Source organism: Astatotilapia calliptera, chromosome 2, assembly GCF_900246225.1.
Source record: "Astatotilapia calliptera chromosome 2, fAstCal1.2, whole genome shotgun sequence".
Classification (NCBI taxonomy): Eukaryota; Metazoa; Chordata; class Actinopteri; order Cichliformes; family Cichlidae; genus Astatotilapia; species Astatotilapia calliptera.
In genome coordinates, this window is record NC_039303.1 from 19,943,997 (window position 1) to 20,065,892 (window position 121,896).

General features: G+C 42.0%; 4 protein-coding genes across 8 annotated transcripts in view; 3 read left to right on the top strand and 1 right to left on the bottom strand.

The window, feature by feature from the left end:
* Positions 1-3,320, top strand: part of LOC113033070 (beta-1,3-galactosyltransferase 2-like) — an 11,159-nt gene extending 7,839 nt beyond the window's left edge. For both annotated transcript variants that reach the window (XM_026186386.1, XM_026186376.1), the window contains exons 2-4: positions 134-311; positions 1,287-1,523; positions 1,873-3,320. In XM_026186386.1, coding sequence (XP_026042171.1) covers positions 134-311; positions 1,287-1,523; positions 1,873-2,472 — 1,015 coding nt within the window. In that variant the 3' untranslated portion in view covers positions 2,473-3,320. The remainder of the gene's footprint in view (positions 1-133; positions 312-1,286; positions 1,524-1,872) is intronic.
* Positions 3,321-18,505: 15,185 nt separating this feature from the next.
* LOC113033077 (traf2 and NCK-interacting protein kinase-like) lies at positions 18,506-77,957 on the top strand. 4 transcript variants are annotated; one of them, XM_026186399.1, is made up of 33 exons: positions 18,506-18,716; positions 19,726-19,791; positions 33,857-33,913; positions 36,390-36,515; positions 36,650-36,760; positions 37,845-37,935; positions 38,128-38,258; positions 40,021-40,075; positions 40,231-40,309; positions 41,509-41,681; positions 44,660-44,732; positions 45,143-45,269; positions 45,516-45,632; positions 45,898-46,029; positions 49,851-49,916; positions 54,306-54,620; positions 56,009-56,143; positions 58,201-58,338; positions 59,839-59,909; positions 61,242-61,321; positions 63,237-63,316; positions 63,525-63,619; positions 64,215-64,299; positions 64,449-64,616; positions 65,497-65,602; positions 65,700-65,855; positions 65,966-66,109; positions 66,403-66,537; positions 66,705-66,805; positions 67,497-67,646; positions 72,486-72,645; positions 73,031-73,170; positions 73,264-77,957. In XM_026186399.1, the coding sequence occupies exons 1-33, from the start codon at positions 18,660-18,662 to the stop codon at positions 73,345-73,347; spliced, it is 3,804 nt and encodes a 1,267-aa protein (XP_026042184.1). In that variant the 5' UTR covers positions 18,506-18,659; the 3' UTR covers positions 73,348-77,957. The 4 variants fall into 4 exon arrangements, with proteins under 4 accessions (XP_026042184.1, XP_026042193.1, XP_026042202.1 ...); XM_026186408.1 differs by having other exon boundaries at positions 45,901-46,029; XM_026186417.1 differs by lacking the exon at positions 54,306-54,620.
* Positions 77,958-79,789: 1,832 nt separating this feature from the next.
* Positions 79,790-112,767, top strand: myot (myotilin). Its single transcript, XM_026186441.1, has 18 exons — positions 79,790-79,949; positions 85,679-85,711; positions 85,961-86,150; positions 86,357-86,419; positions 86,544-86,685; positions 91,466-91,489; positions 92,171-92,290; positions 92,375-92,576; positions 101,835-102,054; positions 102,177-103,138; positions 104,362-104,512; positions 104,692-104,793; positions 105,391-105,428; positions 106,365-106,503; positions 106,618-106,825; positions 106,932-107,097; positions 107,218-107,351; positions 110,334-112,767. The coding sequence occupies exons 2-18, from the start codon at positions 85,704-85,706 to the stop codon at positions 110,474-110,476; spliced, it is 3,012 nt and encodes a 1,003-aa protein (XP_026042226.1). The 5' UTR covers positions 79,790-79,949; positions 85,679-85,703; the 3' UTR covers positions 110,477-112,767.
* A 111-nt stretch (positions 112,768-112,878) lies between these two features.
* On the bottom strand, positions 112,879-118,283 carry hdac3 (histone deacetylase 3). The gene is made up of 15 exons (XM_026186455.1): positions 118,051-118,283; positions 117,272-117,354; positions 116,975-117,117; positions 116,633-116,714; positions 115,944-116,000; positions 115,799-115,854; positions 115,580-115,713; positions 115,069-115,149; positions 114,903-114,976; positions 114,752-114,816; positions 114,565-114,654; positions 114,428-114,486; positions 114,099-114,178; positions 113,844-114,001; positions 112,879-113,761 (listed from the first exon to the last, which is right to left on the bottom strand). Exons 1-15 carry the CDS (start codon positions 118,103-118,105, stop codon positions 113,692-113,694), a joined length of 1,287 nt encoding a protein of 428 aa, XP_026042240.1. The 5' UTR covers positions 118,106-118,283; the 3' UTR covers positions 112,879-113,691.
* Between the last annotated feature and the right edge of the window lie 3,613 nt (positions 118,284-121,896).

Sequence of the window (121,896 nt, forward strand, 5' to 3'; positions counted from 1 at the left end):
AAAACATAAATGAATGTAATTCATTTTGGAATCAGCTGTAACATGACAAAATGCAGAACAAATGAACTGCCCTGGATACTCTTAAGTGCTTCTGCAGTGCTGATAAATACTAATCACTTTAACTTCTTTGCAGTGAAAGGACTCCGTGGATAAAATTTAGAAGATGCTTGTGGTATGTGGCGGCTTTGATCATGGTCGGGACTTTAGTGATCTACAGCTCCGTTTTCCAAGAATCATGGTCTTTAAACCCAAGGACATCCACCCCAAACTCAAGTACCTCTCACGACAGTGTACCTCCTCTAGTTGACGAGGTAAGTATATTCACTGGCCTCCATATAATCTGTGCAAAGGCAACACTAACAATATTATCTCTACAAATTAGTCACAAAAGTGATCAGTTGGTTGTTCGATGTTTTTCTGAACTGAAACTAGTTAACTAGTTAAGTTAAAGTCATCATGATGCAGTCGTGTTACCGTGATGTTCTTCATCTCATTTTATCCATTTATATTTAAAATATTTGAAGAAATACATGTTCATAATTATTATGACTGTGACGTATCAACGATTTCTTTTAGCTAATTAAACACATAGTATATGTTTTATTAGTGGCAGCTCAGGGTTCTCTAATTTTCTGAAATGGGGTGGTCAAACAAAATTTATAGCATGGAAGATGGAAGAGCACCTGTCTGCTAGGAAAGGATCCTGCACTAGAGTTTGAGAAGTACAAGCTCTATGCTGAGGTCGGCCTCGCCTCAGTCACAACTTCTTAGTTTCCTCGTCACTTCAGAAGAACTGAGGTGACAAAATTGAAGCTGAACAAGAGAACAGAGAAGAAATATGGGAAGTTTGTAATGAAGGGTTGTCATTTTATTCAGCTGTAACATCAGAGACTTGGTTTCTGTATTTTCAACATAGAGTGGGTTTTGTCAGTATTGGTTTGTGGCCCTGGTTTGGTTTGATTTCCTGCTTTACATGACCTATTTTAACAGCTCCTCCCATCTAATACAGAAAACTTAAATAACGCTGACTGTGTTATGTGCATTTGCTATACTAGTTTTCACAGACAGCACAAACAGCCAAGTCAGATCTGGACAAGAGAAGATTAACTTAAATTTTTTTCTTTCTTTTTTAAAAACATACATATTTTATCTCTCATTCTGAAGCTCATTTTAGAAAAGATGCAAAATTCAAATAGAAAATATGAATCTAGTATTATCAAGTACAATGCACAAAAATCACCAGCCTTCTCTGCTTGCACAGATCTCAGTCTCATTATTCCTTGCAGTACACTGTGGCGTACCCACACGAGTACCATTTCATATTGGATGAACTGAACAGATGTCGGGAGGAAAGCCCATTCCTGGTTCTAATGATCCCGGTTGCACCCCACAACAGAGAGGCTCGTCACATGATCCGCAGCACGTGGGGGAATGTAACAACGGTGCAGGGCAAAGTGGTCAGCCACTACTTCATACTGGGACAGTCCAGAGAGGAAAATGGAGCAGAGACCATTGAAGAACAAGTGAGTGGCTTCAGTCCATTGTAGTAAACTTTCCACACATTTCCCTTCTTGTTATTATCAGGAATACATAGTACAGGGTGAATGAGCTACACCAGATGATTTAGAAAAGTCACAAGAGAGTCGAAGCAGAGGAAGGAAAGAAGGATCAGATTCCAAGCAGCCAAAGAAAATCCAGTACAAACACAACTTCCTTTACTTATAAGATTTCGATGTGGCTTGATCTGATTTAGTCTTTTCAGACCACTCTACCAAACATGTATCATGTTTGCTGTATCAATGAGTGAGTTAACTGAAGAATCATTACTAATTATTAATTTATTAAATGATGCTTTCAATTTCACTTTCTCAGCTGTTACGTGAAAGCCGGGACCATCGTGACATTCTCCAGAGTGACTTCTTGGACAGCTACCATAACCTCACCATCAAAACAATGCTTATGTTTGAATGGCTCAGCACCCATTGCCCCCAGACCTCCTATGCCATGAAGGTTGATAGTGACACGTTCCTCAATGTGCACAACCTTGTCGGGATGCTTTTAAAGGCCCCTCAACATCTCTACATGACAGGAAACGTGGTAAGGTTTGCTCCTGTTCTTCGAGACCAAAACTCTAAATGGTTTTTGCCGTTTTCCACCTTCCCCGAGTCAGTCTATCCAACTTATGCCATTGGACTGGGCTATGTGTTCTCTCTGGATTTAACCAGGAAGATACTGGAGGCTGCTCAGCATGTCAGAGCTCTTTACATTGAAGATGTGTATGTGGGACTGTGCATGAAACATCTGGGTATTCCACTGACAGATCCTCCTCGTAATGATATGTTTATGATTTGGAAGCCATCAGACACGGACAACTGTTACTGGACTTCTGTCATAACAACATTGCTGCACAGCTCTAACCAGCTTTTGGACGTATGGAAATCTTATCAAATTCAAGCACAAAGTGGATGTTAAACACCTGCTTCTTACTACAGTGCGATGAAGAGTTTTTCTATTTTAATCATTTTAATGATTCAATATGATCTTTATGTCCGCTGTTAGCTTACTGGTCCACAATGAAGAATGTAAATTTTACAAAAGCGCAGGGAGGGATTAAGATGTTTACACTGTCCCCATTCAATTACTCTGCACATTTTGATACATGCTGAGGTTTTATTCACCTCATAATTCTTTTTCCAAAAACGTTTACTGTAGTAGGATATACATTATTAGAACAATGCTGTTTGTGTTTCAGTGGATTAAACACCCTGAGACAATTTGTCATATGCAGGGCAACTCACACAGTATTAATAATGATAATGTTGCTGTCAGGCAGCAGCGCTAAACACCATATTAAATTTTTCCAATTTGGCCTGTGCACACAACCACGGCAGACTCTAAATCTGAGAAACCTGATATGATTGAAGTACCCACTTCAACTTAAGTTAAAGCTGAAAGTTTGTGCTTCAATCACACCTCGACTGATTTATTTAAAATGCACTGTGGTGCTGTACAGACGCAGAATTACAAACTGTATCTGTGTTTCTGGAATGGGCACTTTATGGGTCAAAATTACAGTCAGTCCGATTGGTACTAAACCTGGTATAGGCAGGACCGTCCTGGTACCGAAGCCACTCCCGTAATATTTGATTGATTTTTACTCAGGTCACACACGCTAACCTCACATTATAAAAAAGGCAAATTTTTTTACATTGACGTGTCATTTGTTCCATGACTACGTAGTACTCAGTTGTCGCCAACTAAAGATAGAAACCTATTTAGGCGCACATCTGTAAATAAAGTCTTATTTATATAAAGCGGCAGTGACGATGATGCTGTCACAGTTTGTTGCATTTGTATTTGTTTTATTGTCGTGTTCAGGTCAAATCTGATTGATTTACAAACTAAAGACTGATAAATATTGTGTTTTACATCTGGTTGCCTCAAGGCCTTACAACATCCTCCACACTATGCACTTAAACATATAAAAGCGATGAGCACCGCTTTCGTTGAATTTTGAGTGTTTTAATCAGCTTTGTTACATCTGTGGCGTTCCCGGTCAAAAGTGACTGCCATAGAAAATGAATGGGAATCCACCCCTCACCCCTCTTGCCCTCTGACCCCCTGAAAAACCCACTGAATGACCACCAGTGTTGGGCAAGTTACTTTGAAAAAGTAATTAATTATAGTTACTAGTTACTTCTTCAAAAAAGTAACTGAGTTAGTAACTGAGTTACAGTATTCTAAAAGTCATTAATTACTTGAAAAGTAACTATTGCGTTACTTTAAAAATAACGTTTAACCCTCTGGGGTCCAGGGTATAATCGGCCATTTTTAACTACTTTTGATTTTCCCTCCACATTTCACCTTTAAAAACGATTTACTTTGCCTTGTTTGGTATCAGTCTTTTCAGCACATCCTCACGTGTCTGAATTTACAGTTATGTTTTCATTTTGACATACTGTATTAACACAATTGATCTAAAATCAGACAAAAAACAATATTTATAAACTGGTATATATCGCTTTGTGTCTGTTAGGTATTTTAGCATTTACTGGATATTGTTTTATAGCAGGGGTGCTCAATACGTCGATCGCGATCGACCAGTCGATCGCAAAGGTAGTATTGGTAGATCGCATGGCATTAAAAAAATAGATGCCAGCCTATCATCCATCCCGTCACTTGATTGATACAGGGAAGCCAGTCAGATGACAGCAGATTTTTTCTGACGCTTAGGTCGCTGTGCATGCGCAAACAGCGGCGCGAAGTGTAGTAAAACTGACAAGCTAGTCAGCGAGTTAACTCCAATTTTTAGCTCTCGGTTTTTTCTCTTAAACCTGGCCGTCAGCAGCTACTGTCCGGACTATGCATCCCTGGCTGATTCAATTCAGTGCAAGTCATCAGAGTAAACTCAGGTAATGACAAAAAATTTACATAGTTAATTGTGTTGTGAAATATTGGATATTGCTGTTATGCATGTATATACATTGTAGATATAAAGAATCCTCAATATATTTATAAATAAGTATATGTTTTGGATTTTTGTAGTGGGTAGATCATTTTGACTTGGTCATTTTATAAGTAGCTCACATGCGGAAAAAGTGTGAGCACCCCTGTTTTATAGTGACATTATGCAGGAAAACTCTGTCATTCAATAAGGCCCCTTTGTTTTAGTTATTTTTCTCTTTGACCCAAGAATTGATGTGTGAGAATCACAGGCTGGTACAAGGTTGAAATACCACAGAGATCACTCCCTCAGCTACATTAGTTTCTTAATCTTTTAGACGCCTGTTGAAGGCCAAATGGTTTGTTTCAGATTTTACTAATGTAAGAACTCTTTGTTTTGTGCCTTGAAAATATGTCGCTGAGATAATCACAATTGTAGCTGAACTGATACACTACACAAAGGATGCTTCTTCACCCATGGGCAGGAAGACGCTCCCTTATCTTGGTCTGTACTGGTTTAAACTGATAATCTGCTGTCTCATGAATTTTACCCTCTATATAAACTGTTATACTTGTGAATAAAGTTGAGTCAATTTGGGAAGACAATCTGAAGCAGTCTCTGTTTTCTTGTTCTCCCAAGCTGCTCCCGAGCTCGTACTAACACGCTGAATGGCATGCTTGAATATTACTTGAGAATATATTTGACTGTGTTACAGACTAAGGGACATTCTCTGCTGATAGACGTCCACGCCTCGGAGGAAGTCGATCCACGGATTAGGCCTTGGAAACCGTTTCCTTCAGTGTCTTTGTCTTTAAGTGGTCATGTGATTGGCTTACCACGACTACTTTATTCTTCCTCAGTCAAACAGCAGCACTCATGCGATTGTTTTGCCCCCTTAGCTCCAGGTGTTGTGCTATAGTGATGTGTCGGTCGCAAACGAAACGGCTCTTAGAGCCGTGAATGACGTGAGCCAGCTCCTTATCGCAAGCTGTGGGTTTTTTTTTTTCTTTCGCTCACCCTCTCTGTTGCACGTTTTTTCTGCTTCACTCTGCACACCATTGCGCTGTGAAGAGGGGGGAGGGGCGGTAGTTACACTGGCAGTAGCACAGGAACAGAGCGGGAGGGAGAGAGAGAGGCAGGGACAACAACGTCACATTAGAAAGGTATAGTAATCATCTACAACTATTATCAGTTGTGGATTATAAAGGATTCAGAAAGTTTATTCATGCAGACCCATATGACAGAGAATGTGCATCTTCTTTTTGTTTTGTTTTAATTTATATTTAATTGTGTTGTGATTTGCAGTGTTTTGTGTTGTTTCACTTTAAATTTGTTTAAAAGGAAAAAGCTGAAAATTTAAATAGTTAAAAGTTGAAATGTGAATAGTTGTTTTTTGTATTATATAATTTATTTATTATTTTATGTGGAGTGAATAAATAAAAGTATATTTACGATGGCCCCTACAGACAAAGCACGTACAAATTTCAAAACACGTAAAAACTCAGAAGCACGTAAAAACTCCAAAACACGTACAAAAGACAACAGAAGTGCTCCAGGATGCTAGGGACAGTGTTGAGCTTTTGTTACGTAGTGCCTACACAAGCCAGGAAGTACCAACGACCGGATTTGGTGTGTCGTAACAGGTAAATGAACTTTTTTTTTTTTTATTTGAATATATATGAGTGCTTGTGTATAAATACACAAACAACACACATATGCTTTCAATTGTGTAATTTAAGTGATCTAGGTCAGCGGTCCCCGACCGTTTTTGCGCGATGAACCGGTTTATGCCCGACAATATTTTCACAGACCGGCCTTTAAGGTGTCGCGGATAAATACAACAAAATAAAACTAGTACCGGTACCGAAAAAAAGAAGATTTATTCATAACACACATGAAAAGACCCAGGAAAACAGAGTTAACAATAAAAACGATAACAAAATGACGCTGAAAACCGATGAAAAACCCTGAAAACCATACATTTCACACCTGAGCCTCTACTCTTGCGGCCCGGTACCAAACGACTCACGGACCGGTACCGGTCCGAGGCCCGGGGGTTGGGGACCGCTGATCTAGGTAGCTCTGTTTTGGAAGTTCAGTTCAGGCTAGAAATGTGTTTTGGAGTTTGTACTTGTTTTGTCTCTAAGGGCCACCATAAATATTTATATATAGACATATATAAATGAAACCACTTTTTTTTGCATTAGTAATTCCTTTTGTGCATAATTTTATATTTTTGTTAATAATAAATTAATTAAAGCAACAAAACAACCTGAAGAGCCGGTTCGGAGCCGAAAGAGCCGGTTCTCTAAAAAGAGCCGGAAATCCCATCACTATTGTGCTCGACCAAGGGTGTCAAATTCATTTTAGTTCAGGGGCCACATGGAGAAAAGTCTATTCTCAAGTGGGCCGGACTGGTAAAATCATTGTATATATAACTTAAAAACAACAACTTCAGATTGTTTTCTTTGTTTTAATATGATCAACATAAAAATAAATCTAGAGCCTGTGGACAGTATGTTCAAAATAGTACAGGCACAACATAGCTATTGATCATAAAACATCTCAAGTTATTTGAAAATTCTGAGGACAAAGAACACACAAACACACAGTGCTTTAGTGATTCACAGCAGTATATCACAGATCACAGAACTACATCAGGGTGTCTCATGCAGCACTTTCAGTGGGGTTGCATAGTTTATTTGATTCCTGATACCTGGCATCTTTTAGCTTTCAGCAGCTCATCAATATCAGGCTTCACATCCTGAGCAGCAGCTAAATTCAGGATGTGATTCGAGTGCCTGTGCGTGAGCCTTGAGCGCAGTTTTGTTTTATTTATGCTCATTACAGAGAAAACTTGCTCACAAAGATACGTGGTTCCGAACATGCACAACAGTTTTGCTGCGAGGGCTGTCAAGTTGGGGTAACCTGATAAGAGATTCTGATAGAATGTGTTCAAGCCAGCTGCGGCAAATTTGAAATATATCCATGGGGCAAACCCCCGAGCTGCTGTCCTGGGGCCTTTGGGTTGGAGAGTGAATTTGTTTATTATTATTCATTCATTACTAACATCTACACCATCAGAGTGACTGTTTTCTGCAGCAGGAAACATCGCGTCAAAGCTTAAAATCTGAGAAAGTTGATTAATTCAGGATTCTTGCATTTACCACATCCTCCTCTAAACACACGCACACCCACCCACACTCAGACCACTGTCACACCAAATCGAACTCATCCGGTAGATATAACGCTGTCGGAATTTGTTTAACCTCCTACTAATATCAACTAAAGCCTTAAGCTGCGCACTGAAAGCGACTGCTCGTTGCACGTCAGTGTCGCAGAGTAAGCGGCTGTAAGTGACTACTCTTTTTTTTTTTTTTCATACTTTAATTAAATTTATGCACATATTACAATCTCTCGTTGGGAGACAACATTAGCGCAACAACGTCTTGAAAAGGTTGAATAAGAAACCAGACGAAATAGGAAAGTAAGTGACTACTCTGACCGACGACTGGCCGCTCGCGGGCGTTCCGAGGTCTGGTTACCTAGGTAATCCTCTAACGTATTTACCGCCAGGTCACATGTCAATCACCGTTATTCCTCGCAGTAGTCGCTCACCTGGAAGCTGAAAAAAGTTTGACTCGGGTCCTGCCCACTTGCTCCGACGTTAATTCGCCTGTAGTCTTTCTCTGGGCTCACTGCCGCGACCAGCGTGTACGCAGCTCTTTTTAAAGTTATGTTTTCGACATTACATCTATTTAATAAATTCACTAAAACCGCTTATTTCTCTTAGACTAATGTATGCAGTTAAACAATTACAAATACTGCAGTCTCTAAAATAATAAACGACGAGCAGTTCATTTTAAAAGACTTCTCTTTTGCCTTCTGTTGAACATTTACTGTTGCTCATGAATAAGAGCATTTAAAAAATATCTGATGATTCAAAGATCTCATAGAATAATCGACAGACTACTGAAATACTAAAATAATTTAATTAGCAGATATTTTTTACAGGGGGCCTTATAACATGTGTATTTGTAGCAGTTTACATTTTAGAGTACAACATTTCAGGAGGACAATATTTAAATGAATCACTGACTCATGATTTAGTAAGGTTTCCTGCAGAAAAAAAGCCTCATTGTGCAACCGATGAATACTTACCAGTAGGAGTGTTTAGTTCTTTGGAGTGACATAAAGATCTCAATTCTAAGAATATGTAAAGTAGTGCCAAAAAAGTTGTTGTCGGGTGGGGTAAAGAGTCTTTATCCCAATTGACAACATGGAGAAAAGGGTGTGTCTGGTTGATTATTACAAGGAGCCAAGCTATGGTTACGCTGGTGTGAGTGGTGAGTTTCCTCACTACAGGATTGAAATCAAGACTTTGATGTTGCCGTTCTAATACATTAATTTTATTTTTTCCTTAATCATTACAATACTTGAGTTAGTTTCAACTTCCCCTCATATGCTTGGCAATCTGCTGACTTCTTCAACTAGACATATGTCTGTACAGGAAACCACAACCACATTCTGTCTGGTGTGTGTGTGAGAGAGAGAGAGAGAGAACGTGTGTATGTATGTCTGTATGCAAATAAATGGTAAATGGTCTGTATTTGTATAGCACTTTATATTTGTCCATAAGGACCCCAAAGCGCTTTACACATCCAGTCATCCACCCACACATTCACACACTGGTGATGGCAGCTACATTGTAGCCACAGCCACCCTGGGGCGCACTGACAGAGGCGAGGCTGCCGGACTCTGGCGCCACCGGGCCCTCTGACCACCACCAGCAGGCAACGGGTGAGGTGTGTCTCGCCCAAGGACACAACGACCGAGACTGTCCGAGCCGGGGCTCGAACTGGCAACCTTTCGATTACAAGGCGAACTCCCAACTCTTGAGCCACGATTGCCCCTATTAATAACACCATGACACCCAAAATGAAGACCAAAATGAATGACAATGCTTTCAATTTGGAGTAAATCTCCAACAGTGTCACCAGCGAAGCACACCCACAGCATCACACCTCCTCCTCCGTGCTTCATGGTGGCAACCATGCATGTAGAGACCATCTTCACCTTTTCTGTGTTGCACAAAGGCACAGCAGGTGGAACCAAAGATCTCAAAATTCGGACTCATTGTTTATCTGGGCTCTAATCTGAGCTGCTGTTAACTTGAGATTTCTGAGGCTGGTGACTCAGATGAATTTTTCCTCTTGGTGACTCTTGGTCTTCCTTTCCTGGGTCGTCCTCATGTGAGCCAGTTTCCTCATAGCACTTGATGGTTTTTGCGACTGCATTGGTGGACACATTTAAAGTTTTAGCAATTTTCTGACTGACCGTCAGTTCCTTCTTTCCAACCTTCCTGTCATGTTCAGGTCAAATCTGACTGATTTACAATTTAAAACGCTGATAAATATTGTGTTTTACATCTAATTGCCTCAAGGCCTTATGGCATCCTCCACACTATGCACTCAAACATATAAAAGTGATGATCACCTCTCTCATTCATCATGGTGCCCTCGAGGCAAACGTGTTTGCTTGCTCGGCTCAATGCCGACTTCCCTAACTGGGCATTGGTGTGTAGCAGCAAAGAAAGAATTTCATTGCACAAAGAAATTACGTTTTTTCCTTTGTGCATATGACAATAAACACTTTGAATTGAATTGAATTGAACTGAATTGAATTTTGAGTGTTTTAATCAACCTTGTTACATCTGTGGTGTTCCTGTCAAAAGGGCCATTTGAAATGAATGGGAATCCATAAATTTATATTTATGTAATTATTATAAAGTATAGAAACAAATTACTTTGTAATGAACTGAAAATATGTGTCCTGTATATTGTGTACTCAGTACAGAGTACTCGGTAGGGTTGTTTTCTTGGTTAGCCATGCTTCTTGAAGAAACGGCGCTCTCTTGTGGTAATTGAGTGAACAAAATGTAGTTTGGAGTAAAAAATGTATTTGATTGGTTTAACTGATTGATTCACTTTTAATAAACACATGAAAACATACATTTTGAAGGGTTAAAAATGTAAATTATCTATTGTCTCATGTAGTCTGGAAGATGAGTGGATGGTGGGGTGGGTGCAGTTTTCTTTGTGGTGGGGTTGGGTGGACTGTCCCGGGCTCTGTGGGGCCAGGCGGCGCTGCTGGCCCAGTGCGGGTCGCGGAGTATGGGGGTGCCTACTGGGGTCAGCGGGGGAGCTGGCCCCAGGGAGGGGTCACTTGCCCCTCCCCTCCTTCCCTCCCCATCTCCAGTTGCCTCCCTCTTCCCGCTCCACCACAACCACCCACACATGCAGGGCCTTGGAGTAGGGTCACCAGGGTGCAGAGGAGGCTACCCCCCCCCCCCCCCCCCTGTCCCCTTCTGGCTGCCTCTGCCTCAATTTTATCCCACAACTTAGACATTCACATTATTCACACTCTCATTACACATACATATAGGATCTTGGGGGTGGGCACGATACACGGAATCCAAAGTACCATCAGGGTGTACACCCCACCCCTGGCGTCGTTGCCCACCTCTCAATTTTAAATACACGTAGACATTGAGGGCTAGCAGGAGGGACCATGCGCTTACCTGCTGCTCTCTGGCAGGTAGCTCCATGCCCTCCTGGGTTTTAATTGCACCTTAGAACACACATGCATCAACACTACATATGAGCCTGGCGGAGGGAGGTTTGGAGTCTTCTCTCAACCCCGTTCTCTGCGACCTGCTGGAGCGGGGGGGCTGGGAGGAGGACTGCGGTCTGGAGTGTGGGGCCTCCCTGCTGCTGCGGAGTCGGGGCGGTCTGCCTCCCCCCACCGCAGGGAAAAGGGTAACACCACCTGGGTCTGGGTGCAGTTCCCCCCTCCAAGGGCAAAGGTACCTAGACCCGGTTCGTAGAGTACGCTTGGGTAGTGTGTTCGTGTGTACAGCGTCTCTTTATGTCTGTCTCCACGTTGGTTGAGTGTGGAGTAAGTGCATATGAGAGCATGAGGGTGGGAATGGATGTTTGTATCTGTGTGTGCCTGTATGTCTGTGTCTATCTGTCAGGTTGGGTATCAGACGCCACCTCTCTGGGGACACCTCAGGCCCTCCAAGGTTTGGAGGCCTATCTCCCCCCACCACCACTTCCCCTGCCGGTGGCAAACGCCCTCAGACATCGGTGCGTTGGCGGTTCTTTGTGTCCAGGGATGGGCGTCCAGGTACACACCGGCTCACTCCTTGGTGGCTCCTTATCGGGGCCTGGAGCCTGGGGCTCGCTCGGGCCACTTCGGAGGTGGGGTGCCCCCGGCCTCTCGGCCGGGGGCTCGGTCACTCTGGCGCAGCTGGCTGCCGCGGAGCTCACGGGCACGTCACTGCAACTCCCCCTGGCTTCTGCTCCGCGGCTGCTGAGTGACCCCTCATCTGGGACTCTCCTCAGCTCTTACTGGGACAGTGGCGCGGCTGCCCCTCTGTTGGTCTTCCTTGGTCTCTTGTGTTCTGGGGGCCTCTGGATGTCTGGAGTCTTGATCTCCTCCATACCTGCTTCATGCCCTGGTGGACGGGGCTGTGCCCCCCCCACACCCCCCCCCACACCCTCTAGCAGATCATTACATGAAGGAACCTTTTAAAAAAAACAAGCGCGTCCATGCTCACAGGTGTACACACGGCTGCTCACACCCACAAACTACACCCTTTTTGGCTCCTACCTCAAAGCACACTGTGTTCTGTCGATCTTACGTGCTGCACAATAATGTTTAATATTTAGTATTTACTGTCATATTCCCATAGATCATTGTGATGTTGTTTATTGTATTGCTCTCGTTTTCTTCTGCTTGTTTTCTTTTTTCTTTCTCAACAGGTGATCCAGGTGATTGATATATGCATTTTTTTTCTCTTTCTTTTTTTTTTCTGCTCATTCTGTTGGTTTCTGTTTTTTGCCCTTCTCCCCCGTCCCTCTTCTCAGCTGTTTCTCTTTCCCTCTTTCTTTCTCCCCTTCTTTCCCCCAGTCAAGTCTGTCCCGTATTCAGCAAGTGAAAATAAAATAAACAATAAAAGGTGAATCAAATGGACCATTACGGCAAGGCTGGGATGGTCAGTTTGGTAAAGTAAATCCGTTGGGCATCTTTCTTTGCCTTTAGACAACAATTCTGATGGCAAAAGAGCCAAAGAGGACAGGCAAAAAAAAAAAAGTAAATTATCCTATACACAAAGGCTTAAGACTCCTGTCTTTGAAAAATGCAAATAACTTGTGTATCTGTGTGTGCTTGTATATTATTATAAGGCTGTGGTGGTAGAACGATATATAGACTAAAAACCAGCACAGGTAGCTGCAATCAGGAAGATCCAGCAGGGAAAATAAGCATTATTCCAAGTTAATACAGAGGCAAGCCAACCTGACTTGCAGGTCTCAGAGTTACTTATCCTCACTTTCCAGGGCTGCATGTCTTCACATGTCCACGTCCTCACACTCTGGCTGGAGTTCCCTCACTTCTCTCATCTTTTGACACAGTAACAACTGTTGACATTAATTTTGTGCTGGAAAGTGTCTGATTTGCAACAGCTTCATTTGTACTTTTTAAAGATATGACAAGTTTGCATGAAGCTGAATCCACACTGGAAGCGATTCGCTCCTCACCCGCGGCTTTGAAGCTGACAGCTGCTTACCTGCACATGGTGAAGGTTTACCCACATTGCCTAGCAGCAGTTGCACGTAATTCCTTGAAGACGCTAGAGGTTTTTATTCACTGCCAGTGCTGAAGTAGCTTAAGAGAGTAATTGTAGTTACTTGTTAGAGTTACTTATATCCTGTTTGTGCATTTTTTGCACACGTTTTAATAAAACACTACATTTATGGCTCATTTTCCAAACAAAAATATAAAGAAATGAGGTTTGGGTCAAAAGGTTTGTGTGATACTGTACAATATTTTTTATTGTGTAACAACAGCAGACGAATTGTTTTCATCATTTTCTTTTAAGGCAAATGCACCCATCACATATTTACCTTTTTTTTTTTAGTTTGTCAGTATTATTAAAGGGAAATTGAATCAAAAGCCCAAATTTGATTTTTGCATTTCATACACTTATGTATGAATAGCAATGAACTAAAAAGAATATTTTATGATATATTATTTAATCCTATTTTACCTATACCAATTATGAACCTAGGTTTTTTCACTAGAACCTTAAATTGGACAGTAGGTCTTGACATAGAAATGTGGATACATTACATTACACTACATGTTAATTTAGGCTTTATTATAACGGCATTTGTTAATCACAGGTTGAGTCTTTAGTCATGACACTGTGTGGTAAATCAGCCATTCAGGTGTATAAGGATCACCACCCTCATCCATGGAAAACCTGCTGCATATACTTTAAAGACACATTCCTTACCAGTTTTCCCATTTCTGTAGCAGCATTAAGAAATCAAATTACTTGGTATTAATTAGAATTATTACTTACAAATGTGCTACTCTCATAATTACATCTTAAAGTACGTGCTATGGAAATGGTCTGTTGCTACTAGCAACAGAGCTACTGCTAGTTGTATCAAACTTTTTAGGTTCAAGTGTGAGTTAACCTACTAATGCATTACATCCTAATCTGTATAGCAAAATGAATAATAATATGCAGCAAACTCACCGTGTCCCTTAGAGTAAAGAGTAGAGTAGTATAGAGTAGGTATGTATGTATTTATTTAAAAACTGTGAGTGTAAGCAAAAGTTCCTTCTCACAGACAAGGTCTTGTTGAGTGACTTTTTTACTCTGCCGTTCTTTAGATTAAAACAAAAAAACACAAAAAAAACCAAAAACCCTCCTCGGTAGAAAAACTAAATGGTGCTGGCAACATTGCGACAGTGTATAACCACAAAAACGTCATGGTTGTCAGAGTATACTGAAATATAAATTGCTATAAATTTAGTATATTGTAAATAAGATATATTCATAACATATCTATGATATGTTTTATCTGTCTCAAAACGTAACAATAAAGACTTTACACAAAGAAACCCGGTTGAAAACAATTTCAAAAATTGTTCAAAAATCGTTTTTACTCAGCCGTTCTTTCAAATATCTAAAAATTTAAAAAATCTCAAAATTTAAAAAAAAAGATTTCCTGCAAAAATCCACACCTCAGGCTATCACACATGCCTGAGGTGGGCATAAGGGTTAAAGAATCATCGTACGTGTCCTGGGCAATATCAGACAAGTAGAAAAAAGCTGAGATGCATTAAAATAACATTAAGGATATTGGGCCAACTTGCTGCTGTCCTCTCAACACACGTTTCTGTCACCCACACTCACAACGACTGCTCTGCCTGCTTTTGCCTGCAGATGTCGCAACTGAGGCACCGAAATCTGAATTTCAATCAGGAACACTGTAACAAATGTAAGCGTCACTTAAACTCAAATTTCTGTTTTTCTTTGAAAACATTTGTTTAAAGTTTTTCTTTATATTTTAATAACACTCTTGTCTCTCGAGAGACAAACTGCTCTGCCTCAAAGGACCAGGCAACAGAAATCTCATGTCGTGTTCAGCAGTAACACATAAAGTAAAGTAACAAGCAATGTAACATATTACATGCTTCAGGAAGTGCATTTAAATCTTACAGCTGGTATTGTATTAAAGAAAAAGGTAAAAAATGAAATGATGTGTATCGCACTAATTTATCTGAATACATGCAAGGTTTTATATCATTCTCCACAGCTTCAGATCAGAATGTAATGTAAGAGAGAACACAAGCATTGATACAAAGTTGATCATATATTGCAGACTTTTGCTCCCAATGACCAGGTCTTATAAAGCCCATAAGTTCATATGATTGATTCCTTTGCCATTGCTCATCCAAACGTGCAACAGAAACTAAAGAAGAAAAAAGCAATGAAAATATGTTCACTGGTTCTAAACAGAAAGGACACAGTGGTGTGCCAGTAGCTCCCATCCCGACAGTCATTGATTATCCACGTGCACAGTGTACAGCCTGAGCTGAACTGTCGTTTGGTTGAAAATGAAATGCTGTTAATCATTAACTGCATAAAATATCATTGTAATTACATGCCATTAAAAAAAATCTTACTTTTTTAAAGAAAACATTTTCTTACATGCAAAAATAAATAAATTATCACAAGTAGAATAATCTCAAATAAAAAGAAGTCATAGATACAGCCCAAACTAAGGCATAAAATAAACCTTTAATAAGCCTTTACTCTGCCTTCTTGGAATGTGTTCTTGCATGAGCAGATAAGAAATAGATAGAAATAGCCGCTGATCACAGTATGTTGACATATTATAGCAAATATGTTAACTGTTTTCAAATATGCAGCAACACAGACACACACAGAAGAGAGAGACAGACAATCAGCCTCTATCACTCAGGAATTTTCTTATTCAGTTGTTTCACAGAATGTCTTGTTTAAGTTGGATGCACGTCCAGAAATCTGTGTGTGTGTGTGTGTGTGTGTGTGTGTGTGTGTGTGTGTGTGTGTGTGTGTGTGTGCCCGTGCAGGCAGCTGACCCTGGCATGAAGAGGGCCACTGTGTGAAACCACAGAGAAACCATTCTTCACTGCGACACACACATTACACACTCGCAGCCATCCACTCCCTCCCCCTTCTCTAACTCCTTAATTTGTCACATTCACCGAAACACACAAGCGCACAGCACAGAGGGAGCAAGAGAGTCACTTGCCATCTCTCATTCTTTTACACAGAAGTCTAGCGTAGTCTTTCTGTTTCTCCCCAGCACATACACATACACAGTGACTGTGTCCCACCAAGTAATGACCCTTATTTCACCATCCTGACTCAATCGCTGCTTCGGTCAAGAGACTAAAATGTAAAGCACAATTCCTCCAATACACTTTACACTTAAAAAAACAATTATGTGTGTTAATTAACTAAATAGAGTTCAGGGATACATTTTTTGTGATGAATCATCCTCAGCACTCATATTTAAGCATATAGAACTGTGCACAAGTCTTGAGCCACCCTTAATTTCTTTATATTTGAAGCTAATGCTGTTTTATATTGTTACTGTTTTCTTGCCTCTTTTTCCTCTTTGTTATGCCACTATTGTCACATTGTTACTAAGCTGTAATAAAAAGTGCAACAGCCATTTCTTTAGCTAAAACTATGAAAAGTACCAAAGATGACACAGTTTGATAGCAGCAGTTATAGTAGTAACATAGCAGCAAGGCGATTCCAAAGAACTGCTGATAGCTGAGAGCTTAGCATCGTGATGTGTCACAAACTCTAAGAAACTCACTACCTTCACCAAAGCCTCATCAGAAAAGTAAGGTATGCCAAATGACACAAGTAATGACTGAAAATATGTATCAACAGCTAACTAAGTGGTGGTTCCTAATTTGAAATATTTATGTAAAACTGTTGTTCTTATGTATGGAAGGAGATCAGGAGCCATCTGTAAACCACAGTGTTGGCTCTCATGGTTTGGGGTGGCATTTCAGTCAGTGGTTGTTGGGCATCTTGTCAAAACCGATGAAAACTACAAAAAATGTCGTTTTGATCCACCGTGCAACTCCATCTGGAAAGTGTCTGATTTGCAACAGCTTCATTTGTACTTTTTAAAGAAATGACAAGTTTGCATGAAGCTGAATCCACACTGGAAGCGATTCGCTCCTCACCCGCGGCTTTGAAGCTGACAGCTGCTTACCTGCACATGGTGAAGGTTTACCCACATTGCCTAGCAGCAGTTGCACGTAATTCCTTGAAGACGCTAGAGGTTTTTATTCACTGCCAGTGCTGAAGTAGCTTAAGAGAGTAATTGTAGTTACTTGTTAGAGTTACTTATATCCTGTTTGTGCATTTTTTGCACACGTTTTAATAAAACACTACATTTATGGCTCATTTTCCAAACAAAAATATAAAGAAATGAGGTTTGGGTCAAAAGGTTTGTGCGATACTGTACAATATTTTTTATTGTGTAACAACAGCAGACGAATTGTTTTCATCATTTTCTTTTAAGGCAAATGCACCCATCACATATTTACCTTTTTTTTTTTAGTTTGTCATTAGTATTATTAAAGGGAAATTGAATCAAAAGCCCAAATTTGATTTTTGCATTTCATACACTTATGTATGAATAGCAATGAACTAAAAAGAATATTTTATGATATATTATTTAATCCTATTTTACCTATACCAATTATGAACCTAGGTTTTTTCACTAGAACCTTAAATTGGACAATAGGTCTTGACATAGAAATGTGGATACATTACATTACACTACATGTTAATTTAGGCTTTATTATAACGGCATTTGTTAATCACAGGTTGAGTCTTTAGTCATGACACTGTGTGGTAAATCAGCCATTCAGGTGTATAAGGATCACCACCCTCATCCATGGAAAACCTGCTGCATATACTTTAAAGACACATTCCTTACCAGTTTTCCCATTTCTGTAGCAGCATTAAGAAATCAAATTACTTGGTATTAATTAGAATTGTTACTTACAAATGTGCTACTCTCATAATTACATCTTAAAGTACGTGCTATGGAAATGGTCTGTTGCTACTAGCAACAGAGCTACTGCTAGTTGTATCAAACTTTCAAGGTTCAAGTGTGAGTTAACCTACTAATGCATTACATCCTAATCTGTATAGCAAAATGAATAATAATATGCAGCAAACTCACCGTGTCCCTTAGAGTAAAGAGTAGAGTAGTATAGAGTAGGTATGTATGTATTTATTTAAAAACTGTGAGTGTAAGCAAAAGTTCCTTCTCACAGACAAGGTCTTGTTGAGTGACTTTTTTACTCTGCCGTTCTTTAGATTAAAACAAAAAAACACAAAAAAAACAAAAACCCTCCTCGATAGAAAAACTAAATGGTGCTGGCAACATTGCGACAGTGTATAACCACAAAAACGTCATGGTTGTCAGAGTAAGATTTATGCCATATACTGAAATATAAATTGCTATAAATTTAGTATATTGTAAATAAGATATATTCATAACATATCTATGATATGTTTTATCTGTCTCAAAAAGTAACAATAAAGACTTTACACAAAGAAAAATCGCAGTCTGGAAAGACAGAATAAGAAAGACACTTATTCTGAAAGGTGCAGCCGGATGTTGCGTGTTTTCGGCGACTAGCTTGGTGAAGCTAAACTTCAGAATGGACCCGACTAGAGAAAAGCCCGTTAGTGCGTAGCGTTGGGAGACAAACTCTGACCGTCCATGTCTTGTTTACACATATCAACATACTGACAAAGTTTCTGACAGCAATGTCGAGAGAAAACACCACGCGAAGTTTGGACAGCATAGACCTCGCTGCTTTGAGAGTAAGTAAAGAAACCTTGCTTCTTTTTTCTGTATATACATATAAAAGGTAATGTTAAACAGTGTGGGATGTGGTGGGTGTTGCTTGAAAATTTAACGGTGCTTTCAAGCTGCAGCTGAGTAATCAAACAGTGATTGGTTTTTGTGCCTCGTCTAACGGTCGGTACTCGCTACTATTCTTCACTGTTACACAAACTCAGTGTGCTTTAACTTGGCGTGTAAATATAGCGTGTCGTGTGCCACGGTGCCTCCTGTCTGCTCTGTGTCCTGTTTGGTGTCAACTTTACAAGCTGCACTGTTTACACAAGGTTTCTCCCGGTGTAGACTTGCCTAAAAGTTAGTGTGCAACAATGCAACAAGTGACCACTGAAATAAACAGAGTTTGTTTAATGTTTAAGATGCAGTCCAAGTAGCGCACAGCGTGTTTTTTTCCCAACTGTAATGTTTAGTTGCTACTTTATTGTGGCCTCATGCTGCTTAGTCGTTTGCCTGTGTGACTACAAATATTTGATATGACACTAGGTGTGATGATGTTTCTGTAGCCACTCAGGCCGTGACCTAAACATAAGCCGTATTTAGCCAGTGTCACTGTTCTGTTTTTGTTCTGTATTTATTCCTCATTTTTGCGTAGGGAAACAAAGAAATGTAACTTAAGTGTTTTACAGCTTTCATCAAACTGTAAAATTAACGCACCATCCTCCACTAACAGCCAAACTGATTTTGTTCTGATACAAATTGGTGCAGTCTCATCTTCAGCTCAAACTCTCATCTACATTTGCAGTCCCACTTCTTCAGTCCCCATCCAAGCATAACTTTGAGTTGTACCCTCAGCTCTGAGCAATGAAACTGTTTGTCATAGTTTTTCTTGGCACTAGCCTGTTGCATTTTGACTTTGCTGCAATGTCGCATTTCCTATACACTATGTTGCTTCACTCGAGAACAAACATGCTTGGATTTCTCAGCATGTTGCTGTTATTTTTAATAACAATTTATTTATTTGTATTTTTTTAGGATCCAGCTGGGATCTTTGAGCTAGTTGAAGTAGTTGGCAATGGGACCTACGGTCAGGTGTACAAGGTGAGTACTGCCGTGATGCGTTGCTGCACATTGTAACATCAACAGACACATGAAAGTATCATATGTAGTGCTTTAAATCTAAACATTGTTTAAATGGCAGCAATAGTAGCTTCCTGTTGTCGTCTTTACCTTACAAGCTAATGCGAAGCTAAACATGTAGCAGCTGTTGGCATATGCAGACTCATGGTGTTACGGTTGTAAAACGTCATTTCTGGTAAAAGTTGCAACAGCTACTTCCAGTTAATTAGGAGGGGAAAAAGATACTTTTGTTTACTGAAATATCCTTTAGCGCACACACACACACACACACACACACACACACACACACACACACACACACACACACACACGTGCAACTAGAGCATCTTTTAAAGGCCCTGGGTGGGGCTCACTTCCTTATCGCAGTATCTGTTTGAGTGAGTGGTTTGTGGTTGTAGAAGGTGTTTAGTGTTATTTAGGCTCCTGCAGCTGGTTGTGCCCTATTTTCACACGAGTTTGCTAAACCCCTAAAGCTGATGCTTTACCAGCTGCACTGTTTGCTACACCTTTGTGGGTTAGTTTCATCTTTGAGCAACTGAGAGCTTCCTGGGTGAAAAATTATTGTGGTTGAGGCCGTTTAGGAGGGGTCAAGTCATGAATGCCTATCTACCTGCCCTATAACAAACAGAAATGTTTGCATGATTTCAGATTAGACATAAGCAGTGTTTCCACTACTTAGACCTTGTGTGGTAGGAACTGGGTAGATTTTTATTGTTTTGTTGTCATCAATCTAGGAGAATAACACCAGTCAGCTCGCTCCAACTTCAGTCCTATGTCTTGTTTCCTCACCAGTGAGCTTAGCTGACAGATTATTGTGGAGGCTGTTCTCAGCATCATTCAGATGCTCCTCCAGAGTGGTAAGATGAACTCCAGCTCCACTTACTTGCTCTAGAATAATAACTGCAGTTGCCAGTTTTAAAGATCCACTGTGAGCTAGAAAACCTGTAGCAGGCGGAGACTACTACACAGAGCTCGCCAAGAACTAGCAGGTGTGATCCAGAACCACTGGGTTGGTGTGTGGATATGGGACGAGAGACTGTGTGGACAGATGTTTGAAACAACATTTTTTTTTTTTTTTGGAAGAAGCAGGCTTTAGGTTCTCCCAAAAGTTTTAAAGTAACAGGTTTATTTAAGGAAGAGGTTAAAAGTTAAGGGCTGAAGGATGCACATAGCCAATGATGCGTTCTCAGAGTTGTCCATGTCTTCGTGGGATTAGGTGACACAGAAAGTAGGGTGTGTGTGCCATTTGATTTCCTGAAAGAGGATATGTTGCAAGCGATGCACAGGACAGTCAGGCCTTACAGGGTTCTTTCAAACCGGGGAGGAAAATCACAAATTTCATGCTTGGTAAAGATTTTTTTTTTCAGGGCTAAAGCATTAACAAATGTGAGTAACATTTAGTAGAGCATTAACAAGGGAAGAAAAACAAAAACTGATAAACTGTGAGCTGAATCACAGCAGTGATTCTAATGACTGAAGGCGGTACCATGTCTGATACCTTTTTCTTTCTGTGTACTGTATTCTCTAATGATGCTTGACCCTGCTTGAAAAATTACTTGTGTAGAATAGTTTAAAAAGTTAATTGGCTGGCCCTCTATGTGTTTTTAACTTTCTTAAAGAAATGTTATTTGGGGCATTTTTCTGCCTGCATCAGTACAAATAATGGAGCCGCAGTCTACCAGCACTCTGCTGTGGTTTAAAAGCCTCGCTATAGGTAAAGTAATAATGATGGTGTGTAGCTCTAACAGGCAATCAATCAGACCTTAATGAGGCTGAGCAAATCTGGTTTCCCATGTACACGGTCTTATAATGAGAGTGAGCCTCAACCTGGGAAACCATGAATGCAGCATGGCCTGGAGAACAATAACTGGCACTGCACACACGCTCTCCTCACCCCGTACAAAAACACTTGTGGATTGATGTGAGTGCTGACATTGCATCTGGGCTCTTCCTTTGTTTATTTCTTCATGCCTCTGCATTGAATGATAGGTGTGTAGTATTGTTGGATGAATAAGAAACTTTGATTACCTAAAGGTGAGCACCACGGATTAAAATGCCACCATTATACCGGTAATTTTAATTCAGATCATTTAAGGTAGTATTAGAGGTATAAAACTAACAATCACACAATGCCGTATGAGCTGCACATGGTTGTGCTGAAGGTCTCTTCTATTTAATAGGAAGAAAATCTGTGAGTACAATAATCATACAGCAATTACCGTTACCCACAGTGAAACTGCTATTGCAATACAGCGATTCTTACTTTTAAAAGACAAATGTCGTGCATTACTAATTTCACACGTGAACACTGAGCAGTGGCAGGAGAATCTGGTGCAAGCATTGCCTGAAGTTGCCCTTTGTTACACGTAGCACACAGCAGGAGATGGTGCCTGCTTGCAACTGCAGATTCCCCATTCGAGGTGCTACCTGAGCATGCAGGAGGCATATTGCATCACCTCACCCAGTGTGAATATACCTCCTCAATCCTCATGTGGATTCAAGTCAAGAAATCTCATACTTACACTCACTGATTTACGTGTATTCACGTGATCTGAGAGACCATTCCTGTCTACCTGAAAGGAAATGTTTTTGGAGACAGAAATGCAATCAGTGTTGGAACAAATGTAACTAGTGAAGCAGTTGATCTGTATAGAAGGAAAACTAAATGAGGGCATGTTAGCTGTGATAGGATGTGAAGAATCCTACAATAAGTACTGCCAAAAGGGAGAGGCAGAAGATGAAGGTGGAACAGGATCCACCAGGATGGTGTTTTGTTTTTTGTTTTTTTTTATGTGCAGGTTGCTGTTGCTGTCAGTCACAGTGATCCTCTGCTTGGTGAAAATGTTTGTATTCCAACTTAGGTTATGTTCCCAATCAGTTCTGCTCTAAATTGAGGCCTCAGAGTTGATGTGCATCAGGAATTGATTGTAGTGATTATGAAATTTTCCCATGACTCATGTACACATTTGATTTTTGATCCAGCAATTGTCAGTTAGACATCTGATCCCGTGTCAATCAAACCCCAGTGTCCACTGGAACAGACACCGGAGCAAAGTGTGCCCAAATTATCCTCATTTTCATCTTAATTGAGTGGAAGAGCCTCCTGGTCAGCAGATGGGATTTTCTGACATGCAAAGACAGACACAATTAGACGGCATGGAGAGCAGAGAGGCCTGGAGACAATCAGGGCTTTTCTTCAAAATTACCCCAGAAACAGACGCCAGGAACTACTCAGGGAATCAAAGAAGCTGTAGTGCTTTTGTGTTCAACCTCATCTAAGGACGTGACAATTAGAGAACTTAGTGATAACAGATTCAATAAACCAGTACACCAATATAAAAAGTCCAGTGTGTTCACTTATAAGTGTAGATTTCGAGATGTTTGAAAATTAAAAGATGAAACCCATTTGCACGATACAAATAATAGTAAGAGTGGTTATTCCATATAATTAAATCTGACACCGTGCTGCACAGTGCACCCTGACAGTTTTTGGCACATCAAAGAACAATACCTTGCAGCGACCCAAGTTCCCACAGTATAAATGCAGATACAGATTTAAACATTTTACTGTACATCTTTGATAATTTGCCCCGTCTTAAAATATAAAAAAACGAAAGAAAATGTAAAGAGACTGCAGAAGTTTTATTGCTTAGAAGCAAGGAGGTGCTCGACAGAAGAAATGGGTGACACATGCACATAAATATATTAAAATGCTGTGTTGGACATTCGTAGTGCATGGTGCGTGCTTGTCTTATTCACCATATACACATCATTCACACACACACACACACGCACAGGGCGTTTCCCTGTTTGCAAAAGGAACTTCCCTTCTGCGAGCCACTGCTATAGAGTCATCTGTGTGTGTGTGGGTATGTGTGTGTGTCACACTGTGAAAAAGCCAAACTCTACTAAAGCACAGACCTCTGAGCACTGCTGACGCAACACAATTTTCCTTAGTAACACTGACTAAAGTGACTGCAGTATCTTAAGCACAATATTGTAGCTTTATAATTTACAATGATGCCACTATGATAATTAGTGTGACTAATTTACAGCAGTTGGAATTTTTTTTTTAACTATTTGTGTGTCACTGACCTGTGTGGCTGAGTTGTGGTAATCACATGAATAACAAAAATCAAGAATATCAATGTAAATTGATCCGTAAATGAATGTGAATTACATTTGTGATGGGTCAAAGAAAGTTTCACTCGAGCATCTGTGCAAACTTTGACTCGGTGTTGAAACCATACAACAGCTGGCTGTAGTACCACTCTGACTGAATCACTTGCACTTCCTCTTTCAAGTTTCAGTTGCATTGCTTCCCTTTCTGTTATTCACATATCATCATTCCTGTGTTGCTCATGAGGAGATCTGCTGACCAAAATCATGTCCAAATGTGGACTTGGACATTCACAGACTGATCAACTGTCAGTCTGCGTTGACAGCACAGACTGACTCCTTCCCCCAGCTCAACACTTTCTGCTGCCACACAACTAAGAGCTTCCTTACATTAAAAATGTAGTCACCTAATGCTGCTTTATTAGATGTAACTGAAAAGAGTAATAGCTTTCAAAGTTAAAGTTTTAGTTTCTTAGGTAAGTGTTTGTGGGGGAAGGTGTGAGCTGGAGCAGAATGGGTAGTATTAGAAATACTGTTTGTTAACAGTGAAACAGAGAGAGCAGAGAGAGAGAGCGAGACAAAGGGTAAAAATGGAGAGGAAAGTGAGTGAGGGCAACGGAAGGAAGGCAGAGGTGAAAGCCAGAGAGACAGAGTGGAGGGGAGGAAGGAAGAGGGAGAGAGACCTATTAAAGAGAGAGAAGAGGAAAGCGGCCCCCCATGAGGGTTAGAGCTGCAGTTTGTGCTGATTACCCATGTGTCCCAGAGCTGTGAGTCCAATTGTTAGAACATTCATAAAAGTATCTGGCCTCCTTACTTTACTTTCTAAATGCCAGAACTATAATTAAAAGTACTCGAGTGATTCAGCGCTGAACTCGGTACAATAGTAGAGCTTGTTTAAAAACCAGAGAAATCAGTATTTGACACTCTGATAGAGTCAGACAGTATGAAGCCAACCTCACAGTTTCTCAATCTTAGAATTCCCATAATGCATTTGGCTTGCCTGGTCATTACCTTTCACCCACCTCCTAAGTTTGTGATGCAGGCTCTGAGTGTGTAATGACTATTGCTGTCAGTTAGGGCTGTTTTCCCAGACTGTAAAAAATTATTAGGATTCTTTTTCATTAGCTCTTTGTTTTTATTGTGCATTCCTTTTATTTCTTTTGTGGTAATAAAATAAGAGAGTATGTGGTGAGAGCCCACAGATTGGCCAAGCTGCTATTCATCTGACTGCTTGTACATGTAACATGCATAGAAAGCAAAAAAGGAGCTGCTTGATTTTTCCCAGTTCTCCTCTGATGACGGTGTGGTGAGTTTACCTTTGTGGAGTTTACACCCATGTAATGAAAACACTGCAGCTTTGAAACTGTAGTTCCAGCTAATGAAGGTTACATGTGAATGGAAAAGTAGAAAAAAAAGTTTTAAAAAAGCTTTAATGTGCAAAATAAAGATAATTATGCTAATTCAGCCCTCATCACTTCACAGGATATTACCTGGCCTGGTAATAGACATAGCCCAGCTCCTACCACAAACATTCCCACCAACACAGCTCATTATTGAAACTGTGACATTTGATTGACTTTTTGACTTTGGTCAAAAACTCCCCACATCCCATTGTGATCAAACATGTGAAATGCATCTGAAGGTCCCACCCCAGCTAAAGCCCAGTGGATGTGGGACTGATTTCCTCGTATGAGATACCAAAACCATTTTCACTCGTAGGCCAACCAAAGCCTTCAGATCTGAGCTGTCATATTTAATCGTTTTAGTAATTGTTCTCTGCTGCTGCTGTTTCTCATTTCTCAGTGAACGCTCACGTGTCCCGGGATTGAAACTGCCTCTCTGAATTTCATGTGGTGAACTTTAGTAATGCAGCCTCCACATGTGCAAGCACAGCTAAGCTGAAATAAAGTGAATCTTTTGTTTGGGTGTACACTTTTTATCATGCACCTTATCAACATCACTGAATAAGAAATAACCATTCATGTAATATTATCACTGGAGGTTCATGTTAATAATAGTGTTACTTAACTGTGGCAACTTAAAATTGACTCATATGAGGGGAAAAAGACTTGGACTATCGGTGTGGAAAATGATCAGTGTGTGCCAGCAGTGCTCCAGACAAGTGAAAATCGCAGGCCAAGTGTTCTGGTTCCTTGTGGTTCTGAGCGGTGGTTACTGATTACAGACTAACTATTAATGCTGAGACATGTTAACAAACAAACTAAAAGCTAAATGAACTTCAGATGATAACTGATGGTTTCTAGAAACCTTTTCAGCAAGTTTGTTCTTATTCTCTCCGCCCAGAGTTTTCAACTGCTAAAAGTCAAAGTCGCCTCAAACACGACTGGTCTGCACTGCAGTGTCGTCACAAAAGACTCCAAACAAAAGACCCCACAGAGCCAGTATCGAAAATCTATTCTGCATATTCATGTGGAGATATCTGTCAATAGATATTACTCCCATCCTAACTTCAACCGTGACCCAAAGTCTTCAAAACTGAAGGTGAAGTGAAAAATGTCCTCATTAGGGCTGTGCGATATGAGGACATGTATCGGATGATGAAATTAAAACATCTGTCGTTTCATATCGGATGATATTGTTTGTTTTGTGGTGTCGCAAAATAAACAGTTTGCAGCAATATTTTTTTTTTTTCATCGTTTGGATGGTCAGCACATGGATGCAGGCACAGATAAGTCCCAGCATGGCCAGTGAAGATGAGGCAGAACCAGGTAGCTCCAAACAAATCGAGGACCAGCATGGACATGGTTTGGTTCTGAAAAGTCTGATACTGGCCAGAAAACTGTACTATGCAAATTATGCAGGAAACAGGTCTCCACCACAGACTCAAACCTGACAAACCTCTACCACCGACGCAAGAATCACCTGAAAGCGTGTGGAGAGAGTTTACAGATGAGAAGCAAAAACAGCCGTCAAGTGCTCAAAATAAACCGTAGACTCAAACGTTAGAACAGGCTCTCCCCCGCAGCACGCCGTGTAATAAATACTCACAAAGAAAATGGCGGGGCTACACCTCCTGTCTAAAAATACATAGTTTCATGCATCCGTCAAAACACTCGACTCCAGGTGCACCACGCCCAGCTGAAAACGTAAATGGTAAATGGTAAAGTCAAGTTGCCCGAAAGTCACAGAATTTACAGAAATGTCTTATATGGATATGAGATTTTGGTCATATCGCACAGTCCCCAATCTGTTCTCACAAAGCTATATGAACACAAACACATGCAGTTACTGCCACAGACCGTATAGCAGATAGACGTAACCACCATGATGTCACCCCTTTGTTAGTGAAGTCCTGTTATGGAGCCTTGAGCATTTTTTTCCCCAATTGCCTCGTCACACCTCCTTTCATGGCTCAGCCGATATAACAATTAGAAAAGTAGCTGCTGAAGTTTCAGAGCAAGGAAGCTGAGACACCTGAAGCTAACCACGGGAGTCGCCCCCTGCTGGCCATGTGAAAGAATGCAGGTTAAAGGCACTTCAGCAACGGCTTCACTTTTATGTGAACTGGAAGCTACATCCATCTTTTATACTGACTAAGGTTACAACCGTATAGGCTTTAAGTGGCACAGTTTCCACACTCAGTTTCTTCAGGAGAATTAATCTTTCACATATCCACGTATGTAACCAACATATTGATCTTGAAGGGGACAGATACAGCGGGTGGCGAGACTGACACTGAAGCAAGAGCAGGACAGAAAGAGAGATGCAGTGAGACTGTTTCTCTCGTTTGTCTCCGTGCTGTCTGTGTTATAAATGTCTCGCTTGTATCTGATTAGCATATGCATGAATATATTATAGTAACCTTTTCACTGAAACGATATTTGTAGTCTTCCCTTATTGTGTGTGTGTGTGTGTGTGTGTGTGTGTGTGAGATATTCATGGACTTCAGGATGCAAAATAAGAGCAACATTTTTCTCCAATTAATTCTGATGGAGAGACCAGACCCCTGTTAGTGTGTGCATGCGCGTCAGTGCGGCGTATTTTTAATGAGTAACTAGATCAGCTGAGTGGAGAACATTTCACACTGGTTTGCTGTGGTGGCAGCAAGCACACACCATCAAGTGTGATGGGACAGGAAGGCCATTTCCTTATTTATTATAGGCTAGTGGATGACTCCATGCCACAATTCTTTGCAATTATGGAGACACTGTCCTCTACTTTAGGACACAATCAAGGCCAGGATGAAGAGACGGCTTCACATCACAGCTCATGCTCAGTGAAATGTGTGTGAAGAATTCCAGCTGAAAAGGGTTTGGACTGGCCGAGGAACACTTCAACCGACTGTGAACCAAGTCTGCATGCTACTGGTCAAGATGTTTAGTTTCACTGTAGTGACCAAAACACTGACATGCTTTATATCAAAGAACACATGGCGTGATAAATAAAACTTTTCAAGGATTCAGGCTCCAGCTGCAGCTCACTCTCTGGGCACTGTTCACTTTTCAGGGAAGATTATTTTATTTTTAATATCTTTTGATTTGTTTCTTCTTTTTAAGAGTTTGAAGTGCCATCAATATCAGACCAGAGCTACATGACAGATGTTTACTTTGATGTTTTGTTGAATGATGTTTACATGAATAACTTGAGCTCATTGGATAATATTCTACTGCAGTATATTTCTAACTAACCAGGCAGCTCCTCTTCTTTCTCTTGACAACACTTTCTTTAAAGATGTCACATCTTCATGGATCTATTTCTAAAATAAATTGTCTGTGCTGAGTATCCCTGAAGCCTACAGCAGGTTTGCCAGCACATTGTTAGTTGTTTCTCACCATCTTTCTGTTCTTGAACAGTACAGTCTATTTGCTGTGATAATAAATATTCTCCAAACTTCCCATTTGTTATTTCCCACGATCAGCCAAGAACTCCCGCCTCGTACCATGATTGAATTCTGTTTTCTTGAGACATAATCAAAAAACATGTTGACGCAAAAGGATGGATGCTGGTTTTGTTAGCCAGTAAAAGTAACCTCGGTGCTCGTTGTAAAAAAAACCCAAAAAAAACACTCTTTCACATAAAAACTGCACATTTGTAAATCTTTAGTTCAGTTTAACTTGGTGACTTTCCATTCATGCCACTGCAGTTGAATGACTTGTCTTCTATTCATAAAGAGGAACAGGCTAACTATAACAGGACACGGAGCTACAAAATATGCCACCCACCATTCAGCTGGATTATGACAGACGTGTTTATGCCGTCAAGCTTGTTGCAAACTCCTGAAAACTCCTCAGATGTGGAAATGGTCGATGTAGACACATGTTTTGACACCCTGCTGTCCTCCAAGTCCAAGCTGTACAGGGAGTGCAGAATTATTAGGCAAGTTGTATTTCTGAGGAATAATGTTATTATTGAACAACAACCATGTTCTCAATGAACCCAAAAAACTCATTAATATCAAAGCTGAATGTTTTTGGAAGTAGTTTTTAATTTGTTTTCAGTTTTAGCTATTTTAGGGGGATATCTGTGTGTGCAGGTGACTATTACTGTGCAGAATTATTAGGCAACTTAACAAAAAACAAATATTTACCCATTTCAATTATTTATTTTTACCAGTGAAACCAATATAACATCTCCACATTCACAAATATACATTTCTGACATTCAAAAACAAAACAAAAACAAATCAGCGACCAATATAGCCACCTTTCTTTGCAAGGACACTCAAAAGCCTGCCATCCATGGATTCTGTCAGTGTTTTGATCTGTTCACCATCAACATTGCGTGCAGCAGCAACCACAGCCTCCCAGACACTGTTCAGAGAGGTGTACTGTTTTCCCTCCTTGTAAATCTCACATTTGATGATGGACCACAGGTTCTCAATGGGGTTCAGATCAGGTGAACAAGGAGGCCATGTCATTAGTTTTTCTTCTTTTATACCCTTTCTTGCCAGCCACGCTGTGGAGTACTTGGACGCGTGTGATGGAGCATTGTCCTGCATGAAAATCATGTTTTTCTTGAAGGATGCAGACTTCTTCCTGTACCACTGCTTGAAGAAGGTGTCTTCCAGAAACTGGCAGTAGGACTGGGAGTTGAGCTTGACTCCATCCTCAACCCGAAAAGGCCCCACAAGCTCATCTTTGATGATACCAGCCCAAACCAGTACTCCACCTCCACCTTGCTGGCGTCTGAGTCGGACTGGAGCTCTCTGCCCTTTACCAATCCAGCCACGGGCCCATCCATCTGGCCCATCAAGACTCACTCTCATTTCATCAGTCCATAAAACCTTAGAAAAACCAGTCTTAAGATATTTCTTGGCCCAGTCTTGGCGTTTCAGCTTGTGTGTCTTGTTCAGTGGTGGTCATCTTTCAGCCTTTCTTACCTTGGCCATGTCTCTGAGTATTGCACACCTTGTGCTTTTGGGCACTCCAGTGACGTTGCAGCTCTGAAATATGGCCAAACTGGTGGCAAGTGGCATCTTGGCAGCTGCACGCTTGACTTTTCTCAGTTCATGGGCAGTTAGTCAAGTCAAGTCAAGTCAACTTTATTTGTCAATTCTGCCACATGTACAGGACATACACAGAATAGAAATTGCGTTACTCTCAAACCCTAGTGATTAGAAAAATGCAAATAAAATAATTAAAAAGTAAAAATTTAAATAAATTTAAATAAATACAATACAATTTTACGTATAACAAAAAAAAGCTATGCAATATACAATATACAATATTCAAGTAAGAAGGCATAGTGGTGCAAAATAGGCAAATAGTGCAAATGGGGATTTAGTAGTGTACGGTAAGAGATAGTGTAACAACAAAGGCTTATGAGGTCCAATGCTTAAGCAGTCCAATGCTCCACAAAGTGACTGGAGCAGGCCAGTGAGTGCGTCAGAGAGTGAGTGTGTGTGTGTGTGTGACAGAGTTCAGTGAGACCGTGGTGGAGAAGAGGGGAGAGGGGGGCAGAATCGGGAGGGAGTTTAGCTTCCTGACAGCCTGATGGATGAAGCTGTCCTTCAGTCTGCTGGTCCTGGCCTGGAGACTCCGCAGTCTCCTCCCTGACGGCAGCAGCTTGAAGAAGCTTTGCATTGGGTGCGTGGGATCAGCCGCTATGCAAAGGGCTTTTTTAGTGAGACGGGTGCTGTAAATGTCCTGGAGGGAGGGGAGAGAGACACCAATGATCCTCTCTGCAGCTCTCACTATGCGTTGGAGGGTTCTATGGCAGGACGCATTGCAGGCTCCAAACCACACAGTGATGCAGCTCGACAGGATGCTCTCGATGGTGCCTCTGTAGAAAGTGTACATGATGGGGGCTGGTGCTCCTGCTCTTCTTAGTTTGCGGAGAAAGAAGAGACGCTGCTGTGATTTCTTGGCCAGTGCTGTGGTGTTGTACGTCCAGGAGAGATCCTCTGTGATGTGCACACCCAAGAACTTGGTGCTGCTCACTCTCTCCACAGACGCTCCGTCAATGGTCAGAGGAGCATGTTGGGTGTGCATTCTCCTGAAGTCCACAACAATCTCCTTCGTCTTCTCCACATTCAGAGAGAGATTGTTGTCAGCACACCACGTGGCCAGGCGTCTCACCTCACTTCTGTAGTCGGTCTCATCCCTGTTGCTAATGAGACCCACCACCGTTGTGTCGTCCGCAAACTTGATGAAGAGGTTGGAGCTGTGTGATGGAGTGCAGTCATGGGTCAGCAGAGTGAAGAGGAGGGGGCTCAGCACACATCCCTGCGGGGCCCCCGTGTTTAAAATGATGGTGCTGGATGTATTACTGCCGACCCGTACTGCTTGAGGTCTTCCGGTGAGGAAATCCAACAGCCAGTTGCACAGTGAGGTGTTGAGCCCCAGCTGGACCAGTTTTTGAGTGAGCTGTTGGGGGATTATAGTGTTGAATGCTGAACTGAAGTCTATGAACAGCATTCGAACATATGAATCTTTTTTGTCCAGGTGTGTGAGTGCTGAGTGGAGTGCAGTGGAGATGGCATCATCGGTTGAGCGATTGGGCCGATACGCAAACTGGAAGGGGTCCAGGGAGGGGGGCAGGACAGTCTTGATGTGCTGCATGACTAGTCGTTCGAAGCACTTCATCAGGATGGGAGTAAGTGCAACAGGACGGTAGTCATTAAAGCAGGAGGGAGATGACTTTTTTGGAACCGGAATGATTGTGGTGGCTTTAAAACATGTGGGGACGACAGCCTGGATGAGTGATATGTTGAAGATGTCTGTGAAGACATCAGTGAGTTCCACTGCACAGTCTCTCAGTGCACGACCAGGAATGTTGTCAGGACCCTGAGCTTTACGTGCATTGATCCTGCTGAGGGATCTCCTCACGCTGTCCGGGGACAGAGTCATCACCTGGTCACCAGGAGGGGGTGGGGTCTTCTGTGCAGTGGTGCTGTTTCGGACTTCAAAGCGAGGAAAGAAAGTGTTCAGCTCGTTCAGCAGGGGGATAGTACTGTCACAAGTCTGTGGTGGGGGCTTGTAATCTGTGATGGTCTGAATGCCCCGCCACAGGCTCCGTGAGTCTCTGCTGTCTTTGAAGTGATGGGATATTTTCTTGGAGTACTGTCTCTTAGCCTCTCTGATGCCACGGGAAAGGTTGGCCCTAGCTGTCCTCAGGCTTGCCTCGTCTCCATCTCTGAAGGCAACATTCCGAGCTTTCAGCAGCCTGTAGACCTCTCCTGTCATCCATGGTTTTTGATTGGCCCGGACAGTTATGGTTTTCGTGACTGTTACATCCTCAATGCACTTGTTGATGTAGGCTGTAACAGTTATTTTGCGCCTTGGTTTTTCCGCACACTTCTTGCGACCCTGTTGACTATTTTGAATGAAACGCTTGATTGTTCGATGATCACGCTTCAGAAGCTTTGCAATTTTGAGACTGCTGCATCCCTCTGCAAGATATCTCACTATTTTTGACTTTTCTGAGCCTGTCAAGTCCTTCTTTTGACCCATTTAGCCAAAGGAAAGGACGTTGCCTAATAATTATGCACACCTGATATAGGGTGTTGATGTCATTAGACCACACCCCTTCTCATTACAGAGATGCACATCACCTAATATGCTTAATTGGTAGTAGGCTTTCGAGCCTATACAGCTTGGAGTAAGACAACATGCATGAAGAGGATGATGTGGACAAAATACTCATTTGCCTAATAATTCTGCACTCCCTGTATAGCTACGGGACCAATTGTTCATATCAACAATATTTCTTTGGAAATGGCCGCGAGCGTTTCTAAGAATTGGCTGCTGAGGGGGAAACAGATGAATAGGCAGATATTTGTTACTTTTAAACTTGCCCCTCATTTCAGTGTCTGTGTTTGTCTGACTTTGTCTCTCTGTATGAATCCTGACTGCTGACTGATTGAATAATGGCGAGTTTGTCATGTCTGGTGGTCTGTTTCAGACACATACACTATACACTCCCACAGAACTGTCATACATCACAGCTTAAAGGCTTATAGAGTAGCTACTCTAGTATCTTGTCAGCTTTCTGAGTCATGACATGGTTTTCAATTTTCCCTTTTTCACCTGACTGCACTTTACAGCTCTGCTCCTCCATCCTGACTTAGTCTCTCACGCTCTCTCTCTCTCTCGTGTCATGTCCTGTTCTTTCTGTCTGCGTCTTTCAAGAGAAAATGAAATTAGGTGGACTTGCCCGAGTCCATGAATATTGAGAATTATATCACAGTCCAAGTATTCACTCAGAAGAGTTACAGGGAGAGCGGGAACACTTTGTGAGCGTTCATCTGTTTACAGACTCCAGCGTGGGACAGTTGTTGTAGTCCTCGTCAAACATTTAGAGGCTAATCTTTTATATTACGATCCAGTTGCTGCCTGTCTTTCCAAGATGCACAGCTGCACTTGTGATTTAAGAAATTTGAACTGGTGCAGAATATTTAACAGAATCTCTACAGTGATCGTATCTCATTGTGTGTGTTTTCCAACAGGGCCGTCATGTCAAGACAGGTCAGCTGGCAGCTATCAAAGTCATGGAGGTCACAGAGGTAAGGGTTCATTACCTCACTACTCTCAGAGTGTACCTGTGTCATCATGTGTCGTGTTTGAGGCAACGCTGTCTCCTGCTCAAAAATAATCCTTATTTATCTCTATTTTATTTCGACATCCTTTTTATGCTCCACCTGTTCTTTACCTGGAATGTCAACTTCTCAAATGCATCCTTTCATGTTCAAACAGCCTGAGCAACACCATAAACACCAAACACTATTTGTGCCATCGCATGAACTACCTGACGACAGTTTGATGGAGAAATGAGGGTAACTCTGCTAATGAGCCATTGAGAGCAGGCTGAAGCGATGGATGGCAGACTGCGTTACACAGTATATAACTGACAGAACATCATAAGATGCGTAACGACCAAAGTGGAACGTTAGTGTAATTAAATTCAACACCACCGTGATAATCATCCTGTTAACATAAATCATACATGACAGCCTTTAATACGTGACTCCTGTTTGAGGGTTTTGCATCGAGATGACCTGTTTTTCTTCAGCTCCTGGATTAAATTTACACATACTGTAGTGCAAGAGTTTCTTGCAACTTATTACACATACAGTTGAGTTTTCTCGGTACTAGGAATCGCTGAATATACAGCTGATAAAATAAGCATTGAACACGTGACCAATATAGTTCCAGATTATCACCAGATGTTGGCAACAACCCATCCAATCCATGTGTTCGATATTTACTTTAACCGCTATGGTTGTGCCCTCTAAAGAAAAACAATCCCTTGTACTATTATAGCATGATGTCCGGTAGACATGTAATATGCAGGATTGAAAGAAAAGACGAGACAGTTTGTGGTGGTGTATTTCTCTCCAGAGACCCTGCTCTCGGCCTACATCCTAGTCCTAAGTACCCATAGCAGTACGCGTTGTGTGAACGTATGGCTCTGTAATAACCTCCACACACTGTTTTTATGGTTTATGATGTCAACCACTGGCTTCTAGATTCCTCGCTTTGGAGTTTGCTCTTTAACTTCGTGGCCATCTTGATCTTAAGGTGTCAGGTAACAATAGGAGTGTAGGTTAGCCAGCTGCATTTCTAAACTGTGTGGGTATAACACACAGTTACCTACTTGGGGAGGCAAAGTACCAGACTAATGATCAGAATTTCACTAACCAGAGCTGTGAAAATGCTTCAAAAGGGCACCAATATAACAAATGCAGTCAAGCCTAGCGAGCAGCTAGAGCTTTTTTTGTAAACAGCTTATGTTTGCTGTTAGAATGAGTGAGTTCCAATCTTAGCATTTAGCAAGGTACTGCTCCACAGACAGGCTTGCATGGCTTTGGATTTATATCGGTGTGAAGTAAAATAAAATGTTAAAAGATCACAAAATCCAACACGCTCAGTCTTCTGTCTTGATAAAATCTTATCAAGAGGGAATATCTTTGGGTTTTGGTTTCTTGCTCAGTAATGCAGCCAAACTGGAGAGTTTAGCACAGACTTTGTCATTTTTCTCTGTTTCTTACATTTTATGTAGCAGATAATTACGTGATTAATGGAGAGAATAATCAGACAACTAGATGACGTGTTAAGAACTCGTTAGAGCCTCCCCCAGAAAAAGAAGTCAAATACAAATTATAGAGTGCCTGAATAAATTATATTACAGATTGTTCTGACATCTAAACGTCGTAGTTTCTTTGTGTGGATGTGACAGCAGGAAATGCTTGGCTATTATCTGCCTTCTTGCAGACACACACACACACACACACACACACACACACACACACAACCTCGTCGTAGGCAGAAGCCTGTGTGTTTCAAACGGAAGTGAAAGTTCAAACTCTGCCTTGTCATTTTTCTCCCCTCCTGTGAAGATTTAAGGGAGGGCAGCGACTGTGAGAAGCTCTCTGTTGTTTCCACTTTCCTGATTAACAACCACAGCCAGCTTCTCCAGCTCTCCTCTTTTCTTCTGCTCTCGTTTCCAGATCCTGAGTAGATTTAGGAGTCCAGTGAATTGGAGAAGTCACAAGTCATTTCCAGGATTTATACTAGGAAAACAAAAAGTGCCGCACACAGTTTCCTCTGCTTTCTTTTTGTCCTCTGTCACGTAAAGTCGACCAACCCCAGTGGTTTTGTTGTGGGATGGGAGTAGTTGAGTTAAGGTCCAGTAGCTGGGTGAGAGATCATCTAAGGGTTATAAAACAGATTCAAGAGGCTATTTACCTGGATGTGTTTGTGATTTTACATTTGGAGCGACACTTTAAAACTTTAAATAAACAGGTCACATGTCCAAGGCAGAAGGGCCACTTTTATAAAAGCCTTGAAACCTTTTTGAACCCAACACAGAAGCATCACAGCGCCGTAACACCTGCTCTTCAGACAAACACCAGGCAGCGCCATTTTCAATCACCTGTGAACGGTCAGATGACCATGACTAATAATGAAATTCCAGTTAACACATGGCAGTAATATTTTTGTCACTTGTTTGATTCCTTATGTTTTTGTTCTTGTGTTTAGGAGGAAGAAGAGGAGATAAAGCTGGAGATCAACATGTTAAAAAGTTATTCCCACCATAGAAACATTGCTACTTATTACGGTGCCTTCATTAAGAAAGGCCCTGCTGGACAGGACCACCAACTCTGGGTTTGTTAACTCGTCACATTTGTTTGTTCTTCAGCACAAACTGTGGATTATCTTAGTTTTTATTAAACAACTGCTGTTCTTTTGGGTTACCTGTGTCAAACACCACATGTTTCTGCTATTTATTTCCCATATAGTTAGTGATGGAGTACTGTGGCGCTGGCTCTGTGACAGACTTGGTGAAGAAAACCAAAGGAAACTGTTTGAAAGAAGACTGGATTGCTTACATCTGCCGGGAGGTGCTCAGGGTAAGATCAAGCACACAGTTTTTTTTTACCTTTATAAGTGACCATTTTAAATAAGTATAGAAGATGTGAGCTTTCTGGGTAATGCAACGATGCTGTTTGTGTCAAACCCTCCATCGTCAGCTAACTCTGTGTGATCTAATAACACAAACAAACACTCAGCAGGGACCTCTCTCTGCCTGCGGTGCTGTTTTAGTGTTGGTTAAAAAAACGCAGGTAGTAACTTGTTTGTGGATGTAAGCGTGGTTCAGTGTCTAGTGTTGTAAAGAAACACGATGGCTGCTTTTAGTGATTCTTTGCCAAAACATCAAAGAGCAGCCAAACTGACACTGATACTTCCTCATGTTCAGGGATTTATTCTCTCGTATGTTTCCCACTGTGACTCGGGGGGATTTCTTCTTTTAGTTATATACTTAAAAGGCCAGTTTAAAGCACATCTCTGTAAAATGTTATGGTTATCATTATGAGAGATCACGAGGTCCTGAGAAAGGCTCCGGGATGTTTGCTTCGCTTTCTGTGCTGGTGTTTGTGGCTCAGAGACATACACAGTAACATATCAGCTTATATCAGCCCCCGGTGTCCTTGATGTTGCCGTTATCTGCAACAAAAATGAAACGGAGCTCATTTTTTTTATTTTGTTGTTTTTGTAGTTGTAAAAAAACTTGAGAGACAAAGGGCTCTGGACTGTCGCCAGAGTTTTCTCCACTGCTGTCAGCCATGCTGTCTCCCCATTGTTTTAACATCACAACACACGCATGCACAAATACACACAGAAACCATGGTGAAGTCATTGTCTGAAATAAGACTTACTTCCTGTTTATTTAACCCACTTTGAAGAAGCGAGAATGCAAATACACACACTAAAACTGTGCTTGAGTTACTCGGCCACTCAGTAACTGCCTAAAGTAAGGATGTCTACTGATGGACTTGAAGCTAAAAGCTAAATCCTGCTCTCCGTTCAGTAATCCTTCAGACACGTGATCTAAATGCTCTCCGAGGGCAGCGTTTGCCCCTTCGTATTTATAGCGGCGGTCATCTGACCGTGTGTGCACGGGAGTGTTTATATGTATTCATATTTGTCTTCCAGGGCCTTTCCCATCTTCACTCCCACCATGTGATTCACCGAGACATTAAGGGACAAAATGTTTTGCTCACAGAGAATGCCGAAGTCAAACTGGGTATGACACACTGACACATGCGCTGTGGTTCCTCAAGCAGACGTAACCCCTGGGAGAACAACGGAACAATCACACAGTCATATTCAAACACATAAATCTCACGACCACAAAGACGCTTCTGAAAGTAGCAACAGTTGTGGCTGTTTTTCACACATGAAACCTTTATTTTTTTTAATTTAATTTTTTTTGCAGTTGACTTTGGCGTGTCAGCCCAGCTCGATAAGACGATCGGTCGGAGGAACACCTTCATCGGTACTCCTTATTGGATGGCCCCGGAGGTCATTGCCTGTGATGAGAACCCTGAGGCTACATATGACTACAGGGTACCTAATTTCAAAGACACAGCCTTGTTTCATTTTTGTTTTTTAAGTGAGAATTAAGGCAGTTCCCAGCTGCTTAAGGTGGTTTATTTGTTATCTAACATGGTGCAGACTATGCTGTGGACAAAGTGGAAGTGGCTATATTTTAATATTGAAGTTATTCAACCACACATACATGGAAATGACTGATAAAGATGAACTACTTTACACTTTTACAGTTTCAGTCATCTCACAGCTCATGAAATCCAGATGCAGGGAAAGCAGCATTTGTGTAACTGTGGTTGTTTTGTACTGTAATGCTGAGGCATTATGCTGAGTGTGGGTCATCAACCACAAGTCATATCTGTTGTGCCACACGCATGTGAGACACACAACCAAGATTCAAACATCTGCTCTTATTATTGCTTTTGCTTCGAGCTCAGTTTAGTTTCACTTGGTTTCCAGAACTCATTGCAGTGTTTCACTCTAGTTTTTATTAGTTTCAGTCTTAGTTACTAAAATGTTTTTGGATTTATCCATTTATGATTGAGGAAGTTCAAAATAGGTAATACAAAATAAACACAAAGCTTCCTGTTATGTAGACACTGCAGCCATGAAAACCCTCCTGAGTTGACAAATTTGACCAGCGTGACGAAGAGCAAGTCTGCAGACGTTTCCTGTGTGTTGTCTGTTTTAGTTATTTTTGAAAGTGCGCAATATTATTTTTTCTTCTTGTTTAGAAGTTTTAGATGTGAGTTTATGTTTCATCAACTCTATTACCTTTTACGTGAGGGTGTCAGTAAAGCACTTTAAGCTGTTTGTTGCTGTGTAAGGCAAAACTCACTTGGAGGTCACAGGTTTGCTTTAGTCCTTTTAGCTGAAACAACGTTGTGTTGACAGCCAGGATCAGTTTCTTCTTCAACATCGTTGAGGGGATAAAAAGTCCAGTCGTCGCCTTCAGTTTGACTGGCTGCTGAGGAACACGTGGTTCTGGATGTTATTGCTACTTCGCTGCCTTCCTCATGTTTTCCAGCTGACACTGTTGAACCATGTTAGTCTGCCATGGCTGTGTTTGGTCCTGACAGCCTGACACTTTTAATTATTGTTCTGAAACACAGAAAAAATCATTCTTAGTCAGACTTTATCTTGTGTTTTCATCTGTAATGTCTGTCACTAACCAACACGTGTCGATTCGCAATATTGAGCCAGTTCAACACATATCACCACACGCAAGAAGTTCATTGTCTGTGAGATGGCTTGCAAATCGCGTCGACCATGATTTAATTCCAGCGACGCCAACTTCTGTGACGTAAAGTCGTGTAGCGCTCGCTTCTCCTGCCTGTCAGATGTGGGCTGAGAAACAGCCCCGGTCTCATAGCAGCACTCAGAAATAAGTCTGCATAAACATATATTCAACAGACAGCTTCCATAAATATAAGAAATTCACCAGAGTGACAACATCTTTCAAACACAGTCCAAAATCTTTTTGCTGTGTTCTTTTTTTTATGATGCAAACCTCATCCAAAATCTTCACGATAAAGTTCGAGTTTACTGAGTGACTGATTCATTTTATCGTATTTCGCAGAAACAACCTGAGACTGTTTTTGAAGAAATTTTATATTAATCAGATCTCACACCCACGATCTGTGAACTCTGGAGACTGTTTCTGTGATTCCCAGACCTCGATGCACTACACCGCTTTTACTAATTACATACAGTCATTTTAAAATGGTATCCAAGGTTATTAGCTACAATATAACCTTTAACCCGCCTGTCTTGTTTTTAGAGTGACCTCTGGTCTTTAGGCATCACGGCCCTAGAGATGGCAGAAGGAGCCCCCCGTAAGTTAAAAACGCATCTACACACATGCACATGACTAACTGATATGCTGAAGTGTTTTACACTACATCGTATGTATTTCCCTTCTCATTTGTTCATTTATTTTTATTTTTTCCACATCTGTGACTCTGCTGCTCTCGGCCTGTGCCCTCCATAGCTCTGTGTGACATGCATCCAATGAGAGCGCTGTTTCTGATTCCTCGAAACCCTCCACCAAAACTTAAGTCAAAGAAATGGTAAGCCCTAAACACACACACACACACACACGCAGCAGGATGCAAACAGCAGTGTTTGGGATTTCTCTTCTAAAAACAGGGCCTCTGAGGGGTCTTTGTTGTGGGTTTCATGCATCTGATAAAAGATCTTCCAGCACTCTCGTCTTGAGAAGAAAAGGTTGAAAGTAACGGGCATGTCTAGATATATCAAGATAAAGTTTTTTTCTTGTTTTGTTTTTGTTTTGTTTTTTTAAAGAAGTCCAGTCATCCAGATTAAAAACCCACTGGTGTGTGTGTGTTCTGGATTGAATCCTATTTAGGGTTTGATTATCAGCCTCTTTCCTTTCTCTCTCCATATTTTCTGTGGATAATTGATAGGCACTTGTTGAACTCATGGTGGAACTGTCATGCTGTCTTTCATTCAGTATTAATGTCATCTGAAAAACGCTTTCTATTGGTGCTTTTAATAGCGTCAATGATTTGGGGTGAACTGCTTTCCCATTTCACTCCAGGCCCCCTTGAGGCAGAAAAATAAAGCAGCCCCACATTTTCCTTCCCAGTTTTCTATGACTTTACACACGGCGCATGTCACTGATTGTAGAGTGCTTCTGTAGGTAGATATCATCGTAAAAGTTGGACTCGTTATTTTGGATTTGCTTTTCCTCGGTAGAGTAGCGCTGGGAGAGGCGATTCTAGCTTTTATACTGTGGGTGAGTGGAAATACTTATTTAAGAATTATGTGGAGTGTTATGCAGTTCAGTGAATTGAATATTTATTTAATGTTGTCTTCTCTTCTGATTTGTTGAGTTTTATGGTTGGAACTACAATTTGTTGCTGGTTTTAACCCTACAAAAGCATTTTTATCATATTTGCTACATGAGTTTCTGAGACCTCCATCTCCTCAACATAATCAATACTTGCCTAAAAAACCTTAAAGTCTTGTTTGTTTTTTGTCTAAAATTAACATTGTTGCTAACAAAAAGTTGCCAAAAGCGCCGAATGTATCAAATGTGATACAAAAAATATATCATCAACAACATGATATAGCAAAAAAAAAAAGTGGATTTTAAAAAATGAGTCTTTAAATTAGTGATTCGGTTTAGAGAATTTAGTGTATTCACAGAAATGTGGAGGAGGTTAAGTGATACTTTGTTACGTTAGTGTGTCTGTTGTTAAACCTGCTTGTAATGTTTTCACATTTGTCTGTATTTTGTCTGCAGGTCGAAGCGTTTCTTGTCGTTCGTTGATAGTTGCCTGATCAAGAACCATCTACATCGACCCACCACAGATGTCCTACTGAGACACGCCTTCATCAAAGACCTGGCTAACGAGAGACAAGTTCGCATCATGCTTAAAGATCATCTGGACCGAACCAGGAAGAAGCGAGAGAAAGGTCAGGGCAAATAAAGGCAGTAAATTTAAACCATAAACAAGCTATTGGCTGTTTTCCTGCTGTCTGTATACAGGGTGGTTTACAGTGACAGAAGCTAGGGCTATTTTTCTGCTCATAGGCTGCTTCACATTTTCCAAAGTCATCCAGCGAGCCAGATCAGAGTCTTTGCTGGACCACTTGTGTCCCCTGGGCCTTGGGTTTGACACCACTTCTCTGCAGGGTTCACAGTTTAATTCCACGTAAAACAAAGGCTGTCATATCTGCACTACGCTGTTAGAATCTGAAAATCCTTTCAGGTGTGTCTAAGTGTCAGGGGTTTTTCAAAGTAAAATGTCAGGTTGAATTTATCACCATGTTTTAAAAATTGACGGTATCTTCTGGCTTTGAGCCCAGCCGTGGTGGATAACGCCGCACACTTGAGCTGAGAGTGGACCAGCTGCTCTCACGGCAGCAGCAGCTGTTTCGCTCAGGCTGCTCAGACAAACACAGCATTTTGCCTCATTTCTTGCCTGCTGTTTATGGAAATGATTCATTTGGTTGCCATTTGGTACTTTTGCATATATTCTGCTTTGTTGTATCTTCATTCATTTTGTCAAAGCTTATGAAAACATATTCTGATGCTAACAGCGCCGGCGAGGCAGACGAGGAGAGCGCAGCAGCGGGAGAATGTTAGGTCAGGCCGAAGGGAAGTCTCGGGCTGACCTTTGCTTTCCTTTTTCTGCTGCATTCTTTTATAACAATGTCTCGCTCACAAAGATGGACGAACGAAGCGAGGACGAAGGGAACAAAAGGCATAGAAACAGACAAAAGAACAACAAATTAGGAATGTGTAACACGAGGAAGCAAGCTGTGAGACGTATAGTGTGAACGTAATTTATCCTCCGCTTACTCTGGATGAGCTGCATGTGCTGAATCACTGATGCCAAAATGTGCAGTCAGACAGTGAGAAAAACAGTCAGGACGGAGATATTTATGACTCTCTTTGCTTTGTTCTCATGTCAGTATTCAGACAGTGTAAGTAATCCTCATAATGTCTATTAGCTTTATTTTTCTTCATTTGCAAAAGTGAGAGAGAGAGACGCTGAGGGGAAGTAAGGAGGAAACGAATCACCATCTGGTTCTAATCTTCTGTTGGCTTATAACAACACTCTAATGACTGGTAGGCTTTCTGCTGTATGCGCTGTGTGTATGCAGTGTGTATAAGGCCATATTTGTGATTTAGTGTGTGTTTCTGTTCCCCTGTGCCCCTCCACAGTAATGAAATGTTGGTAGTGTTACTGTGAAGAGAAAAAACTTTGCAAGTTCTGCAAGAAAGGGGGAAAAAAAAGAAAATCAGTGCGTCCGGATGTGATGCAAAAACGGATGTGTCATTCATCATACCCAAGAGTGTAGTTTGGACAAAGATGTCTGTGTTTTGGAAGATGAGTCACTCCAAAAAGAAATGATTAAAGTCCCACTTTTCAGTCAGGAAAAACTAGGCCGTCCCCTCCAGTCCTTCCCGTGTCTTTCAGCTCCTTTGGAGCCCTTCAAGCATGACATCACCACCATATAAAATATGCTTTTGCCCTGTTTGTTAACGAAAGTCTTCTTTTCTGCTTCGAACAAATCCACCTGTGTTGTGTTGCCTTTTTGGCTTCTTAATGGCAACATATGGTGTGTCAAGTTGATGTTCAACTCACCCCAAGCTCCTATCACACCATATGGTGGCCAAATGTTGTTATAGGAAGCTGACTGGACCCATCTTCATGTACCCCCTTGGAAGAGTGATTGATTTTAGTGCAGTGTTCATGAAGGCGGTCCTGGTTAAAAATGACACTGGGATAGTAGCATTTTTAAACATTTCCTACCTGTGCTAACACATGCTTGCATGCATTGTGTTGCCGTGTGTCCCTTGATAAAAGGTGTATGTGGAAACGAGAGACACCTTTTAGATGGGGAAGCACTGCTGTCCTGAAATCTACTACAGCATAAAACTCTGCTCCTTTTAGGCTTCCATAAAGGAAGCCTCTTTCATTTTTTGCTGAATAACTTTGCCCACACTAGACTTTTGTGTGGCTTTGATAATGACAAAATTGCTACTGGCAGCAGACGATGAAGGGGGAAGAGGGTAGGGCATGGAGGAAATTTTAATGAAATAGCGGCTTGCTCACAAAGCCAGAAACACAGATGAGAATTCCCACCGCGGTGCTGACACATCAGAATCGTTCACCCAAGACACCACCCGTGAGCGCATCGCATTTCTAACGCGTCAATTTACAGTAGAGCGTGCAGTGCAGCGTGTGGATGGTGCGACTCGTCAGAGAGTCTTCACTTTCTCTGCATCTGGGGCCAGATGCATGAAGGCCTGGTGACTGACGTCATACAGTGGCTGTTTGTGCATCAAGTTATTTGAAATGTCAGTGAAAGGAAAGACAAAGAAGAAGCAAAAGTGAAAGAAATGCACTCGCTCGAAGTAGAGAAAAGAAACTGTTTTATTTTGGAGTTTCAGTTCTGGAATAATAAAAAGAATAATCTGTAGAAAAAGAGAACGAGAGCATTGGTGCTGCAAGGCAAAAAGGAGAAATGGTGTAACCACTCACAGCACAAAAGGGCAGATTATTACTACAGCAATTTATTTAAGCACCTACAATTACCAAAGAGAAGAAAAAGTTTCACGAGGTTCAGTACCCATTAAATTATGTGCCAGATGACTTAAACTGGAGATATTCATACAGATGTGCGTCTGTGCGCTTCTGTAAACAGGACAAAATGTTCTGTGATATCAGCTGTTTGCCTAAAGGTGAGATTGTGTCTCAGCTTATTTTTCATCGGCATCATTTTGGGTTTGACTCTGAAAAAGTGTGAAGTATCAGGACCAGTGTCCATGTGGGAAAAGGAGTACGTGTATTTAAATATCACCATGTTGGGTGCTGCATAGTAACTTTTTACTGTATCCACTCCTCCTCGCTTTCTCTTCTCTCTCCTTTTTACTCTCTCAGAGGGCCCAGAGTATGAATACAGTGGCAGTGAGGAAGAGGATGATGAGGTCACAGAAGAGGAAGGAGAACCCAGGTAAAGCTTTGTCACGCCAGGCAAAATATTATTCACCAGAAATTAAAGCAGGACTCAGTTACTACATGATCCTTTGTGAAGTAATAATCACACTAAGCAACAAGCTGTCAAGCACACATCATGCGTCTGCCATATAAACATATAAATGATTTTTTTAATTGTTATTAGGTCTTAAGTGATCATTGCTACTGAATCACTACAGGTTATGTTTTATTATAAGTCCACAGACAGATGTTGCTGTCCCTGGATGTCAAATAGCAGATGGTGCCGTGCACAGAGCTCACTCACTCCTAGAGTGAGATTAATGTGTGTGTTTTTGTTGCTGTGACCACTTTCCCTTCGTCCTCACGTTAACTCGAGCACGTCACTCGCACTTGACTTAATGCCGCTCACGTGTCTCTCTCCATCAGCTCCATAGTCAATGTTCCCGGCGAATGGACGCTGAGGCGGGAGTTTCTTCGACTGCAGACAGAAGATCACGAAGGCGGCAGAGACGTAGGGCGCGGAGGAGGTGGTGGAGGTCAGCGGGGACAGCAGGTAGTTTGTTTTGTTCTGTGCAGTTTTGTCTACATGCATATAAATTTTAGTAAGATGCAGAGAATTACATGTGATACATTTATTATGAGCAGCAGGTTATTTTACTGAACTATTTCACATTTAGCAGTTAGCTTTCAGTATCGTGTCAGGGTTAGACAGCACTCCGCTCAACGGTGGATGAAGTCAAACATGAATCGGTTTTCTTAGTTGCATTTTAAGTGTGGTCATGTTGTATTTGACATCCAGGCGTTGCAGCAGCACAGGCAGCAGCTGGAAGAACAGGAGCGATACAAGCAGCAGATCCTGGCTGACAGACAGAGGAGGATCCAGCAGCAGCAAGAGCAACGGCAAAAGTTAGAGGATGTAAGTGCTGTTATTTACAGTGGTTTCCATAGGATTCACTCCGCATTGACACATTAATAATAAAATATTAAGAGCGAATATAATATTTTATTGTGTGTGCTTAACTTCCTCTTTCACCTTCCTCATATCGAGTCTTTAAACTGCGACCGTTGTGACTTTATGTAGTTTTACTGCAGGGAACAATGTCAGCATAAAGCCTTAATGTTTGTTTAATACTTACATTTGTTAGGTTGATTAAAACAGTTCCCTTTGTTGTTGCCTGCAGCAGAGGCGACAGCTGACAGACTGTGCCTTTCAGTGGGGAGAGCTGCAGGAGGTCTTCCTTGGGGAGGAGTCTGAGCTCCACGACAGCAGGATCTTAGTGGATGAGGGAAACAAGAGGAGCGACAGGAGACAGGTGCAGATGAACTTTTGACTTGGTAGCAGTTGGAGGATCTTTTTATACATGCATACTGAGTCCACTGTAGGTGTAGTGGTGAATTTCCAAAGCTTAGGTTTTACAGCAGTGTTATGATAACCTTACAGGAGACCTGTTACGTTTATTTGCAACTTTATCTGAAGCGAGCCCTTTTTGTCACGTCCTGAGCTCAAGATGGTTCAGTTTTCTCTATGCGCAGATAATATTAGCAAAGCTAATATGGTAGATAACCACAACTTAATGAAACTGCTTAATATATTTATCTTAAACAGTTACCATTGTTGTTGGTGCTTTCCAAAAAAGCTTGTTTGGTTTGTTAATATGATGTCGCTTGAGGAGAGGACAAAAGCTGAACTGCGTGAAGGTGGACAGTGATTGGTTTAAAAACATCAGATGTAAGCACTGATTCTTAGCTGACCAAACAGCTGTTGGATGAGCTGTAACATGTGTCCCAGGCTCTCCCACCGTGTTCATGTCTTTACCACCTTCTTCACCTGACAAGTTTTCCACCTGTGATGGTTTCCCAGGGTTTCAGATGAGTTTTAAAAAAAATGATCAGAAGCATCAAGCAGACACACAGCAACTTTGTCACTTTGTTTCTATCATATTCACGTGCTCGGTTGTTTAATTAATTAAAAAAAAGCTCCCGAGGGGAAGATCAGGCTCCATAGCTGCTTAATGCTCCGCTGTGTTCGTCACCTGGCTGCTAACTTTGTCTGCTGCCTGGTGCTGGATAAGTAGTCTACAGTGCATTAAACAGAGCCTTTTTTGCCAAAAACAGCTGCCTACTGAGATGGAAATGATGCTGATGAGGACTGTCGGGATGGAACAAAAGTGAAGACGTGCATAGTGATAAGTTACTTCTTGCTGAAATGTCTTCCCAGTAGGCTGACTGCTGCATGTCCTTACTAACCCCTGTGTTTGAGACATAAAAGCCAACACAACAGCTGAACGTGTATATGTGAGTGATAGGAGTGATAGGCCCCTGAGAGTCTGACCTGGGTACCAAAACTGCTCTGACCTCCAACAGCTAATCCCTAAAACATCTCATGTCTTTAGATTATAGTTTGAGCAAAGTTATATAATGTCTGTGAAGTAGCTGTCAGAGGAGTTACTTTGTGACAGGTGACTGAAACACTGTGTGTGTGTGTGTGTGCGTGTGTGCGCGCGCGCGCATGTGCTATCTACATTTGGTTCAAGCTTCAGAAAATAAAGCTGTGATGATGATGATGTGCACGGCACTGATAGCGGGTGCACCTGTCAGGCTTTGTCACTTGGGTGATAAAAACACACCTTCAATGTAACAGAGTGATGAAGGACCTGGTGTAGTCTTCTCAGTTTTTGAGGACTTAACTGGTGCAGGTTAAGAATAAAGTAAAAGAGGAGGTCTGTATTTGGACATTTTTTCACATTTCACTGTACCGCTGAAAGTTTTCTGAATTATTTGGAGTTTGAATAAGTTTTTTTTCCCCATCAAGACTGTTTCCCCCCCCACAAAGCTACAACATGAATATGTTTTACTTCATTAAAACTCCGTTTATTGCATCACAGAAACCTGAGACCATGAGAATGACCTTTTCTGTGAGGCAGTGTTACAAAGTAACTGTAGCTATGTGTGTGTCTGTATGCACACATTTAACAAAGTATGCTGAGACGGTGAACTGTCTGTATCAGTTTCAATCATTTTGAGCAAAGACACAAAGACACTCTTTTTACTGTTTTAGAAATTCATTTTTTACTCATTAATTTTGACACATGCTTAATGAATCTATTCCATACACCAGTGGGTTTCAATAGGTTTATATTAACACTGCAGAGCAGGTTAGTGACTGGGGATTCTTCTTGTTGAAGATGCTGTATTTAAATGCTATTAATATCTGTCTTATTTTAGTGTGTGTGTGTGTGTGTGTGTGTGTGTGTGTGTGTGTGTGTCAGGGAGGTATCTGTACGTGTTAGTCTGATTACCTCAAAGTCATTAAGGTCAGCATGTGTAATGGATCTATCTGATGCTTCATTAACTTTCACTGTATGTGTGTTTAATTATGCGACAGGTTCAGTGAGCACATGATGTGATCTTGTATTATGTCAGATGAATAACACGTCTGCTGCTCCCAATCATCGCACACATCGATTGATTTAGCAAGTATTGCGTGATGTAGTTCAGTTCACTGTCAGCGGCTTCAGACTGTAGAGGTCGCCTCTCCAACTGGAAAGGGAATACTCATTACACAACCTTACTTTTTACAAATCTAAATGATTTGTAGCAAGTAAGGTCTGATTTCCCTTTAAAGAGTTGCAATGTGACATTTCTTACAGTAGTGGTCAGGATGGGTTCCAGTTCTCACTGGATTAGTGGTGACGGTCACTTAAAAGGAGCTACAGCTGCAGCATGGCTCTGCTTTAATCGTGATGTCATGCTTTGAATCCTCCTGTATCGTCACAAAAACTTGGCATAGTTGTTTTTGGCCTTTTTTAACTTTTATTGACAGATACAGTGAAGAAATGACTGGAAAGCAGAGGGAGAGAGAGACAGGAGAAGGCATACGGCAAAGGGCTGTGGGCCGGACGCGTATGCCATGTGGTCGCCTGCTCAACACACTGAGCTAAACTGGGCCAGTGTGTTTGACTGGATTTTAAATCATCGTTCTGACTGGCACACATTTTCATGGCTTAAACCTGAGTATAAAATGGTTTTCTGGCAAAATGCAGAACAAATCAGCACAATATCCTTTATTTCTATTGATTGGTGACTTTCATCTAATACCACCAGAAGGTCATAAACCACACGGTCCAGATGACACATGTGAACAATACATCGAGTCGGTCACTTGAAGCTGGTTATAAAAGTGATTCGGTGCACACACAGTTTTATCTTCTATCACTTTTACAGCAGTAAGCTTGTCTGTAGGCTGCTACAAAACTGTGTTGGTGCCTAAAACTAAAATTATCTTTCTATCAGTTGAACAGGAGAGGATTTTATTGTGCAAATTACCAGTAACTTACCAGTTTAAATCAGATTAAGGTTTAAAATGTGCGTGACTGTGGTTGTGACCAGTTTGAGTGACAGCTGCGAGCTGTCTCTGAGGGTTCACCTCAGAACTGAACCTCGTGTTTGTGGTTTTAGTTGCTTTGGAGGACTTTTAACACATCCTTTCAATCTAAATACAAACTCATATGTAATGTCACTGTGGCTTTGTTCTTGTTTTCCTGTTGTCACGTGTATCACTGTAGAGTTCAGTGTAGCATGATTCCTGTCTCAGGTGTAATTGTTAGTGCTTCCTTGTTAACAAAGCTGTAATTAGTTTGTAGACTCAAGGCCTCGGTTCTCACCCTGCAACAGTTTTGTCCTTGCGCGTCCTCACAGTGGCACCATCGATTGCTCGCAGATGAGGTGAGCTTCACCTTGGATCACTGCTCAGAGGGCGCTTACGTTTGTCCTGCAGACATTTGATTTGTAATCAGGTTAAGCTGCCGTTTCAGCTTAAACCCTGTTGAGTGTGACCCTTCACATCAAAGCCCAGTGAACACAATTTGAAGCCAATGGTGCAATCACTGAAAATATTTACATAGATTAGATTTGATTAACCAGTGTAAATGCAAAAAAAATTCAGTTTGTGCTACTTAGTTTTTTCTCTTTTTTCAGAGAAATTCAGATGAGGTTATAATGAAATATTTAAAGTTGAGTGTGGCGGCTAAAAGCTTCGTGCCATCTTGCACACTCTGAATATTTTAGTTCCCACCTCCTCAAAACCTCAGAACATCTTAATTAAAGTGTGTGTGTGTGTGTGTGTCCTGAACAGGATCAGGCAGGCAGACAGTGGAGTGCCGATGTGTCAGTGAGGCCTCTGGACTCTGTGGCGGAGCAGGTAACAATCCTTCACTTCATATTTGTTCATATATTTGCTTGTTTACCTGTCACTCACATACGAGTGACAGCAGGTGAATTTTCTCTTGAAATATTCCAAATGTGAGCCGATCCTTCATGTGGTCGATGAAAGCAAACAGCGTGGGAGTGTCCAGACTGCACCTCGTGTCTCTTTTTCTCTTGCTTTCTTTCACCATCTCTGTATGTTCTTATGAATGTGTTGCATGTTGTTAGATGTGTTATAAACCTGGATTCTCTTTTATTTTTAACACTTCATGAACAGCATCAGTGTAAACTGTTAACTTCTCTTATTTCTTATAGTTACAGCTTTTTTTTTTTCTTGTAGCCTGACAGTAAAATTGAAACTATTCAAAGACTTGTATTTGTTTAAATCTTTCTTAAGTAGAAATTTTCTGACATGTGAGGTGAGAAAAAATGTGTTGCTGACAAGAGAATAAGGTTTAACCCAAAGACTGAAATGCAGACAGAGAGACAGCAGCTGGCTGTTGTTTGCGTCTCGGGTGGATGGAAGATGAAAAGATGTGCGAGTGAAGGCAGATGAAGAGTCAGAGGTGAAGCAGGTGGTGGTAATTGATCGTCTGCGTTTCATGTTTGAAGTGAAGTTTACGGAGGGTGACAGACCTGTTTGTTCTGGTGAAGTTTATTATTTAAAGTTCTCAGTCAGACATTAGAGGTTTGTAATTTTCACTGTGAGACTACTGCAGGAATGCAGAGAAGTCTCTGAGGAATCACTGACTTACACTTTACTGTACCGATAGCATCAGTTCTCAGTTTAAAGCCAAACCTTATCACAGCTTGGCATCTCTTTTTGTTTTAAAAGGCTTTCCTCTCCATCTCTCTCTCCACTGATCCCAGCACGCCTCCTATCCTCAGTTGGGTCCTCCTTCCATCCATCCCTCTGCTCGCAGCATGGGATCTCTTTCGCTTCCAGCAGCTCTCTTTTAACTTGTCTTGGGATGATACTATCTAACCTCAGTAGATGTTTCAACATAAAAATTTGCAAAACATGGTTATATTTCTAATGCTCATACTCTTCATCTCCTTCTTTAGTTCTAAAGACGCACATCTCTGTATTGTTATGATTTTGTGGTGTGATTAGACTTCTTAATTTGTACTCCACCGCCTGCACTGACTGTTAAATGGTAAATGGCCTGTATTTGTATAGCGCTTTTACTAGTCCCCCCTAGGGACCCCAAAGCGCTTTACACACCCAGTCATCCACCCATTCACACACACATTCACACACTGGTGGAGGCAAGCTACAGTTGTAGCCACAGCTGCCCTGGGGCAGACTGACAGAATAATTACATTATACATGATCTTTTCTGATGTGAGAAGTACACATGTATTGTGTGTTTGAGTCGATCATTTTTCCTTCTTCAACAGTTCAGTCTGGTTTGGTGTTCGGTGACTTTTTAGACTACAAACAGAATATCAGACCTTACCATGACACTGAGTCAGGAAAGACTGCGTTTCGAGTGATCGTGGAGTCGGGTGTGGGTGAGATGGTTAGGTTGGCGAGGCAAGAGTGGACAAACTGTGCTTGTGGGCAGGCAGATAGAAACGCAGACTGGTGGTGGAGGCAGAGTGAGAGCAGGCAGGTGAAGGCTGCTTTTGTGCTGCAGGAGGGTGGAGGCTGAGCTGGGCACACGAGAGAAGTGAAGAGCTGACAGTCAACTGAGTATAAGAGACTAGAAGCACTAAGGTGACTAAAGTGGGCAGCTACTAAGTTAAGTTAATTGCAGTTTTGAGCCCCAAATGTTCATCTGAGTGAAGAAATCTGATTATTTATTTATTATTTTATTTTATTTAGAAAGAGGGGCAATACATATTAATGAACATTTTAACAAATGTAAATATGCCAGATTATAGCCTTGGGCTAATTTCCATCTGCAGACCCTCTGACAGGTTGGTGTTAAACACAAGTTAGTAAAAACATACAGAGACAATATTTACAGATCATGTGACAAGGACAAAAACAGTGATCACATTATACTAGAACAAACAATGACAAGAAGAGTGGACAACAGAGGACAGTATAGATTTCGATAACGGAAACACATCAATTATATTGCACAAACCCCAGTAATAATAATAATAATAATGGATTGGATTTATATAGCGCTTTTCAAGGCACCCAAAGCGCTTTACAATGCCACTATTCATTCACTCTCACATTCATACACTGGTGGAGGCAAGCTACAGTTGTAGCCACAGCTGCCCTGGGGCAGTATTGCACATGCGCTGACTGTCCTGATACAGACCCTGTGCACGAGAAAATGCTTCCTGTTCCTGTTAAAACTTCCTGTTTTAAGACCGGACGTAGGGTTGTACATTTCCGGTAGCTTTACTTTGAGGTCAATCGCTACTGTGAAGATGGATTCCTAAATTATGCCCAAAATTGCGTAAAGTTACAAAGAGCAGAGGTGGGAACACTCACCACTGCTGTGTCATAAAAAAATCAAATGATCAATTTTGACGTTTGAAGAGTGCAGATCGATTGGTTGTTTACATCACTCAACACGAGCAGAACTGCATTACTGCATGCAGAAGACACCTCGTCCACATCTCTGTATAGTGACAGTTCTTATGATTGAAACTGGGAAATGTTCAGCATTCAAACTACAGGTGAACATTAGTCAAAGGTTTTCCCATTATGTCGATATGCACAGGGCAGCAGCAGAGTATGGCAGTCTGAGTTTTACTCATTTCCATCACTGTAACAGAACACATGGATTTCCTCTGTTGTCTGTTTTGGTTCTATTTTCTCTGTTCAGATGTTTATCTTGATTGAGGTTTATGTTTTAGCTGGAAGAAAAACAAGCTCTGGTTTGAGATTATATATAGATCTGAAATTAGTGATAGTGATTCTCTATTTTGTCTCCGTCTCACAGTGTTGGACAGCAGACGGTGTGTTTGTAATGTTTCTGTGTGTAGGCCTTGTGTTCAGGCGCAGTTTAGTTAAACAGGATTAGGAAACTATGCTGTGCATTCTGACTGCGGCTTCCATGTTGTTTCCTCATTCTCAAGAAAACTGCATTAAAGTGATTTAAAGCAGTTTTCCCTCGATGGCAGCAAATACCTGAGCTGCTGTAGTTGTTGTCTTAAGCACAGACTGGACGTCGTTGTTAAATTGTTCTCACAAATCCTGAAGCGATTTTTTTTTTAACCTACTTACTTTCCCCGTGTTTCTGTTCTCTAATAAACCACTATAACAGTTCATGCTTTAATATGTCATATTTATTGTCATGTGACTAATGTGACTCTGGCCAAATCAGACCATAAAGCAGAGCGTGCAGTTTTAACAGATCTGATACTGTGTGCTGAAGGCTGATCTGCTTTAAATATTGCCAGGATACATAAATTCATCCATGTTTTTGTAAAAAAAAATATAATTTTAAATCATGTTCCGGACAATATAAAATTCCTGTTGGATGTGTTTAAGAAATGAATACATTTATAGTTAAATACTGATGTGCAGACGGCACCATTGGCTGATTTATTTACAGCTTCATTCCTGTCAGTGTTTGCTGTTTAATGAATGTTTCCCCTGTTTGTTGCTTTACCAGTTTGTGTTGTTGAAACTAGCTTAATAGGCCAGTGTGTGTTATATTTCTGTGCTATATCTGTGGGCTGAGCCTGGGAGTGTCCTTTTCATTGGGGATGCACAGCTAACATTTAACACAAATGACCTTTGTTACCCTCATAGTCGGCATATAGTTATATACTGTATTTGATACAGATGTACAGAGTTAGTTGTACATGAGTTGGAGTGGACCAAACCACGTAGCACTGGTTAGGACAAATTTGGTGCCATATAAAATGGGGTGTCAGCACTAGATTGCTAAAATAAAGCTTAAAACGAAATTTTGTTAGCAAAGAAAATCAATAGCCACGTCTTTAGTTTTTTCTACTACAATTGATTGCTAAGCATGACCATTTAAATTGACGACTTAAAAGTGACCGTTGTACAGTTAAAACACTTATTTTAAGTGTGCATATTAAGCCATTAGGCCATTTAAAAAACCACTCTATCAAAAAAAGGGTTATTCCACATAAACTATACGTACATTTAGCTGAAGTCCATTTGTCCCGCTATAATTGACATTTGAGTAAAATCACATTTTCATGTTCATGTGGCATCTGCCACTTAAATCACTTTGACACTACTACTAGTAGTTAAATGAGCAAAGATGGTGGGAAACGTTTCAGTTTGTCTTTGTTCATGTGATTGTGTTACATTTGAATCTTGTGAGTAGCTTTGTAAACTGTTTGGGTGTTACTTTGTAACACAGTATACACGCCGTTTAAGAAGGACACTTCCAGGCTTTGTCAGTTTGTATTTCTGCTCTTCATGTTTGCTACATAGAGAGCAGTGGCTCCAAACCAGCTGCTTCAGCGTAAGGCCCAGCATTCGCAGTCTCGGCTTCAGTCGCAAGCCAAGTCCCAGCCCCTGGCCCAGCATCAGCAGCCCTCAGCGGGCAGGAGATCCCACCGCACCCTGCCCAAGGACCAAACCCAACTCCTGTCCCTGCAACACGACCACAGACACAGGGAGAAAGAGCAGCAGAGGAAAAGAGAAATGCCTGTGGCATCACCCCACAAGCTAACGGCTAATAGCGGGAACACTGCTGCTGCCGCCGCCGCCTCTCCCAGGCGCTCTCCAGTCAGTCAGAGCTCAGCGGTAAACCCTGCCCCCCTCAGCCTGCTAGCATCTTCATTTCTTCTACACCCTACCTGGTCTTTTTGTACTTTCTCTTCTTGCTCACCGGTGCGAATATCATGCACTTTTTTATTTGTCGTCAAAGTGCAAACATTTCATTTTTGCAACGCTGTGATGATTTAATCAGCTTTGGCTTTGTTGCTTTTCATGTAAATGCATGATGACAGATGAAAGACTGTCTGTGGGGGGTGGAGGCTGAGGATGCATGTGGTTTCTGGCCTCTATTCATATCATCGAAGCTAAACCACACAAGGAACATGAACATGACCCACTGGTGTTATTTACAGAAATATGTTGAGACAGTCACATGATCGTGGTGATTGAAAAACATTTGTTTCTGCTCCTGATGTTATATTAGACACTCTCCAAACCACAAATTTCTGAACATGTTGAAAATATTTAAGCCTGAGCGCCTCGAAAGGAGAACAGGTTGAAACACAGTCAGGGCTTCACAGAGTCTGCCTTTAGGACTTTAATGTCAGGGAAGCAGAGCTGTGTCACAAATATAATATGCTTTTCGTTATTTTTCAAAGCTATACTGTACAATAGTTTATATTAAACATTAGGGCAGCTCAGCTCAGTCTTCAGACTAGTCTAAATGCACAGTTTCATGGCAGCTCTGTTTAGATTTCCTTTATTTTAGCCTTTGGTTCCGTGTAATAAGAGACTATTCATAATATGCTCTTCTCAGAAACACATCTCGCCTGCCATCTCCTCTTTAAATGTTTTGCTTGTGAGGGGCAGCGAATCACAGGAAAGTTTTATTAAAATAGGGTTGGCTTAAAGGGAAAGCTGTATATGTTAAACAAAGACGCCGGTATAAGATAGATGAGGATTATTTTGAACCAAGAACCTGACAAGATGACTCTAGAGTCCAAGAATGAAAAGATGGTGCAAAGATCAGCATAAAAAGTTCCCTTTGAGGTTTTATATTTTCATATGTTGTTACATGCTTGTTGAGAGATTAAAGGCACATTATTACATAAACTAGACCCCCCGATAGTTATGTGGACAATTTCAGTGTATAAACTGTTAAAGAAAATAAACTTTGAAGTAAATCAAGACTTTTTTTTTTCACCCACGACACTTCAGAATCGGTTTAATTTGCCCTTCTTCTTCCTGCACAGGCTGTTTTTGTCTCTTTAGTCACTTCTCATTAGAAACATTTTCACAGTCTCAGAAATGGCATCTTTCAAAATGTCATACACCTCGATGATAAAATTCAAAACTCATTCCAACCTTCATTCTAACCTCATTTAGATAGCTCCTAACCAGACGACTGTGTCCGTTTGTTTATGTCTATTTAACAACAGACATAAACAAACTTAATGGTTTGTTTTATATTTTAGATGGACTTCCACGAATCAAACTTAGCCAAATTGCTTTTAGCTGCTGGTCTTCCTGGCCAGATGCACTCGAGGCTGGGCTCCGGAAGCAGCTCTAGTCCTTGTACCCCAGCCATGCAGAGAGCTCACTTCATCCAGGTATACAACAGATGTGTCACATAGCTCATGCATGCAATTGTGCAATTCTAACACTTTGGGTAAGGCTACAGTCCCACTAGAGAAAACGATGAATGGAGACCGCTGTGTGACCAAAATTATTGCAGTTAACTTTGAAAGGATCACTTCAACGATGGGGACCAAGTCTGGGGACCACTCAGGCAGTTGCTGTCTTCAAACTTTGGCGCATTAAGTTAGTGATGAAATGGCAACAAGGCAGCTTTCAGTTTTGAGTAGGAAAGGGCATTAGTGCAGTTAATTAAGTCTGTTCCCATCAGACTTGTATTGTTGTATCTGAACCAGGGTGGACTCACACAGCCAACAATGCACAATCTGCAGATCAAACATGACCGTCTTAGACTGGGCCAGATCTAAACGTGGCAAATGTACCAACAAGCAGACATAGCTTGTTCATTTCTTTAATCACCTGCATTTTATTAAGAGCAAGTTTGCTCATCAAAAATGAGGGCATGAATAATGCGTGCAGGGTTTCTGTTTTTCTCTCTGAAACGTGGCATTTAGAATAAATGTTTATAAGGGTGAACTCTTCTGTTACACGTTGCTGTAACAGAATGTGTGCGTGGTCCTGAGAAGAGAGACTCGGGTGGAGCGAAGTTACAAACTATTCCTCCATGAAACCTCGAATCTGTGTCCAGCAGCTTAATGAAGATGCTGTTATTGTGCTGTGTGCATAAATGCTTGCATTTATGTTTTTCTGCAGTATGTGAAACTGAGCTTTGCACCAGGGCCTTGCTCTCTGAAGAAATGTTATGTGCGTAGTTTGTTGGCTTTGCTACTGATGGTGCAGCTGTGATGAGCTGATAGAGAGGAACAGGAACACTCCTGAGTGATAAGATCAACCCTAACTTGACTGTCATTCATTGCGTCATTCACAGAACCTGCGGATCATGATGCTGTAAAACATGATACAGAGCCAAAGGATTTAACGTGTATAATAACTTACAGATGGAAGTTTTAAAAACAGCGTTTTGTCCCGTTGCATTTGGACATTATTTCTTATTAATAATAGCATAGCCGGTCAAATATCAAAGTCCAATTAATAGCTGGATTTTAAGAAAGAAGAAGCTAAGAAATAAATGTTGCCGCTCCTCTGTGTGTGCGCACTGCTGAGAAACAACAGGGAGATTGTGTACCGATTTAGTAACGTGAATAAATGCCTGAAACATTGGAAGCTGCTCTGCTCGCTGGAAAGAAGGAAACGACATGGACTGGATCTGGATTCTCCGTCTCCTCACTTTGACACTTCAGTTCTGCTCCGTTTCAATAAAATCTGTCTTATTGCAGAGGAGGAATATGTGGAGCAACAGGACAAAGCCAAAGTTTTGGCACTGCACACAGTTTTGACACATCCAGCCGTGACAATTACGCACTCTTTCTGATCGCAACTCTAATTCCAAATAAATGAGCATTCCTAGCAGCAACTATCGTGCATGTTGGATGAAGATATGCGTTTCACTGTTAAATTTCAGCAGTGTTCAGTAAATAACCTGCCACAAACCTTTGTAACTTGGGTTTTGATGGTGCAGATAAGTTGCACTAGTTGCAACATGTTGACAATCTGTCTACATTTATAAATGACATAGCAATTAATCACAACCCTTTGCCAACCTACTAGAAAGTGACTACCCTCAGTCCAAGTCAGACCAAGATTTGTTGCCTTATGTTGAAAAGTGGTCAACCAGAGGTTGAGGCTGCTGCACGCTCGTGCCACAACTACTTGCAATTAGCCCCAGACAACAAAAACAAAATCACCATCCAACTATTCATTCTCCTTGGGGGGGTGTTGGAGCCTATCCCAGCTTCCAGGGGGCGAGATGTGGGGTACACCCCGAACAGGTCCCCAGAATGTCACAGGGCCTATTTACTCACAAACCTCTGGTGTTTCTTGGTCCCTCGGAGGTTGCCGTCCTGCTTTTACTCCAGTGTGACTGAAGCCTAATATGCTCATTTCGGATAAATGCTAAGTGCTGTCACGAGGTACTATTTAATAACTTTTTACATTTTTTTTTTTTTCCCAGAATGAAAATCTTCGTTCAAGTCGGGATGCCCCACACAGCAGCTCTATGTCAGACATGGCCATCTCCCCTTTGTCCCTATTTTCTCCCGTGTCCCCAACTGACAGTGTCTTCTGGGACTCTGTGGAGACTCCACCCAAAGTGAGTATCATCTGTTTTTAGTTTCCAGCTCCTTACTGGGTCACGGTGCAGATTTGATGATTGGCGTGAACGAGACATAAGTTCAAGTGATGCATTTTGTTCTTCTGGCTCCCACCAAAAGAGGAAGTCTTTGTTGTGTCCTGCATCACATGAGCACAGGATAGAGAGTGTGTGCGTGTGTGTGTGTGTGTATTTGGCATCTTGTATTCTGATCAGTTGCCCAGCTAAGGAAGTGGTGCATTGAGCACGAGGTTGTTATGCGGCTGGCGTGTTTGTCGTCAGTCTTTTGTGTGTGCAGCAGATAGGAGGGGAGGAAGGGACTGTGTTTTACCTCGAGGTTTGTTGTGAAATGCCCCCAACTAAAATCATCTTTCTCACATTTACCTCATCTCACCTGCTAATATCGCGGCTCTCCCTGCTAAGTGATGTACAGAGTCGGTGTATTTACCAACAGAACACCATATGGGGTTGATGAAACAACTTATAAGTACTACAGAGACAGCAGGGGGGTGCAGTAAAGCTGTCTATTTGCTGTGTTATGTTGTTGATCTAACAGGAGGCCATATGGTGCTTATAGAGAGAGCAGCTAATAAGTCAGTACACTTTCTTGCAGTGTGGTGACTTAAACAAAGGAGTGGCTGTGAAAACACTGGGTTAAACAACACTACAGTGTGAGTTATGAGGCAGACATTAATGACTTTTCCTGTTGCCTGAATTCACATAACTTACCCTCTGAATAGTATTATGATGAAACTTAGAGGGCATTTTTATAAATCCCTAAATTTATAAAGGTTTTGAAATGCTCTTAAAAAAATGTTTTAAAAGCCTTATATTTGACGTGTCTAGCACAGTTGACGGGAAGCGATAGACACTGGTGCAGCTCAGTGTCTCTGTGGGTGTCTGCGCTTGTGCAGATGCAGGATGTGGGCAACTCGTGAGAAGGACGATAGCTATTTCCACAGCTCTCTTCCTGCATTCCTGGGTGTGTCTTCCTCTCTGTGACTTTGTCACTTGACCCAAGAGATGAGAGGTTAAAAGGCTGCCAGCTGCTTGACCGAAAAATACACACACACACACACACACACACACACACACACACACACACACACACACACACACACACACACACACACAGATCTGAAAAGAGAAATTGCTCCGAGTCAGATAATATTTCCACACTCTATGATTTGGAGGTGGCTTTGATGTGTTAAGAGGGGCAACATTGAAATGTTATGAAATAGCAAAGCCAAATGGTCTCATTAGTTTCTCAGTAATAAATGTCTCCTCGAGGGTTATTAAAGATTTTATTGCACTCTGCTCTGCAGCCTTTCAGGCATTGTAAATGTAAAGGTTTCATAACCACATAAACCTTTTTTAGAATTAGCTCTAACATACTTTGAATCGACAGAATATTTAGTTTGAAAACAAAAAATGAAATAATCAGGCGGGAGCTTTGTGTCCACGTGGTTTTATTAAATCTATTTTGCTTTGATCTTTCAGGTCCCAGAGCGCACCACCTCAAAGTATTACTGCAGGGAACCGATGATGGGACACAAGAGGGCCGCCTCAAGGTAGAGCACTAATACATGATGTCCATACAAGAACCAGCACTTGGTTCACCAAGTCGGTGCCAAACGTGGCTGCTAATGCTAGAGGGCTAACACGCGTAGGCTACACTAAGCTAGGTCCTGTTCATAATGTTAGTAGGTTGTCATTACAGTTCAGTCTGTACCAACACAACGAGTCTGGTGTGTGTGCAAAATTTGATTTGTCTGAGGCATTTTTTTGGATCAATTTTTGTATTAAAGTGTGTAATGTGATTGCCATTAGTAGAGACCATCACATGGGTTTGTGACAGAGCAGAAGTGTGTTTAAATGTTACAGGTTGCTCATTTTTCACACATAACAATATCAAAAACTCAGCAAGTGTCACTTGCAGTGACAAACCCACTAATAACTTTTAGCAGCACTTCAGTTTCCTCTTTCTTGAAGCGGTCTTAAGTGCAGTTTTTTGTTTTACAGAAACCCACTGCACACCACATCTGAAGTATTAGACAATAGCAACTAGCTAGTGACCGAATGGGAGCATGCAGCATCTAAATGACTAAACTTTACCCCAGAAGAGAGCAAAAAAAGATCAAATACAAAAACAAAGAGGGAAACTTGAGACTCTTACATGATGACTGTTGGTTTAACAACCATGTTACTCATTGTTTGTGGTGCAAGCAGCCATAAACCTCACCTGGGTTCTTCTTCTGCTGAGAAATGAACTCTTGGAGCAGTCAGCACAGACACAGTGTTTGTTTTTTAAAATGCACACGCCAATGCACGGGAATCAAACTCGATAATTAATGAGTTTTAATGCAGTTTCCAGAATCACAGTGAGAATAATTAGCTTCAGATGCAAAGCGTTGTTCAGCACCTCATTTGTCTACCAGCTCTTCACATTATCACATTATTTTACTGGTGTATATATCATATTTAGTATAAAATATTAATTGATATGAAGTTAAACATTTTATTTTAGTTGTAGTAAACTCTAGTAAACTGTCTTTTAAGCTGGCGAGTCATTTTTCTTTTAATGCCTCATTAGAATAAAATGTCTCTTTACCACAGTGTTGTTGGGCCTGATTTATTGTTGGTGTTTGTGTGGCGCTCTAAGTCAGCATGTCGGCATCCAACTCGGGAGAACAGCAGATCAGATTCATTTAGCCTGGATGATTATTTTTGATGAGATGAAAATAATGGTGGAAAAACTGTCACTGCAGTGACGGCGTGAAGGACGTTCTCAGATCAGGACAGAGAGATGTATAGTGTTGATCACAATTCAGCTCACTTCCTGTCTTTAACTGTCTTTAACTCTGCGTCTGTAATGCTGTCTGTGTGTCTCTCTCGCCATCTAGTGGCAGTCCAGTGTCTGCAGCAGATAAGAGTGGGAGGTGTGCGTCCCATGGAGGCTCCTCTTTAAGCAGCAACCATCCAGGTGTGTGATGCCTAAACACAGCTCACCTCACTAACCTCAGTCCTGTGCTGTTGGAGTAACAGAGCACAGTGTCCTTGCCTTAGGGTTCAGTTTATATTGTGCACTAATAATCTTGGTTCTGCCATCTTTGAACAGCTAAAAGCACTCGTGTTATTTTAGTAATGACATGTGTTTGCAGTGTGTTTGTTTTTGACTGCTGTTCTCAGCAGCGCTTCAAACTTACACCTTACTTGCCCATGTGTGTGACACTAGTGTGAACAGCGTATGTGGGTGTGATCTCATGGGTGCCTGGCGTGGGTTGGGGGAGGGGTGTACGCATGCAGAGTACACTGCAACAGAAAGCACAACAACAGAGCGATGTATTCAAAGCCTGCCCTCTCCACCCGCGTCTCCGGCGAGAAAGAAACAACCAAGTCATCTTTTTCAAAGTTCTGCTTGGTGTGTCCTCTGTGGTCGGCAGCAAGGAAGCTGCACTTCTGCTGGGATAGACAGAGGGGAGAATATGTTTAGGATTTCAAAGTTGCCCTCTGCGTGTAGTTGGAAGGAAACACCGTTTGATGCCTCCCACTCAGTTTGGCTGCTGGCCTCAGCCTCCTTTGTTCGAAGTCACAGATCAGACATTGTTCTTGACAGTCGTGTAGCTCCTCTGTGGTTAGACGAAACCTTTATCTACTCATGCTACAACTGAGAGAAAGCCGCTTACTGCTTTGTAAATAGTAAAAGGAGCGTTTGATGTCTCGATTTATTGAATGTGTGATACTTAGGCTTACTTAGGTGCCCCGATGATGTTATTTCCACGAACACTTTTGATTCCAGCAGCACAGAAAGACTTTCTTCTCTCTCACGCTTGATGGAAACACAACAAACAGGAGTTGTTTCCTGTTTTGTTCCATAAAACAAACTCTTTATAAACAGTCGTTCTTTGGGTATTTAATTACCTTCTTGAACGACTTGATAACCAACCCTAATGTAACTGTCCTGTAAGTCTCTACTTCATGATTACAATGCATCACATGAATCTGTGGAAAATATAAAGGGAGTGTTTGAAGTGACAGCATGACAAAGGCTTTATTTTTAGTCCATTGTTTTTGTTTTACAGGCTAAATCTTTACTGTATTGATTTAGTTTCTATTGTTAAAGTTTGAGCTGCAGTATTGTGCAGTTTTCAGGGAAATGGCTCTAAAACCCAACAGTAAACTACCAACCAGCACCAAGAGCAGTTAGACACCAAGTGGTGAGCCAGATACTTCTGTCATGTGGAGATAAAAGAAAATAGAAAGAAAATAGAGCCCATTTGGACAGAGCGCAGCTGAAATGCTAGTGTATAAGTTTAAGTAAACTGTGGGCTGGACTTTTAAAAGGTGGATTGTAAATCACTTTTCTTCAAATACACTATGAACAACATGCCTCTGTCTTATGGAAACTTAAATATATTTTTATTTTAAATCACCTGGGCAGTTTAGGGAGTCATTATTAAACATTCCCCTGGAAGCTGCAGGTGGATGCTGGAGTTTAAACAGCACACAGTAATGCAGTGACATGAAGCTGAGATTGTGGTTCACACATTTGCCTAACGAGCTAAAGATTGTCCGTTCGATCCCGGGAGGAGATCCAAGTCATTTCAGTCTTTTCCCAGAGAGGGCATCCAACATTTAAAAAAATCTGTCAAATCAAACATACCGAGCTGCCCACTGTGGTGACCCTTTGTGAATAAGGGAGCATTTTTTAGATTCAGAAGTGTTGCTGTAGACAATGAGGACAGTACAGCTCGAGTAACCTGCCTGAACTAGCTCACAGCCTTGGGTCCATTTACTGTCTTTAAAGCAGTCTGGCAAGAAACAGGTATATTTACACATGAGATTCCACATGTAACTCTCACACTGATTACTGCTGCTAACATATGTGTGTGTCTTAGGTTACTTCAAGCTGGAAAGTCCCCTCCTGCAGCACCACCCACACAGGAAGCTGGATAACATAAGCAGTGGACACACACAGGTAAGTGTTGTTGGAGCATGTGTGCAGTCTCACTGGTTTATAGAGTTAAATTGTTTCAGTATATCATAGTATCAGTACAAAGCATGCATGCACATGTCATCTAGATCCCTCTTCCTCATTGATTTGAAACTTGCTTCATCACATTAACATCAATGATTTTTCTCTCTGTCCAACTCATTTTTCCGGCTACTTCCTTTTCCTCTCGCAGGGAATAAAACCCGCTCTGGGTCGGCTTAACAAGGCCGCAGAATACTCTTCTTCTAGCGATGAAGTCGGCAGCAGTGATGACGAGGAGCGAAGCGGGTAACCAAACACATCCTCAGTGTATTTATGATGCTGTATTCTTATTGTTAGAGGTTATTGTTTAAGAAATGTTCCCATCAAGCTCATCATGTGTTTGACCTGCTCGACAGTTTCTTTTAGCAAAAAAACTAAGTGTCCTGCTGCACATGAAGGAGTGAAGCAACTCTTTTAGTTTCCAAACAGCACTGTGACGAAACATGATGTGTTGCAAGATTTTTTTTAAACTGATATTTAGAATCTAGTAAAAAGTCACAAAATTAGTAATTCTGCTGCATCTACTGGGAGAAATGAGCACTGAAATATTTCTGCTAAGTATGAAGAGGAAATGAAATCCAAGTCTGTTTATTGTGATTTCAATTCCTGTGGCAGTAAACCTGGGAGAAGCCAAGTATCTCATTTGGTTTAACAGTCCTGAAAGCAAATTAGTGTTACTATAGTGTTGTTTGTGAGTTAGTCACAGTCTGAAACAGCAGGTGTCATTAGGATCCAGTGTGTTGCTTTTATTGCTGAAGGATGCATCAGTCTTGTTTCTAACTATGAAATATGACATCTGCAGTCGGTCTCTAGTCTAAAATCTCGAGCGGTATGTTTCAAGGTCTGGCATGTCCAATGGAAAAGGGAAATACTTCAGAGGAATACCCGACGGCATCGTCCTGCAGCCTCACCACAATCTCAACCAGGTACTGAGCAAACACAACCACAGAGCACACGTGACTGTCTGCTCTGTGGTCGGTTGTGTAAAAAAGCTGACTTCCTAAAGCTTTAACATTCATTCATGTGACGCCTCACAGTTACTCAAGTTACATCCTGTCCTGGTATTGCTCTATAGATTTCGCAGTTGGGTTCAGATGACACCTACTTGCTACCAGACCTTCTGCAAAAAATTTCTTCCTCTAGTCCTACCCACAATGCATTCATCCAGCAGCAGCGAGCACGGGAACTTGGCTATTTGAGATCGCCCACATCTCCCGGATCCCCCACACACCAGGATCTACATGTAAGTAGAAAATCAGCACAGATTTCTCAGAGCTTTACTTCTTCTGGTCATTGTCATCATCAGCATCCCTGTTTATCATTCAGTGTACACTACAGCGACGTTCAGCAGTGTTGTTTATAATGAAAACAGTATATCATGCTCTTTATTATGTTGCTGTCATACTGTCAGTTTGTTTCAGTGGTGGATGTTCACGTTGAACACTGTCAAAGTAACTGCTGTGAGCCAAAAGCTCTAAACACTCGATGTCTTTTTACTCTTGAGATCAAATTGCATTGCTTTTGAGGGGCAACCAATCACTCAAAAGTTATCTTATATGATGAGGGCCTTAAAGAAAGACAGAGGATGAATTGATCGGCAGCATCAAAACCCAGTATAACATAAATATGGATTATTTTGAACTATGAATGAAAGCTACTCTAGTAGCATCCAAGAACAAAAGAATTAGATTGTAAATGAGAATAATAGTTGTTTGTTTTTTGTTTGTTTTTAAGACAAAGTGCTGATTAAGTTCAGATGGACTTACAGTTGTATCAGTATTAATGTCCTTGTGTTAATAAATGTCAACAGACTACTTGATATAAACCTTTGGGCTCATTATCATAGCCAAGGTTTAAATAAAGCGACAGACTGCATTAGTTATAAATGTCCACCAGAGGGAGGTAGTGGCACAGGCTGGGAGCTCAGTCTTCCTGGGTTTCAGTTTGGATTTCGAGTTAACGGAACTGTTGTTACTGATGTATGAAAACCATAATTTGTAACTGGTAAATGATTATATAAATGGTTTATGGTTTCATAACTGTAACTGCCTGTTGTGTTGTTTTTTTTTTGTTCGTGTTTTATTAAAGTATAAAATCTCTTCCCTTGTCATTGTGCTCATCAGGATATCGGCAGTCCTACTGGTAAAAGCCCGACATCATCATCTTCCTCCTTCCTGCCCTTCATTGATCCACGATTGATCCCCATCTCATCACCACCACAGAGCCCGAGTGAGTTTTCTACCAGAGAGCCGAGCTACAGTTTGCTTTGTGAGCACAGTTTAGTTTTATTTTTTAAACTTTTATCTTGAATCATTTTTGCATTCAGCGGGCATTAAGGGCGAGCCACTGAAGAGAGAGAACCACAGGAAGGGCTCCGTGGTTAACGTGAACCCAACCAACATTCGACCACAGAGCGACACGCCAGAGATCCGAAAGTACAAAAAGAAGTTCAACGCGGAGGTTCTGTGTGCTGGATTATGGGGTATGTAGTTTTTATGTGTTTTATGTTGTTTGTGTTTTTAAATGAAGTAGATTTTTTCAGAAAATGATACAAACTGTGTCAGTGTTGATATTTTCTGTTATGACGTGCAGGTGTGAATCTGCTGGTGGGCACAGAAAACGGTCTGTGGCTGCTGGATCGAAGTGGTCAGGGAAAGGTGTACCCGCTCATCAGCAGGCGACGGTTTCAACAAATGGATGTACTTGAAGGACTCAATGTGTTGATTACTGTATCAGGTATATGTGCTGCATGTTCAAATGTTCAGAGCTACAGAAACAGTGACACAGAGTGCAGCACTCTGCCCTGCATAATGATTAAACTCTGCTTATAAGTTTTGCACAGTAGTTCAAAGAGACCACATTACTGTAACTGTTTAACAGGTTTCTTCAGGTAAAACTGACACTTGTGTGTGGATGACTGCTCGATATTCGTGCTCTGTTCTGGTTTGCTCCGTCACCTCAAAGAAACTGATTGAAACTTTGTCACACTGAAGCAGGAGTCGTTTGCATCCTTCCCTCTCTGTCTGTAGGAAAAAAGAACAAGCTGCGTCTCTACTACTTGTCCTGGTTAAGGAATAAAATCCTGCGTAATGACCCGGAGGTGGAGAAAAGACAGGGCTGGACGTCAGTGGGTGATTTAGAGGGCTGTGTCCACTATAAAGTGGGTAGGTACACTAAATAAAAACAGAATGATATTTTACAGAGCTTCAAACTAATGCAGGTTACAGATGTTGTGTATGTAGTGATCTTTAGGAGCTACGTGTAGAATATGTGGTCTCAGATTTTTCACGCTCCTTACCGCTTGTTTTGTTTCTGTTTTTCTGTTTTCTAGTGCGTTATGAGAAGATAAAGTTCTTGGTGATTGCCTTGAAGAATGCTGTGGAGGTGTACGCTTGGGCCCCAAAACCCTACCACAAATTCATGGCCTTTAAGGTTGGTAACAAATTAATGAAATGCAATAAAAATAAGAGATACTGAAGATATAAGTTCATCAGTCTGTGGAGCTGTGAAATACTAATATCATGGAAAGTACTACTTATTCTACTTATTAGAAGGTTTTTTAGATGTTTGTAGTAATCGTAAAGTCACACAGTAGTTTATCTCAGACTTTTCTTCTAGTTGAAAACTTGAAGCACCTTCCTTTTTACTAACCAGTGTGTGTAGTCATGTAAACAGGCTGACATGCTGGTTTTAGCATGCTAACTAACAGCACTACAGACAAGGTGAAGCTAAGTTTAACATCGCGGTGTAACACCTAAGAACATCAGCCTGCTCAGCTTTCCTTTCCATTGATCGATTCATTGATTAAGTGGGTTATTGCTGTGTTATTTCCACAGTCGAACACTTGCATGTACACAGACAGGACACATCAGGTTCTGGGTCTCATAACCACAGACTCTCAGCAGAGATGTGTCCCATTTCTGTTTGTCCTCTGAGGCCTGAACTACTTTCTCTTCCATACCGTGTCACAGGCCAAAAATGGAAGAATTAGGTGGACTATCTTAGGATGGCAGCTTTTGTGACACTGCATTATTATTAATGGAGCAGTTTCACTTTAGATTATGTAATTAGGCTAATGTGCAAACTTATGTAACTTAATCATCGTGTCTGTGTGTCTGCCCAGTCCTTCAGAACTCTGCCTCAAAAGCCCCTTTCTGTTGACCTGACAGTGGAGGAAGGTCAAAGGTTAAAGGTCATCTACGGCTCCGTGTCTGGTTTCCACGCCATTGACGTAGACTCTGGGACACCATATGACCTCTACTTGCCGACACATGTAAGCATCTGCTCCGTTCTTCGTACTCTTTGAGGATTGTGTCATCACTTCGACTCAGGAGGTTGTGCGTGTCTGTTTGCATGTTTTGTTGGCACTGTTTTTGCCATAAAGGTGTGTGTCGAGTCTGTGATGTGGGATAGTTTGAGGGTTTCCCTGCTCTGCTCCATCACTGTGGCTCAACCTGTAGTTGTCATCGTGAGAGTTTTACATCTTTAAAGACTAAACCGATGTCTGATCTCTGTACCTGCAGCTTTCTGTTAAAGCAGCTTATTAAGTCATTTTCTTTCATTTATCAGCTCTCCAGTCGACCATATCACCTCACTCTTCATCTCTTAGTATACATCTCAGTATAGCCCTCCTCCCACTCACAGTCATGTCAGTCATTACTTTCCTGCATTTCTGCTGTGTTCCCTCCACTCTCCTCCAACACAGTCGATGGCTGTCAGAAACTATTCTTCCATCCGCTTCCTTTTCTCCCTCCCACTGTCACTCTATCATTCAAGGTACCACTGTTCATTTTCTCTTAATTTCATCGTCTCTCTTTCTGCATTTACCAAAATATCATTGCTCGCCCTCACTCCGTCTGTGGGAACTAATATCAAACTGTTGTGACTCACGTTCATAGGTGGTGTTTGAACTTTCATTAAATCTGCAGACACTGACTTGAGTGAAGCTGCTGTCACAGATCTTTTATGCGTGTACGCTGATTTTTCAGCTGATGTTGAAATGTGGATGTTTTGACGAGGCACTGGAGCGTTTTATCATTTCCTGTGTGGCTGTGGAGGAGTTTGATTTGTGATGTTCTCTAGAATTAGCACAGCTTGACCCAACAGATTCATCACAGACTCGACACCGCCTCCTGAAAATGAGACCGACACGAGCAATGACACTAAAGGAGTCACATGCTTTAGTGTCATTGATGCAGGTGGCTGTAGCTCAGGTGGGAGAGTAGGTCACCTACTAACAGTGGCTGGTGGTTCGATCCCAGTCTGCTCCAGTCTGCATGCCAAATATCCTTGGGTGAGATACTAAGCCCATGTTGAAGCCGTCTGTTTACCATTTACATGTAGAAGGTGCTGTTCTCAAACTGTAACGAACCACAGCAGACCCGGTGACATTTTCAAGCTTTTCAGCTTTATTTACACCTGCACAGCAACAACCAATACAGGATCCGGTATAAGCTGGCGAGGCGTGATTGTAGATGCCACTCAGGCGCATCCATCTCACCTGCAGTGGCATCGCAAGCCACACCCTGCCACATAAACCTAATAAACTGAGACTCACAGTCCAGTCAAGTCACCACCCTCCTTAGAGGGCCTTTAAATTAGGCAATAACACATTGTACACCATGTCAAACTAAGCACACCCTTACTACACACTACTGCTGCATTCAGGCTTAATTTTTTCTAATGATGTCTTCATTATTTCCTGATATGTAAAACCTTTAGAATTGAATGAGGAACCGTGACTGTATATGCTATAGCCTCAGTATCTGCATCAGATTCATTTCAGTTTATAGGTCACATACAAAGCGATTTAATCTCAAGTGGGTTGTCCCAGTTAAACTTTGCATAATAACCTCACTTTCACCTTAAAGTACACTCTGAAAACATTCACGGTTAACGACACAGTCACAGCACTGATGAACTGGAGCATCTTAGGTGTGTTTTCAACACCTGTGGCTACAACTCTGCATGATCTCTTTGGTGAAAGTAAACGACTGCATTTGGTGGCTGGAGTCAGCACGGCCAGTATTTCTTTGTTTGGTCCTTGTTGGGAACATGTAAATCTGATTTGTTTAGTGTTTAATATTTAGAAAGGTTACGCTGTAAATGTATTTGTGTCTTTAACTGTGACCAATCGCCCACTGCTGGTACAATTGGAGCAGTTATTATTCTTCCTCTGCTGTATGTGGGCATGTAAAGCTCGCTGTAGCTTGAGTGAGTCATATTCACATTCTGACACATCCTGTTAAATATGTTCTTAGCAACAACTGGAGAGGCCCGAGGCTCAGTTTATATTAAAGTGGTTCAACTTTACGCTGGAAACATTTTGGCTTGAGCCTTTATTTAATCAGTCTTTCCAGAGTCTGAAGGTAATCTGATTCCATCAGTTGATTTACTGTGCAAACTATACAGCACTACATGTGGTGTGGAGTGTGAGTGGGTGGCTGGTTGTTCCAGTTTAATGGTTTATTTAAAGATGTTCTTTATATTTGTCCGCCTAGCATCCATACGAGGAACGTTTAATCATTTTGTGAGTCATTCTGAAAGGACTCGTGTCACAATTCGATTTTTCGGTCACAAATTGCTGCGTGGAGTTAAAGCGATTATAAACTTTCTTTCTGTGAGGTTGTTTTTTTTGTTTTGTTTTTTTTTATACACCCAAACACACACAGCACCCCTGCCACCGCTAAACGTGCTACTTTCTGTAAGCAAGGAGGAGTTGGAGACACATGAAGAGAGAAATTAGCTCTAAAAATACACCCCTTCTGTCCTCCTTCTCTTACCATCATTAACTGTGTGTGTGTGTGTGTGTGTGTGTGTGTGTGTGTGTGTGATAGAGAGAGAGAGAGAGAAAGTGAGTGTGTGTCCTGACCTGCTCCCCCCCCCTCCCTCCTGTGTATATTAAGCGAGCCTGCTCACAGCTGTCTACTACACCGGTGCCTTATGCTGCTGCTGCTTCGATATCATTTCTGCTCTCCTTCCCGTGTTTTCCTCTTTTCTTGTCTCTCTTACATACACACTGGAGCTTTCTGCCAGACACACTCAGCTGCAGCACTCCTTTAAACCCACTCACTTTCTCTTTCTTCACGCACACTGGAGGAACCTTCACACTGCTGGGGCTTTTCCCAGTAGCTGTTATCTGATACACACTCATTCTTGTCTTAGGTGCATACCCACACACACATACACACAATCAGTTAAAGACGTCAAAACAGTGATTTCTGTTACTGTTAAAATCAGTTCACCTGTAAGCAAAGCCTAACCCTCAAACGTTTTCTCTCTCACACACACACACACACAATGTGCCCACCCACTTAAAGAAGTATACACACGCGCACACACACGCGTACAGCCATCTCCTGTTGTTGCCTGCAAACTATGTAACAATGCTGATTCCAAGGCAGAGGATTAAGATTGCGTTGCGGCTGTGGATGCCTGTTCTCATGCTCAGGATTGTGGTGGCTCACACTCTGGTAAGGTGTTCGGTGTGAAGCGCAGTGTTTGTGTCGGGCACAGAGCTCAGCCCAACATTTTCTTCTTTTATTGTAGGACTTTTGCTTCGGTGGAATCTGTTAAAGGATTCATTGACATTGCAGTGTTTGTCCTAATATCTGTAGTTTGTCTGATATTCATGTTTAGAAAGTTGCAATGATTTATTTTCATAGTTAAATCTTGTCAGACCTGCTGCAGTGAACGCTTGGTTGGTTGGAATATTTCATAACTAGTTTGCTAAAAGTGTCTGAGCAGATATTTCAGAGTTTCGCGATTAAATGAGGCTTGCAACAAACAAACACCTCTCCTTCACGTTTATGGACTTTAAGGTTGTGCGATATATAAAAATGTTCCAATCGACAGTCCAATAACCGATGATAGGAGGAAAAGTCGTGCAGCTGCAGACTTTTTGATGGGCGGAGCAATGCAATCATGCACGGACTGATTTGCGCATTTTAAATTTCTAAGTTTTGTTTGGAGGGAATATTTTAGCTTCTTTTCTTGTCTGTTTCAGTATTATTATAGATACTTTTTGGATTATTCATTTATTTATTTGAGATGCGCCAAATCCAACAAAAGACTTAACTTTACATCAGAGGGTTTTATGTTCACTGGAAGAGACATTTTGATTTTTAACTTACTTCTTGTTTAATTTGTATTTGTTGTTCGGTCGAGTGTGTCAGACAGATAAACACTGGAACAGCCTGTAAACACGTTACAGTGGGGGAAAAGCTCGTTCCTCTTTGTTTCCAACATTGTGGTTTTTTTAATTTGTTGTTTGTTAAAACGGCGCTGTTATTTTTGACTGCTTCTCTTAGCTTCAACCAACATTATTAACAAATGTACTCACGGGCAAAAAAAATAAAAACGATCAGCGAAAGGCTCCGCCTATCGTCGATAGTCGATGTATTTGTCCAATCACCGATGGACCCTTTGATTTATTAGAAACCTGTTTCTGAAGCGTTGGGTTCATCCTTCAGCTGGATAAGTAAATGGATCTTATCTGGTTAGATAAACATCCTGAGCTGTTGTGAACATGTGTCTGAACTGTTAAATATATTCCTAGGTCACTACTTTGAAGATGTTCTCAGTGAAATAATGTAATAACACTTTTCTGAATGGATTTAAATAAAGTTAAAGTTAGATAAACTTAACTGAGCAGTGAAATGCGTCTTCGAATAAAATCGAATCTCTAACTTGTTTTTTTACTTCCTCCTGGAATTTTATCTTAAATACAGGCTGCTGTGTTCAATCTCTGTTAAAATGTTTTATTAAATTAAGAATCTGAGTATCTGGTCAGTTCTGATACAATGCCGCCATATTTAGTCAAGGACTTTAGTTTCATCATGAAATCTAGTCTTTGAAATAAAGTTGTGACTATGGATTTGTTACGTTTGATTGTTGCAATGGTTGTGCATTTAGACCTGAACCTTAGTCTTTGGATCACCAGTGACTGTAAGATAACATTTAAATAGCATGAAGGAACAGCCTTCATGTTTTCTGCAATCCATATAGATGATAGTATTTTCTGGGGTTTTTAATTTGGGTTTTTCTTTCCAAACAATAATTTAAAAAAAAAAACGAGTGTTCATGTTGTGTTTGTGTGTGCGTTACTCTGCAGATCCCGGGTCCCATCCGTCCCCATGCAATCATCATTTTGCCAAACAAAGCTGGAACAGAGGTCCTGGTTTGCTATGAAGACGAGGGCGTCTACATTGACACCTATGGCCGTATCACCAAGGATACAGTGCTGCAGTGGGGGGAAATGCCTACATCTGTCGGTAATGTTGGAGCACACATCTTTATGCAAATGCTATATACACCCATAAAGGTCTATTTTTGTACACAGTGCGTCTTTGTGCAGGTACCACTAACAACAACCCAATTGCGATGATTAGTCAGGCACTGCTTAACATCACTGTAGATTTTTCCAGTTCGACTCACTAGATCTGGATGAGCAGCTGTCCTGCCACTGAGAACTTAACCTGAACCACATTCAGTGGAGACAGATCAGGGACAGGGTGGGCTAAAAATAAGATGGTAGTCAATCTGTGTGTGTGTGTTTTTGGGGCATGGAGATGAGGCAGTATTCAAGTATAAGGAGTAAAAATGTAGGAGACATATTTAGACTGTTTTCTCATACTCGTCTGTTTCTCTCCAATCCAGCCTACCTGCAGTCTAACCAGGTGATGGGTTGGGGAGAAAAGGCCATAGAGCTGAGGTCAGCGAACACGGGGAACCTGGAGGGAGTGTTCATGCATAAAAAGGCTCAAAAGCTGAAGTTCCTGTGTGAAAGGAATGACAAGGTAGGAGGAACCTACGACAAAAAACAGCCTCACTCGCTTTATTTATGCACCGTTTGTTTGATTTCAGTTCCTAAAAGCACCGTCTTGTTGCAGGTTTTCTTTGCGTCGGTGCAGTCGGGCGGCAGCAGTCAGATTTACTTCATGACTCTCGGACAGAACTCTCTGTTCAACTGGTAACACTGAGACCAGTTACCTCTGGGATCGACTGGTGGGCGTCTGCCTTCATTGTTCTGGGTTATCCTGGTGATGCTTTGTTGTGTGTTTTTTGGCTTTGTGCTGACCTGCGTTGACCTCCGTGAAGTGGTGGATACCATTGCAAGAGTCTGCTCGATTCCTCCATCCGTCCCTCAGCCTTGTGCAGTCGCCATGTTAAACCATTATGATCAACGATTGAGCTGGTCAAAAATCCGCCTGCAGGAAAAAAGCTTGAATTCATCGCTCCATCATCGACTACTGACGCGTGGATCACAGCACTGACGCCTGGACATGATTTGCAGCACAAACACACATCCACAGAAATGTTCAAAGGTACAAGCAGCTGTGCCAGCGTCTTTTTTCCTTTATTTTACGTGACGCTTCACCAAAACAGAGGGCTTCACGTGGACGGTTGTTCTGGGATTTCACATGAACACCTGGCTGTTTGTTCAGCGCCTGGATTTTTTTTTCTTTTTTTCAAGAATCAATTATGACTTAATTATGTGCTTAACAAGTATTTGATTGTGTGCGTTTTAAAATGCCCAGCTCTGATGCTTTTCTGGATCATCGGCATCCTCACACCTGGATCACAGTTGTTGCTGCACACACCAGAGAGTAATCATCACTTAATTTGTGTTTGTCTGTCAGTAGCTTTGTTCACTCTGTACATCACCTGGGCATTTAATGAAATGTGGGCTGCTTCATATCATTCCATCTTTGTTGCTCGTGCCATGATTACGTCCTTGGAGCAGTTTTAGATCCACAGTGTTCGCTGCCTGTCTGCAATACCTCAAAACTGTTCCGGTATTTATGAAGTCCTTGAATTGATAGAATTGCTTTTATCAGAGTGGTAGAACCCAAACAAACTATCATATTACTGTACTGACTCATGTTCTAGTTTATTAAATACATATCACTATTTTATTTAATATATAGCACTATCAAATGTTAGATAGGAATTATTTTCTCACGCAACTAGTCTGCAAATTCGTTATGAAGTGAGGAAAAAAAAAATACTGATGGGTATATTTGCTGCGTTGCATAGTTTGAATTAGTTTGAATATATGTTGCTAGCACAGCCCCTCCCCTCGGCTCTAAGTGTGAGAGGTCAGTCTACCACAGAACTGGACCACGTCATTTAAATCGCATTTCTTTTTGCAAAGGACCTTAAAAGCCATTTACCATAAAAGGAGCAATTTAAATGTGCAGCATAAATAGTGTAGATAAATAGAGATATAAAGCAAGTATAACTCGCTCTTTTTTTGTATAGCTTGTATATAATCCTGTAAGATGCACTGTTTTCTAAATATTTTATTACACGCCATCTTTACATATATGTACAGAATTGCAGGCTTACGAATGTGAAATTCAATCTTAAAACCGAGTCGTGCATGCCCCCCACGGTCTTTGATTGTGAATGTGAGCTGCTCACAGGACTCACAAACTTGGCTGAATCGTCTAAAATCAAATGTGAATTCTGTTTGTTTGATTTTCTTGTTGCGTGTGTAAGAAAGGTGTTTTGCACAGTTGCCCTCTTATACGCGTTACATCAAAAGCCATCCTGTCGTCAGTATTGAAGAGATCACTGCTAACCTTTGGATCAGTATTTGTTACACTACCCACTGTCGGACCAGTTTTTGATGGGGCAACATGTTGAAAATATAAAATATAGGATATGTAGTGAGTTGGGCCTCTTTGTCTTTTATTCAATGAGCTTCAAAGCAAGAAACCAAAGATGAAAGCTTTGATGTATTTGCTTCCTTGATTCTAACAGATTATTCACAAGTGACAACTGATCTCATTTATGAATCAAGTTATTAATTTGATAAACTCTTAGATCACCTTGGAAACTCACCCAGGCCCAAAGTGTTGCAACAAAATACACACAAGTCAATGTTACGAGTGTTTATGTATTAAATATCACAGATGTATGCATTAAGTATTATTTGCTTTGGTAAAGGTAAAGAAATCATTGCGGTTTTCTTACCTTCAAATGTGAATCTGAGTATTTATCCATTTTATTATTCTGTTTCTCCTCTACGAGATTTTGCTTAAACGGCTAACTTTATGTTTTTTACATTATCCTGCACACTCTTGAATTTTGTCGTTATCATAATTGTGCCAAATGTTTTTATATACATTGATACTTTAATTTTACTTTTATTATAGACTTATGACTTGTGAGAAATATTACAGCTGGTTCTGTGAGAATATTTTGAACTGGAAAATGAAATTTTTGTCTTATTGCTAAGTTTTAATCACGTCTTACAACGATTCTTTCGGGGACAGAAGGTGTTTGATTGTCTGACGTACTTAACAAATAGCTTAACGCGGCTATTGTGCATTAACATAGTGGATTGTGACCTAATATTACCAGGCTAAGAGGTGCTCGCTAACAGGGCCAAAATATGCCGTAACTATTAGCTAACTTGCAGCTCTTAGCTAATGCTGTTAGCTGTTATATGAAAGCAAAGCTTGGCTAGCAGTACCGAAATGAGTCACTTGTCTCATAAACAAAAGGACTTGTACACACGTAGCATACTTTGCGCTAATATTTACATAGATTCAGATTGTAAGGCACCTTAAAACTGTTATCCTTGTTTGAAGTGGATAACAACTGAAATTAAATTTGGTTAGATTAAATTCTGGCGAGCATGTCACGAGTAAATACACCTTACCTAGCTTGCTTTTTTTAAATTAACTTTTTTACCAATAATGTTAACATTTTTTAAAACCTGTAGGCTACTGTATATGTGGGTTTTTGTTTTAAGTATGGAATAGGACAAGTACATAGAGACTGTTGCTGTGCTAGCTTGTGGTCAGGCCTACAGGGAAAGGTGACAGTGTAGAACCGACAGCTTTGGTCAGGTTCCTGAGCAGGACCGTGGCCAGACTAGACAGGAGAGCAGACCAAAACCTAGTGCTCCACAGTTCTTATAGTTTTTGTTCAGCTCTAACTTTCAGTTATCGAACAGCCTGTATCTGCTCATCCTGCTTCCACACTCTGTCATACACCTTTAGGGTATATGCTGGGAAATAAACCAGCTCTAAAATGAGTTCTGACTCCATAATTCTCATTTGTCTTCAAAACTGATTAAATTGCAGAGTTCATTATGAAATTCTGTTACAATAACCACTTTTCTTTTACATGGTCTAACATTGGAATGATTGAGAGTATCTGTCTTTCTCTCTGGACTGCTTTAAGTAACAGCATATGAAATCAGCTCATCTGCAAGCTGACCAGTTTGACACCTAATAACAGTTTCCTTTTTATCAGGGTTTATCCATTTATGATCTTAAGCTACTCTTTTAGAGAATGAGGATATTTTTCTGGTTTATTTGAAGCAAAGTGCCTGCTGCTGCCACTCTTTGCTCCCTGTTGCTTAGCACTGGACGATCGCTGTATCACTAATGAGAGCGCGAGGGAACAGCGCACTTCCTCCTACACCTTCCACTGGTTAAAAACGTGATAGATTCTGTATCAGGCCTGTGGTGACTCACATCCTTAACTCTCCCACAAACTCTTTTTCTCTCACTTTTCACAACTCGTTTCCTCTTGCTGCCACTTTTCATCCCCTCGGCATCTTTTCCCCATCTTCAGCTTCATGCTCCCACCCCTGGCTGTCTCTTTAGCTTCCCACGTCCGCTTCCTTTTATTCCAGTTCGGTTCACGGAGACCTGTCGCATCAGATTGCACATCTTTATTGCACCAAGTAGATTTGCACAGCTTTTCAGATTAAAAGTAAGGTTTAATTGATGGAGATGGACCCAAACATTTAGCCCAACCTCGTTATTTCTCCGGATTGTGTTGCAAAGTAGGATGAAGCGTGATACAGGACGGAAAAAAAATGAATACAAAGCAGCTTGCGTTTTTGCAGTATTCACTTAAGTGTCAGCTGTTGTTTTCCACCCTGTGGATGTGATGTGTGGGAGAGTGTGATGAAAACTGGTGTTTAAAAAGGCAGAATTCAGTCTTCAAGGAAAGGAAGGACAAAGTTGGAGGAGGTAGTTAGGAGGTTTTAGTCAAGTGTCAATAGGAGGAGCGAGGAAGAGGCTTCAAGAGGCTTAATTTCTTTAAATAATACCTAGAACATATGTTTAGATATCTATATAGCTTTGGTTGTGATGAAGAGAAGGAGGAAGAGGATGTGAAAGGGGTGCTGACTGCATACATTGGCCTTTTAAGATTAAATATTGACATTTATTGCGTCATTCATCAATAAGCAAAATGATTTTCCTGGTGAATTTTGGGGGGGGGGGGTGGTGATATTTTCCAAAATCCAACTAATTACATGTTACATACATGGTAGTCTGACTTTATTCTTTAGTTGGAAGTTTTTGGTGTTATTTGACCCACAGATTCGTTGTTTTGAGATTATATAAGACCAAATATTATATGGCTAAATATCTGAAAATATATCTGTCTGCTCCTGTGTCATTTATAAGATAATTCTTTTGATACTTTGGTATATTTTTGCACTGGACCTTTGTTTTATGCATTGTACACTGTACCCCTCATGCTTTGATACGAACGCACACTAACTCGTGTTTCCATGTAAAACGGTGAGGCCACAATAAATATGTTGAATCAAGTATCGTCTGTTTCTTTCTAGTTTTCACTGATAGGACGACTTTATTTAATCCACTGATGGGTTGATTTGCACGCTGATATTTCTGATCACACTGCATCTGTCAAAGTGACAAAATATGTTGTGTTTGTCCTTGTTGGCATCAACAGAAACATTCTGTCACTCATTTTCTAATGATGACTCTAATATACTGAAAAGAAAAAGAATATCACATATATGTTTTTAATGCATTTCCCCATTTAGAAAGGATCATTTTATTAGACTCAGATTCCTGTTGGCCAAAACTGAAGTGGGGATAGAAGCCACTAACATCGAGACATCCATGATTTCATCAGGCCACAACTGACCTTGTGCTTGGAGCTTATCTCAAGCAGCAGAAACCTGAGAAAGAAGAGGACCAAGGAGAAGAACCATCGTGGAAGGACAGGCCCCTGCACGGTATGTACCACTGGCAGATAGAGGAAGTTGCTGACATCCAGAAGTCCTACCAGTGGCTGGACAAAGCTGGACTGACAGCACAGAGGCACTAATCATGGCAGCACAAGAACAAGCTCTAAGCACAAGATCCATAGAGGCTGGGGTCTATCACAGCAGGCAAGACCCCAGGTGCAGGCTGTGTAAAGATGCCCCTGAGACAATCCAGCACATAACAGCAGGGTGCAAGATGCTAGCAGGCAAGGCATACATGGAACGCCATAACCAAGTGGCCGGCATAGTGTACAGGAACATCTGTGCCGAGTATAACCTGGAAGTCTTGAAGTCAAAATGGAAGACGCCACCTAGGGTGGTGGAGAATAACTGAGCTACGATCCTGTGGGACTTCGTAATTCAGACGGGCAAAGTGGTCATGGCTAACCAACAGGACATAGTAGTGGTGGACAAGCAGAGGAAGAGCGTGATACCGAATGACAGCAACATCAGGAAGAAGGAACACAAGACGCTGGAGAAGTACCAAGGGCTCAGAGAAGAGCTCGAGAAGATGTGGAGGGTGAAGGTAGCAGTGCAGATAACTGCACTAGTTATAGTGACGGGGCGATAGTGATAGGGAACAACATTGAAAATCTCTGTCCAGAAGAGCAAGAGCGCAGTCGTAGAAACAGCAAAGATGCTGTACAAGGCGTGCGAGCTCCCAGACCCCTCGCAGAGGACCTGTAGGGATCCTGTATGGATCAATGTAGGTTTTGCATATTCAGGCATGTATTTTAAACTATCCCAGAAGCTTCTATGTCCATTACTTTAATAAGTGAAGCCTTTTGGAATGAGATGATTCTGTTTGATGTACTCAGTATATTGCATCAGTTAGATCTATGTGAAATATGATGAATAAAGCCCTGATGAGCTGAGCTTGAGTGTGATCTGTTTTCCAAGGTTGTGTATTCACGTCTCCCTCCGTCTGTCCGACTCTCTCTGGTTCTCAGGTTTCTACCCAAAGACTCACTGGCACCGGTTGCAGGTTTTCTGGCCCCTGTCTCTCACACTTGGATGAAGTTTGGTCCGGTCATGACGCCTCCGCCACTTTTTGTAATTTCAGATGGAACAATATATCTTTATAGTTTGTGCAGCAACGTGCAACAAGCTAGCTCTGTGTCAGCTATCCATGGTCATTTGGATTTGGCATTAGCTGTGCACATTAGCACAAAGGCATGAGGCACCGGCTGGGGCAGACTTGAGCTTCCCTATTCTCTTTGACCATTAATTAACACTTCACTCTGCTCTAAATTTGCTCCTTCCGTACCCCTCTAACCAAACCCCACGTGGCTTCCTCTCACCCCCCCTCCTCAGCCTCAGATTCCCCCCTAACCCCGTCCCACACCCCAACCTCTTCAACACACACACACAAGCTCCTGCTTGTGGAGCGTCCAGTAACCAAGCCATGACTGGCAGCCACACAGTCATATAGCAGTTTTGGTTTTAACATTTGGATTTTCTGCTTGTTGGATCAATATATTTGTTGTTATTCTTGGTTTTGTGGCCTGCTGGGGATAAAGCAGACAGGTAAGGATGGGGATATTTTTGCGGAAGTTCACTTCAGATGGGTTAAAGATTGTGTTGAGGATGCAGAGCTGCCTGTTGCTTGTCTAAATTAAGCTAGGAGCATATGACACACAATTACAGCATGGAGGAACTTGTGCAACCCAGCTTGCATTTCAAATCATTAGCTTTTCGGTAGAGACATCCAGAAAGTTTCGCAAAAGTGTAAGTCCAGCATGTGTGGCATGCTTCAAGCCCTGCTCCTTGTCAGGATTCAAAGAAAAGAGAAAGCAAAAGTCAAGTTAATCAGATCATCAAATGGTGTAATTCATTTGGTCCATGGCCAATGAGATCCTGATACTGCAGGCAGTACTGGAGTGACTGAGTTTGCAGCCAGAAGGAAGAGGACAGCTGGAATGATCTGTCTAAAGTTATTTATAATTTATATGCTGCGTCATGTGCTATCTAGCTATATTTCATTGACAATAGTTACCTCGACACGCTATTATTTTAACTACCAACCTTTGTAGCTATGTAACTTCCTACCTACATGCTTATCTAATAACCTACCTTTCTACTCGCCTATCCATCTGTTGATCTACCTACTTACTTTCCCCTGGCTGCCTTCAGCTTCTAGTGACACCACTAAAGATTCTTTGTAGTTACTGTTACAAAACGGCATATATCAAAAGAGAACATCCCAATGCACATCTTTAAATTAGCACAATGATAGTCTTTGAAAAATATATAGGCACACTCAAAGACATTGGTGCAAACTATCCACATAGGATATCGAGTGCAGCAAATGAAGAGGGGAATTTAAAGGGTATAAATAAAAAAAGGAACTGTGTCAGTTACATGTCCTGCAGTGTGAGGCAACATAAGACATACCAGCCAAATTTGAGCTGTGTGTGTGTACAAGCCTGGCATGCCTGTGTGACACTGTGTTCAGCCACTGGGTTCTGGTTGGCCAAAAGAGAGATCAGGTGACCCAGTCTGCGCTAAATTGGTCCTGTGCACAGCCAAGCTGAGGAGGTAGGAGAATTGGAGAGTCATAGGTTGAGGACTAGGACGGTTTCTGGAGTGATGCAACTGAGAAAATTCAAAACGTAATTTCTCTTTGTTATCAGTAGTCCCTTTACAAAGAGTTGGCCTTTGAAATCACCTCTTCACTAAAAAATTAAGTCACTTATTGATAAATGGCTGAATAAGAAAGAAGAGCATGTGCAAAAAGGGTGTAGCTATTGCAGTATACAGTGTGTTAAGTCGATGAGTTGTACAGGGAGCAACAGGCAGGAATGATTTCCTGTGTGGTTCAGTGGTGATTTTTGGTAATTATTTGGTGTTATCCAACATTGTCTTTATCTTGGACAACATCCGCCTCTCCAAAACCACTGTAAGGGAGTCCAACTCCACCCCCACAACATTACAGACCAACATACCCAACAACTAGTTGTTGGGTATGTTGGTCTGCTCTGACTTTCTGCTCTGAATTCCGCAAAAAATTTCCAACTGGGAATGTCAAATTTCCGAATTCTGACTTATTTTGGAACGCACCAAAACAACCATTGTTACCAATATTAGCATTTAGCTTAAATTACTACTGTATCTGAACAGTCTCAGAGAAACGCTGGAGTGAACCAAGATTCATGCTGTTAGAGAAGATACAATTTAATTCCTTATCATATCCTGCTGCTATCACAAAACATCATACCATATACAGTATAAACTGACACTAATGCTACATTCACTTACTTAAGAGTCTTCTATTAATTACAAAGATATTTCCTGGAAAGACCCATGTATTAAATATATTTCTTAATGTACAACAATGAATAGTACTAGATTTATAGTTTCAGTTTTTCATAAATAACTAATAATAGCTGTGTGCAGTATGCATCATGTAATGCTACTTTTATCACAACTATTACAACTGAGTAAAGCAACAGTGTGTGCCTTTTTGTATCTTTTCTCTTTGCTGGTGTGCTCTTGGTCTGGTCACAGAGATGTATGGAAAAAGTTTAACATGATGTTTGTGTTTGTGCATTTTGCTTAGCCTGTTATAAACCTCCTACATTCAGTGGTTAATACATTACTCTAGATTTTTGGAGGGTACTTTTCAAAGCCCACAGGTTTATATAAAGGTTGCTTTGTTAGCTAATTTTAACACGGTCCACTTCATTCTGGATTTCTGCTCTAATGTGCCATTCCTGTCCACAGCTGAGAGCTGCTAGTGGCTGAAAGCTTCATGGTGTTGTGTACACCAAAGAGGGATCTGTTTAAATGAGCAAGGCTGGCTGTTTCTTCCTGTTTGTCAGAATCTCCTCGTCGACTGCAGGACAGCTCAGTTTTCTTTGATAACTGTAAATGACACATCTATACATGCTGTTAGTGTATAAAATAGATCATTTATGCTAATAACACAGGCTGGAGGATACGTTTGTGGCACCTGTTAACTATCACCATTCACCGTTTGTAATAGCAAACCAAATGACAAACAGTCATCACCATGACTCATCTCCAAAGGCTGGCTTTCTCCTGTCAGGTGAGAACAGGTGCACTGGAAATGCACTTACTGGAATACTGAACTCAGACAGAGTGCAGCCATCTTCCTCTTTCCCCGTGTTACAGAATCAGTGGGCTCAACATGCTGTTAAAAATACCAGCCATGATTCTTCATTGACACATCAGTGAGCAACACGGAGTCGTGTGCCATACCCATTAGCAAGCCATATTGACAAATTACATGCAAATGTTCAGAGTAGCAGTCTGCCGTAATAGGGACCTACGATTGGTCTAAAGTTATGTGATTTTACATATGCATTATACTGTATTAATGCTTCTCACCACACAGACCAGTCACTGTATTCAGAGCTCTGGTGCAGGAGCCCACCGAACTCCTGGCCATGTTTGACTGGGTATGGCTTCAGGGAAACAGGAGGTCTGAGATGGGTAGCATCTTTCCTCTTTGAGGGCTGCTAAAGGCCAACTGGCAATAAGCTTCTGGACGATCTAGTGATGATGTTTGTTCTCCTTTGGATTCATGTTTTAACATCTTCTGTCAGTCTGGACGTACTTTCGTCTCACTTTAAACTTTAGGCACTTAGAAAAACTTAATAATCTGAAGGCATGACAGTCTACATCAGACACCCAGGGAGGGAGGTCATACTGAGAAGCCTCCAGCAAGTTGCATTATGGGAAATGTAGGGTCTAATACTGCTCAGTCTTCACCTACACTAAAGCAAAAAGGATGCCACTGTCACCCGTGTCTTTGATTTGCCTGCCGTCAGATAATATCAATGTTACATCCTTGTTTGGGACGTCACTGAACTTGGCTGTCACTGCTTGTGTGCCTCTGTCCATCTGTTGCTTGCCAGGTAGTGGATTTGTTGCACTGCATGAACTTGTCCTGTCCTGTTGTCGCTGCCACAAATTCTGCAGTTATATAAGAGAGACAATTGATACAAAGGGTTTAGCAACAGTTGCTGTTGTATCAGCAGTGGGCTTTAGTACGCGCACACACAGCTGTTTGGAGTGATTATGTGAGGGGAAAACTGGATGTACACACGGATGTCATACATGCCTTAGTTGTTTCTTCTTTCTTAAGCTGTGATCCTCTCATTTAGACAATGTTTAGGCTGTGTTTATTTGACTGCTGTGACCCCATGTAGCACAACTAGTACAAATAGTAACCCAGCTAAGATGTACTGTTGTAGATTAAATGTATATAATTCTAGAGTAAAGACTTTTCTTTACCTCTGCGACTTCGACATGGAGATGCGTTGATTTATCACAGCTCAGACAGTCTGTGCAGTGCTTAGGAGGTGACAAAGTTTAATTTAGCCCAGAAACCTGAACCTCAGGCAGCTCCTTCTCTGAAACCAAGACAGACCTCCCAAGGCCGGAAGGCTGAGATCTGAGGGAGTCTTTTGGGTGTATGAGTCTCCTTATGCCTTCAGTTAGCTCAGATATGGCCATGCTGTTGCCAAACAAAGTCATGGAGAAACAGTGACCTGTTACAAGAGTGATTTGGTGCCCTGTTTGAGGAATCCAGTGTGTGAGCTCAAGCGTTTAAGCTTATATGTTTCCACGTCTAACTTTGAGTCTGCGTAAGCGTGCGTGACCATTCATTTGTTTGGGGATGATAAATAGTAATACAAAACATTACTGTGTTTGTATATCACCACCTGAAAGAAACAACAGATCAATAGAAATGCATGTAATCAAGCTTGAATTTAGCTGTATTAAATATAACTGCTGGAGGTTTCTTCCTGTTAAAAGGGAGTTTTTTCTTCCCACTGTTGCCAAGGTCTTCCTCAGAGGGGATTGTCTGATTGTTGGGTTTTCTCTCTAAGGTCTTTACAATATAATTTGCATTGAGGCAAATGTGGCTGTAAAATTTAATTCAAGGCAAACAAAGTGTTGTGTGTTAATTAGTTGTGAAATCCTGTTTTGAAGCTTTGAGTTCAGTATTATAAATGAGGGGTGGAAGTGACTGTGAAACGAACAGCTTGTCAGTTACAAAGTAGCTCCGTCCTGCCTTATTATCTGTTTTACTATCATTTGGACAAAACTTCTTCTTGTTGCAGTAAGATAGTTCTCTCCATTCTGGCCATTTGGAAGAATGCAGATTTAAGGCACATCTTTTTTTTATACAGTCTATAAATTAAACCTGTCTAAAGTTTCACTAGACGTGAAATCTCATAATTACATAGGCTTTGTGCACGTTCATTGATCCAAACGTGACGTACAGTCCTGCCAAGATGTTGTTTTAATCAACACCCGACTGTGTGTCTTTTTTAAACAGGGGCTCATCCAGCTTTAATCTCAAGCATTTTTCTGAGGCGTTTTCTGGCCAGGGATGCTCTCAGAAGATTTTACTGATACCAGTGCCGACATCAGTTTTGTTTATAGGCCTACACATGTTCAGCATTAATCCAAAAATGTGTTACTTATTTGATGGTTTACACAAAACAGAAAGACAGCAGAAAGGAGGCTTACAATCCAGGAAATAATTATTTGATCTCTGGCTGAATTTTTAAGTCTGCTCACGTACAAGGAAATGAATAGTTTTTAAATTTTATGCTTGTTGCAATTTAATGGAAAGAGACAGGTTATCGACCAAAGACAGAAAGAAGTATTTCATCCCCTAAAATGCAGTCAGAACAAGCTCCCACAGATTGGCTCAATCAACCTACCAGTCGATCAGTTACAGATTCGCTTGATCTCAACTCGTATGTATAAAGCACACCCGTCCACATGATCAGTTTCTTCCATTCCAACCTCTCCATCACCACGGGCAACACCAGAGAGCTGCCAAAGGACGTCAGGACCTGCTGAACAACTACATGAAACGCCTCACCACTGTGCTCGCCAGCAAGGGTTTCTAAGCCAAGTATTAAGTCATGTTTATTAAATGAAATGAAACTACCTTCAAATTAGAGACTGTTCACATCTTTGTGAGTAAACTCACAAATTCAGCGGGAGATCACATAATTACTTCCCCACTGCACATGTGACTCGTGTGCAGAAGCAAACAAAAACTGAACCGTGTTTCGAACTGTTGGAAAAAACATTGAATTAATATGATTTAATGGGTTGGAATCTAATTCTTGATTAACATCTTATTAGTTGCTAAAAGTCTGTGCTGGTGCTTTGTAAAATGAAATGTATGTGTTCAGTCATACCTGCAGACACTCATTTCTACAACACTGTAGCACAGCATGTTTGAGAGTGTCCCTTTGTCTTTGCAGGACCTCTGTCACTGCAGCCTGGAACATGGAACAGTAAGTTAGACCTGCACACAAACACACGTTTCCTTTTCATGAACCATAAGTAATACTTGACTCAATTTAACCTAATTTTATCATAAATCTTTACTTTAAATTTCTAATGATTGTAAGATGGAGACTTACTTTTTGTCCTTAACAATAAGGAAAGAATCCCCACAGTGTGACTCTGTATACAGACTTATGTCCTCACAACCCGAGGAAGCATCCAAACACAGATTTATTCATTTCATTATTGGCGATTAGAGTCCAGAAGGTGCAGAAGAAGACAAGCACCATGTCTCTGACCATCTCCTCCTCCTCTGCTGCTGCATCCTCCACTCGTGAGCTCTCCTCCTGCTCCTCCACCATCTCCTCCTCCTCCTCCTCCTCCTCCACTCTCCTCGGTCAGAGACACTCCAGCCTGGTGCAGCCGCTGTGTGTCAGCCCTCAGAGGGTAATTACAGCCATTTAAAATGAGTCATTTCACCTCATTCGATAAAACACACGAGTATGTTTCATTAAGGGGATAAACTGGTTAAATAGCTAAATGTCATTTTAATGTCCTGTAATGTTGAAAGCAACCTTTTTGTAAATAAAGAAATGGACATGGCAAATGATTTTCAAACAAATTAGGTGATTTATATTATTCCATTTCCCCAGACTCAGAGTCCCATCTACAACCAGCAGCATTCAAGCAGCGCAGTGGCTCCCACATTTGTTAAGGTGAAATAAATGTGCACCCTTGTATTTGTTCATGAAAGTGCACAAAGAAAATCAGAAACCATACTCATATGAACCTGTTGTCATACCTTCTCTTGATCATGGTCATCATTGCTCCCTCTGCCAGTGTCTCCACGACGTGTCTACGGTGAAGGGTCAGCTGGTGGTCCTGGAGTGCAGACTGAGGGGGACTCCGCCCCTGCAGGTTATGTGGTACAGAGAGGATGAGCAAATACTGGACTCCGATGATTTTAGGATACTCCGCAAGAGTGAGTGTTTTCATACTTGCTCTGATTTTCCTAAATCTTGGTTCTAACATGTGCCCTCCATACCATTATAAGAGACAGTAATTAAAACTAGACAGCGGAAGGGGGTGATGGAATACACACCCTTCTGCACCTTAGGGTCAGACACACAGGGCAAACAGGATTTAAGCTCTGAAAAAAATGTTTTCCTAGAGAAAACTATAATTTGTATCGCAAAGATTTCTTCACCGTAACTGAAAGCCACTTCCAGTCTACAAAATATTAAATTTTCATATCTGTAGAGTTTATTATATTGATGTGGTGACAGTGTAAAGAATTTCAGTGAGCTGAAATTTGGGAGCCGATTTAAATGGACCTCTATGGGGAACAAACAGGGAGGAGGCTGCACTTTGATGGCATTTGCGAGGAAACCGTTACTCCTATGTCACTGAGGATGACACTGAATGAAAGAGGGCAAGGATAGTTACGTGTATATATATATATATATATATATTAGGGGTGCAACAATACACAAAATTCACGGTTCGGTTCGGTTCGATATTTTTTCGATACAAAAAAAAATGTTCATGCCTTTTTAATTTGTCATATATTACATTTTCACGGCACATTCCGCACCACATCTCTGTGCGTTCATCATTTGTTTGAAGCCAGCTCACCTCCTGCAACCACTTTTCCGAGAATACGTGCTTCTTTTGTGGTTTGGACTCCTTCTGATATTTGTTTTAGAGGTGGAGGAAGACCAAAGTAATTGCTTAAAGGAGCTTCTTCGACAGAGTTCTAAACAAATATCTGTCCTCCTCCTGAAAATCTTATGTACGCAAACACGTGTTGCAACTTCTTATCTTGTGCGTGTTTTTTATTTTGACAGCGAAAGCGCACCTGCGGACCACTTATGTGCAGCCCCGGTTATTTAGCTCGGCATATTGCAGCCACAGAAATTCTTTTGTCCATGAAACCATAAAGCTGCACTTTCTTTTTGCCTTATAGTCTGATTTGTCATAACTTCTCCGTTTTGTGGTAAGCTTTTCTTTGGCTGTCACTTCTTCACCCTGACCTGTCTTATTTGGCTCAGCAGAACTAAAATATATATTCTGCTGCTTTTACACAGGCACTCACATAACGCTCAGCGATTCTCTGCGCGATCAACCTCTCACATGTTTAAGCTGCGGGAGATTTCACTTGTCATGTTTGCATAGTAAGCTAACGATTAATAAGACGATGTCAGAGGAATTGGTGCGCAAATTATCATTACTCACAGATCAGTGCTGTCGCTCTCTATACACAGTTCGCACGATTGCAAAGTGAAAGCAAAAAAACAAGCGCAAATTCAAACACGATTTCAATATGTCACATATTGACAGTGGCTCACCGATGCCAATGACATAATTACCCAGCTACATTTCCGAAAGAATGCAAAAGCATTGACATATATTTGTCCTTCCTACGATAGCCCGATGGGCAGGGCAGCGATAGATTTTGGTAGCCCGACTGGAAAACTCGCTAGCCCCGGGACGTCGGGCTAGCGATATTGCGAGCCCTGTATCTGATTGAGGAATCACTCATCTTTGGAAAAGAGAGTTTATTACAGAGAAATGGCTCTTTCCAAAATAAAAGCTATACTATACGCTTCTTCTGGGCTATATTCTCAGCAGCATATTAAACATATCAGGTCCCCATAAGGAGAATCATGTGCTAACGGCTGTCTAAATTACTCGGGTAAAGTTTGTAGCGTGCTTGTTGTTTTTGTCTGCTTCCACTTGTCTTTGCACTAGGATGATGTCGGTGTAAATGTTCAGTCATATTCGTTGTGTTCCCACTAGTGCTGTCAGTGTAAATCTCGTTGAAATGACGTTAACGCCACAACACGGCAAATCTCCGTTAACGAGCTACCGCCGATCGCCCCGTGCGTGGGGCTAGACGGCCAACACGTTAACACGCTAACTGCGCTAACACACTAGTTCCCACCCATGTAATTGAGCATTGCTTGGCACATCCAACATACTGTTTTACTTTAGTCCATGACTCGCTTACCTTCAGGGTCATACGTCACATGAAAACCAAAATAGTTCCAAACGCCAGATCTGAATGAGGGTGGGGGAGGTTCAATTTGAGGTTCAATATGTATATGTATGTATATATGTATATGAGGAAGAGGGAAAGGAAGTTACAAAACAAAGACAAAACCAGTGTGTCAGTGTAGTTAAAAGGGAGTTTTTCCTTCCCACTGTTGCCAAAGTGCTTGCTCATAGGGGGTCATATGATTGTTGGGTTTTTCTCTGTATCTATGAAGCGCCTTGAGGCGACTTATGTTGTGATTTGGCGCTATATAAATAAAATTGAATTGAATTGAATTGAATAGTTATTGGCATCGGTGAGCCACTGTCAATATGTGACATATTGAAATCGCGTTTGAATTTGCGCTTGTTTTTTGCTTTCACTTTGCAATCACGTGAACTGTGTATAGAGAGCGACAGTACTGATTGGTGAGTGATGATAATTTGCGCACCAATTCCTCTGACATCGTCTTATCAATCGTTAGCTTACTATGCAAACATGACAAGTGAAACCTCCCGCAGCAAGCTTGCACAGAGAATCGCTGAGCATTATGTGAGTGCGTGTGTAAAAGCAGCAGGATATATATTTTAGTTCTGCTGAGCCAAATAAGACAGGTCAGGGTGCAGAAGTGACAGCCAAAGAAAACTGTCACAAAACGGAAAAGTTATGACAAATCAGACTATAAGGCAAAAAGAAAGTGCAGCTTTATGGTTTCACACAGCAAAATCTCCAGTGTTAAATTAACACTAGAGAGGGTCTATATGGGTCCACACCTCTGAGTGTTAAATACAACACTGTTGAGTGTTAAATTAACACTTTTGACAGTGTTATATGTTTAAAAGTAACCTAGTCAGTTTTGAAGATTAACAAAGACTAACACTGAGCAGTGCTGATTTTCTAACACTGGAATATTTCTAACATTTTGAGTTATTTGAGTCCCACTGAAAACACTACGTCCAGATGAACAGATTCAACCTTTTGGAATATAGAATGCAAATGATGGTTGATAAATAGCTGGGTATGGAATATGACCACTGGCTAATTAAGGCCAATTCATAGCCAGTCGCCTCAAGGGACTTTATATTGCATGGCAAAGACCCTACACTGTAAAAGAAAACCCCAACAATCTAACGATCCCCTATGAGCAAGCACTTGGCGACAGTGGGAAGGAAAAACTCCCTTTTAACAGGAAGAAACCTTCAGAAGAACCAGGCTCAAAAAGGGGCAGTCATCTTCCGCGACCGGTTGGGGCATAGACAGCATTGTTTGTTGGAAACATGAAGCCAATACAGAAGAACCCTAAATGTACATTCGGTCTGAAGTCTACCAGATGGCAACAGCTAGCCTAATTGAAACCTATAGAAATCTATAGGAAAACAGCTTTCTTTCTTTCTTTCTTTCTTTCTTTCTTTCTTTCTTTCTTTCTTTCTTTCTTTCTTCCCACCTTAGCTGGTTTTTGCAATCAAGATGGCAACGGTAATAATGCTCATCTTGATGCTACAAAATGGGACTTCAGAGACCAATGGATGATGTTACTGTAGCTATATCAATGTTTTATACAGTCTATATTCTATACTGTCTATGGGGGTTGAGGGGACAGAGTTGCAGTGGTGTATACAAATGGGAAGTCGAAAGATGTGAGTGGAGAAGAAATGCTCAGTTCCCAAGCAGCCTGAGCCTTACTGTGAACTGCCTTTCAGTAATAGGCATAGTTGTAGTGAGAAAGAGCAAAATGCAAGGCAGCACCTCGGAGCAATGTTATCCATCGCCCCTGATCCTCTTCCTCCACGGCCCTGTCTGTCTGTGAGATGAACTTTTGTGGGGATGTCCGTGACTGTTCATGAAATTCTGGGCTTCTCCATCTTCTGGGGCCGGCCTACGGTGGAGCTCTGAAGATGAGGTGCTGCTGAAGATCATGAGTCCTCCTGATCCTGAATGAATTTCAGTCCAAAGTCTTGTAACTCGTATAAAGTTTAAATGAAGTACGGCCAAGCGATAGGGTCCCACAGTGACCTGGGTTGGTGCCTTTTTTTTCGGGTGCTTTCCCATTCAAATGAATGGGGAAAAATTCTGAAGTTTTTTGGGAATTTTGCAGAAACCGTGTGACAAATCGGTACCCAAAGTCATAGCTCACCATTCCCAATCGAGCCGCACAAAATGATATAACATGTTGGGGTTGTCTCAAAGCTGCGGGGTGAGTTTCGCAGCAAGATTTCACATGATCAGATGTTTCGCAGCAGAAGAAATTTCAGACTGGGGCTGGGAAGAATAAATCCGACAAATAATAAGAAGTGTGCTACTGCATAGGCGACCTTAATAATCATTAAAAAAAAAAAAGACTGAAACTAGTAGAAACAAAATTAAACATTTTCAAACAATAAAAACTAAACTGACGTAGGAAAAGCTACTCTGGAAACTAACTGCAACTAAACTGGATACAAAAAAATCAAAATCAAAGCTAATTAGAAAATACTAAACTATAATAGCTGGTTTGGATGAAGGATTAAGCAGAAATACACTCCTCGATCTCACCTCTGAAGAGTGTGTAAAGATCCACACCCTGCACTCAAACATCTTTTTATCCCACGGTTAAGAGCTCACACGGGTCAGATTAGAGGCGCTTAGATGTTTTCTATCCAGAAACAGAATTCAATATATACAACTCTGAAAATATTATTACCGTGTAAATTCTCCAGAAATGATCTCATCTCTTTGCTTATTCTTCCAGAGGCCAGTTCTGCATCAGTGCCGGGTGAGTACCTGATGTTAATTACATTCAAACTCAAAGAGAAGCCATTTCCCCAAAGTGTCAAACCTACTCGACATTGTAAGATACAAAAAACAAAAAAACAAAGTCTCTGAAATTACTAAAAGTGATGTTTCTGTGTTGTTATTTAAATTTTCTTTGTTTTGTTTTGTTTTTGAGAGAATCCATGTTCCCCTCTGCAGGTGAATAACTTTCCAAAGCCTGTAAGATCAGAGAAGAAACATGTGCCCTGGATGGTTTATGGTATCGAGCTTATAGAGGATGGAGCATGGATCACATGACCAGAGTCACTGAACTATTAATTTGAGCCTCATGTCTGAATCATCAGTTTTTAAGTCTCTTTAATGGTAAAGTCAGGGCTTCCTGTACTGATCGAAGTGAGGTAGTTAAACCAAAGAGGCGTCTTGCGATCGCAGTAGCTCTCTGTGATGAGAGGGGAAAGTTCTTTCCACTAAAAGAAAGTGAAACACTGACAATTTTACATGTTGTTATACAACAGTGCTACTGGTCTAAGACCGTAAAAGGCCTCCATCTTTAATTGATATGGTCCGTTTGATTTGATAATAGGGGTGTGTTTCTATAACAACCAGGAGCAGTGCGTCTTTGATCATGTGTGAAACTGCAGCCCTGGCGTCTTGATTACCAATGCTGTGTTAACCCCTGCAGAGGAGCTGTGTACGCTGGTGATCACTGAGGCCTTTCCCGAAGACTCTGGCCTGTTTAAGTGTGTGGTCCACAACGCTTTCGGCACTGTCTCCTGCTCAGCCATGCTGGAAGTTTATGACGGTGGGAAGTCCAGTTGTACATACCACAATGTTTTCCAGTTAAAAGTTCACATAGTGACTCTGTTACTTTACACCCCACACGCAGACCTGGACGAGCAGTTGGAGGCCGAGGCCATTCATCAGGAAGCTGTTTCTATCAGGCAAGATAAAGAGGCCATGTCCCAACAAGAGACTTTGTCCTGCAGAGCAAGCAGCAGAGACTTTCCTCCAGGGCTGTCAGACAGTATCAACCTCCCTCCTCCTGAGTGGCCTGACAGCGCTGTAGAAGATGACATCCCTGTTGCAGAGTGAGTGCATGATGGTCTCATGAACATCCAACAGTATCTACAGTGCAGTGCAGTGCTTTTGCATGTTTATCACACTTACATGTTTCAGATCATCAAAGAATTTTAAATATTAGGCAAGGATGACCTGAGTAAATACAAAATGCACTTACTTTTTCTGTGTGAACAAATAATTGCCTCCTGAAGCTAATAACAGCTTGTGCCACCACTGACAGTAAAAACTGCAACCAAGCTTTTGTGATAACTCACAATGAGTCTCACCGAGGATACATTTTGGCCCACTCTTCTATGCAGAGTTGTTTTCATTTGGCTTCATGGGAGGGTGTTTGATGATGAATGGACTATTTAAGCTCATCTTGAAGTTCAAGGTACAAACTGACATCCTGAAGGATTACAGCAAGTCTCAAAAGCAGCAGAGCAGCCCCAGACCATCTCACCATGTTTGACTGTTGGATCATCATTTTATGAAACGCTGTGTTAGATTTATTCCAGATGTAACAGAACTCACACTGTTGCAAAATGTCATTCTACTGCTGCAGTCCCAAAATCTTAGAAATGGCCTTTTAACCATTTCCAGGCAAATATTCAAAAACCTAAGAAATCAGGAAGTGGGGAAAAACACTTTTCACAGCACAGTACAAATATTACATAACTCTGATGTCACTGTTTATGCACACTGATATGTATTTGTGGTTTTATGGCACTATTCAATGTGTATGACTCTACATCCCTGTTTTGTATAAAAAATACCCTTTTTTATTTACGAACTTTAGTTTGTTTTATACTGTATGGTATTGGATATTTCCTTTACGCATTTGTAGTTCTACTTTTATCCAGATGAGGTCGCTGTTATATTATTGCATTATCTCTCTCACCTGACACCGTACAGTCGATACTCCATACTTCTAAGAACGAGCCAGAAGTATGTTTGATAATTGATCAGAAAACAATTTCTACTTTCGGGGGAAACATATTTAAATTTACGCAGTAAATAGAAATAACATGTGTGTACTACGTGTAACGATGCTGAGCTTTCGGAAAAACTAAACCAATCTGCCAGACGTGCGCGGTCACGTCACTCCGCGTGCTGCTCGTGAGCGCGCGGTGTCACCTGTTGCAGTCTTGCCTCGCGCTTCTTCTCCTCAGTGGAGTTTCGGGGGTCGCGCTCTTCCCGCTTCAGTGAGTCCTCTCTCAGGTTTAAGGACAGTGGTGTGGAAACGTTTACCGAGGTAAGAAAGCCCCCGCATGTGTCTGCACCGGTAGCGGCAATACGCATGTTTTTACTACCTGCTGTTAACTTTGGCTGTTTGGACTCCAGCTCGTTTAACTCCGTACTATCGCCGCTTTTTAATCTTCCAACAGGATAATTTTCCTTCCTTGTTTATATCGTGGAAACCTGATATGCTATGTCCTCCTTAAAAGGTCAAACTATGTTTAGAGCGCTTGGAAAGTGAACTTTGGTCTATTTAGGGGGTCGGTGTCATTTGGTTGGTGCTGTTTGACCCAGGCTGTGGGGTAGACGTCATAACTGAAATTAAGCCAATTAAGACATTTACGACGCCGTCAGGTGCGAAACGGTCATTCATCGCTTTTCTGGAGTAGCTTTCAGGCTGTCCTTTCTGTGTATACCATAAATATGTGGCTTTATTTAGCTGTTTAGCTGTATTTGGTGAGCACAGTCCCCGCTCGGGCCAAGTGGTACCTCAGAATGGGCTATGAGCTCATCAGTACAGTGGCAACTCTACCTTCAAGCCACCGGCGGTCAAACAAAATGCTCTCTCTCTCTCTCTCTCTCTCTGTGTGTGTGTGTGTGTGTGTGTGTGTGTGTGTGTGTGTGTGTGTGTGTGTGTGTGTGTGTGAATTCCATCCAAAAGAAGACTTCTCCATTCTGATGTGTTACTATGATGGGTTTAAGCAGAACCACAATGGATCATGAACCACAAATAAATTCTCAGTAAAATAAATATAATATATAAGTTTAGTAATAGGCTGCAGATAAAAATAACATCACTTCACTGATGCTGTTCAGTAAGTTGGTTTTTAGTGTGTTGCTTTGATTGTCCTCATTCTTCGGTTCACATTCAGCTAGAGCGAGTGTTTGGCGGTGTGAAGTATGTTTGGCTGTCCAGCCTATATGAGCGTTCAGAGCTATGATCTCATCTGTAATGTGAAGAGCAGACATGGCGTTGGTGTCCTTCAGAAACCCCCCCTCTCCCCGGTCTTCCTCTGTGTTACACACAACAACAGTTGTTCAGAAACTGTTGGCAGCAGTCTGGCAATTAAGGTCAAGTTGAGGTTCTTTGGCCGCCATCAAGTTTATCTGATTATCGATTAAATTATTTGATCAGGAAGAGGAAATTATCTGAGGCTGGCAAGGCATCTGTTGGTTTTTCCTACAGTAAAAATAACAGCCCAGATAAATGATGGTGCAGTGTACCTATTATGGCCGGTGTTCTGAGAAACCATCCTACTCTGACAAAACGTCCTACCCGTATTATAATTTGACGGTGACTTGCGACTAAACCTAACCATAACCTTAACCTTAAACATAACCTTAAGAAGTATTCTGGATGGGTGAGAGAAAAAGAAGTTAATTCGGCGTTGGTGTTGTGCGCCTGCGCCGCGTCTGCTCAGAAACATTGGGTAGGATGTTTTTTTTTTTAGTTTTTTTTTTTTTTTTTTTAGGTAGGATTGATTCCCAGAACACCTGTTAAAGAGCACTTTAAAATCTGAAAATGAATGGGTTCGTTTTCTTTGAGGCACTTTGTGTGACCCAGCTGGCACATATAGGAGTGACTTTGTTTTCCATTTTCTTCCTTTTTTCTTTTATTAAGTACCCACAACCACTCACCCCCACCCCAAGTTCCATGGCTGTTACCAAGATATAAAGGGAAATGATAGAATCAAAGAATAGATTCATATTATATCGTTACTGTGTTGCAGTCAGTGAACTTCCATGGAAGTCTTTTTGTGTGTGTGTGTGTGTGTGTGTGTGTGTGTGTGTGTGTGTGTGTGTGTGTGTGTGTGTGTGTGTGTGTGTGTGCGTGCGCGCGCTAAACGGGTTGGGTCACCAGTAAAGTGTCTGCACCTGCCAGCCGATGTCCGAATACCAAGATTAATATAGCTTTGCCCACTTAATCACACAAACACACACACTTTCACAGGATTAGATCACAGACGCACACGGGCACATATATCATGTATTCAGACAGTAGCATTTAAAACACACACAAAAAAAATCCCACACATGGATCAACACATTGAATGCACTGTCATTAATTAACTGAGCCTCTGGCAGGTTAATATCCACTTACACAAAGCAGGAGCGTTTAACCAGTAGGCCTGAGCAGGGTCTGTTTTTTCAGGCCTTCCTCATATTTCACCAGGCTTGTAGGTATATGACACTATTTGTGTGGATATGAGGAATTAACCAATCAGATCTGAGAAAAATTAATCAGAATCAGCTGATTTCTTTGTACAGTGACTTTAGGATATTTAACAAAACCATGCAATGCAGTACATGGGCGTTTGCTGAAAGGCATTAGCTTTTTAAAAAAATTGTGTTGTTTTTTTCCCCCAGAAAATTTCAGCTGTGTACAAAAGTGTATAGGGGGACAGTCGGTGCTGAAAAACACATATAATCTCTGTTAAAAGCTGCAAAGAAATCATCTTTATGCCCGAGTCCCTACTTCCGGCGCCACTCCGAGCTGGCAGCCAGTATCAGCAGCTCCAACCTGACAGTCCTTTTTTCTCTTTAATATATGTTCCTCTGTTGTTTTGTGTTTATTGTTTTTGTTTTTCTATTGTGGACTGCTGTACCCCACAATGGAGCTCAGAATTCTATGGACAATGGTGTTCTTTATTACATTTTTTACGGCGTCTTTGTCCGGAGAGCGCGTGGAGGTCCGACCTCCCATTGTTTACAGCAGGGATCAGCTGTTAGCCCTCGGAGCCTCCGCTGCCCTGCCTACCGCCAAGCAAGCTAACATCCCCCGTGAGGTGAGGAGGAAGAGACGCGGTACTCGAGCCGGGATCGGGCGTCGCAGTAAAGTTAGGAGGTACCGGCCAGCGATTCCATCTATTATTATGGGGAATGTGAGATCTCTCCCCAATAAAGTAGACGAACTGGCAGCCCTTACTCGACATCAGAGGAGCTACAGGGAGTGCAGCCTGATGTGCTTCAGAGTCGTGGCTAACTGCGCTAACTCCGGACTCACACGTAAACATGGATGGTTTTCATCTGATCCGGGCCGACAGAACAACGGAGAGTGGTAAGAAGAGAGGAGGGGGTCTGGCTGTGTATGTGAACCATAGATGGTGTAACTCTGGGCATTTATCTATCAAAGAGACGCTATGCTGTAAGGACATTGAGCTGCTAGCGGTTAGCATGAGACCGTACTATCTACCACGAGAGTTTACACACGTGATTATGATAGCTGTGTATGTCCCGCCCTCTGCTAACGCTGCAGCTGCCTGTGAGGTCCTGCACACTGTAACCAGCAGACTCCAAACACAGCAAACTCAGGCCCTTTTCCTGATCTCTGGGGACTTTAATCACATCTCCCTGTCCATCTCCAGTCTATGTATAAACCTCTAGTACACAGAGAACCAGTAGTGAAACGCACCGTAAGGAAATGGTCAGCAGAGACTGAAGAGGCTCTGAGGGACTGTTTCCGTTCTACTGTGTGGGACAACCTCTGCAGCCCCCTGGAGGATGACGTTAACAGCATCAAAGACTGCATTACGGATTACATGAACTTCTGTGTGGACAACACCGTACCCATCTAAAAGGTACGGTGTTTTTCTAACAACACGCCATGGATAAATCCTGAAATTAAGGCTCTCCTCAAGGAGAAGAAGAGAGTCTTTAGATCTGGAGACAAACAGGAGCTGAGAGTTGTTCAGAAGAAGCTGAAATGGAAGATAAGGAAAGGAAAACTACAGGAGGAAGATGGAAGAGCAGCTGCAACAGGACAACATCAGAGGGGTTTGGAACAGCCTGAAGACAATCTCAGGACAAAAACCAACCCCACAGGCTGCAGGAGACTTGGGGTGGGTGAATGACCTAAATAAATATTTTAATAGGTTTGATCAAACACCCACCCCTCCCACAGCATCGTCCCCCCTGCTGCAATCTGCCTGTCCTTCATCTCAGGACTTCACACCTCTCAGCTTCACACCTCCCAGCTCCCAGTCATTACACCCACCCCCGGCTTCTGTGGACTCCAACATACACACCCCTCCCCCAAAATCCACTCTTTCTATCTCAGCACTTCAAGTGAGGAATGAGCTTCGCAAGATCAAGGTACGGAAGGCTGCAGGTCCAGATGGCGTCAGCTCCAGGCTCCTGAGATGCTGCGCAGATGAACTGTGTGGCATCCTAGGATATCTGTTCAACCTGAGCCTGTCACTGGGGAAAGTACCACAGCTGTGGAAGACATCCTGCGTGGTACTGGTACCAAAGACCTCCCATCCCAAGGACGTCAGCAGCTACAGGCCGGTAGCCCTGACATCGCATCTGATGAAGACCCTTGAGAGGTTGGTTCTAAACCATCTGCGCCCCCTGGTGAGGTCTTCATTGGATCCGCTGCAGTTTGCTTACCAGACTGGCATTGGGGTGGAGGACGCCATCATCTACCTCCTGCACCAAGCTCTGACTCACCTGGAGAAGCCTGGAAGCACTGTGAGGATCATGTTCTTTGATTTTTCCAGTGCTTTTAACACCATCCAGCCACGACTTCTGAGAGACAAGCTGGAGCTATCGGGAGTGGACCAACACATGTCCCAGTGGATACTGGACTACCTCACAGAACGTCCACAGTATGTGAGGTCACAGGGCTGTGTCTCTGACACGCTGGTCTGCAGTACGGGGGCCCCACAGGGACTGTGCTGGCACCGTTCCTCTTCACCCTCTACACTGCAGACTTCTCCATCAACTCCCCACGCTGCCACCTACAGAAGTTCTCTGACGACTCTGTCATAGTCGGCCTCATCACAGGTACAGACTCAGAGTACAGACAGTGGACTCTGGACTTTGTTGACTGGTGTCAGCAGAACCACCTGCTGATCAACGCCGGGAAAACCAAGGAGTTGGTGGTGGACTTCCGGAGACGCAGACCCACCACACTGACACCGGTGAACATCCAGGGAGTGGACATTGAGATAGTGGACTCTCATAGGTGGGTGTTCACCTGAATAATAAACTGGACTGGAGCCACAACACTGATGCTCTTTACAGGAAGGGTCAGAGCAGACTCTCCCTGCTGAGGCGGCTGAGGTCATTTGGAGTACAGGGAGCGATTTTAAAGACCTTCTATGACTCTGTGGTGGCATCTGTCATTTCTTACAGTGTTGTATGTTGTAGCAGCGGTTTATCTGCAGCTGAGAGGAAGAGGTTGGATAAACTCATCAGGAAGGCCAGCTCTGTTCTGGGATGCACTCTGGACCCAGTGCAGGTGGTGGGAGACAGAAGGACCCTGGCCAAAATAACATCTCTGATGGACAGTCTCCCACCCCATGCATGTAAATGTTGCTGAACTGCAGAGCTCCTTCAGTGACAGACTGCTGCATCCTAGATGCATGAAGGAGCGTTTCCACAGGTCCTTCCTCCCTGCAGCTGTCAGACTGTACAATCAGAACTGCTCCCAACAAACATAGATGTTTACATCTGCGCTGTAACTGCAATAAGTTAATCAACCGATTCACACTACAACCTGCTTTGCCTCTTATCTGTAGCTATTTTTATTTAAATGGCCTGCATTTGTATAGCGCTTTTCTAGTCCCTAAGGACCCCAAAGCGCTTCACACTACATTCAGTCATCCACCCATTCACACACACATTCACACACTGGAGTTGGTAAGCTACATTGTAGCCACAGCTGCCCTGGGGCGCACTCACAGAGGCGAGGCTGCCGGACACTGGCGCCACCGGGCCCTCTGACCACCACCAGTAGGCAAACATGGGATTAGTATCTTGCCCAAGGATATTTGGCATGCAGCCAGGAGGCAGCTTAGGATCGAACCACCGACCTTCTGATTAGTGGCTGGACCTGCTCTGCCACCTGAGCTACAGCCACCCCATATTATTTAATTTAATAACTGTACAATACTCTCTGTATATAGTAACCACTGTCCTTGATGTAAATATGTAAAAATTGTGTATGTTTCTGTTCCATGTCCTGTGCACTGTTTGTTTGTATATCTGTCTTTTTGGCTGCTGTTACAACCAAATTCCCCCTTGTGGGACAATTAAAGGATTATTCTATTCTATTCTATAATTTAAAGACTGGATCATGACTTTGTTCAACAGAGTTCTGACTATTTCAGTTCTTCTGAGCTCGATGGAATACTCATGAATGTACCGGTAGTTCACAATGTTTATTATGAAGTTTATTATAGAAGTTGTTTGTTTTTTGCAGCAGTAAGCTACACTGTTGCACATTTAAGGCCTGACAGCTCCTAACACTGCTTTTTTTTTTTTTTTTTTTTTTTTACATGACCGGATTTCATATGCATGTTACATGGACGATAGACACACTAAAGCTTTTACAGCAGTCTATACTTAAAATTCTGTTTAACTGTATGTGTATTAAACTGAGAAAGGTTAAACAGAGCGAGGGAAACAAACCGATAAGTGTACTGAGCAGAGATGTTGGCAAACTGGCAATTTAAAGTGTTACACTCTTCAGACAGAAGTTTTCAGGCAGCCAGTGTGCGCTATTTACTGATCTGCTGGTGTTTGCATTTATAACTGCCAATAAATGGAAATGGGAAGAAATGTGAGAAGCGACCTTCAACTGTGTTATGAGTTTGTTCATTAGAAGGCACTTTGTAAGAGTTGGTGATGAGACAAACAACCAGCTGATCTGAGCAGAGTAACTACACATAACAAATGTCTGATTGGTCTGTATCAGATTTTTAAATCCCCAAATATCAGTACTTGTCTTAAAAATCCTGGATCAGTCGGACTCTACTTTCAAGAAGCAGAAAGTCCACACAGATGCATCCATGTCTGTTAAAACATGCCAAATATTCCCAAACTGTAGTTAATTTGGTTCTTACTTATAGATTAAAACTCATGCTGTCAGAATTTTGAAACCCCCTCAGATAACACAGTACTGTCCAAAGCTATAAACCAACCGCTTGGGTAGAAGGAACATCACTGATCTTTAAATCCTCAATCCAATCATGCTAACCTGAAACCGTTAAATGACTGAAATGTGCGTATTCAGAGTTCTCTGCTAATATGTACACATCACAGATATAGTACCAAGAACATTTCTCCTGCTTAGCATGTCTAGCAAAGATCATCGACACATTAAGTTTTCACCTGTAAAAAGTCCTGATTACATATATCTAGGGGCCCATTTCTTTAAAATAAATAAATAAAATGAAAGCCATGCAGCTCTTTTTGTTTGTTTTCATTAGACTCCCAGCTTTACCATTCTCCAAAGACAGTTTTATATCCTTATTACAAACTCTTTGTAATGAGGATATAAAAGGAGATATAAAATAGGCCAGAGATTACACACACCTCCACTTACAGAAATCTTTACACTTGTCTTTTGTGCTTACACCACTAAGTCTAACATGCTTCAGAATCTCCCAATAAGCATCTATCAGACGGCGTTGATTCAGATCCAAGGTTTTAGGCTCTGGGTCAGCTGATGCTGGCTAGTCATCTTGTGCCCCCAGGAGAAGTGCAGAACAAGTGTGTGGATGCAAGGAAGTGTGTGAGAGCGCGTAAAGAGAGGGAGACTGCTATTGTCATTACTGCTCCTGCGTAGCCCAGACTTCGTGGTAGCCATGGGAACAACATTCTTTCCTAGTAGAAAAATAGAGGTCGAGCCAGGCTCGGTATTACAGGAGGAAAACCAGCGAGTGGGCTGAAATGGGAGTAGATATCTGTTACTTTCATTAAACAGCCTCACTGGTACCGTTTCAGTTATTTTGAAACATACTGTAATCTTTTATTTTATTTTAAACAATACAAATACACTTTTTATCATATGGATCGCACACATGAGTATTTCAGTCACTACTTCAAAGACATCCCTCCCACCTCAAATGACTGTATAGCTGTGGGAAACTTGTGTATCCCGTAAAATGTGTACAACACCAGACTCCACATTTTGGAACCAGAAGTTGGTAAACGAAGAACGTGGACACATTGGGGGTTATTGAGAGAAAAATCCTTTACCTTTGAGGGACTTGTAGTAATATATTTTAAATCTACAGCTAACACACTTGTCTTTATGGCAGTTTCCCTGAACCTCAGCTGGCCAACCAGTATTCTGACGAAATCTTTGGGCGGAGCGAGGACGAGATCGCCCTGAGCTCAGAGGGCCAGAGGTCCCCAGAGGTTACTGCCCAAACTTGTACGTCTAGCCCAACCCCACCACCCTCACCCTCACCACCGCCAGAAGTCAAGGAGAAAGCCCAGGCGCCCAAGCTGTTCACCCCAAGCAAGCTCAGTTTCACAGTAAGAGTATTTCTGTTGTCAAATGTAAAAAGCTCAGAATTTTTTATTTAATCATTGCACTGAGATGTTGCATGATCCAGTCTTATTCCATGGTGCAAATTTGGTTTTCCTCTTCATTCCAGTCCTCCCAGTCAGGAGGCAACAACATGAACCTGTCCGACCTGCCTACGTTCACTCCCAGCACGTTCCCTCCCAGCGCCTTCAACTATGAGCGACCGAGGCATTTTATTCAGTCTCAGCCGGCCTTCCAGGCACCCAGCTACGACAGCGTGCTGAAGGAAGCCCAGGAAAACCAAAACAACTCCCAGCAGAACCTCAACAGTGCCCAGAAAAGTCCAAATGTCCTGGAGACGCAGATTCAAACTAAAGCCATGTCCACACAAAGTCAGTCATTTTCTCAGTCCGCGTCAAAGTCCTTGTCAGAGACCCAGTCACAGCTTCAGTCACTGAGCCTCAGTCACAACCAATACCAGTCCGCCGCACCGCCACAGATCCACATCCAGGCCAACGGAACAGCCAAGAGTTCTCCGTCTTCATCCAGCCTCAGCTCCCCTGTCTCCACCCCGGCCTCCTCTGCTGTACCTGCTCTTTCCTCCGCCGGCCCTATACTCAGTCACTCTCCCACCTCCTTCTCATCTCTCCCATCCTCATCTCTCCCCCGCACCACCATGCGCTCCACCATCACCCTCACCCCTAGCGTCCCCAGTGCTACTGGCCTTGGCAGCGCCACCTTACCTGCTAACCAGGACAGCATGTCGGCCTCTGCTGCTTACCTCTGCTCAGTGTTACCCTCCCAGTCCTCGTCCAAACTGTCTCCTAACACCAACCGTCCCCTCTCCTCCACCTCCCCCTCCCGCTCCCCACTCGCACCCTCAAGCCCTCTCCTCCCTCTGAGAACCTCCTTTTCTTCATCTGCTCTCCCTCAACAACCTCCGCCAGTGTCTCCTTCCCTCCCATGCTCCCCTCTCTCTTCTTCTTCCTCACCCTCCTGTGTCCCACAGCAGCCTTTCACTCCCAGCACCCAGAACAGTGTACAGCCTGCTGTGGTCTCCTTACCTGCCAGCTATAAGGGGACGCCAAGCACGTGAGTTGCTCGATACCTCAGTTTACAATTTGGCATGCACATTATTACAGTCGGTACAAATTCAGTTTCTGATATTTTGACATTGAAAATAAACCAAAACACAGCATAACTCCATGCAGCCTCCAAACTGATGATAAAATTGAAACATTTCTGTCAGAAAGTTTAAACAAAAACTTCATGAAGGAAGAATTTATCCCAGGCTGTACCGGTCGATCTACGTTCCTGTGGGTAGTGACCAAAGGAACGAGATCGCGCATTGAAGCTGTGGGCTTCCTTAGAGATGGGGTGAGAAATTCAGCCATCCAGGAGGGGCTCAGAGTAGAGCCGTTGCCCCTCCACATCGAAAGGTGCCAGTTGAGGTGGTTCGGGCATCTGATAAGGATGCCTGCTGGGAGAGGTGTCCGACCGGGAGGAGGCCCCGGGGCAGACCCAGGACACGCTGGAGAAATAATATCTTTCAGCTGGCCTGGGAACGCCTGGCTGTTTCCCCGGACAAGCTGGAGGAGGTGGCCGGGGAGAGGGAGGTCTGGGCTTCTCTGCTTAGGCTGCTGCCCCTGCAACCCGGCCCTGGACAAGCGGAAGAAGATGGATGGATAGCTGTACCTAATAGATGGCTGCCTGTACACACTTTGAACAGATGTCAGGTTCTTCAGAGTTTAGAATAACTTTTAACCAGCCATGGAGCTTTGACAGGACTCTGTACAGTCCTGTGAAATGAGTTAAAGGAGATTCTACTTATTTCTCCGTGTTTTTAAGTGTTGAACTCAAAGTAATCTTTATTTTATAATAGGCACTCAGTCCAACCATTGTCTCAAAGCTATTTAGCTCTCTCTCTCCCCAAACTATAATCCAGCTTTCCTGTTATTGGCTGCCTGTACAAATAAAAGATTTTACTAACAGGAGGCTGGAGCTGCTCACGGCCCGAGCTGTGTGCATAAGACGACCATAAGAAGAATATCCGCCCTTACGCGACGTTGAGATTCAAGAAAAAACAACCCAGCAGTCTGAAGCCTAAGCTTTTAGCTTTAGTCATGTTTAGTATGAGCATCCACCAGTACTTTATTATTGTAATATTTGTTGTAGTAAGTATGCATATAATCCTTTCAGTGCATACATTTGTGCTTTCTTTTATATATAAGAAAAAAGAAACGTCTAAATAAAGTAGGACACAGGAAGTAAGGAGAAGGGTTCAGTTCTCTCCCTCCTTCCTTTCTACTTCACAGCCTTCCCAAACCCATACTGAAGAAGGCTATAGCTCCTCGACCGTCCTCCGCCCGCTCCACAGATGAAGACATTCAAGGTTCCAAAGACGCTTTGATTCAGGATCTGGAAAAGAAGCTTCGCTCAAAGGAAGCCAGGAGGAGAAACAGCCAGGTGTGCCCCCCTCCTCCACCACACACACACACACACACACACACACACACACACACAATGTCTGTTTGAAGAGAATGCAGTGCAGTAGTTTACCAGAAATATCAGTGACCCATTCTGTGTGTTGGTTAAAAATGATGTAATCAATTAAAACTTACCAACATGAAGCTTCATTTTTACAGAAGCTGTCTTACGAGGAGCGCATGGCTCGTAGGCTGTTGGGTCCAGACAACACTACCTACATGTTTGACCAAGACAATCTTTCAGACTCACAACTCGACCAGGTACAGCTTTGACTTTCTCCGTTATTATGAAAAAATTTCCAATCTCAAGAGAGCGTTTCAGAGTGTGCTGCAGGGCTGACGTTCATGCTGGCCCTGTTCCAAAACCCATTAGCTTTCATTTAGTCGTTAAGTGAAGACCTCGCATTAATACAGTCATTTGGGTTTGAATAGCAGAGCAGGGAGCCAGTTTCCCTCTCGGGGCCTCCTGATGGGCTCCCAAGCTTGAAGATGAGAAAGTGCAGCAGTATAATCAGCAGCCACAGCGAGCGGCTTCACACTGTCATTTTGACCACGTCCTTGTGTGTGTGTGTGTGTGCGCGCGCGGGATTGTTCTGTCAAAAAGCCTGTTGCTCACAGGGCTTTGCACCATCTAATTTCTCTCACACACACATCATCCTCTCAAGCCAACGAGGTTGTCAGCAGCTTTTTCTAGCTTGTTTCTGGGAATGAACCTCTCAGTCGTGACAACAGCACCATTGTGTCAGCACACACACACACACACAGTTGCTGTCATTCCTGTTGACCTGTATGAGCTAGTTTTCAAAGCTGAAACCTACAGTGTGATTGTGTCAGTTTATCTCAGTCTTTCTGTTACAGCCAGATTCACCAGAAGGAAGACACACGGGTGGACTATGGTAAATACAACTTCTACATTTGCACAGAATGATTAATCCAGGTTTCATTTAATGTTTATCCAGCATCTGTGCACTTGTGCACTTCATCTGCAGGCTAAAAAACAAAATGGCAATTATTTATAAGTAGATTTGATATTTTTAATCTGTCTGATGCTGCAGGTAGCACTGCTAGAACAGAGAAGGCTGGCAGGTTGTAGTAATTTAATCTAAGCTAGCAGTTTGAGTACAAGGAGCTTGTGTTTGAGCTTGTTTTAAAATGACTTTGTAAACATGCCTCTGGTGCTGGGAGCAGCTGAAAATGCAGCTTTATTTAGGCTTAATCTTGTTCAACAGCAGGTTTGGTGCAAGATTTACTTCTGTTTAAATCTTATAGTTTTCCACAAAGACCTGCTCCTTTAATAATATCATATGCTTCCATAGAGGTGATGCATTTAGGCACAGTGAAGGATGTTGGGGCATCAAGGGTTCAGTTTAGACAGTTTAGAGTACGTCCTGACTTCCTGGCTCAAACAGTAGCTGACCATTCAACCTGTTCAGCATCCTTTTTTTGTCGCAGTTTATTTTTTTGAATTGGCTAAAACTGACTTTATATCTGCAGAGTCTGTGCTGCATGAAATGCAAATGTATACCATTCTAATAGCAGATCACTGAAGCAAGAGAAAAATGAAAACAAAGTTGTGAAATTATACACTTTACCTCAGTTAAAGCCTCAATTTAAAACAAAAGCCAAGCAATTAATCGTTGTGCAAACCAACCCCAGCTGTCTGCTGGTAAGGAGGCTTAAGTTCTTCATAGCATATTTGTGATGTCAGTGGACAGAAAAGGAAAAGCAGTCGTGTTAGTGCATTTGCTTGCGTGCGTCTGTGTGTGGTCACTAGTTTCCTGTAAAGTTCAGTCATTGAAAGTGAGGTTATAAATAAATAATGTCCTCTGCAGGGGGAGGCACCACTCGCGCACAGATGAGAGGGGTAACGAAGGATTGGCTATCCAGGAGAAATGTTATGCGCCTCGCTTCCTGCAGGTCCCCCCAGACCTCACAGTGGAGGAGGGGCGCTTCTGTAGGCTTGACTTCAAGGTGGCTCTCTTAAGACTGAATACTTCAAATAAACTTTGCCAGAAGCCTAACAAAATTAGGTTCAATAAGCTGTTTTTCACTAGTGATGAATCATGAAAAATGTGTTAATTTCAGGTGGGAGGCCTCCCAACGCCCGATGTCTCCTGGTATCTGGACGGTAAAGCCATTCGTCCAGATGACTACCATAAGATGCTGGTGTGTGAGAAAGGGATGCACTCATTCATCATAGAGATTGTGACGGTGCATCATGCTGGTGTGTACGAGTGTGTGGCCAGGAACCGAGCCGGGGAGAGCAGATTTACCATGAGGCTCAATGTAATCGGTAAATATTAGCATACTGTGCTCTTCGTCATGGCGACTGATTTAACGATACCGCCTTTCACCGTGGGAGAGGACCTAATCACATGTATCCTCGTTCGTCTCTGCAGCTCAGGAAGCGCTCCGTCCTCCTACCTTTGTCCAGAAGATGGTGAACTCCAGAGCTCTAGAGGGCGACACGATCAGGTTAGAGTGCAAAGTGGATGCTTCCCCTCCACCGCAGCTTTTCTGGAAGAAGGATAAAGACATGCTGCGCATTGACCCCAACAGAATGAGGTGCGTCAGCTTAAGTTCAGACTCCACTGTTCAGGTGATGATACCTGGCATCGACTCTGTGATTGTGACACTTTAGCCCGTATGTGTAACTTTGCAGTCTCTCTCACTGTTTCACTGCAGTCTGTACCAGGACGGGTCAGGCCGCCAGTGCTTGTTGATAGAGAGGGTGATGAAGTCAGATGCTGGCTGGTACACTCTGTCTGCCATCAACGAAGCTGGCATGTCCACATGCAACGCCAGGCTGGATGTAGGAAGTAAGTCTGTTCATTTTTATATGCAAATAAGCTCTGAGAGGCCGCCTCAGCTATCTGCTGCATGAGATACGACACGCTGCTCGTTACCATAGAAGCCCAGGCTGTAAAATCAAACACCAGATGGAAAACGCTGTGTGCCCGGTGTCTCCATGAATCCCGCTCTGTCTCTGGGAGCTCATCAAACAAATGGCGCGTTATGTGATCGAGCGGAAACTCGATGAACGCACGAGGCTCCGAGCTGCCGAGGAATACGGTATAATCGCCGAGCGATAACTGTGAGGCAAATACAACACGGCTATTAGGTTTCTGCTTTCTCACATAACACCATCTGCTCCGTGGAGAGGTCCTCCATACACAGCAAACATGAAAGTGAGTTTAAAGCACTTTGTCTGAACCAGAGCTCAGAAACGGGAACTCATCAGGAGGTTTTTAGAAGTGAAGACTATGGCGTTATTTTTGTGCCACTATTCTGAGCGCACGTTAAAAAAAACATTGTGCATGTGTTGCATTTTGAGGAGAAATTTATTTTGAGCAAAGAAAAACTGAATTTGAGTGAACAAAATTAATTGCTGTATTTCAGTGTTTGCTATTATCCACACACACAACAGCAGCCCCTCTCGCTCAGTTTTTGCATTTGCGCTCGCTCGCAATGTGTTGCGCATGCTCTCAACATTTCTGCCCGTGCGCGCTCAACTCTTTCTGTACACCGTTATATTTGTTCCACAAAACCCGCCAATCACAGACTTGGATGCAAAAAAAATGTGATTGGCTGTTTTGGTCTCCAATCAGCTCGAAATGACGAAATGCAATATCCCAGAATCCATTTCGTCCAAAACTCAAACGAGGCAGTGGTGGAGGAACACAGAGGGGCGGAGTTTGAAATATTACTCTTTCTGGGTCACAAAATAAACTTTTAAGATATTTTCATGCGAGAATGGTGCTGTGTAAACTTCAAATACCTGCTCGATTTATCAAGACATCACATATTCGCAAAAGTGCTCTAACGTTCTATCGGATTGTCACAATAGAGTAATGTTTTGCCCACCGAGGTGTTAAGTCGGTTATGTGACTGAATAGTGTGGATTGCACTGGGTTAGGATGTTACTCAGTGATGACAGAGTTCAGTGTGTGAAAATGCAGTTGAAAAGCACAGCGTCTGGATACGTCTCCTAACTCTTTCCATGTTTATTCATCTTAATTAAAATGAAAAACATTTGATGGTGCAGAGTTTAGTCCAAACGTTTTTAATCTGACACCTTAGTCAGTTGATAACATTTCAGACTTAGACCAGAAGAGTAGAGGTTATCTGATCTTAACTTTAGGCCTTTATGCTTAATCATTTTTAAATTGTTCCTGTTTGTTTTTTTTGTTTTTTTGTTTTTTTACATCATAGCCTTTCAGTGTTGAAAATGTTTTTAAAAAGGAGGGAATAGTAATAGATACCATAGTTGTGTCTTCATACAATGCATTATTACAAGAACTTTACTAAAACAGTATTCAGTTAGGGCTCAGCAGCAGGGAAGGCTGATGGTGAACTGAAAGGAATGCTAAATGCACTTTAGCTTAACCTCCTAAGACCCGAACTCTTTCTGTGCATTTTTAATTTCTCTTTGCTATTTGGGCTGATTGGGACCTCCATCCAAGCATCCATCTTCTTCCGGGGCCGGGTCGCGGGGGCAGCAGCCTAAGCAGAGAAGCCCAGACCTCCCTCTCCCCAGCCACCTCCTCTAGATTATCCGGGGGAACACAAAGGTGTTCCCAGGCCAGCTGAGAGATATGTCTCCGGCGTGTCCTGGGTCCGCCCCGGGGCCGCCTCCTGGTGGGACATGCCTGGAAAACCTCACCCAGGAGGCATCCTTGTCAGATACCCGAACCACCTCAACTGGCTCTTTTCAATGTGGAGGAGCAGCAGCTCTACTCTAAGCCCCTCCTGGATGGCTGAATTTCTCACCCTATCTCTAAGGGAGAGGCCAGCCACCCTTCAGAGGAAGGACCGATGCAGCATCCGCATCGCTGCGGCCGCTGCACCAATCTGTCTGTCCATCTCCGGCTCCCTTCACCCATCACTCGCGAACAAGACCCGTGGCCTCAGATTTGGAGGTGCTGATCCTCATTCCCGCTGCTTCACACTCGGCTGTGAACTATTCTAGTGCGAGCTGGAGGCCTTCACCCGATGAAGCCAACAGAACCACATCATTTGCGAAAAGCAGAGATGATTGGGACCTGATTAATGTAAAAACAAAGAATTACTTTTTGTTTTTACCTGATTTTTTTTTCTGAGAAAAATTAGATCCACATATGACATTTGCTTTAAATTTCAATGGAACAGTGGCAGTAAAACGTCCTCGTAAGTGGATATCAGGCCCTCGTAGAGCAAAATTTTGGTCTAGACAACCCAAAATGTGACGTCCACATATGTGGACGGCAGGTCCTAGAAGGTTAATAACAACATATATCAGTGAAGTTGAGCTGAACTAATTCTGTACCAGACAAGAGTCTGCAGCCTCGTCATTAAAGAGTAGAACGTTTGCTTTGAAAATATAAAAAGGTAAATTACATTAAGTGGTGAATTTCTATGTTTACTAAAGATGGTTTTTTTTTTTGGTTTTTTTTTAAATTATCAAATTTTAATGGTGACATTATTGTATGTGGATATGATGAGTTGGTGTTGTGGGTTTGTCTCATTCAGGCTTGTGGAGGTGAACACTGTGCATCCACTGTTCCTGCATATATGTGCTGGTCACATATCTGCCTCTGAGCTATGCTGTACTGTGGCATGCAGGGTAGAAGAGTTATTTTCAGACACCTGGCATGAGAGGAATTTTTCTCCCCTGAGTGTTAGTAAGATTTGATGCTGCTCTCAGGGACAGGAAAGGTGTTGCTCTGCTTTCTTTAAAAACTTTGATTTATAATCAAAGTTTAAATAAATAATCTGAAAACCCAAAACAATATATTAACCCATCGTCTCTCCGCCCCTACCAGCCCGCACAACTCCGGCCATGAAGACTGCTCCTGCTGGCTCCAAGACTCTGAAGCTGCTGTCCTCTCTGAGCCACGTCCCTGCTCTGACGGTGGAGAGCCCCGCCCAGCACACGGCGCCGTTGTACGAGAGCGAAGAGCTGTAGACCCACACGCTCCCACCCTCCACTAACCACCATGTCAGAACTGTAAAGAGAGGAGCCTCTGACTGTCGCGTCAGGGCCGAAACATGAGTGCAGACTAATAATCATCGCAGCGCGCACAACTCACAGTAGTAACACATTCACTAAGCTTCATGCAACAGCAAAGCACATCTGCCATCTTTACAACACTTGGGTAAAATGATTATGATGCAGCATTGGAGACTTTTTACTGTGGGAGAGTTTAGGACTTGTTCTCGTCCATGTGCTGCTGTTTGTCACACTGTTTCTGCCCATCTGTCTGTCTGCTCTGCTTTTTCCTCTCCGTCTCTTCATGTGCCCGTCCTGGCTGCTCTCAGCAGAATGCGGCTCCTCGGTCATGGATGTATTAATAGAGCTGGGTATGTTGTGGCACAGGCTGCGCTGCTGTCAGGTTTGGTCCCAGTGGGCAGCCACATTACTGCAACATAATCTCCTCCAGTCCAGAAACCATTTTCAAAACGCACATTTCAAGCAATGATGACAGGACACCGGCCATATGTTACTACATGTACTGAATATTTAAAAGGTTCTTTAACATTTGCACATTTTAAGTTTTTTCCCATGTCTTATTGTAAAATCTGTGATTGGAGCAGGCCAAGTCAGACAAACTGGATGCTGCTGCACAGGGGAGGACAAACATCCTCTGCACAGCAGTGCATGTGTTGCAGTGCACCCTTCAGATAAACTCTTCTATGGTAGAGAGTAGAAAACAGAACCAAGTCTTCCCACAATCCCACACTGTCTCTACACATCACACTCACTCCACTTTAATCCTGACAGCTGTCTGCTTATCACTCCTCTGTCCATCCATCCATGTTCTTAACCACTTATCCAACTTGGGGTTGCGGGGGGGGGGGCTGGAACCTATCCCACCTGTCACGGGAACAGACAGTAAAAAAAAAAAAAAAAAAAAGATGGACGTAGCCACTGTGACGTCACTGATTAGTGAAGTCCCCTCTGAAGCCTCGAGCCGTTTCCGTCTTTGGTGTTTTGAAACAGGATGTGATAGGGGAGGGGCGACTCGGACTGTGAAACTGAGAACACCGCATGCTTGTGATTGCCGCGTCGTTAGCCAATGAGAATATCCTGGACATTCCTCCTTTCTGGCTCTAATAATAACCGTAATTCCATTATTCAGTGTAACCCGAAACTAGTCACGGAGTCATCAGGAAAGTGTTTACAGAGGTCACACAAGAAGAAAGCCTAGGGCTATTTTCCCCCATAGCTTCTATACAATCAAGTCTTTTTGCAACCAACGTTGCCCCCTGTTGTCCATTTAACAACAATGCAGCTTCAAAGCAAAGCATCGGCTCCACTTTTTAGACCTGCTTAAAGTTACGTCCATCTTTTCTGTGCTGTCACAGGGTGAGAGGTGGGGACGCCGTGGACAGGTTGCCAGTGAGGAGAAAGAGTTCTGTACTCGTGAATTACTGCTAAGGATCATTTTGTGTGTCCTTGCATTAATGCTGCCTGTGGTGTGTCTGTAACGCTTTTTAAATGATCAGATTCTCTGCTGTTGTATGAATTTAATCGGGTTGAAATGTTCTGATACAGTTTATGTGACTGAAGCTTTTTATCAGTGTTGAGACTTTTCATGTGTGCAGCCTTTTGCTGCTAAACACAGGCTGCCATCCTGATACCTGAACCCAAAACGTGCTCTGAACTTTAAACGTTTACACTTGGTCACATCTGCAGTGCAGATACGTTTGAACTCCAGACAGAAAATGTTTTTTCCTGTTAAGCGTACAGGCAGGTATCAGCATGTCAGCCTCAGTCTGTCTTTTGGTGACTTTATCCAAATGGATTCATCAGATATGCTTAATTTGCGTGCTTACATTGAAACTGCTTGCTATTACCAGCCTGGAGCTCACGTCACAAAAACCAAGATGGAAACGTGTGTTCTGTGGCCATGAAAATCTGGCGTTGACCCCTGTGTGGCCACGGCCTCGCAGTGACGGTTGTTTGCTGAGGTCTGGATAAACTACATTTTCTGCCTTAATGTAGTCCCAGGTGTTACAATAAGTAGTTGGACTAACCAGTGTCCTGTACTGGTCTAATCCACTGGTTTAGCTAGTTGATCTTCAGTTGGTCACTAAGACATGCGGCTCAAATGGGGTTAAACTTTTATAAAGCACAGGACTAAGTCATAATTCAGAGATTTTAAACTGCAGTGTGTACTCTCCTGTACTGTTTGTTGTGACAAGAACTTCTAAATATCACTGGATGAATGAGGAATAAAGTCTACACGACCTTGACCTCCTGCATTTTTCTTTTTTTGATCAGCTTCAGTTCAATGTCACGATGTCGCCCTCAGGTGGCAGCAGAGAAAACGTACAGATAATGTGACACACACACACACACACACACACGGGTGAGTCAGTTTATTAAAAACAAGTTGAAGACGATATCAAAATTGACAAAAAAGCTGTTTATGACTAAAAGAGGGCAAAGTGTTTCTACTGTGGCTGCCAAGACCACAGACAGAACTGTTCATCTGCAAAAGCATGATCAGATAATTTACAGGCTTCATCAGCAGTTATCCTCAGTTTTGTGCAGAACAGCAACGGGTACCAGAAGAAACTGGAGCACGGGCAGTTCTTGGATCAGCTTCTGCTCGGTGGCCTTGCATACAGAAGCTGCCAGATCAGTGAGAGTTGAAATAGTGCCCTGCTCTGTGCTAGTGCTGGACTTCTCAGAGCTGTAAGGCACATGAATAATGAGTATATTTGAGATTGTGTCTTTGAAAACTTCAGCAACCATCTGAGCAGGCCTGTGTGTGACTAGTGCCACCGAGCAGGCACTCCGTTTGTTTCTTGTTATGCCTTTTCCTTCCCACCTGGTGCTAACTTGGTGTTGCAGTTTTTTCGCCTAATGCGCTCTGCCCTCCAACCAGCTGCTCACAACTCCTGTGGACTGACTGGTGAATCTAAATCGTAGGCTGTGTGCAGCAGAAGTCTTTCAGAAGCCAAACATTTCATTAAGATAACATGAAGATCATGAGCAGAAAAAAAATGAAACAAAACATCTGGAGCACAAACGAGAAAAAGAGCAGCACGTCTGATATATGTCACGTTTCTGTGTGTATACAAAGACCAGAACGCACAGGAGTCTGTTCTCAGTCTTTCGAGTCCTTCAAGAAATGTTTTCTTTGTTGCACCACAGGGGATTTGAAAATACCGTCAAATTTCTACGTCGCTCTCTTTGTCGTTGTCGTGGTCACCATCGTAGAACTCGTTTGCTGCCTCCGGCCTGTGGGAGTCACGTCATGAACAGTGAGGATCGTGCACACCAATCTTTTATAAATACACGCGTGTTGCTGACTCGTGCTGACCTGGTGTAGTTCTCCTCAGCTCCCCTCTCATCGGGGTCGGGCTCGTCGTTGCGCTCGTAGCTCAGCATGTCGGACGGGACGTCGTGGATCTGAACGCTGGGCGCGTGGTTCAGCATTTTCAAGTTCTCAAACACCGTCTGACGGATTTGCTCCAAATACTGCAAACACGTGAACACAGCGAGAGGGTCGGCCGACTGCATGTCAGGATCTCTACTGTGCACTTTACACCAATGAAAAGAGGAATGATGCTTTTACCTGTCGGGAATTCTGGTTTTCTATCCTGGTGCTGACATCAGGGTGCAACGTGAAGTCTGGAGCAAAGTACTCAAAATACTCTGCAGACGAACCAAATCAGACAAACAGGATGTTCCAAGTATTTCTGTTCACTTTCCTTCTTGTTTCACCCGCAGTCCTCTGTAATGTCACGTGTAGCGACTCTAAGAGTAACTACTAACTGGCTTTTAATTTGTTGTTTATGCATAAATCATTTTTCAGGCTCATTGTGACATCCTGGACAACAAGAACGCACAAAAACAATCCAACAAAGATATTAAAATCTCACTGAAACATGAAACATAGCTCACCGCTGTAAGGCAGCTCATCACTGATGGATTCATCCAACAACAGAGACGTCTCATAGGTCCTACAACACAGCACAGATTATTATCATCATCATCATCATCTTAAAGCTGTATTCATGGAAAGTGCACATCAGACTGACCAACAGCGAGCCACGTTCCTCACTGTGTATCCTCCTCCTCCCAGAACCAGCAGAGGGATCTTAAAGCTCTTCACAAACTCCACACACTCACTGAAAACCACACACACAGATTATGTTGCAACTATCAGTACTCATGTGCTGGCTGTTTAAAAATATTTGAGTTCAGCTGGAAAAAACTTTGTCTCACCCGTGTCCTCGGATACTGAGGTTGAAGCAGCCCAGCCTGTCACAGCCCAGCGAGTCCGCTCCACACTGCAGACAGACACACACCAGGTGAGGCAATCGCACACACGCAGATTAAATCATACAGAAGCAAATGATAGGAGCTACTGACTGACCTGCAGGACGATGCAGGTCGGCTGGTAATAATCCACCACCTGTCTAATAACAGGCTGGAACAGCTGCCTGTAGCCTGAAAACAAAACATGCAAACACGTTGGTCGAATCTCATGTGATAGTCACAGAACAATAAGAAAGTGTGACCTCATGTGTTGTTGCTCTCACTCTGGTCATCGATGCCGTCTCTGAGAGGAACATTGAGGCAGTAGTACCGGCCGCTCTCTGCCCCGACCTCGTACATGTCACCTACAGGAAGCAGAGCGAAGAACAGATGACGAACTTCTGTTGTTGCTGGACTTTTAATTCCATTCAATGTTTCCACAGTCAGAAAAACAAACACTACTTTAGAGTCTTATTTAAAAATAAAATAAATAACACTGCTAAACAGCTGACTCAGTGACAAAGGGCAGCCCGGACAGAGTCCAAGACAAACTTAATAGGGACCAAACGGCTCATAACAACAGGGTCAGATACACCCTGAGTCTACGGATAGAAACCCGCCTGGAATACACTTATCATTTATCTGCTTATACAGCTGACAGAGGACTACTTCAGTATTTCTATGTCTTTAAATTGGACTTTTGGGGCTGAATATGCACGCAAGTAAAATAATAAATGATATAAACACCACTATGTGGACAGCAAACATTTGTTAGATAATTAAAGCTGCATTTACCTGTCCCTGGGAAAAAGTAGTTTCCATATTTGTGAAAGGACACGGTCATGACTCGGTCTGTGAGGTAAAAGGCTTCCTGGACGCCATCGCCATGGTGAATGTCTATGTCAATGTAAAGAACCCTGGGGTGGTACCTTGAACAAGCACAGAGCAGGAGATTTATGTCACAAACAGACACGGTAAAGATTCGAGGAGAGTTACTCCGGAGCGCCGTCTTACTTGAGGAGCTCCAGTATACTGATGACGATGTCATTGACATAGCAAAACCCAGAGGCCTACACCAACACAAGAACCAAAAAAGACATTTAACTCAAATGAGCTGAACAGAGAAGACACACATCAATACATGTGGCTTTGTTCTAACCTCAAACTTTTTGGCATGATGCAAACCTCCGGCCCAGTTTATAGCAATGTCACAAATCTGGAAAATAAAGCAGAGTCAGCATCAGTTAGAGCTCACACCTTTAACTGACCACGAAGCTGAAGACCATGACAGTTTTAAAGGATGGAAAGCAAAACAAGAAATCAGAAATGTCTTTGATGAGTAACGATTTTAGTTTTTAAACACAAACTAAAATTTTCTCACAAAACTCCTCAATGCTTCTCCTATCCTCCCTTTAAGTTCACTTTTTTCTGATTAGCTGCCCTTTACAAACAGAAAGGGGGTGTCCAAATTCATGGGCTGCATCCTTCTGAGGACCCGGCCTTCACGGTCTACGTGAGGATACAGCCCATGAATTTGGTCACGACCAAAGACTGAACAGCAGGTCTACTGCTGCTGGGAGAGAGAGAGATACGTTCCCTCCAGCAAACATGAAGAGAGGCCTTTCTTCTTCTTTCTTACTTCAGCTAGAGAGCCTTGGCCACATAGAACAATCAATGACTCAACCTACTCCTCAAGGATATCACATAAATGAGTGTCTCTGATGACACTTTAAGTTGTAATTCAAAATGAAACCAACAGATGCCACCCTAGGCTACCTCAGTCTTGTTTTGTTTTGTTTTTTCTCTGTAGCACCAAAACCATCAGCTGGGTTTATGTGTGCGTGGTACCTTGTGGTTGAGCTGAGTAGCCCCCTGTAAGGATGCTCCCGTGTATCTTGAGCAGAACTCAAACAGTCCTGGAAACACCGGACTAAAACACACAGACATGAAATATTTAAGTTATGGGTTTGTCAGCCATGATGATCAGAGAGGCTTTTATGCTGAAACATTTACAATCCTGACAGATGAGATGTAAGAAAAGGAAGTTAGCTGCTTGAAAACTACAGTCCTTAGTTCCTATGGAAGCAGTAAAGGTGTACTTAGTTTTTCACAGGTCTTGTGAAAACTTCATTAAATCCTTCAGATTCTTTTTCTCGATAAAAACGTATTTAACGAGAAAGAGACACTCACCAGTCATCTCCCACATTAAACGCGTTGAGACTTTTTGTGAAGCCCTGCATGTTATTGGGGCTGACCTTCTGTAGGAAGTCAATGTAGTCTTCAGAGTGGAAGCGACACATGTCATGCTGAGACGCTTTGTAGGGCTTAAACACCTGGTGGGAATAAGAACATTTGATAGAGTGCAGCATGAACTTGTTGTTTCTAATAAAAAACAAACAAACACAAGATTTATCAAATGTTTTTTCAGTGTGAAAAGCATCAACAGGTGTGAACACGTGACAGTATCTGTCACTACTGCTCGCTCACCATCATTTTCTTGTAAAGTCCATAGTGCAACACCAGACTGTGAGTGAGAGACAACCGGTGAGGCTTCATCGGGTGGCCAGCACCTAACAGAAACACACAGTTCATGCATTACAGGGCTTATATCTGCATCTCACAGACATTAATCAGGTCAAAAAAAAAGAATTAAGTGTACACATTATGGCTAATCACCTAAAAGAGAAACACGGTTGAAATTGGTACAATTTATGACGAAAGAGATTTGGAACACTGAAACAGCCATCCATGCGCTGTTACAAAAGCGAAAATACTTGAGGTAATTCGCAAAATAAAAATAAAAAAATAAGCACGGTAAGTATATCCTGTGAGCATGCGTATTGCAGCACTAAAGTTTGAATTTGTACAGTGTATCATTTCGTAAAAGCAGCATTAGCGTAGACAGACATATTACTTTATTTATCGTTACTGTTACACAACCGCCACGTTATCCATTCAGGACACCGTAGGAAGCACCGAGACATCCTAATAAAAGCTTTACAGGCAAATACTGAACACAGGGCTACAATACGCGTCAATAACGTTACATCTTAAGGTTAAAGGCGCAAGCAAAGCCCAACTGTAATATATAAACAAATCAAATTAAATATTAAAGCGTAGCAGTGACGCAAAACTAAATGTTAAAAAGAAAGAAAAGAACTGAGAAAATAAGAATAAAGCACAGTCTCGTACACATTAGCATGTAGCTAGCTTTCCTTAGCATCAGCTCCCTGAGTAGGCCGGTTCACTATAATAATTAAACTTACCGTAGTGGAAATTGCCCACGTCTGGGTCGTAAAAGTAAGATGTTCTATTGGTCATTCTGAAAGCAATGTCTCCCGACTTTCTACGAAAAACTGTTGTCGTCTTTGCAGCTACAAAACCCGCATTTTTCTTTCAATTAGCAGATAGCCGCCATAGTAAACACCGAGGCGTCTGCGTCATCACACGGAGACAGCAGCGACGGGGAGGGGATGGGTGGGGCCACGGAGCCGGAAAGAAAAACAACAAAACAGCCGCGACAGATGGAGAGAAAGTTACACTAGCTTTCTGTATTTTTCATTACATGAAGGTAAAGAAGTGCAATTAAAAAAGAGTGGAAAGATACCTTGAGCAATGTGCTTAAGTTATACAGTACATATAATATACAGTTTACTTTAATAAACTCATCCACACATAATTAAAACTTATATTTTTTACAAATCAGTGCAAATACAAATCCCCTGGTCGGGTCTTAAAATTAGGAAAATAAAATCTCAGACTGAACAGCATAACACGGCATATGATATACACTGTGTTATTTATTTATTTATTTTTAAATAGAAAATACAGAAGCAGTGTGTGAAAAGCCAATGCACTTTTAATGTTTCAACTGTGATTGAGAGAGTAACACACTTGATTGGTGTGAGTGTAAAAAGTTTTAGCAGTTGGCTAAAAGGGCATTTAAAAGAATTTGAAGTGCATTATTCTGCAGTGAGAAACATTGTAGAATAATCCGGTCTGTTTTAGATCCCTCAAGCAGACGTGTGTAACTACCACACACAGAAAGCTCCGGGACCGGATAACATCCCAGGTCGTGCTCTCAAAGCATGCCTTCACGATGTCTTCTCAGAAATCTTCAACTTGTAGTGCCCTCATGCTTTAAGAGGACCACCATCATACCTGTCCCAAAGAATCTGAGCTGCCTCAATGACTATCCCCCAGTAGCATTCATCTCCATCGTTATGAAGTGCTTTGAGCATATAGTTCACATCACATCTTTACTGCCTGCTAAGACCTGCTAAGGATTTATTTTCCTTTCTGTTTACCTGTATAAATCCTATGTATACCCAATGTTACACAAACCTGAGAAAAAGAAAAGAAAACAAAGCTTATCCTAACCATTTGCAAACCAATTTTAATCCGTTTTAACCCTCTTTTTGATGTATGTCATATGCAATTATTATTTTTCTTTGCTCCCCAATAGCCACAACTTGGACAAACAGTTCAATAAATCTGATCTGACACTGTTAGAATACTTTTCTGGTTAAAATCTGTTGCATGCTATCACTTGGCAGTGTCAGGTTTAAATGTAGTTCATGTTTACCTTTGAGCTATTTTTAGAGGATTATTTTGCTATTCAGGTGATTTTGACAGCATCTATTATTCATCCAAGACAGCATGTCTCTGCAAGCTTACTGACAAATTAGATGAGGACGAATTCAGAACAGCACCAAAGCACTAACAGTGGCACCAGTTTCATTCTTGAACACCTGCTCATTTAAAAATGATGAAGCGGAACTTGCTGGAGCTTCTCTGCATCATAAAATGCTTTTTTTTTAAAGAAAAAAAGGGCAGACTGTATACACGTGGCAATGAAAGGACGCTAACAGAGGTAGGAAACAAAGCAACCATGTTACTGTCTATCCACTAGGGCTGGGCGATATGACCCAAAATTCATATCTCGATATTTTTTAGCTGGATGGAGATATAAGATATATATCTCGATATATTTTTTTTTAAGCCATAAAGTAAGAACAAAAAGAGAGTTCTTAGTCAAAGCTGTGTCCCAGATGTCACACAGGCACTTTTATTAACATACAGCACAGATGTACATGAAAAATTACTCAAAATTAAATTATGAGCATTCATTAAATAATCATGCTCCATAAATAAAAGAAAACAAGGTTGTTTTTGTGCTAAACAAAGAGCTCACAATTGTGCAGTCAAAATGTAAACTAAAAGACGCTGAGCGTAATAACAAAGACAGACAGATTTTACAGCTGCTCTGTTCCCAAGTTTTACTGTGTGACTGATAGCCTGGAGTTTGAAATCCGCTTCATAACCACGTCTCTTACAGGTGCCATTTATGGTCCTTATACACACACAGTACGGTAATATTACGTTGATGGACAGTACGTATCACTCCGCGAAGCTCTTCGGTAGCCGTAATGCGCCGACAATCTATCAAGCGGTGCAGCTCCGTAGTTTACCAAAGTCGTACTCAAACATTTGTGACAGATTGCTGAGCGCCGTGTTCCACATAAAATCGGTTCGCGGCCATCAAGCACAACCAGAATTCATACATAAGGCGCACTGTCAACTTTTGAGAGAATGAAAGGATTTTAGGGTTAGCGCGATTAGCTCGTTAGCATGTTTAGCTCGTTAGCACGTTGACGCCGTCCAGCCCCACGCATGGGGCGATGCGCAGTAACTCGTTAACGGAGATTTGCCGTGTCCGTCTTGTCGCTGCCTGCACGTGAAGCGATGGGGTAGGAGGGGGAGTTGTCTTCAGTGAAGGCGAGGCGGAGTAACGTTGCGTAGAGACAAAAGTGGACGAAAGAGAGGCAAACTTGCGGCTCCACAACTATAATTATAACGTAACATAGACTATATCGATATAAAGGATATTGTCACATCTTATATCTCGTATAAAAAAATATCGATATGTTTTAAAAACTCGATATATCGCCCAGCTCTACTATCCACTGTATCCAGCATCAGTAAAAGTCAGTAAACATGTGGTCGCACTGTGAAGCTTTAAAAGTTTAATGTCTTTCAAAGATGCTCCCACTGAAATTTCCTCTTCATCATTTCCTTCACCTCTTCGTGCCCGTCTGTATTCTTCTTGTCTTGTCCACGTGTGTCCTCCTTTTTTTCTGCAGTAAAAAATAAAAAATCTGTGTGTGTGTGTATTCATATCCTTGTGAGGACTAAAAAATTGGAAGTTTACTATACTTGTGGGGACCAACAGCCCTTATGGCAGGGATGGGGAACTCCAGGCCTCAAAGGTCAGTGTCCTGCAGGTTTTAGATGTGTCCTTGATCCATCACAGCTGAATTAGATGGCTAAATGACCAAATTTCTGGTCCCCACGAGTTTGAAGGCATTATAGAGACTAAAAATGTGGTTTTAGTGTCAGGGTTTGGGTTATGGTTAGGGTTAAGGTTAGGCAATCCTTTTTCATGGTTAGGTTTAGGGCTAAGGGGCTATGCCCCAGCAATATGCCACACCACACCACAAACACTGGTAAGGACCAAGCAACAACTTCTGGCACTGGAAGCTTAAAAACCTGGCTCCAAATCCCAGTCAGTCATTATAAAAGAGGCAACTTTACAGCATCATTACAACCTGTTCTAAAAACAGTTTGGTCCCTAAGGATTTTGGAGAAAGGTGTGAAAAAGGGAGGGCAGGAGGGGAGGACGGGAGATATTATTAAAAGACAAGGACTGTTCAACGAGTAAAATTCAATCACTTTAAATGAGAGACTGGATCTATGCCTGTGTTGCTGCATGAAAGGTTATATGAAAATCCCAGGGGAGTTGATACAGTTTAGTGCAGGGTAAATGGGTTATTGTGCAGTATTGTGGTTAAGTTTATAGTAACACACTATGTTGGGCTGGTGTACAGGAGGGGAAGGACAGGTGGTCATCCATGAATTTTAAGGAGTGTGCTGGAGAGGCTGGCACAACTAAAGCCTTCACTCTGCAGTATGTGTGTTGGCTTGTCAGTCGTTTTGCGCTGGAATTTCTGGAGGTATGTTTGATTTTTCTATCTGCGCCTGTTTGCTTCCTCTCACCCTGTCTCTGTTTCCCTCCCTGCTCCGTGTTTTTCTGCCTGGAGCTAAAAGGCAGT

Bases quoted from the DNA above. Each gene is read 5' to 3' on its own strand.
- LOC113033077 (XM_026186399.1), top strand. From the start codon at position 18,660: ATGTCGAGAGAAAACACCACGCGAAGTTTGGACAGCATAGACCTCGCT. The intron at 46,030-49,850 runs GTGCAGATGAAC...TGTCCTGAACAG, and splicing joins AGAGGAGCGACAGGAGACAG to GATCAGGCAGGCAGACAGTG. The intron at 66,538-66,704 runs GTAGGTACACTA...TCTGTTTTCTAG, and splicing joins CTGTGTCCACTATAAAGTGG to TGCGTTATGAGAAGATAAAG.
- myot (XM_026186441.1), top strand. The intron at 92,577-101,834 runs GTGAGTGCATGA...TCTTTATGGCAG, and splicing joins GATGACATCCCTGTTGCAGA to TTTCCCTGAACCTCAGCTGG. The intron at 104,794-105,390 runs GTACAGCTTTGA...TTTCTGTTACAG, and splicing joins CAGACTCACAACTCGACCAG to CCAGATTCACCAGAAGGAAG.
- hdac3 (XM_026186455.1), bottom strand. From the start codon at position 118,105: ATGACCAATAGAACATCTTACTTTTACGACCCAGACGTGGGCAATTTC. The intron at 114,487-114,564 runs GTCAGTCTGATG...GCTGTGTTGTAG, and splicing joins AGGAACGTGGCTCGCTGTTG to GACCTATGAGACGTCTCTGT. The intron at 114,002-114,098 runs GTAAAAGCATCA...ACGTGTTTGCAG, and splicing joins AAAACCAGAATTCCCGACAG to TATTTGGAGCAAATCCGTCA.